This window comes from Erpetoichthys calabaricus, chromosome 11 (assembly GCF_900747795.2).
Source record: "Erpetoichthys calabaricus chromosome 11, fErpCal1.3, whole genome shotgun sequence".
Taxonomy (NCBI): domain Eukaryota; kingdom Metazoa; phylum Chordata; class Cladistia; order Polypteriformes; family Polypteridae; genus Erpetoichthys; species Erpetoichthys calabaricus.
This window is the reverse complement of record NC_041404.2, coordinates 96,483,160-96,627,338: the sequence shown is the minus strand read 5'-3', so window position 1 is coordinate 96,627,338 and position 144,179 is coordinate 96,483,160. Positions and strand designations below refer to the sequence as shown.

General features: G+C 39.5%; 1 protein-coding gene across 2 annotated transcripts; it reads right to left on the bottom strand.

The window, feature by feature from the left end:
- Nucleotides 1-50,078: 50,078 nt before the first annotated feature.
- Nucleotides 50,079-134,137, bottom strand: nucb1 (nucleobindin 1). Of its 2 annotated transcripts, none has more exons than XM_028813638.2 (13): nucleotides 133,986-134,137; nucleotides 112,696-112,825; nucleotides 112,503-112,610; nucleotides 111,980-112,112; nucleotides 111,796-111,899; nucleotides 111,529-111,714; nucleotides 111,250-111,340; nucleotides 74,616-74,674; nucleotides 74,409-74,501; nucleotides 52,982-53,071; nucleotides 52,721-52,891; nucleotides 52,484-52,586; nucleotides 50,079-50,886 (listed from the first exon to the last, which is right to left on the bottom strand). In XM_028813638.2, the coding sequence occupies exons 2-13, from the start codon at nucleotides 112,822-112,824 to the stop codon at nucleotides 50,798-50,800; spliced, it is 1,356 nt and encodes a 451-aa protein (XP_028669471.1). In that variant the 5' UTR covers nucleotide 112,825; nucleotides 133,986-134,137; the 3' UTR covers nucleotides 50,079-50,797. The 2 variants fall into 2 exon arrangements, with proteins under 2 accessions (XP_028669471.1, XP_028669470.1); XM_028813637.2 differs by lacking the exon at nucleotides 133,986-134,137 and adding an exon at nucleotides 132,950-133,112.
- Nucleotides 134,138-144,179: the final 10,042 nt, after the last annotated feature.

Here is a 144,179-nt window from a genome sequence, read left to right as displayed (position 1 = left end):
GTGTCGTTCCATTGGGTGCAATCCCACAAGAGTTTAGAAACTCGCTCACACCAGCCATGATTCTTTTCAAAGGTAAAGTGCAAGTTAATTTGTTTTATGTATTTTTACTTTATATTTTGTATTAATCATTTTTATATGAATAGTTTTGGGTTGTGGAACGAATCATCTGAGTTTCCATTATTTCTTATGGGGAAATTCACTTTGATATACGAGTGCTTTGGACTGCAAGCACATTTCTGGAACGAATTATGTTCGCAAACTGAGGTTCCACTGTATAATATAAAGATTAGGTAAATCGTGCAACCTTTTCATGGAACGCTTAATTTTGTTCAAAACCGTATGTCAGTATACATCTATAAATATATTTTTTTCGTCTTCATTAGGAGAATACAACAATGATACTCTCGTGTCAATTAAACTAATTTAACGTGGATATGCCAAACAACATATTTCTACATCCACTGCAGTAAGAACAGTAGTAGTAGTTCAGTTGTGCGGAGCTCATTAATTATCCCGATTAGGTGGCTCAATGGTATTGCAACTGTCTCTCAGTAAAAACACCAGGGATTCGCGTCGTTGATCCTCCTCTTGTGAAAGGTTTTTTTTTTTCCAATTCCTCCATTTAACAATGTTTTCGAACTTGGACGGATAGCGAGCGAATTGAGCTATCGAGGGAAGGTAGGGCTGCCGTACTCGGGCAGGGGGCACATGTCCCTAATTATATTGTGTATGTAAAGAGTTTCACTGTAAAATGTAATAAGCTTCATATGGTGTCATACTGAATTTGTATTGTAGAAAAACAAACTACTGTCCAGCATGCCTAAATGTGTCTTTTCGTTTCTGATCGCTATACGGCACTTCCAACTTGGGACAATTCGCTATAAACAGTTTCAGCCAATCAGCACCTTCTAAACATGCAGAATGACAGTGTGAACCTTTATTGTAGCGGCGCAGCATCTTTGTTTCAGTCAGTCATTGTCATGTTAAACTATTTAATGTTAAGTGCTGCTTGAGCTACCATTTATAGTACAACAGGTGACCTACCTAGTTCTTAAATCGATATTGAAATGCACACACAAGTCTCCTAAATTATTTATTGAAATGACTACGTTTACAGTGTCCGTTTTAGGAAGTCATAGTTTTTACTTGTTCCCATTATTAGGAATTATAATTTCTCAGTGTTATTATTCGTTATTACTGGCGAGTCCCGCACAATTGAGATTCTGTTTTATATTAATTGAACCGACTATAGCAGACTTGTCATCTTCTTAAAATGACTTTATTGATTTGATATTGACAATTAATCATAAGGTCAAAAATCAAGGAGGCTGTGAGTTTGCATGGACTGTGCTGTTTCTTTTTTTTCATGACATTGCGTCAGTAGAAAGTGCGTCAAGTTAACAATGCATTCTGTTCTAAATGACAGCGCACACGCTTTTTTAGATTCCGAAAGGCCAATGTGTCTCAGTTTGCTCATTAATATATTTTGACAGTGTATTTTAGTGAGAATGATTATAAACCTATTACCCATGTTCATTTCCCATGTAGATATGTAACTTTTGGTGAGAATAAATACAAAAGTAACAACACATATAATAGTTATGTTGCATTGTTTATGATTAACAAAATTCATCGTTTATCTGAACTGTTCTACTTATACAGTCGATTTATTCCACTTCTGAAGGTGTACATTGTCGGTATTCTCCATTGCATTTGCCCCCCAGTGTAACGTGTGCCAGTGCAACTGAGGGCTGGCAGACGAGCTCATGTAATGGGTGACAAGGCACATCCTTGCCCTGATGCCCAGGCTCTTGTCATGAATATTCCCATCTTGTGCTTTTTCTCGTTCCTGCCAGTTTACCATTATTATTGGACACGTATGTAGAGGAAGTGTGTGTCGTATTTTATATCTGTGAAAGGAAGGACGGTAAAGCCTTGAATGAAACTGAGTGTTAATGCTTTGGGTAACAAGACAGGTAAGGAGCAGGGAACGTTAAATGTGACAGTGACTGCGGGGGATTGTAGAACTGGAAGATGGTTTAAGAATACAGAAATGACAAAAGCTTAGTCTTTCAATAATACTATTTACATCAATGATTTACTCTGTTGTGCTGCAGTTCGGAAGATTACTTATTTACCCATCCAGCGCAGCCTTTGATAAGATGCATTCACAAGGAAAGGATGTTGCTGACAAAGTCAGGTGCTTTTTTGAAAGTTTGGCTCCAGATGTGCTTATCCAGCTGCTCCTTCTTATCAGTACTTGAGTGATCTTTATGTTCACCTCTGGATGAATTCGCAAAGTTTCTTTACAACTTTTTTGTCTTATTAACGCAGAAATCCCGAGGCTTTCCTTAAATTGCAGAAGACACTTGATGGCGCTGAAAGTTGTGATTAGGTATGCAGCACACGCTTTTACTCACATTGCTTTTTTGGAAATCAATAATACAAATCAGCTACAGATCTGGGAATCACTGAATAGTAAAAACGTTTAATGAGGAGTGTCTTGCGCATATACTGGTGTAATGACCATGTCGGCTTTAGTGAAGCGTTTCTTAGCCTCTCTGATATGATTGACATGGGGCAAAATATGCTCATTAATTTGTTACAGATTCTAGGTGGACACGATTCTGCACCAAAGAAAAAGGTGCCCTATGTTAATCGTTCATAATGTCTCCAAAATATATTTGTTAACTTACAGACAAGTACTACAACTGTTTTATACAAAATCCTTATTTTAAACATATTGTGCCCCGATTAAGATTCAAACTCGCGTCAGCACACTTTTCTGCTGCAGCAGGGATATCTTCTTTTACGCTTTGAACCAAAGCAGTTCGACGAGTAAGTGACCAAATTGACTGCTGACTGCGCAGATATCAATGACGTCATTATGCTAGCGTGCCTCAAAATCACGTGACAGGTGCATTTGAAACAAGCCTTGAAGCAGTGCTTCAAGCTCCAGTGCTTCGAAAGCTCGACACAGTGTCGAAACCTCAGTATCGAGCGGCCCATCACTAGTGCAGTGTGAGTTGAGTGGTGGCCGAAGGCGGGGACCTTGGCGGTCCGATCCTCGGCTACAGAAGCTGGCTTTTGGGACATGGAATGTCACCTCTCTGAAAGGGAAGGACCCTGAGCTAGTGCACAAGGTTGAGAGGTTCTGGCTAGATATAGTCGGGCTCACCTCGACGCACCGCGTGGACTCCTCCTCTTTCAGAGAGGTGACATTCCATGTCCCAAGAGCCAGTCACTTTCCAAGATTCCATTAAACAATCTGGTTAAAAACTCCACTGCCATCTCTCCTAAACACCTCCATGCTTCCACAGGTATGTCATCTGGACCAATGGCTTTTCCATTCTTCATCCTCTTCATAGCTGTCCTTACTTCCTCCTTGCTAATTCGTTGCACTTCCTGATTCACTATCTCCACATCATCCAACCTCTTCTCTCTCTCGTTCTCTTCATTCATCAACCTCTCAAAGTACTCTTTCCATCTGCTCAACACACTTTCATCGCTTGTGAGTACATTTCCATCTTTATCCTTTATCACCCTAACCTGCTTCACATCTTTCCCAGCTCGGTCCTTCTGTCTAGCCAATCGGTATACAGTAATCCCTCCTCCATCGCAGGGGTTGCGTTCCAGAGCCACCCGCGAAATAAGAAAATCCACGAAGTAGAAACCATATGTTTATATGGTTATTTTTATATTGTCATGCTTGGGTCACAGATTTGCGCAGAAACACAGGAGGTTATAGAGAGACAGGAACGTTATTCAAACACTGCAAACAAACATTTGTCTCTTTTTCAAAAGTTTAAACTGTGCTCCATGACAAGACAGAGATGACAGCTCCGTCTCACAGAACCTCCCCTCCTGGCATACAGACAACCACCAAACCTGCAGCAACTAATTGTCCGAAGCTCCCTAAGTGAACCGACAGAAAATGGCACAACTCCCTGCCTACAGGAAAGATGTAAAACGTGCTCATATTTATAATACAGACCATATAGTTATACTATCTGCCGACTAAAACATCACATAAAGGGATCATTTTCCTGCAGATCATCTAATGTGGTCTACCTAATTCTCTGCATGAAATGTCCTGACACTGCCCTCAATGTGGGAGAAACTGGAGAAACACTCTGGCAGAGAATGAATTTACACAGGTTCCACATTAAACATGGCAACACAGATGTTCCTGTAGTGGCCCACTTCAACAGCCATGGACACTGTGAGAGGGACTTTAAAGTCACAGTATTTATGGACAACTTCAGAACATAAAGTGCTGGGCCAGCTAATCAGATGAAAGTACCCCTCTACCCGACGATTCCTTCAATCCTCTATCAGAGATGGCTTTTCCTTAGGCAGGCAAAACAACTTGGCGGTAGGGCAGTGGCACCAAGTGCCACATTTGAGTACTGAGAAAAGGAACAGAATAGGTGAGGGTTAGTAACAAATTATAACAATCATGTTACATACAGTGCATCCGGAAAGTATTCACAGTGCATCACTTTTTCCACATTTTGTTATGTTACAGCCTTATTCCAAAATGGATTAAATTCATTTTTTTCCTCAGAATTCTACACACAACACCTCATAATGACAACGTGAAAAAAGTTTACTTGAGGTTTTTGCAAATTTATTAAAAATAAAAAAACTGAGAAATCACATGTACATAAGTATTCACAGCCTTTGCTCAATACTTTGTCGATGCATCTTTGGCAGCAATCACAGCCTCAAGTCTTTTTGAATATGATGCCACAAGCTTGGCACACCTATCCTTGGCCAGTTTCGCCCATTCCTCTTTGCAGTACCTCTCAAGCTCCATCAGGTTGGATGGGAAGCGTCGGTGCACAGCCATTTTAAGATCTCTCCAGAGATGTTCAATCGGATTCAAGTCTGGGCTCTGGCTGGGCCACTCAAGGATATTCACAGAGTTGTCCTGAAGCCACTCCTTTGATATCTTGGCTGTGTGCTTAGGGTCGTTGTCCTGCTGAAAGATGAACCGTCGCCCCAGTCTGAGGTCAAGAGCGCTCTGGAGCAGGTTTTCATCCAGGATGTCTCTGTACATTGCTGCAGTCATCTTTCCCTTTATCCTGACTAGTCTCCCAGTCCCTGAAAAACATCCCCACAGCATGATGCTGCCACCACCATGCTTCACTGTAGGGATGGTATTGGCCTGGTGATGAGCAGTGCCCGGTTTCCTCCAAACGTGATGCCTGGCATTCACACCAAAGAGTTCAATCTTTGTCTCATCAGACCAGAGAATTTTCTTTCTCATGGTCTAAGAGTCCTTCAGGTGCCTTTTGGCAAACTCCAGGCGGGCTGCCTTTTTACTAAGGAGTGGCTTCCGTCTGGCCATTCTACTATACAGGCCTGATTGGTGGATTGCAGCAGAGATGGTTGTCCTTCTGGAAGGTTCTCCTCTCTCCACAGAGGACCTCTGGAGCTCTGACAGAGTGACCATTGGGTTCTTGGTCACCTCCCTGACTAAGGCCCTTCTCCCCCAATCGCTCAGTTTAGATGGCTGGCCAGCTCTAGGAAGAGTCCTGGTGGTTTTGAACTTCTTCCACTTACGGATGATGGAGGCCACTGTGCTCATTGGGACCTTCAAAGCAGCAGAAATTTTTCTGTAACCTTCCCCAGAGGTCTACAGACAGTTCCTTTGAATTCATGCTTGGTTTGTGCTCTGACATGAACTGTCAGCTGTGGGACCTTATATAGACAGGTGTGTGCCTTTCCAAACCATGTCCAATCAACTGAATTTACCACAGGTGGACTCCAATTAAGCTGCAGAAACATCTCAGATGATCAGGGGAAACAGGATGCACCTGAGCTCAAATTTTGAGCTTCATGGCAAAGGCTGTGAATACTTATGTACATGTGCTTTCTCAGTTTTTTTATTTTTAATAAATTTGCAAAAACCTCAAGTAAACTTTTTTCACGTTGTCATTATGAGGTGTTGTGTGTAGAATTCTGAGGAAAAAAATGAATTTAATCCATTTTGGAATAAGGCTGTAACATAACAAAATGTGGAAAAAGTGATGCGCTGTCTTCAGCTAGAATTGGAAAGCTGAGACCGAAGGAGCATCTCTTTTTTTTTTTTTTTTTTTTTTATTATATTTTATTAATTTTATTGTAATCATTCCATACAAATAGATCAATTTTTACTAAACATAGGATTGAAAACAAATCAAACCCCATCCCTGAGAAGGAGAACATGGGCAAAGGAGTAATACCGTATTTACTTGTGTACCACGCGCCCTCGTGTAAGATGTGCACCCTAATTTTTACAAGAAAATCGCAAAAAAAATTTTTTCCCTGTGTACGATGCACGTTGTGATTGTATAGGAAGCGAGTGAGGTTGGAGTAAGACACCGACGTGAATAACTGTAATGGAGAATAATTATGTCTCGTTTAATTCTTTCCGCACATGATACAGTATATTTTATTGGAGTACTAACTGTAAGCAGTACCCCTACTACAGAACGTTCAGTGTTTGTCGCACCATACTGTGAAAGGTGGGAATGACAAATAGCCTTGTGAAACGAGAAAAGAAAGAACCGTATAGAGACAATCGGTAAAGGACTATAATGGCAAGTGGAAAATTATTGTGCTCACCAGACTATTCCAGTTTAATCATCATCTTCCGATTTGCTGCTGGATTCGGATTCGCCCTCGCTACTGACGTTGTCGCTTCCCCATAAGGCATTGTCTTCTCATCCATCGATGCTGTTGGATATGCTGCACTTTTTGAAGCTTTTCACAACCAAATCCTCTGGAATAAGATTCCAAGCAGCGATGATCCAGGCACACATCTGCACCAATGTGGGGGCTTTCATTTTGCCAGCTGGCATTTTGTCATGTACCGCTGTTGCAGCCCATTCAGTGTACATTCTTAATACATGAGCCTTAAACGGCCAATTAATGCAGACATCTAGAGGTTGGAGGAGCGAAGTCATGCCTCCAGGAATTATCACTTGATCTGTTTTCCCATCTTTCAGTCTTTTTTTAACACCTTCAGTTAAATGGCCACGAAAGCTGTCCATGACCAACATGTTTGGCATTTTCAGGAGACTGCCCAGCCGACGTTGCCACACACATTTCAACCAATCGATTACGAGATCATTGTCCATCCAACCCTTTTGTTGAGCTCTGATGATGATCCCAGGAGGAAACTTCTCATTTTTCAGCAAGGTCTTCCATTTAAATATTACGTATGGCGGTAGTTTCTTTCCATCCACAAGAATCGTCAACATCACGGTACACCACTGCTTCTCTCTGCCTCCTGTGCGTACCGGGACACTCTTGTCTCCGACTGCATTAACAGTAGTGTTTGAGGGGTTCTCAAAATAAACTGGTGTTTGATCAGCAGTACCAATTTGCCCCATTAAATATGTTTTCTGGTGCCTCAACTGAATAATGTATTTTTGGAAAGCTAGTAACTTTTCTTCATATGCATCTGGTAGACACTGCGAAATGGTCGGGCGGTGTCTTATTGATAAGCCATTCCTTCTCATGAAGCGCGTAATCCATCCGCGGCTTGCTTTGAACTGAGTGATGAGTATTCCACGTTCTTTCGCTATATCACAAGCTTTCATCTGAATCATTTCCGTGGACACTGCATATCCAAGCTGACGCCTGTCTTGAATGTAATCAGCGAGTGCAACTTCAACTTGTGGGAACTTGGCACTTTTTCCGCGAAATGCCGGTCTGTTTATGTTACATGACGAAAGTTTTTCTTTCTTCTGTCGCCAATCTCGAACACATGACTCTGGAACACCGTACTTGCGACCTGCTGCCCGATTTCCTATCTTCTCTGCTTCCAAAATCACTTTTAATTTCTCTCCTGCCATGAAGGAGCGTAAACGCTTGCTACTATCCATGCTGAATGACGACGCCAAACTGATTCAAAAACAAAGAAAACCCTACCCTACCATATTACTCGTGTATGACGCGCACCTGATTTTCTAATGCTAATTTTTGGGAAAAAAAGTGCGCGTAGTACACGGGTAAATATGGTACTTAAAGCTTGTAAACATACCTAAATTGTTGAGTTTAATAGGGCAATAAAGATAAATGGAGAAGAAAAAGAAATGTGGAGATAATTATTTCTTCTTATTCTAAAATATTATTGATTAAATCCTTCCAGATTTTCAAAAAGTTCTGTACAGATCCTCTAACTGACAATTTGATTTTTTCCAATTTCAAATAATATAAAACATCGGTTTCCTACTGACTTATAAGAGGAGAATTAGGATTCTTCCAATTTAACAAAATAAGTCTGCGTACCAAAAGTGTAGTGAATGCAATCACCGTTTGCTTGTCCTTCTCCACTTCAAATCCATCTGGAAGAACACCAAACACAGCTATTAATGGGTTAGGAGGGATTGTGACCCCAAGGCTGTCTGAAAGGCACTTAAAAATTTTGGTCCAAAATGATGTTAATTTGGTGCAGGCCCAAAACATGTGACCAGTGAGGCAGGAGCTTGGTTGCAGTGTTCGCAGGTTGGATCTTGGAAATATTTTGGACAGTTTTAAGTGAGACAGATGAGCTCGATATATAATTTTGAGTTGAATAATTCTATGCTTTGCGCATATGGAACTCAAGTGAATTCTCTGCATTGCTACCTTCCACTCCTTTTCTGATATATTAAGAGATCTTTTTCCCATTGTCCTCTTGGATCTTTGAAAGGAAGGGACTCTAATAAAATTTTATATATTGCAGAAATGGTGTCTTAAGTCCTTGAAATTGAGCAGTATTTTTTCCAGCATGGTGGAGGGTATGAGATGAGGAAAATAGGGCAGGTTCTGTTTAACAACGTTTCTAATTTGAAGATAGTGAAAGAAATGTGTAGCTGAAAGGTTAAATTTGGAATGTAATTGCTCAAAGGATGCAAAGATATTGTCTATATAAAGATATCTGAGCAATTTAATCCCAAATCTTTTCCAGATATTAAACTAGATATGTTTGTGAGGGTTGAAAGAGGTTGTTCTCCTGCAGAGGTGCCACAGATAAAAGATTTACATCTTAAAATGCTTTCTAAATTGGTTCCACATTCTGAGTGAATGAAGCACAATTGGGTTATTAGTATATTTGCGATAACTTGCATTTATTGGGGCGCAGAGCAGGGAATATAAAGAAGTACTGCAGGATTTTACTTCTATTGCAGACCAATCCTGCATATGTTCATCTGTTTGTGTCCAGGTATTTATAGCTTGTATGTTTGCTGCCCAGTAATAAAACTGAAAATTAGGTAGAGCCATGCCACCTTCTGCCTGAGGTCTTTGTAGGGTCGCTCTTCGGATACGTGAATGTTTTGAGTTCCAAATAAATGAGGTTATGGTTGAATCTAATTGCTTAAAAAATTATTTATTGATGTATATTGGAATGTTTTGAAATAAAAAAGAAGCTTAGGAAGGATATTCTTCTTAATGTTAATTCTTCCAGCTAGAGTGAGATGAAGGGTTGACCATCTATGGAAGTCTTGCTTAAATTTTTCCATACAGACGGCAAAATTCTGTTGATAAAGAGCTTTATGTTTACTTGTGATATTTACCCCTAGGTATTTAAACTGATCTGCTATGGTAAAAGGTTGGGTGTCCAATCTAATATTATATGCTTGAGAATTCACTGGAAAGAGTATACTTTTATTCAAATTAATTCTGAGACCAGAGGTCTTTTGAAATTCTGTAAGTGCTGTTAAAATTGCAGGCACAGTGTTTTCTGGGTCTGATATATATAAAACCGTATCATCTGCATATAGAGAAATTTTCTGTTCCAGTCCTCTGATAATCCCCTTTATCTGATAAGAATTTCAACAGTGGACCGCCAGTAGTTCAGTGGCGATTGCAAACAGCAATTGTGACAAGGGGCATCCTTGTCTGGTGCCACGTTCTAGTTTAAAGTAGTCTTTACAAATGTTGTTAATACCAACTGAAGCTTCTGGATTGGTATACAGTAATCCCTCCTCCATCGCGGGGGTTGCGTTCCAGAGCCACCCGCGAAATAAGAAAATCTGCGAAGTAGAAATCATATGTTTATACGGTTATTTTTATATTGTCATGCTTGGGTCACAGATTTGCGCAGAAAAACAGGAGGTTGTAGAGAGACAGAAACGTTATTCAGACACTGCAAACAAACATTTGTCTCTTTTTCAAAAGTTTAAACTGTGCTCCATGACAAGACAGAGATGACAGTTCTGTCTCACAATTAAAAGAATGCAAACATATCTTCCTCTTCAAAGGAAACAGAGAGGAAAGCAAACAAATTAATAGGGCTGTTTGGCTTTTAAGTATGCGAAGCACTGCCGATACAAAGCTGTTGAAGGCGGCAGCTCACACCCCCTCCGTCAGGAGCAGGGAGAGAGAGAGAGAGAGAGAGAGAGACAGAGAAAAGCGAAGTCAAAAATCAATACGTGCCCTTTGAGTTTTTAAGTATGCAAAGCACCGTGCAGCATGTCGCTTCACGAAGCAGCTGCACACAGAAGGTAGCAACGTGAAGATAATCTTTCAGCATTTTTAGACGAGCGTCCGTATCGTCTAGGTGTGCGAACAGCCCCCCTGCTCACACCCCCTACATCAGGATCAGAGAAAGTCAACGCAAGAGAGAGAGAGAGAGAGAGAAAGTAAGTTGGGTAGCTTCTCAGCCATCTGCCAATAGCGTCCCTTGTATGAAATCAACTGGGCAAACCAACTGAGGAAGCATGTACCAGAAATTAAAAGACCTGTCCTCAGAAATCCGCGAACCAGCAAAAAATCCGCGATATATATTTAAATATGCTTACATATAAAATCCGCGATAGAGTGAAGCCGCGAAAGGCGAAGCGCGATATAGCGAGGGATCACTGTACAGTAGTTTGATCCGTGCACAAATATTTGGGCCAAACCCACATTTCTCTAAGGTAGTGAAAAGGTAGTTCCATTCAATCATATCAAATGCTTTTCCAATGATAATAATATCTCTGGGGTGTTTGACTTTGCTGGTGAATATATTACATTAATCAGGCATCGAAGATTGGAAGATAAGTGTCGGCCTTTAATAAATCCAGTTTGATCCTGTGATATTACCGAAGGCAGCACTTTCTCCATCCTTCTAGCTATAATTTTTGAGAGTATCTTCACATCATTATTCAGAAGTGAAATTGGTCTGTATGATGCACATTGTAACAAGTCCTTATTTTGCTTAGGAAAGATGGTGATTAATGCTTGACGAAAGGTTTGAGGTAGAATTTGATTGTCTCTAGCTTCTGTAAATGTTGCCATTAAGAGGGGAGCTAGCTGAGTGGAGAATTTCTTATAAAATTCTACAGGGTAGCCATCAGGGCTTGCTGATTTCCCGCCTTGAAGTCACTTTATAGCATCTAGTAATTCTAATAACGTCAGAGGTTTATCCAGTTCCTCAGCACTAAAAGTATCTATTTGTGGTATCAGTAATGTATTCAGAAATGCATTAGATTGTTTGTTATCTTCTTTAAGCTCAGTAGAATATAAGGTTTATAGTAGTCTCTAAATGTGTGCATTATATTTTTATGGTCAATGATTTCATTTCCATTCGTGTTGGTGATTACTGGGATTGTATTGCAAACTTCTTGCTTGTGGATTTGTTGAGCTAAAAGCTTATTAGCTTTCTCTCTGTGTTCATAGTAATGATGTCTTGATTTATAAATAAGTTGTTCAGTTTCTTTAGTTGTTAAGATGTTAAGTTCTGTATGCAGGGTCTGCCTTTTCCTACGAAGAGCCTCACTTGGACGCCTGGCTTGTTCTTCATCTATTCTAGTAATTTCGCTTCTTAGCTCTGACACTTTCTTGGTTTCTAATTTATTTCTGTGTGAAAGATATGAAATAATCTGTCCTCTTAAGAAGGCCTTTAGAGTTTCCCAGAGTGTTCCTGCAGAAACCTCTGAGGGTGTTTGTCTCTAGGAAGAAACTGATGTGTTTGGATATAAATTCTGTACAGTTCTCATCTGCTAATAAAACTTGGTTAAGACGCCATCTGCGAGGTGAGTGTGAGGCACATAATGATTTTAGCTCCAAGACCAGAGGTGCATGAAACTGAGATAACAATTGTGTTGTATTTAGAAGATTTAATCATAGGCAAGAAATTATTATCTATAAAGAAATAATCAATTCTTGAGTAGCTATGATGCACTGGTGAGTAGAACGAATATGTTCTTGAGTTTGGGTTTAGAAACCTCCAGGGGACTGACAAGTTGTGGTCAGTTACAAACTGTGTAATTGTCTTTGCAGTGTTAGATGTTGTCCCCCCTGTGACAGGAGTCCTATCTAAGAGTGGATTTAAAACACAAAGTCCCCAGCCATTATAATTTTATGAGTGTTCACATTGGGAATGGATGCAAATAGATTTTGCATGAATTCCTCATCATCGACATTGGGTGCATAAACATTTATCAAAATCATTTTACAGTTAAATAAGTTGCCCATGGCCATCACATATCTCCCTTCAGGATCCGATACTACATCTGATGCTACAAATGAGACTTTTCTGTATATGAGAATTCCCACACCTCTAGTTTTCTTTGTAAAGCTAGAATGGAACATTTGGCCAGTCCAGTCTTTTTGCAGCCGGAACTGATCCTTGCTTAGTAAGTGGGTCTCCTGTAAAAATACTATTTTAGCGTTTAAGCCTGTTAGATGAGAGCATACTTTCTTTCTCTTTAATTCATGATTCAGGCCTTTAACATTCCAGCTCACAAAGTTAACTGTCCCATCATGGAGACATTGATTCTGAATTTTTGATGTCATTTTATAGTCTTAACACTAGAATTACCAGAGCCTACGAAAAAACTCGTATATCCGGCCCACCTTAAATCGCTTCTTAAATCCGTTCACACCTCTCCGCCAGCATCCTTTGTCCTCTAAATGTGCTGATAAAAGACAAGCTGTCAGCAGCCAGCTATTCCATCCCCCCACCGACTTAGAACGTGAGCGAAGTTTTCCCAGCTCACGCCTTGATTGATTATGTGGGAGTGAAGTGGAGTTTTACAGTGGAAATAAGACATCATTATTCTAAAGTAATCTGTGTAAACACATTGTTAAAACAGAAACTTTTTCATATTTTAGTAATAAATGTTACAAAATGTAGTAGGCATAAACTATAGAATATATAAAGCCCGAGTTCCAAAGATCAAATAAACACTTTCACAAAAGCTTCAAGACTGATTCAACAGTTTCTGTGGTGTAGTGCATTAAGATTTGCCTCTTAGCGCAGAGCAGCTTTTCCTTGCCTCACAGACCTGAGTTCGAATCCCCGCTGGGGATGAAGTGTTGCTTTTTTTTTCTTTTCTTTTAAACCTCAAACGGACATAAAATTTATACATTGGTATGCACTGTCAGTTACTGAGATCGTTATATTTTCATGTGGGATGCTCCTTTTCAAATATTTTTTTAACAATTGAGACTGCAATTAACAGGAACAACTCTCCTTATAACTTATTTTTAAGATCCATAACACACAGACAGACAGAGCACTGCGTAATAGAGAGACAGACAGGCAGAGAAGTCACTAGATATAGAAATAAACAGGGAAGCCACGTGTACTGAAAGAAAAAAAGAACATGTGCGTTGTCCTTGCTGCACTGAATAAGCGCAGGGGACTAAGATCGGGGGAGGGGTGATGTTAGAGCGCCTGCGCTTATTCAGTGCAGCAAGGACAACGCACATGTTGTTCTTTTTTTCTTTCAGTACACGTGTCGGGATCAGCTTCCTTAATTCCTTTTCAGCTTCCTCCTTGCTGGTAAATACGTAGTATTGGCCTTGAACATCTACTTTCAGTTTGGCGGGATACAAAAGGCTGTATTTGATATCGGCTTTCCGTAACAGCTGTTTAATGTTGTAGAAGGCTGCACGTTTAGCAGCTGTTGAAGGTGAGAAGTCAAGGAAAATACGAATGAGATTATTTTCAAATATAATCTCTTGCTTGTGTCTGAGAAGTGCCATCACATCAAGCTTATGTTGTAATTGCTCAAAGCGAAGAATAAAAGACCTAGGTTTAAAGGCATTTGATCCGCGTATGCGATATGCTGCTGCTATCTCGGTATCTCATTTAAAGTCATCTCCAATTATTTTAGAGAGTAATTCTACTGCAAATTTCACTGGGTTTGTATTTTCACGTTTCTCAGGTAGACCTTCGATTCTAATTTTTCCTTCTGCACCCATCTTCCAGGGCCGCAAATCTGTCTCAAAGTTTTTTGCATTCGGAATTCGCAGCTGTAGCTTTTTCATTGGCGTTAGATGCCAATTGTTCCGCTGTTTCAATTCGAGCCGTGAATGCCTGCTTAACATCATCCAGCTGATCGGCAAGTTTTTTAAGTTTAGATCTATTTTCTTCAATGTGTTCCTCTAATTTCCCCACTATACCTTTAAAGGTTGCGTCAAAACGATTAAATAGACGCATTTCCAGGTCTTTGTTATCCTGACGCAGCTCCTGTCGCAGTTTCTCGTTTGTCTTAAGCAAGTCACTTCTTTCTTTCTTCATATTTCTCTGAATGTCTTTCTTAAGCTCACTTATGGCTGTAGCCGTGGCCAATATTGTGATCATTTCCTTCAGTTCGGCCACATCGTTTTGGCTTTCATGCTCTGCGGGTGGAATTGCAGCCCCTGTTATTGCCGATGCTTCAGGCTCACGAGGAGTAGATGAGAGCACGTACTGTAAGGCCTTTTCTAGTTTTGAGTGACCTTCTGAAATCGCTGATCCATCGTGACCTGCACCACTTGCACCCTCGCTCCCATTTTCACTCTCGACTGGAGACAATGCAGTGGAGCGGGGTCCTAGGAAGTCTGTGCATTCATCTGCCTGTTCCAGGTCAGTCTCCGAGAGGCCGTACCTCGTACTTGGGCTTGATGTCTGTCTAGACTTTGATGTAGCTTTAAGTTTCCTTTCCAGTTCTTTCTGACCTCCCTTCTTGTTACTCATGTTTATATACTGTAGTGGAAGCTCCTCGGGTTAGGTAAATACAGGATACCTCAAAATAATAAGAAATACGTGAGAAAATAAAGATGCTGCTAACGGAGCTCCGCTTCAGACGTCCATCTCCTGTAACGGACGAGAGGAGCATCTCTTATAGTAGCAGGCAGACCATTCCACAGTTTAGGGGCCCTATAACTAAAAGCTCAACCTCCCACTGTTATTTTATTAATCCTTGGGATCATAAGCAGACCAACATTTTGAGATTTTAATGTGCATTCTGGTATGTAAGTAATGATAAGTTAAGATAAGTAAGGCAGACCTTGGCCATTTAGGGCTATATATGTAAAAATGAGGATTTTGAAAAATGCCCTAAACTTAACCGGGTGCCAGTGTAAGGATTTAAGAACTGGATTTATGTGTTTGTATTTTCTTGTTCTTGTAATAATTATTGCAGCAGCATTTTGGATTAACTGGAAGCTGTATAAAGAACAGTTTGAAAATCCTGTGTATTCTGTCCCCGAACGCCGTATTAGCGAGGCTTCTCTCCCAAGACCCAGTCTGTACGGAGTGTGCGTCGCCCCACTGGTTATAGTGAACGTGGACAGATAGTTTACTCACCAAGAAGTCAAGGCTGAGAATCCGTATACTTTAATGTAGATTTCTTGCCAGAAGTAATACAAGTATTAGGACGTAAAACCATTGATAACTTGGAGGTAAAAGGACGATAATTTCCTTAACCTAAATACAATATGGTGGGAACTAAAGTAAAAACAAAAGCAGCGCCAATAGCAAAAAGGGAGCTAGGGACATACCAAATGTATTAATTAAATGGGGGTGGAGGTAGGAATGTACCAAACAGTTTAATAACAATATTAACACAGGGTGCTGTAGCAGCACACTCCCCGTCTGGTATCGTCAGATAGCACCATTAATCTTGAATATTAACATTACAAGAACAGCCACAATCAACAATAAACCTTAAATGAGTTCTCAGATTCAATAGTCACAAGTAAAACCTTTTGTAACTGAAGATGGTAGAGATTGGTGTGACCTCTGAAGGTTCACGGTACATCAGTCGTGGTGGGACTGAATTGGTCTTTCTGACGAAGTAACAGGACAATTTCGGTGACTGGTCTGAAGAAGGTCTTAACAGTCCCATCTCTGGCAGTCTTTACTTCAACCTTGCGGACCCTTCCGTCATCACTGGGCATGGTCTTTAAAATAAGACCCATGGGCCAATCGATCCGATGAGCTTGGTGATCCATCAGTAAGACCAAATCCCCTTCTTGAAGGTTAGGTATTTGTACTTGCCATCTTCTGCGGTCTTGTAAAAGGTTCAGATACTCTTTTCTCCATCTTTTCCAGAAGCAATTGGCAAGGTGTTGTACACGTCTCCACTGGCTTTTGTGAAGGTTGTGGCTGTCAAAGACTCCATGTGGAGTTGGAATAATTCCAATTTTCTGTGTCAAAAGGGCAGCTGGGGTTAGAATAACGGGAGACTCTGGATCTGAAGAAATTGGGCTTAAAGGTCTTGAATTAATTATTGCTGTCACTTCAGCAAGGAAAGTAGTTGACACTTCGTGAGTACACATCAATTAACATGGAATCCAGTATCCGTCTTGCCATTCCAATCATCCTTTCCCATGCTCCACCCATATGTGAGGAATGTGGTGGATTAAACTTCCATTCACAACCCTGACTGCACAAGTGGTTTGCGATACGCTTGGAGTCAATCTGTAACTCCTTGCATGCACCAATAAAATTTGTTCCACAATCTGACCTTAAAACTTTCACTGGTCCTCTGATGGCAAAAAACCTTCGGAGAGCATTAACCAAGCTTGAGGCGTCCATTGATTCGATCACTTCGATATGTACAGCTCATACACTTAAACAAGTGAACATCACTGCCCACCTTTAATTATTAGCTTGCCCACCACGGGTTTTTCGTACTGCAACTGTCCATGGTCCAAAAACATCAAGCCCAACGTAGGTAAAGGGCGGTTCTGTGCTCAGCCTATCAACTGGTAGGTCAGCCATTTGTTGATGTTGTTGCCTACCCCTTAGTTTTTGACACTTGACACACCTTTTTATAATGGTGGCGATTTGTCTTTTTGCTCCAATGATCCATAATCCCGAGACTCTAATGGCACCTTCAGTGAGGTGTCTTCCTTGGTGGGAAACTTGCTCATGATGATGTTGAATAAGCAAGGTGGATAGGTGGTGTTTATTTGGAATTATTAAGGGGTTCTGCTCCTTCCCAAGGAAGCTTGCTCTATTCAAACGACCGCCCACTCTCAGCATGCCAAGATCATCTACCTTTGGATTCAGTCTAAAGAGGGGACTTCCTTTGAAGACATGTTTTCCGGTCTTAAGACATTTCATCTCTTCTGGGAAGGTTTCCTCTTATACTTAACGGATGATGTTTATCTCTGCTAGCTCAAGTTCTGATATACTTGGTGGCTCCTTACACATGTGCCATCCATGGCAGTTTCGTGGCTTGTTTGTTTTCTGGAAACACCGAGTGATGTGGGCTAAACGAGCCATCGTGTGAACAAGTTTTGTCCAAGAAGAGAATCGTTCGAAGCGGTATGACCCAAGGATTATGGCTGAGTGAGTCGTGGTTCGCAGAGAGGTAACTTTGGGATGAATTTCAGGATCATTATCTGGATCTATGAGATGATAGGTACTAGAAGATATTGCAGGAGGCCTACATAGCAGAAACTCTGGTCCCGAGAACCAGGAAGACTTGGCGAGAAGAGCAGCTGTTACTGATCTCGTAGCAATGTCTGCAGGGTTCATATCAGACAGAATATACTGCCATTGTTCTGGTTTGTTGGTCTTCCTTATACGCTCTACTCTGTTGGTAACATACACATAAAATCTCTTGGTGCGGTTATATATGTAACCCAGCAGGACTTTACTGTCTGTATAAAATTTGATAACATCAATTTTAGTGTCCATCTCATTCAATAGGAAGTCGGCCATTTCTACAGCTAATGTCGCACCACACAATTCAAGTCTGGGGATGGTATGTGCAGATCTTGGAACCAGTTTGGCCCTTGCCAACAGAAACCCTACATGGGTTTGTCCTTCAGGATCAGTTGCCCTAAGGTAGGCTACTGTAGCTATGGCTTCTGTGGATGCATCTGAAAAGACATTGATTTCTCTATTTTGACATATTGTCAGTGAAGCAGAGAAATAACAACGTGGGATGTGAAGCTGTTCTAAAGCCTTTAGGGATTCCTTCCACATCTCCCATTTTGGCCTTAGGTTCAATGGTAATGGTGCATCCCAGTCTCTCTCCCCGTCAGTGAGCTGCCGGAGTATTGCCCTTCCTTGAATGGTCACAGGAGTCACAAAACCTAGGGGGTCATACAGGCTGTTTACTACAGACAGGATTCCACGTCTGGTAAATGGCCTTTCGGTTTGTGAAACTTGGAAAGTAAAAGTGTCAGAAGTCACTTCCCAGTGTAGGCCAAGGCTTCGTTGGATAGGTGGTACATCCACTCTTAGGTCTAAGTCCTTCAAATCCTTTGCATGGTCATCAGGGTGGAAGGCCTTCATCACATTGTTGCTATTGGATGTTATCTTATGAAGCCTAAGATTGGCCTGAGATAAGAACAGTTTGGTTCTCTTGACCAAATTGATGGCTTCTTCGGCTGTTGGCAAGGATTTAAGTCCATCATCTACATAGAAGTCTCTTTCTACAAACTCTCGGGCATCTGAGCCATATTCTTCCTCTCCTTCTCTAGCTGTTCTTCTAAGCCCATATGTTGCTATTGCCGGGGATGAACTCCTTATCTTCAACAGAAGGACCTACCTTATTGTCGTCGCTGGTGGTCTGGAAAACTGTATGACCAAGATCGTCTTCAGGCATAACCATACCGAGCTCTTCTATGTTATCAAATACCTGTGTTTGCAGATTAGGTCTCTCTTTCACGAAATAGTGGCATGGGCATTGTCTGAAGTAAGAGACACGCCCCCTTCTAATCACACTTGTCTTATAAGAATGGAGACATCTCCCACAATGACCCAACCTAAATCAAGTCTCTGGGCATAAGGGGCATCATTTGGACCATTACACTGTTGACGTACCTTATGGACTCTTAGAATGTCTCTGCCCAGCAAAAGCACGATGTTAGCATCCTTGTCAAGAGGTGGGATACAGCTGGCTATATGCTTCAGGTGAGGATGGCACCATGCTACTTCAGGCGTGGGGATCTCCTCCCTGTCACTTGGTAACTGGTCACATTCAATCAGCGTAGGAATGGAAACTGTGCGTTCCCTCGCACCGCTTCCACGATAAAACCATCTGCTGTTCTTCCTGTAGCATTCACTAGGCCTGCACATGTGCCTAGGGTATAGGGTGAAGAGTTCCCCTTTAGATTGAACAGGTCAAAGAACTCTGGATTTGCCAGTGAACGATTGCTCTGTTTGTCTAAAATAGCATACATTTTAATGGCCTTCTCTGGTTGTTCCTTGTGGAACACCTTTACAAGACATATTTTGGCACAGAATCTTCCACAAAGTCCTTCTCCACATACCTCGGTACATTTAGATGATACTGGCCTTGGCACTTGTTCAGAGCTCTCCCCGCCATGCCTGGAGAAGGGGATAGAGTCCTCTTGGGAATCTGGATGGAGAGCAGTAACCTGCTGGTCGCTGCCACACTCGGAGCATTGACTAGTGGCCTTACATTCTCTGGCAAAGTGCTCCATTGAAGCACAACACCTGTAGCAGATTTCATGCCTTCGAAGAAATTCCCTGCGCTCTTGCATGGGCTTCTCTCTGAAAGCACAACACTTCTTTAGAGGGTGCGTTTTTTTATGTATTGGGCAGTAATGGTTGGGATCGTCAATTTTCTCTTCTGTCACATCCTTGCTGGCAGTAGATGTGTTGTCTGAGATTCCAGTGTTACGAACGGAAATAGTGCTCCTTAGGTCCTTATGTCTAGCACTCAAGGTCTCATACCTTGCTGTTGTTGAGCTTGGCACGTGTGCTTCATTCACTGAGAAACTTGGATCATTTTTGGCCTTGGCAATCTGTCTAACAAATTCTGAGAAAAAGGAGAAGGTGGAAAGGAGACTTGATGCTGCTGCTTGTACTTGGAACCCACCAAAGTCCACTTCTCTTGAAGATGGTATGGCAGTTTTGCCACCAAGGGGTTAACACCATGAGCAGTATCTAAATAACTGAGACCGGGTAGATGTGGATCTGTTTTAGCAATTTCAAGTTCAAGAAGAAGGTCACTAAGTTCCAAAAGCTTGTTGTCATCCTTGTTGGACAGTTTAGGAAAGTTCTGTAGTCTTTTGAATAAGGAAAGCTCAATGACTTCGGGGTTTTAGTCTCTCCCAGACAAGGGTGAGGCCTGTGGATGGATTGTTTATATGAACATTTTTAAGTCTTTTGGCATATTCTGTCGATTGCGGCCCAAGCCATCTCACCAGTAGATCTAGTTCTTCCATAGGTGAGATGTCCAAGTCGTGGATTGCTGTCTTAAATGTGGATCTCCAGCTCCTATAGTTTTCTGGGAGGTCATCGAACCTTGTGAGACCAGTATTGATGAGTTCTCGGTGGATCATGTACCTTGCAAAGTCTGATATTTCAGCTCTTTCTGATTTCATGCCCACAGGTATTCCTTGCAGATTACTGTAGCTGGTGGCATCTGGATCATGCTTAGGTACTAGTGGGGTAAATGGAGTTGCAGATGGATTCAGCTCAGGTTGTCCAAAGTCTGGGTGTCTTACGACATGACTCATTAAAGAAAACTGAGTCTCTGGAAGCATATAGCATTTCCTGTGAGGTTTAACGAAATTCTGATTATCTGCATCTGGGAAAGGTCTTGGCAGTGCATGAGTAGGTGGTATGAGTTTTGAATACTTGTGGAGATTCATGGTACTCACAATGGGGTGTGGATTAGAGTGGTCTTCCCTGCTGGGTGGTGTGGCATCTTCTGGCAGGTTATGTGCTGGGGTATTGTATGTAAAGCTTTCCATTGTGGACTTAAAGGCATTCTGATCTAAGAGAAACTGGGAAGTTCGTTTTACAGGATCTTCTGTGGTGGTCAGCCTGAGGGGATGGTTGACTTCGTCCTCTTCCTCTACGGCCTCTTCCAAAATACTCAATTTGGCCAAAGCTGCTGCCTCCTCTCATTGCGTTTGGAGGACCTCTAACTGAGCCTCTGCCTCTGCTTGCATGCGGGCTGCTTCCTTTTTAATAAAGGCAGTCTGAATCTTAGCTGCCTCTGCTTCTGCACAGGCTAAAATCAGTTGGTTGCTTAAGTCTGATCTCTGGGAATTTGATTGTAGAGACCTAAATGATTTTCTAGAGTGCCTAGATGAGACAGAATAGCAGGATGCGGTATCATTAAACTGCCTTATCCTATTTTTTAACCTTGACTTGACTTCAAGAAATGTGATGTGCCTTTGCTGATCAAGGAGAGTAATGCTATTTAACTCCTGCAATGCTTCTTCCATGTTCATACAGTGGTGTGAAAAACTATTTGCCCCCTTCCTGATTTCTTATTCTTTTGCATGTTTGTCACACAAAATGTTTCTGATCATCAAACACATTTAACCATTAGTCAAATATAACACAAGTAAACACAAAATGCAGTTTGTAAATGGTGGTTTTTATTATTTAGGGAGAAAAAAAAATCCAAACCTACATGGCCCTGTGTGAAAAAGTAATTGCCCCCTGAACCTAATAACTGGTTGGGCCACCCTTAGCAGCAATAACTGCAATCAAGCGTTTGCGATAACTTGCAATGAGTCTTTTACAGCGCTCTGGAGGAATTTTGGCCCACTCATCTTTGCAAAATTGTTGTAATTCAGCTTTATTTGAGGGTTTTCTAGCATGAACCGCCTTTTTAAGGTCATGCCATAGCATCTCAATTGGATTCAGGTCAGGACTTTGACTAGGCCACTCCAAAGTCTTCATTTTGTTTTTCTTCAGCCATTCAGAGGTGGATTTGCTGGTGTGTTTTGGGTCATTGTCCTGTTGCAGCACCCAAGATCGCTTCAGCTTGAGTTGACGAACAGATGGCCGGACATTCTCCTTCAGGATTTTTTGGTAGACAGTAGAATTCATGGTTCCATCTATCACAGCAAGCCTTCCAGGTCCTGAAGCAGCAAAACAACCCCAGACCATCACACTACCACCACCATATTTTACTGTTGGTATGATGTTCTTTTTCTGAAATGCTGTGTTCCTTTTACGCCAGATGTAACGGGACATTTGCCTTCCAAAAAGTTCAACTTTTGTCTCATCAGTCCACAAGGTATTTTCCCAAAAGTCTTGGCAATCATTGAGATGTTTCTTAGCAAAATTGAGACGAGCCCTAATGTTCTTTTTGCTTAACAGTGGTTTGCGTCTTGGAAATCTGCCATGCAGGCCATTTTTGCCCAGTCTCTTTCTTATGGTGGAGTCGTGAACACTGACCTTAATTGAGGCAAGTGAGGCCTGCAGTTCTTTAGACGTTGTCCTGGGGTCTTTTGTGACCTCTCGGATGAGTCGTCTCTGCGCTCTTGGGGTAATTTTGGTCGGCCGGCCACTCCTGGGAAGGTTCACCACTGTTCCATGTTTTTGCCATTTGTGGATAATGGCTCTCACTGTGGTTCGCTGGAGTCCCAAAGCTTTAGAAATGGCTTTATAACCTTTACCAGACTGATAGATCTCAATTACTTCTGTTCTCATTTGTTCCTGAATTTCTTTGGATCTTGGCATGATGTCTAGCTTTTGAGGTGCTTTTGGTCTACTTCTCTGTGTCAGGCAGCTCCTATTTAAGTGATTTCTTGATTGAAACAGGTGTGGCAGTAATCAGGCCTGGGGGTGGCTATGGAAATTGAACTCAGGTGTGATACACCACAGTTAGGTTATTTTTTAACAAGGGGGCAATTACTTTTTCACACAGGGCCATGTAGGTTTGGATTTTTTTTCTCCCTAAATAATAAAAACCATCATTTAAAAACTGCATTTTGTGTTTACTTGTGTTATATTTGACTAATGGTTAAATGTGTTTGATGATCAGAAACATTTTGTGTGACAAACATGCAAAAGAATAAGAAATCAGGAAGGGGGCAAATAGTTTTTCACACCACTGTATTTAACAAAAACGCAGAATACTTCTCAAAATGTCTTTTATAGTTCTCATAGGTATGTTTAAGTCTTGCAAACAAGTCCTTTAATTGCTCTGGACTGTCACTGGCATCATCAGCAATGGCAATGCAATGAATAGTTTTGCTCCATAAATCTAAAAGTCTTTTTGACATTTCTATCCTTTGACTTTCAAACCCTTCTCTGATTTTTAAAGATGGCTTAACTGTGCGTTTAGGTCGGGCAGACAGTTCACCTTCTATTCCAATATCATCTTCAGGTGGGGGTAATTCACCTTTTGCTTCCTGGGATTCCAATTCTAGTGAATGCGCTGATTCCTGCTGAGACATACTGCGATGAGGAGCACTGGGCGGGGCCGAGAGCGAGCACGCAGGGGTCACGGAAAGTTCAGCAAAACAGCGGCGCAGCAGTGTCGGCGCGAAAGTTCCAGCTCCTTCGCTACGCAGTGAATCCATAAACAATGATCTTTGTACAGATCCCTTCAACTGTGTGGAAATTGAAAGTAAAATTACTAAGTAAACTGAACAAAGACAAAAATAGCAAGATAGTCTCCGTTTGAGCTGTCCTTGACTAGTAGCGTTTAAAGAGTTCAGCGTTTTAGGTATAACGAAGACAAGTACTTAAGGAACAGTTCTTTGCTAGTTGCCCCAAAGTAACGGAGTTAGGAGTATATACAACAGTCTTTGATTGGCCCCAGGCTTGACACGATCAGGCATTAGAAATCCGTCCTTTTACTATTCTGTCCCCGAACGCCGTATTAGCGAGGCTTCTCTCCCATGATCCAGTCTGTACGGAGTGTGCGTCGCCCCACTGGTTGTAGTGAACGTGGACATTAGATAGTTTACTCACCAAGAAGTCAAGGCTGAGAATCCGTATACTTTAATGTAGATTTCTTGCCAGAAGTAATACAAGTATTAGGACGTAAAACCATTGATAACTTGAAGGTAAAAGGACGATAATTTCCTTAACCTAAATACAATATGGTGGGAACTAAAGTAAAAGCAAAAGCAGCGCCAATAGCAAAAAGAGAGCTAGGGACATACCAAATGTATTAATTAAATGGGGGTGGAGGTAGGAATGTACCAAACAGTTTAATAACAATATTAACACGGGCTGCTGTAGCAGCACACTGTGAACACAGCATTGCAGTAGTCAATCCTACTAAAAATAAATGTGTGAATTAATTCAGAATCACAGTGTGAGTTCAGTTAGAACAGGAGCACTGTTGATACGGTTTTCACAGCCCGCCAGCTTCGGGAAAAGTGCCATGAACCACATGAAGACCTATTTATGGCCTTTGTCAACCTCTCCAAAGCCTTCGGCACTATCTAAAGACAATTTTTGTGGGGCATCCTCATTAGGGTTGGGTGCCCCAATAAATTTGCTAACATCCTGCACCAGTTTCACAATGGAATAATTGTTCAGGTGATCATAGGAGGACAACGAGGCCTTCCCTTTCCCTGTACGTACAGGGGTCAGGCAAGGGTGTGTGCACACACCTGTGCTCTTTTATATCCTCCTTTATGTGTCACCCAGCTTCTTCACAAAAAGATTGAGGACAACAGTGGTGTGACAGTGGGCTTCAGGCTAGATGGTAACCTCTTCAGTATTAGGAGGCTCCAAACCACTACCAAATTGCACAGAAAGAGGGTTATGAGCTGGGGTTTGTGGATAACTACACTCTTATTTTTCACACTCCACAAGACCTCCAGTCTGTCCTTGATGCAGCAGTGAGAGCATACAGCAGGATAGGAACACCACCAAAATGGAAATAATCTGTCAATGGAGTGCCAGCATCCCCCCCAATACCACCGGATTTAACTATTGCTGATAAATATCTGTCAGTAGGTTCATCATTCAGGTATCTGGGGAGCATTCTTTGAAGACAGCAGCATTGTCAATGAGGTCTAGAACTGAATCCAGCAACCAACAGTTGCCATCAGAAGACTTTGGCGCTGGGGCTTTCAAAACAAGAATTTGCATCTCCACACAAAGGTCTGAGTCTACCAGGCTTACCTGCATTACTGCCCTCCTCTACAGCTTTGAAGCTGGGTAATTTCCAACCATCACATTAAGCTTCTGGAGCACTTCCATATACTCTGCCCACAGTGCATCTTGGGAATCACCTGGTATGATTGTATGCCTCACTGTGAAATACTCAGAAAAAACAACTGCAGAAATATTTAGGCCATGATCACCCAGCACCAGCTACAATGGTGGTGCATGTGGTAAGGATGCCTCCAAATCAGTTGCTTTACAGACTGCTATATGGCCAGTTACATCTTGGGGGGGACAGAGGAAGCGCTATAAGGATCAACTGAATATCATGTTAAGAAAGTGCAAAATCAGGCCTGAGAACATGAAAATGTTGCTACTGACAACATCTGGAGGCAGATGGGCTTGGTTGGGATACTTATGCTGGAGTAGGAAAGGGTAGTCAGGAGACCACAGAGGATACTCATGAGGAACACATACATGGTTGCCACTACCACATATACATATCCAATCTGCAATAGGGCATGTGGGTCCAGGATAGGACTATTCAGCCATCAAAGAACTCACTGATAAAGACAGAAGTGGATGTCACCATCTGACTCGATGGACAACCAATTACTACTTGTATTCTGTTTTGTGTGTTGTATTTACCCCTTTTTCAACACACATTGCTTGCCCATCCTATCTGGAATTGAATTGATTTCTCCGTCTCACAGAGCAGCTGCATCTCCCATATGCATGTAGCTCTTCACAAAACCAGAGTAAGCTCAACTGGAGTAAAGCCAGCATCCGACAAGGTGAAGTAACCAGTGGGTGGTGGAAACTTAAAGCTGACAGTCCCCTACTGATTCAGCTGAACGCGGAAAGCACCAAATCTAGTGCAGAAACAGAGAAGATGAACTCAGCGCTAAACATAAGTTTTATCTGATCTCTGCTCGTTGAGGGCATGTTTGTATTTTGTGTGTCCTGTAGCATGTACAGTACATGTTTTCTGGCTTACAATGTAGACAACATCACCTGCCAAAAGTGTTTAGTTAATTTAGATTTGGTCGGGAAAATACAGAATTGGACGACCGTTTTAGGCACCTGATAGCTATTAGGCAAACTGAAAATTGGATCGACTCAGTTTATTTATCACTAGAATCCCTGAAACCCATGAAAAAAGTTGTAATGCCAGGCCACCTTAAATTCCCTTGCACCTCCTCATCAATGTCTTTGTTTTGCAAATGTGTCAAACACCAGTGGCAGCAAGCAGCCTGCTATCCCATTCCCACTGATGCAGCTCAAGTTGGACAAAAAGCTCTCCCAGCTCAAATCTGTTTATCTGAGTGAGAGGTAGGTCTGGAGTTGTATAGGGTAAATAATATATCGCTATTTGGAACACATTCATTTCATGTGTGTTTCGTGTCTACAACAATCTGGATAAATGTAGAATAACAGGAAATGCAAGGCAAGAAATGTCAAACACATAACTAATCAGAAACTTTTATACATGTTATGACAAAATGTTGACATGAAGTGCATAATGTGTGAAGACTGTGTGAAGTCCAAATATCAAATAAACACAAAATGTACAAGTATAACAAAACAAGTGTACTATTATTCAAGAATATAACTGAGGAATTCAGCTATTTCTGATTCGGCTTCAGTCTCTCCTGGTCCAACTGTAGTCAGTGTGCAGACGAAATCAGCAGCACCAATTCAGACACAGGGTCAATGGGTAACAGTAAGACAGGGGTCTTAGAAGCCAAAATGTAGTCCCTCGGCACCCAGGTCACCAATTCGGATGCAGAACTTCTCAGCACTCTACAGTGCACCTGTGGATCCTGAGAACAACAAAATGCTCATAATTGGTGATTCCATAGTGCAAAATGTTAAAATTCCAAACTACAGTAAACCAACAGTTAATGTTAAATGCCTCCCAGGGGTGAAGATTTCTGACATAGAGGCCCAATTGGATTGTATCGCTGACGATGAAGTACACATTCCTTCATAAATCTAGAGATACTGGTCGAAGAGGAGGCCTTGGAATAATTCATTGTGACAAAATGCAAATCACTTCTAATAATTTAGGTGACTTCATATCCTTTGAGGCATTCATTTTAAATATTAAAACAGGGTCCAACACAATTGTAGTGCTAGCCTACAGGCCACCAGGGCCATATTAATTGTTCATGACTGAATTTGGCTATAAATTATGATTACATATTGTTGATAGGGGATCTTAATGTACCCCTTAATGATGTGGAAACTTTTAGTAAATTTTTTACTTATTTGTTAAATTCAGTAGAATTTTGTCAGATTGTCAAAGGTTCAACTCTTAATCATAACCACACATTAGATTTAATTATAACGTAAAAAGTTGAAATTCAAAATTTAAATATTACTCCATTCATGAAGTTGTTTCCGATCACTACTTAATTACATTTGACTTGGTTCTGCCCTTACAAATACACTCACAGATTAAAACAAAGACAAAGTGACATCTAGATTGTAAATCGGCTTCAAAATTTATAGATATTTTGAGTAAGTCAAGTGTAATTGTGGAAAACCATTTAGCTCAATTAACACCAAATGTAAACGTGGAAAACAATTTAGCTCAGCTAACATCACATTATAATGTGACCTTGAGAGATGCTCTGGATGCAGTGGTTCCCCTTAAAACAAAACTGATTAAAGCACAACTCTCCTTGGTTTATTCTCAACATTATTAATAGTTCATTATTGCATGGTACAATACCTGATGCACTAAAAGGTCAGTCATCAAATCATTACTTAAAAAGTCAGAAATAGGCCCACACATTCATAATAACTATAGACCCATTTCAAATTTACTCTTTCTCTCTAAAATACTAGAAAATGTAGTCGCCAATCAGCTTCAGTCACACCTTACGCATCAAAATTTATTTGAGAAATTCCAGTCTGGCTTCCACACTGGTCAAAGTACAGAAAAGGCACTAACACATGTAAACAACATTCTGATATTCTCTGGTGAAGGAAACTTCACTCTAATTATGTTGTTAGACTTAAGCACAGCGTTTGACACCATTGACCATTCTATTTAACTGCACAAGCTTGAAAATGATGTTGGGCTTACAAGCACTGTCCTTACCTGGCTTAGTTCTTATTTATCAAATCAATTCCAGTATGTACAGAAATATGCTGACAGTACTCCATCATTATACAGAGAACTGAGATATGGTGTCCCGCAAGGTTCAGTACTCAGACCTTTACTGTTTTCACTTTACATGCTTCCAGTGGAAACTATCATTAGAAAAATTATTCCTTTCTTTCAGACCAAGTGAAGTTTCTCTGTTAGTGAATTAAAGGAGTGAATGGATGAGAACTACTTGTCTTTAAACACCGATAAAACAGAGATGTTAATTATTGGAGGGAATGACGCTGATCACAACAATATTTTGTCATCATTTAACTCAGTTGGAATCACCATTAATTTTACTGAATCAGCCCGCAATCTAGGAGTTATCTTTGATTCTAGAATGTCATTTAAAGCGCACATTATAAAGCTGTCTAAATCATGTTTCTTCCATCTTAAAAATGTTGGGAAATTAAGGTGTTTTCTAAATAAACAGGATTCTGAAAAATCCCATTGGGATTAATAAAGTATCTATCTATCTATCTATCTATCTAGAGGTTAGTGATTAGCCTCTGAAGCATCACTTTAACCAGGACCTTGTCAGCAACAGCAAGAACTGATATATTCTTACTGTTGTTACAGATGGCCCTGTCACCCTCGTTCTTATAAATAGTGATATTCGCATTCCTCCATTGTTGTGAGATGTTATTAGCCCAGACCTTGGTGATAGATTGGTGTTGAGTCCTTGTACAGAGGTATCCTCCCTGTTTTAACAGCTCTGCACGTATTTTGTCGGCACCAGGTTTATTGTTTTTAAAGGAATGGACAGCTGACAGAATCTCCAAGAATGTTTGAGATTGGTTGTCACTGTAATTGGGAGGAAAGTCTGCATCAGAGTCCTGATTATGTAGGGTATTAAAATGATCAGCCTACCTCATTAGATTTCTGTTCTAGTCCTCCAAGACTATTAGACCATCTGCTGATTTCAGGGTAGTAATGCAGCGATTTATTGGACTGTAGGTAGTTTTAATAGCATTATAAAAATTATACATGTCATTTCTGTCATCAAGTGACTTAATTTCCCGTGCCTTTTTTGTCCACCACTCATTCTGTATGGTCTGAATAGCCCTCTGTATTTTTTATAGTGCTTTATGCCATAGCTGCCTGATGATACTGGATGAGGGGTTATTTAGAGTTGCCTGATGTGCTTTATGCATATTCATCAGCCGGTCACGGATAGTCTCAGAGTTGTCATCACATCAGTCTTGATGGTTTTTGCTGTTATAGACTGTGGTTTGGGTTGCTGACTCAGAGAGCTGAGCTGATGTAAGCCCACTTCTGGTCCATGGTGTTCAGGGAAGGCTCCATTTTCCCTATTTTGTCAGCTAGGGTGAAAACGAACATATAACTTACATTACTGTTTGCCAGGCGACTGCAATCGAGAGTCCTCTCATTGGGGCCTTGCCTCCATAAAGGTGGGCACACTCATTTGTGTCTTGGTCATAACCATAAGGGGCTCTGTCCAGCATTCTGCATCTCTCATAGCATGGGTGATGACAATATTTCTGATGTCACTACGTCTCACTATAACATAATCAATCAGGTTTTAGTGTTTGGGTGCATCCATGTCTTATATTTAGGCTCCTGCTGGAAGATGGTGTTGGTTTTGACCAGGTCATGCTCAGAGCAGTGAGGAAATAGTCTCATGCCTTTTGCATTAGCCTAGCCAATGATATGCCTGCCAAGCACTCTAATCCATATCTTGTTATTCTGTCCGACACAGATATTAAAATCTCCAAGAAAGAAGAGTGGTACCAGTGAATGGTAGAAGCAGTCCCTGGACCCACTGTCATTTGACAACGTAGGTGCATAAGTACTGAGAAGTGTGGCGAAGCGGTTCTGGACCGGGGGGATATGGAGGGTCATTAGTCTTTCACTTATGCCAACAGGTGTTTCTGTGAGTCTTGGAAGAAGTGTATTCTTAATGGCCTTTTCCACCCCATGCAATTGTTGCCCACCTTGGGGTTGGGGGTGTGGGCTGTTGGGGGGTGTGGGGGTCGGGGGGGTTGCAGGGTTTTGTGGGATAACCTTTCCAGAAGAAGGTATAACCCATCCCTTCCTCTGTTAAAGAACCTTCATCTATGAGCCTCATCGCACTTAGAGCAGCAATATCGATATCAGAACATTCTAGACGAGAACAAGCCATTCAGCCCAACAAAGCTATCCACTTACTGTATATTATATATTATGTTTCAGCTAGGCCACATTTAGGGCTGTTCTCCTATGGGGTCCATCAGAACTGCCATAGAGAGTCCTTACATTCCATGTCACCAATTTTACACCATATAACTTATTATTTTTATTTTGACTGCAGAAGTGGAATGAATGAGCTGACAAGTGCAGTAAACTATCCAGGCATCAGCTTAATGGGCAGTATGCAGTGCGGCTCCTAAATAGGGCTGCTCAGTCACACAGGAGTGTACTGAAAGTAGCTGCCACATAGTCCCAGTTGTTAGTGACCAAATAAGTAGTGCCGCTGACGTGCGGAGTTCTAACTAGGAGCTCCCATTTCATTCAACAACAACAACAACATTTATTTATATAGCACATTTTCATACAAAAAAGTAGCTCAAAGTGCTTTACATAATGAAGAAAAGAAAAATAAAAGACAAAATAAGAAATTAAAATAAGGCAACATTAGTTAAAATAGAAAAGGAGTAAGGTCCGATGGCCAGGGAGGACAGAAAAAAAAAAAAAAAAAAAAAAAACTCCAGACGGCTGGAGAAAAAAATAAAATCTGCAGGGGTTCCAGGCCACAAGACTGCCCAGTCCCCTCTGGGCATTCTACCTAACATAAATGAAATAGTCCTCTTTGTATTTAGGGTTCTCATGGAAGGACTTGATGATGATGGTCATGCAGACTTCTGGCTTTTAATCCATCACTGTTGGAACATCACGGTGCTTTGAGTAGATGGCGGTGGTGCAAGCCACCACCAAAAGGACACCGGAAAAAGAAACAGAAGAGAGAGTAGGAGTTAGTACAGTTTTTAGAGCCACCATGAATAATTATTATAATGAATTGGATATACAGAGTATCAGGATTAAATTACAGTGAAGTTATCAGAAGGCCATGTTAAAATAATGTGTTTTCAGCAGTTTTTTTGAAGTGCTCCACCAGATTTTAGGTGCATAACAGCAGAAGGCAGCCTCACCACTTCTTTTAAGTTTTGCTATTGGAATTCTAAGGAGACACTCATTTGAGGATCTGAGGTTACAATTTGGAATATAAGATATCAGACATTCCGATATATAAGATGGGGCGAGATTATTTAAGGCTTTATAAACCATAAGCAGAATTTTAAAGTCAATCCTGAATGACACAGGTAACCAGTGTAGTGACATCAAAACTGGAGAAATGTGCTCGGATTTTCGTTTCCTAGTTAGGATTCTAGCAGCTGCATTCTGCACTAGTTGCAAACGATTTATGTCTTTTTTGGGTAGTCCTGAGAGGAGTGCGTTACAGTAATCTAGTCGACTGAAAACAAATGCGTGAACTAATTTCTCAGCATCTTTCACTGATATAAGAGGTCTAACTTTTGCTATGTTTCTTAAGTGAAAAAATGCTGTCCTAGTGATTTGATTAATATGAGATTTAAAATTCAGATTACAGTCAACAGTTACCCCTAAGCTTTTTACCTCTGTCTTGACTTGTAATCCTAATGTATCCAATTTATTTCTAATAGCCTCATTGTATCCATTATTGCCAATCACTAAGATTTCAGTTTTCTCTTTATTTAGCTTGAGAAAGTTACTATTCATCCATTCAGAAATACAAGTAAGACATTGTGTTAGTGAATCAAGAGAATCGGGGTCATCAGGTGCAATTGATAAATACAGCTGTGTGTCATCAGCATAGCTGTGGTAGATCACGTTGTGCCCTGAGATAATCTGACCTAACGGAAGCATGTAGATTGAGAAGAGCAGCGGACCCAGGATAGAGCCTTGTTTTAGGATATCATGTTTCTTTGAGTTGTAATTACCACAACTAACAAAGAATTTTCTCCCTGCCAGGTAGGATTCATACCAATTTAAGACACTGCCAGAGAGTCCCACCCATTGACTAAGGCGATTTCTAAGAATATTATGATCAATGGTGTCAAATGCGGCACTCAGATCTAAGAGGATAAGAACAGATAAATGGCCTCTGTCTGCATTTACCCGCAAGTCATTTACTACTTTAACGAGTGCAGTTTCTGTGCTGTGATTTGTTCTAAAACCTGACTGAAACTTATCAAGAATAGCATGTTTATTGAGGTGGTCATTTAGCTGCATAATGACTGCCTTCTCTAGAATTTTACTTAAGAAAGGCAGGTTAGAGATGGGTCTAAAATTTTCAAAAGCAGACGGATCGAGATTATTTTTCTTAAGTAGGGGTTTAACTACAGCAGTCTTAAGACAGTCTGGGAAGACCCCCGTATCTAATGACGAATTTACTATGTCAAGAATATTCTCAATTAGCACACCCGATACTTTGAAAAAATTTGTTGGTATTGGGTCAAGGACGCAGGTGGAGGGTTTCACTTGAGAAATTATTTTATGTAAGTCAGGTAAATCTATCCTAGTGAGAGTTTAATTTGTTTATAACGGAGTACTGGGGTTTAGCAGGATCCTTAGTGTTGGGGAGATATACTATGTTATTTCTAATATCATTAATTTTTTGATTGAAAATTACAGCAGTAACCTCACAGGTTTTACTGGAAGTACTTAGGAGGCATTCCTTTGAGTTACCTGGGTTTAGCAGACGATCAATCGTCGAGAATAAGACTCTGGGATTACTAGCATTGTTATTTATAATCCTAGAGAAATACCAGCGCCTCTCAAGACGGGCTGTGTTATTGTATTCTGTTATTTTAACTTTTAATATTTCATAGTGGATAGTTAATTTAGTCTTCCTCTATTTACGCTTAGCTCTACGGCATGTTCTCTTTAAATCAGACACTCTTTGGATCTTCCATGGTATAACAATGCTAGAAGATTTTTTAACTGTCTTTTCAGGTGCAACTATGTCAACAGCAGCCCTCACTTTAGTATTAAATCTTTCCAACTTACTATTTACATTATCCTCGCTATTATAGTTGGCGCTATAAACGGACTGATTGCTTACAATGTTTGTAAGTTTTAAAGCTGCTGATGAGTCAAAGAAGTGTTTTTTAACAATATGCTTCTCATGAGTGTTTTCTATCATTATTTCTATATTAAAAAGTAGAAGAAAATGGTCTGATAGACCAATATCAATGACCTGTTTAATATCAACTTTTAGTCCTTTAGTAATTACTAAGTCTAACGTATGACCTGCTTTATGTGTAGGCTGATTAACGAGCTGTCTCAAATCAAAAGAGTCCAGGAGGTTCATGAATTCTTTTACTTTTTGGTCACACTGATTATCTATATGAAAGTTAAAGTCGCCGACTATTAAGAGTGTGTCATAGATCGTAATTAAAATTGACATTAAGTCAGAGAATTCCTCAAAGAAAGATGCGTTAAATTTAGGAGGTCTATACACGGATAATGCTAGAACGTGAGAATCTCCATGAATAACAGCGGCGAGATACTCAAAGGACTTGAATTTACCAAAACTGACATCTTTACATTTTAACTGGCTTGAGTAAATGTTTGCTAGTATGCTGCCTCTCTTTCCTTGGCGATCCACACGCGTAAAACTGTAATCCGGAGGCGCAGATTTGATTAAAACAGCTGCGCCATCTGAGTTAAGCCACGTTTCACTTAGTGCAATAAAATCAATTTTGTTGATAAAAAAAACGTCTTGTTAGTTAAAGCTCTAACATTTAATAGTGCCATATTTAATGTTTCGGAGGGGCAGAGATGAATACTATGTGTGTTATTGATATTTGGAACAGGAACCAAGTTATTTTTGTTAGCGCCACTCTGTGTGTATTTTTTGTTTAATCTATAGTCTGTTTTTATAGTTTTAATACATTGTTCATCTAAAGTAGTAATTGTAATTAAATTATTGGTGTTTATGCCGTATTGCCTAGATTTTCTATGTGCATTGAGATTGGTTATTAGAGTATTAATGTTGTGCACTTTACGGAAGATTTTATTAAACAATTATCATGTCCTAGCACAGCAATACCATTTCGGAAGGGGTTAAGAGTAGACATAAGCTAAGTTTCCATCCAGTTTTTTGCGATGTTTTGTTATCGACAAACAGAATATACGTAAAAAAAATGTGCGAAATTTGCTGTCTCCAGCCTGTTTCCATCCAACTGGCTTTTTATCGATAAAATGGTGTGCGTGATGACGTCATCCCCCCCCCCCCAAAACGAACTGTCGCATAACTTTTGTTGTATCGCGAAAAAAATCTGCCCTTGAGCCGTTTACATACATAATTTTGTGTATGTCTCAAATTATCTACCTTTTGTTTTCCACGTTACACCCCCTCCACTAAACAAAGAAACAAAGAAATGGAGAGATTATTCAGACAGTTTTTTGAAATTTGCCAGCTTACTGTTATTTCAGTTTCACAAATAATTGGAATTGTACATAATATCCGAAGATGACAGCAGAATGAAGTAGTTGCTTGTCCGATAGCCCTAGAGCTCGAAGAAAGTACCCCCGTGCAACGAAACCCACGGGTATGGGAGAGACGACGGAATAAGACCTTCTGGGAGGAGGTGGTGGAGAGACACTTCACAGAAAATCTCTGGCTGCAACATTTTAGAATGACACGGCCGACGTTTGAGATGTTGTGTGGATTCATCAGTCCTGATGTTGCGCCCATCACAGGTTGCCACCGACCACCAGTTCCAACCCAAAAACGGATTGCCATCGCCCTTTACAAGCTGGCAACCTGCACCGAGTATAGAGTAGTTGGAGAAACTTTCGGGGTTAGTAAAACTACCGTCCATCGATGTGTATATGCTGTGTGCACCGCTATTAAAGAAAAATTAATGCGGCGTTATATCAGACTTCCGACTGTAGCGGAGGCCAATGAAATTGCATACCACAATTCCTTGGTGCATCTTGTGCCACAGATTTACGGTGCGCTGGATGGCACGCTTGTGCCTATTCTTCCCCCGACGGAAGGCTACCGCGATTACATTAATCGCAAAGGGTGGCCATCTATTGTTCTCCAGGCCCTTGTTGATGACAGGTGCATGATACGAGACATTTGTGTTGGCACTCCTGGAAGTGCCCATGATGCAGCTGTGTTTGCAGCATCGGATCTGTACAGGTGAGCCTACCTTTCAACATCCCTTCTCAGTGCGATAACAACTGAATTAGTACTGTAACCTGCTTCCCTTAAGGTTTTTAATTAAAACTGAAATTTGAATCAATACAAAATAACGACGTTTAATCAAAAAAAAAACTCTCTTCATCAGACCATGCGAACCGCTCCGCCATTCTCGTTTTGATTGCACGTGATGAAAATGTGACACATTTATTTGCGTTAAAGCCCTTTTTTCCGACAAAAAGTGTTTCCAATGTAGTTTTTGCGACATCTGAAGTATCGATATGGAATTTATGTGCTAAAGTTAAACGGAAAAATATTATGTCGACATGTACAACATTTTATCGATAATTAGCATTTCCATCAGCTATATCGGTAAAAAAATTTGAAGCACTAAATATTTTTTCGCAAAAACTCCTTGGATGGAAACCTGGCTATAGATAGTCAAGATAAACAAATTACCTTAGATATGTTTTCGGAGAGGACCCGGGCGCCGAATCTGTTCGGATGCAGGCCATCTCGCTTGAAGAAACGCGGCCTTTCCCCAAAAGAGGTCCCAGTTGTTGATGAATCCGATGTCTTGATTCTTGCAGAAGCCTTGCAGCCAGTTCTTTAATCCTAGCAGACGACTGTAGTACTCATTTGTTCGTCTGACGAGAGGTAGTGGACCCGAAATGAAGATCTTTGCCGATGGGGTCCTCTCCTTTGTGTCTTTAATTAGTGCTGCGAAGTCAGCCTTGAGAATTTCCAACTGTCGGTGCCTTATGTCGTTCACGCTGGCGTGCAATACAATCGCTCCAACTGCCCTCTTCTTGTGCTTCTCGTAGATTGCCGGCGCACTTTGTACCTGCTTCTGTCGCCAGCCACCTCATCGCCATCAGACTTCAACCAGAATTAGGTCCAGGTATTATTCATTGTGGTCAGAGGTGGATACCTGCGCAATATAGTTTTTAAAGTGTTGTGGGGTTTGTGGGGGCAATTCCCAGTAGCATTATCTTCACCAAAAAATTAGGTACTGTAAATCCAGTGGCATGCGTAAACCCAAGACAACCAGCCCACAATCTTGGCTTCAGGAGGCTGCCGGGTCCTTGGACTGTTAAGGCCCACCTATTGTACAGCACACTACTTTCAGGAAGTGCTCCCTTTGCCTAAATAGACTAACCCACAAGGCAGTGGAATTATTTACCAATAGTTAGGGCAGTGGTTGACATGTGTCTCTTGGGCCCACTGCTGCTCTGAGATCATTTGCAGTTTAGCTCGGGACTGCACTGCAGATGTCTTGGTGGTGGAGATGCTTTGTACTGGAAGGGAGACTTGTGCACACAGCTCCTCTTTTCACTCCACAGAAAGGGGGCAAGCCAGCAGCAGTAGCTATTGGCAGACAGTTGCACTAATTTATCAGAACCTACTACAAACATCTCTACACTAGACACTTCACATCAAGAGCGGCATATGGGGGTGGCAAGTGGGGCAACCGCCCCAGGCCACGCGCATAAAGAGGCGCACACAAGTTTATACAGTCCACACATACCGGTAACAGCGTTTGACGTAACCGGCCCCGCGTGGGGTTGGTCAGCCCTAGGACTGCCTCTGCTTCACATACACCCAAATATCAAAACATCCACAAAATACAATACACAAAATAGGGCACAAGTAATCCTCTTTACAGAGATAAATGGCCAATCTATCATTGCCACATCAGATATACTCAGAAATGTCTAGAGAGACACTGTCCAGCTTTGCAAAGAACTGAAAACGGTGCTACCCTTTGCCTTGCATCTTGCAAATGAGACCCAATAATATCTACCTGTCTTGTCTGGAGTCTTATTCCATGCCACCTTGGGGATGCACACTTTCTCTCTAAAAGACATATGGGCCACCCAGTTTTCTACTACAACACAGGCCAGCTAACTCATTGTGCATTTCAGCAATCCTAAGCTTGAGATGTTGGATCAGCTAGCATCTCCTGCAGACACAGTGCTCAAGGAGGACTTACTCCTCCAAGCCATCTTCCAAAAAGTCCAACATCCAACAAGACTTGCATTGCATTGGCTTCATTTTAAAATTTGGATTTGGATTACTCAACCACAGATTACATTTAAATAACTTAAATTACTAAAATGAATAAATTAGTAAAGACCTACTTCAGATATTTCACACTTTCTGGCCCCTTAAGCTCCTGCAGAGCCACCGCCAGGAAGAGTCCCTGAGCAGTGGGAGCTCTCTTGCGCGAGGCTAAAGCTGCGGCAAACTAAATGGAAATCCCTGCAGTGTTCAAATCAGGTCGGCATCGCAAAAGACCATGATGTCTTATTGAGTCCGATGGATCTGACGCAGAAGCAGATGATCAGGAATCCCAAGATCCAGAAGTAAAATACAGAAGAGGCACATTTCACATTATGATGGATTCCTTAATTTCAGAATTGTCCGGGCATTTTGAAAGCCTAAACAACATAAACATATGTCGCCTTTTTTGTCCAATTTTAAACCTTAGAAGCATGAGCACGGAGGAGATCTCAGCCTCTTGTGCATATTTAGATGCAAAATATTCAAACGATCTGTCACACCATTTGAAAGATGAGGCGATTCACATCAAGGACATGTATGATGCAAATATTAAGGTCCAAAGGTGGGCACTGTGATTGTTGATATCATATCCAAATCATGTTTCTTCCATCTTAAAAATGTTAGGAAATTAAGGCGCTTTCTAAATAAACAGGATTCTGAGATATTAATTCATGCATTTATTTCTGGTAGGATTGACTACTGCAATGTGGTGTTCACTGGATGTTCAAACTGTTCTTTATACAGCCTCCAGTTAATCCAAAATGCGACTGCAAGAATTATTACAAGAACAAGAAAATATGAACACATAACTCCAGTTCTTAAATCCTTACACTGGCTCCCAGTTAAGTTTAGGCCAGATTTCAAAATTCTTCTTTTAACATATAAAGCATTAAATGGCCAAGGTCCGGCTTACTTGTCTGAACTTATCATGATTTACAAACCAGAGCGCACATTAAGATCTCAAGATGCCAGTCTGCTTATGGTTCCAAGGGTTAATAAAATAACAATGGGAGGTCGAGCTTTTAGTTACAGGGCCCCTAAACTGTGGAATGGTCTGCCTGCTACTATAAGAGATGCCCCTTCGGTCTTAGCTTTTAAATCCCGGCTAAAGACTCACTACTTCAGTTTAGCATATCCTGACTAGAGCTGCTGATTAACTGTACAGACTGCATCTCTGTTGTTAGTCATTAGCATTAAAACATAAGTAACATGATAGTTAGAATTGGATACTAACCCTCACCTATTCGGTTTCTCTTCTCAGTACTCAAATGTGGCACTTGGTGCCATGGCCCACCTGTCAAGTTGTTTTGCCTGCCTAAGGTAAAGTCATCCCTGATGGAGGATCGCAGGAATCGTGGGAAACAGGGGTCCTTTCATCGGATTGGCTGGCCCAGCACTGTTTCAGCCATGGAATGGCCAAATGGGGGAGGCCGCTTGATGGATGAGGTCTCCAGGACTCTAAATATATCCAAATCATATTATGTGATATCATCTACTGTTAAATTCTGCTCCGTACTTTTAAAATTTTTATTTTTTATACTGTATTGAGAATTTGTTCTATTCTGTGTACTATATTGTATTGTATTGACCCCCTTCTTTTGACACCCACTGCACACCCAACCTACCTGGAAAGGGGTCTCTCTTTGAACTGCCTTTCCCAAGGTTTCTTCCCTTTTTCCCTACTAGGTTTTTTTTGGGAGTTTTTCCTTGTCTTCTTAGAGAGTCAAAGCTGGGGGGCTGTCAAGAGGCAGAGCCTGTTAAAGCCCATTGCGGCACTTCTTGTGTGATTTTGGGCTATACAAAAATAAATTGTATTGTATATCATAAGATACACATACAGAAATAAAAAAAAGATATGCTGTTACTAATTTTAATTCAGAGCTACCAGACCCTCCACGCATCATGAGACATGACATGCGATACCATATTATATAAATTTAATTATGGTTGTGTGAAATTTCAATGTGCTTGATGTTAAGCTTGAGTGTAGCATAGGCATGTCACTTGATCAGCTTGGAGAGGCAAAATTATCGTAGTACGGAGCCAGGGGGCCCACATGCTCAGCTATAATTGTCAGGGGCCCAAGATTTTCTGGTGGCGGGGCTGGGTCTTGTAATCCTCTCCACCTCAATTGCCTGCTGTGTGTCTTTCTTTGAAGTTATTGAACTTTACATTTCCCCGTCTGCTATGTTTTCAGGCCTTCACCACACTATGCTGTGTAATACAGTATCTTTCCCTCAGTAACTGTTCTTTCACTAAGGAATTGCTCTTAACATTTATTTATATAGCACATTTTCATACAAAGTATGTAGTCAAAATGCTTTACAATATGAAGAAAGAAAAGTTACAAAAAATAAAAATAAGATTAGGCAATACTAAGTAACAAAGCATAATGCAAGATCCGATGGCCAGGAGGACAGAAAAAAAAAATCTGCAGGGGTTCCAAGGCCACGAGACTGCCCAGTCCCCACTGGGCATTCTACCTAACATTAATGATCTAAATCAATCCTCATGGTTTTCAGGCTTCACGTGGAAGAATTAGATGATGATGGTCATGTGGACATCTGGCCTTCAATCCATCAATGTAGGGACTGCATGGTGCCTTGATCAGGTGGTGGTGGCGCAGATTGCCACCACAAGAAACCGGAAAAAGAACAGAAGAGAAAGTAGGGGTTAGTATTTATTGTGGAGTCATGATAAAAATGATAATTAAATGCATATACAGAATATCAAGGTTACACTAAAATTAAGCTATAAAAAAGCCATGTTAAAATAATGGGGTTTTAGCAGTTTTTATAAAAGTGCTCCACCATATTAGCCTGCCGAATTTCTATCGGTAAGCTATTCCAGATTTTAGGTGCATAACACCAGAAGGCTGCCTCACCACTTTTTATGTTTAGGTCTTGGACTTATAAGCAGACACTCATTTGAAGATCTAAGGTTACGATTTGGAGTGTAAGGTGAAAGGCATTCTGAAATATAGGATGGAGCGAGATTATTTAAGGCTTTGTAAACCATAATCAGTATTTTAAAGTCAATTCTAAATGGCACAGGTAACCAATGCAGTGACATCAAAACTGGAGAGATGTGCTCAGATTTTCTTTTCCTAGTTAAGATTCTGGTAGCTGCATTCTGCACTAGTTGCAATTGATTGATGTCTTTTTTGGGTAGTCCTGAGAGGAGTTTGTTACAGTAATCTAATCAACAAAAAACAAGAGTGAAATAATTTTTTAGCATCTTGCAAACTTATTACGAATCTAACTTTTGCTATATTTCATAAGTGAAAAAATGCTGTTCTGGTAATTTGACATAATGGAAGCATGTATATAAAGATCACTGGACATAGAATATCATGCGTCTTCAAAGTATAATTACCACAACTAAAAAATAATTTTTTACTTGTTAAGTAAGACTCAAACCAATTTAAGACGTTACCAGAGAGGCCCACCCACTGACTAAGGTGATTTCTAAGAATATCAATGGTACCAAATGCTGCACTCAGATCCAAGATGAGAACAGATAAATGGCCTCTATTTGCATTAACCCGCAAGTCATTTACTACTTTAACAAGTGCAGTTTCTGTACTCTGATTTGTTCTAAAACCAGAGAGAAACTTGTTAAGAACAGAATGTTTATTCGAGTGATCATATAGCTGCATAATGACTGCCTTTTCTAGGATTTTACTTAAGGTCTAAAATTGTCAAAAACAGGAGTCAAGATTAGTTTTCTTGAGCAGGGGTTTAACAAGAGCAGTCTTAAGACAGTCTGGGAAGATCCTATATCTAATGATGAATTCACTGTATCAAGCACACTATCAATTAGCACCCTGGATACGTCTTTGAAAAAACGTGTTGGTACTGGGTCAAGGACACAGGTGGAGGGTCTCAGTTGAGAGATTATTCTATATAGATCGGGTAACCCTATCCTGGTAAAAGAACTTAATTCACTTAAAATGGAATACCAGGATTTAATAGGATCTTTATTCATGTTGCTGGAGTTTCGGTGCAGACAGTGATTTCTTTATAGGTTTATCAATAATACATTAAAGAGATCGAGTTACAATTAATTGTAGCAAATCTGAGTATTCAGGCTTAAAATACACTACACAATACAGTACCTTTCAATTAGGTATTTCTCAAAACAGTGATTTTCAACACTTTCAAAGTGTTTCAACCTTAAGTCAGCAACAGGGCTTTGAGTGATACTGAAATGTACTAAGCTTGCGTTTATAGGCATGAAATATACTGGAAAGTACAATACAGTACCTTCTCTCCTGTAGCTGGTCTTTCACTAAAGAATTACTCTAAATTGTGATATTCTAGTAAAATATTAAGATTTTAAGGATTTTAATGTGTTTCTACCTTAATACGTTTACATTATACTCAACTGTACCAAAACTAGATTTATATGTATAAAAACAGCGCTATATAAATACCTTTAGTCATGAACCTGCGGCCTCATTTATAAACGGTGCGTACACATAAATGTTGCATACAAACATTTCCACGCTCAAATCGCGATGTATAAAACCTAAACTTGCCGTAAAGCCACGCACATTTCCACGGTACCTCATACCCTGGCGTACGCAAGTTCTCCACTCGGTTTTGCAGACTGGCGGCACCAGCGTCAATAAGCAGTGCTACTGTTCCTGTGTGGTTACCCTTTCTTTTCCAGATTCACATCCCTGACATGTCCGTATAAATACACTGAAATTAACCGCATATTGTTTATTAGTTTAATGCATCTGATTGTAATTAACCAGTAACAATATAATGGTCCACGGAATGGTCAAACTATTCCAAATAGTAATAATACCATAACTGCTTTAGTGTTGTTACTCTCACTGAACCTTCTTTTACTTCTTTCAGCAGCTCCTGTTAGGGGTTGCCACAGCGGATCATCTTTTTCCATATTACTCTCACTGCACCACTCGGAGCAGCTGACCAGAAAGAGAATTATCGGTATACAGCATCAAGCACACGCTGCCTCAGCCATGCTTCCTATTTGAACTGCTTCTCACACGGCAAACGCTTCAAAACCTTTCCTGTATGGACCTTGCGGTTCAGAAAGAGTTTCATCCCAAGAGCTCTAAATGCACTCAATCAGTCCATCAACTGCTCCTTGTAGAACTGTTTGTACTTATAAGTACAATCACCTCACTATAAACTTGCACTACAGTTATAATATTGCACAACCTGAGCCACTTTATAAAGCTCGTATTTATATATGACGACATCATTTTTAAGATGAAATGCAGCAAAATATGTTTATTATATTATACAGATAAAACTAACTTCATTTAAATAATCTATATTGTTAATAATTAAAGGACGTGTCGCTACGCTAGCAAGGATCTGGCACTCGTTCCTGCCTCACACTGTATGCTTCACTGGGACTGGCATGAAGGATAGAATAATTAAACATACACTACGAAGATATTTCAGTGTTCCTTAAAAGTTTTGAAGAATCTGCGTTCTAAGCTTACAGATGGCTTAACGTCTGTTACAGAGCTGATTGTGTGGCGATTAGGTATTTGGAGAAAGAAAGGTAAGGACAGGAATTGGGGGTTAGTACGTTTGAAAGAGACAGCACCGCTGCAATAAATTCATCGAAGGTCATACACAATCACTGCGCCACCGTGTTCCCATGTTTAAATAACATGCTTTAACTCCTATCATCATGAAAATTATATCAAGTATACATCTCAGTATTTTAATTATTCAGAGAGCTGTGATGTTACGAATGTAATGGATTCTGTGTCCTGTCGGAGGAAGACAAAACCCGGAAGCACATAGTGATTCACAGACATAGAGCACATAGAAGATCAAATACAAAACAAAGCATTTAACGTGCCACTTTAGTTACGATGGGATTTGAGAAACTAGTAAATTAAACGATTTATAGGTGAAGTTTATGATGTTCTACTTTAATGACAAAATAAACTACGTGATTAAAGTGGAAATTTTGAGATTGAAGTTGACATTTCGTGCTTTTTTCACACTGTGTGCCTATTTTTTTTCTCTGTACCTTAATAAGCTGTCATATGACACTCAGACGGTGGGCTACGACTCAGCTTTTCACGGCGACTTTGATATTGGACTTCTTTTTTATTTTGGGCACTGTGCAACTTTGTGAACTTGAGCTTTTGAGTTTCTCCAACACTCTCGGTCACTCGATCAACTTCCTTTTCTTGTTTATACCACTGTTTAAACCAACAAATAGTACGTTTTTCCTTGCCTCCACTTGGTATTCGCTGAAATTCTTATATTTTCCCCCATGCTTTTTCCATTGTCTTTTCACAGAAGGCTGAGCTTAAGGGCTATTTATATTGATCTGCATATTCAAAGAGATGTAATTCTGGGAGGAGTTGGGGCGGGAGAGCAGGTGCGTGCACGTGCGTTACTTTTCACGCTGATCGGGATTTATGTAGTGGAAGAACGTGGAAGTTTGCGTACGTACAGATTCCTGCATCTGGATTTTTCTGTGCGTACGCACATTCCCGCTTTTCTGCTTATGCCATGTTATAGTGTGAGTTCTATGCACGGAGTTATACATGAGGCCCCTGGTCTGTTAGTAATTAATTGGTTTAACAGTAACTTCTTGGTAGGAAAATGAGATTTTGAGTATTTAAAAAGCATTTCTATCTTAATGAATTAACATGTCTACAAGTCATACTCAATTGTACTAAACCTGTGTTTACAGGTTTGAAATACAAAACTGTGAACAAAACAATAACTTTAGCCATGTAGGTGTTCTATGTAAGAAATACTCTAAACCAGTGTTTCCCAACCTCGGTCCTGGGGACCCCCTGTGGCTGCAGGTTTTTGTTCCAACCAGATTCCTAATCAGTGACAACACCTGTGATCTCATTTAATTAGCTGGTATTATTTTTCTTTTATTCTACATTCAGAAAAGCACAGCAGCATGATTTTTACATTTATAATACATTTAGAAATATTTCTGCTTTTGCTATAAATTTAAATGTTTAACACTCTTGTTGATTTCATTATATTTTGCCCTTTCTCTGTGCAGTTTTTCCCCTTCGTTGTATCTTATTAATGACAATTAAAAATGAGCAGAGCAAACACGCTGGCAAACAAGACTGAATAATCAAAGGCTGCAACTACTATAACATCAGATCCAACAATTAGTAAATAATGGATTCATTAAACAATGAGAACACCTAGAAAAGTAGAATGAAAATAAAGATGAAAATATTGTCAAAAAGAAAAAAATACATTATTCCCATATAATTGCTTGGTACATATATATATATATATATAATTATATATTTTACCAAACTTAGTTTTCTAATTTCTATATTGTTCCCAAAACACAGAACTTAGGAAATAATACATCACTTAATTAGCCCAGGAGTCCAATTAAAAACAGAAGCTGGTTAAAACAAAAACCTGCAGCCACAGTGTGCCTCCAGGACCGAGGTTGGGAAACACTGCTCTAAACAGTGATTTCTTTACAGGAGGATACTATTTCTACTAAAGAAGCTTTTTTAATACATTAAATCACCTGTTTTTGTAATCTCACATTAAGTGACCTTTAGTTATACTCGGTCATATCAGAACTGTGATTTCAGGCTTTAAAAAAATATGCAGTTAAGTACCTTCAGCTAAGCAGTTGTTCTTTCAGCAAGGAATTGCTACTCACATAAACAGTGATTTCCTAGCTGGAGGGAACTATTTCTATTTGTTTTACAATAATAAGTTATGAGGTTCGTTGTGCTATATGCAATTGTATTAGTCTACAATGTACATGAAATACACAACAAAGTGGAATATGGTCGATTTAGTTATATAGCTCTTCTGTACAGAAAGGAATTGCTCTAAGCAGCTATTTCCTGGTAGGAAAATAACTTTTTCTAGTTTTAGAAAGTGGTTTTACATGGACAAGTTTAGAGGGCTTTGATTTTTATACTCAGTTGTACATTTGTACTGGCTTGAAGTACACTATACAGTTCAATACAATATCTTTAAACATGCAGCTAGTACTTTAGTAAGGAAATGCTCTAAACAGTGATTTCTCAGGAGGATACATGTATACGACATCAGAGTTATATTCATTTATACTAAATCTGTGTTTATAGGTTTGAAATATGCTATACAGTTCAAAACAGTAGCTTTAGTCATGCAATTTGAGTTTCAGTATGTAGTTGCTCTAAACAGACACTTGCAAATTGGAAAGAACCATCTCTATTATTAGAAATTTGTTTTGTAATAATAATTAAGAGGTCATGAAGTTATATTCAAATGTACTAAAACTGCATTTACATGTCTGAAAAACAGACAGAGCGATACATTACCTTTAATCATGTAGCTAGCGTGTAAGCAAGGAATTGCATTCAACAGTGATTTTCTAGCAGGAGCATACTATTTCTTCTTACAGAAATTTTTTTTGTAACAATACATCAAGTGACCTCAATTGTACCAAACCTGCATTTACAGTATAGGCTTGAAATACTCTACACTGTGCAGTAGAGTTCATTTAGCCATGTACCTGATCTTTCAGTAAGAAATTGCTCTAAACTGTGACATCCTAGAAGGAAATTAAGATTTCTAGTATTTAATCATGTTTCAGTCTAGTAAATAATACTAGACCTGTGTTTATCAGTTTAAAATACACTACACTGTGCAAAAGAGTACCTTTAACCATGTAGCTGGTCTTTCAACAAGGAATTGCTCTAAAAATGATTTCCTAGAAGGAAGGTAATATTTCTACTATTAGACGGTGGTTTTACAAGAATACATTAAAGAGGATGTTGAGTTATATGCATTTGTACTAAACTAGTGTGTACAGTCCTGAAATTCAGTACAAAGTGAAGTGCAGTATCTTTAATAAGTAGCTAGAGGTTAAGTACCATTAACTCAGCAACTGGTTTTCAGTGACCAAATGTCCTAAACCTATACTATGTATTTGTTTATTAAACAATTTAGCATATTTCAAAGTTGTTTGTGTATGGTGCAATAAACCAACAAAAGTCAATCAAAAGAAATAATAGTATTTTTATATACCCATCAATATCTTCTTTCAAATAAAAAATTTTCATGTTGTCTGCTCTTTTTCATTATTAAAAATATGCAATTTGCACACATATACCCCGGAGGCAAGCAGCGCACCACAGCTGAGTTAGTCTGCATACATCAAATAACAAACCTATGTTGAGTCACATACAGTGAAAGGCTCATTACCGTTAGATAGTTGAGGTTCAGACCTTTCCCATGATGAACAGTTATTTATGAATGGTCATTTGTACTATATGACACAGATGTGCAATAATGGCAACAAATATAATGCCTATGTAACAGATCATCTTCATAAACTATTATACATTGTTATGAACAAAGCTTGAGTAAGATTGAAATGAAAATGTATGTATGTACTTATTCCAGATGTGAAATGCAAGAAAAAAGCAAAATCAACAACAAAAATTAATAATAATGCACTGATCTTTTGTAGGGCAGCTGCAACAGACAGCAGGAGATGGAGTAATTGCAGCTCAGAAACCCTAATTATTGTACAAAATGTAAGCTTCTTCTGTGTTGTAGCGGGGCTACATAGTTATAGTGTTGTCAAATGTTAGTACTGAGTGTGTCTTGTTTCCATCGTCCCATTTGCTGTTTATGTGTGCGTCAGTGAATGCCATCCCCCTGATGGAATGAGACCGCAGCCCCAAACCTGGAAAACACCTGTTCACTATCAATTAATTACATCCGTCACAGGACTATTTAAGCAATCAGGAGGGAATAGCCTGGAGAGAGAGAAGAAAGAAGGAGACCATTTTTTCCACAACCACGGATCAACTTACCTGCTGTTTTTTCACATCGCGCCTTCGCACCAGTTTGTTTTTCATTTTGCCGGACTGTCTTCCATCCCTCATCTGCAGAGACCCCGGGGTCAGATCGTCATCCACCACACGCCGAGGAATCACGGTGAGGTTGCTTCCAATTGCCGGGAAAATCAAACAACTCATTTATCTCTAGTTCAGTCATCCATATTCAGGTCAGTTTTTATAACCGGACTCAAATTCACCATCATTCATTCCGTATATCATTCATTGTTGTTGTTCGTTGTTTGTTATATGTTACAGGGGCAAGGGAGGGTTTGTCGTATTTATATGTGGTGGTATCTCGTTGTTGCTGTGGTGGAGGGATATTTATATTTATATATGTATATATTTCTATTTTGCATTTGTCTTATTTCATTTAATATAATTAATCATTTAATTTTACATATCTGCTTTTCTGTTGTTCTTATATTTACACCGTAAATATGGTAAACGAAATTGTTTAAAGGACTGGCATGAAAAAAAATTTTGTAGTTAAAGGTTTGAATGAGCACATAGTTATACACATATAGTTCCAAATTATTTACTTGTTGCTTCAGAATGATATAAAGTGTGTGTGTGTATAATTTTTTCTATATATATATATATATATAATATATATATATATATATAAATATATATATAACTACAACTGAAATACTTCATTTGAGAAATTGCTTAGGTGCAAGTAACTAAATGTTTCAAAAATAAAAAAGGAGAAACCTTGTGCCAAACAGTATAACTTTACGATGCTATGGATTATGACTACAGCCGACAGACTGGATCACAATAGAAACTTGATTCCAGAGTTGTGCATCATAAAAGGTCTTGGTTATATACTGTAAAATACAGTTTTCTGGAGAGAAATCCCTAAAAAGTTTGTGTGTTATATATAGTTGATATTAGTTAAATAATATTTTTAAAATATTATAAATACATTACTTTAAAAATCTGAAGTGTTGTACTCACTACTCTTCAGTCATTTGCTGTTCCTTTATTACAATAAAAGAGTAATGGCTGTTTATTTTTGAGTATATGCTTTAAGTACAACAATGTCAAACCCCTTAGTGCATAAGCAGTTAATGCATATTTGAAATGTACCATATCTGAAGTTCAAATAAAATAATTTTGTCAAACAATTGTAAGTAATTCCCTTTATAATCCACTGGTAGCGCTTAAACTAATGCTTCTGTCACTATTCCCCATTAAGTTCTGTAGTCACAATAGTAGCTTCCATAGTGTTAGTCCTGAGCGTTATTTGGGCTGCGAAAACCGTGCTAAAAGCATTAGTCCCAAGTGACATATAGTTACATGAGATGTCTGAAGACTTTGGCAGAGCTAAATTACAGCAAGGTGTGCTAGTAGCTTGGTAAAACGGTAACGTGCTTGAGCTGGACTGGAAAGGCAAGAAAAATGTTGGTCTTCTTAGCACTGTACATAATGCAGCTATGGTCATTGTACAGGCAAAAGGCAACAAGCAGGTTATAAAGCCTTGTGTTGTGGTTGACTACAATAGCACGATGGGAGGCATAGATTGTGCGGATCAAGAATTGACTTTCAATTTCATTATGTGGATGCAAGAAAAGGAACAGTGCATTTTGAATGCATTTGTCTTATAGAAACAAAAAGCTGGCGATACTGTATCTCATGCAAACTTTACATGCCAGCTTGTAGAACATATCGTTGCCATACATCCCCCATCCACACTACCGCTAAAGAGACGCGGTCAACCCAGCACGTCACAGATCAATCCAGAGCATCTTATTGGAAGACATTTTATTGATTATATACCTCCAACAGGAAAAAAAATAGAATCCAACTTGTACCTGTGCAGTGTGCTGTTCAAAAACTGATAAATCTGGAGTTAAAATTCAAAAAGAAACACGCTAATATTGTCCCGACTGTGATGTTGGATTGTGGCTTTCACCCTGGTTTAAGATTTAAGACTTAACACACAAAGGACTAATTTTGAGATTATATACTGTTTTGGCATCATTAGTAGTATTATTACTGTTTTTATTTTTGTTATTACTGTTCATTTCATATTATTTTTATTCATCATTACTAATCCTAAGGAGGCTAACTAAAAATATCTGACCTCCGAAATTGTATTGAACCCAAAGCAGTATGCTTCTTGTCAAGCTTTACTATATTCAAACCACAGTGAAATTTCGGTTCTGTTGCCAAAATGGAATAATACAGCTTGCTGTAGATCAATAGTGAGATATGTTTTGTAAGCTCTTTTATAATGTTTAAACATCTTCTATATGCCACACCATCCAAACCAACTACTCAACCACTCAATCAATTTTTTAATCTCACTTATACAATACAGAGTTACAAGAAGCTGTACTCTTTCCTGCCAGAATGAGGTACAAGGTAAGAATTAACCTTAAAGAGAATGCTAGTTCATCAAAGCCTGCATTCATACATATAAACATTTCCTCATTGTTTCATTCATCCACCCCCAGCAAGTTAAGAGTTGACAAGTCCTTGGGACACAAGTGTAAAGACAAACAAACACTTCATGCAAAGTCAAAAATTAAATTAAGGTTTTTGTTGCTCTGAAAAAAGCAACATCAGCCACAGCACTAAAACAATAATAAAAAAATAAACTACATAAAAACAACTTTACAGTCATGTTTGAGGGAGCATTTCTTAACTTACAGTGATGAAAAATGCAGAAACTAACAGTACTGGAGAAATTCAACCAATGAAAGAATATTGTATAACTAAAATACAAACACCAAAGGTTGCATAAATGTAAAAAATGACTGCATATTAATTTTAAAAATGTTGTTAGTTTCTTTATTAAGACAGCAATGCTGTACTTCATTTAATTATTTTTAACCTTAAAGGCATACAACAGTTTGTAAAATTGCAGCAAGTTTAATTTGTTTAAAGTGCTGGCAACAATGCCATAAAAAAGTACAATTTAAAAATAAATAAATCTTCTTCAAATCAAAACACATATTTAAATAGAGTTTTTTGCCTGTGGGTTTTTTTTTTTTTTGTTTTTTTTTTTAAATCGGTTCTGCTTGCACATATGGATCATATTGATTGCCAGTGCTAAAATCTTTCCCTCCTTAGTGGGATGGCTAAGGAAACCTCATAAAACAAATATTCCTGGAAAAATGTATCTGATTCAAAACACATTGTAGTAATACAGGCAGGCCACAATCCATATTAAATTCAACTTCTGTTTCACTGATAAAAAGGTGGCCATGGATCAACTGCAAGTAATTTATACCAAAGAAAATGTTAATTGTGGAAACACAGAATAAAGTCCACATAAAAATAAACCAAATGATAATTTTTGGACTAGACAAAGTTTTACTAAAAGCAAAATGCGAGAATCTTTCAAAGTCATTATTCCAAGAAAAACAGAAAAAAAGCATGTCTTTAGAAATTAGTAGTAATGAAAATTAAGTAAAGAGTGTCCAATCAACAATGAAATGCTATGGGAAAGGAGAATGAGAGAGACAATAGAAAACACAGTAAGGACTATTATCCCTAAAATGCTTGATCAGGCTGATTTCTTGGGGGCTCAGTAGGAGGTAGTGTTTCTGTTTGAAGGTGTGTTTGTTCCATTTTTTCTTTTTCTGGAAAGGAAACAAAAATGAAATTAATATTTTGGTGTAATGTTCCAAATGCACTAGTAAAAAGGGACTAAGCAGAAGCAGAATAGATTTCTAATTTTAATCCCACATAACTTGTTTTAAACAAACATTTTAAAATATATAGTTTGAAATGCTAGGGAAACTCCAGCAAGCTTGCAAAGAACATTAATCACTAAATACTAATCAGCTACTCAAAACTTAAATTCAGCCATCAGTACTACAAGCTAGATATGCAAAATAATTCTGTTTTTACAGAAATGTATTGTTTCTACATTGTTATATTTGACCAAATAATATTTATTGCACGATTTTGTTAAACATGGCAATGACGGAATGTGAATTAAAACAAACTAATGTTAATGCCAGGCAACATCCAATATTTACATTAAATAGTTCAATTACAAATGGACAGATTGAGAATGGGGGTGGGGTATAGATTTTGGGTAATACAAAAATAATAAATTCCTCTAGTGTACTTTAAATTGTATTAAAAGGTAACTATTATTTCTGCCTACATGTAAATCAAATGCTGAACAATAAGAAAGTGTACTTTTGACTTAATTTGTGTTTTGGTAACGAAACAGTGTTTGAAGACCATTGCAATGTGTGTTATAAAGAAGACGACGACAACCATCTTTTATCAGAAGCTTTTCAATTTTTTAGAGACTGTCAAGCTGTTTCTCTAAGAACACCCCTCTAGATTGTCTACATTATTATGAATTCATGTTGCAACTGTCTACTGCCACTGCGATATTATAAATAAGCTTTTTCTACCAACACCAGAAATGGTACACTCAGGTGTGCAGCTTTACATGTAGAAACATTTTTTGTTCTTCAGCTCAAAAGTCCTAGATATGTATATTAAATAGCAATAATGAAAGCATTTAAAATGTTTATGGAAATAAATTTCTGTAGTTTGTAAAACTTGAATGCATTTTGACATGAGAGAAAACCCTCTGAAATGTTTAAGGTGATTTTACAAAATATATGCTTACCATGCTTTTCTTAATTATTCAAAATGATCAAAATCTTCTTTCCTGCCTCATTTAAAAATTACTATACACAAAAAATGGGAGAGGCAACTAAAGGCTCATTTTGCAAACAAACAAAATGTGTGTTCTACTTTTTATGCCAGATCCAGCAGATACTTCCTCACTTACAGAATGCTTTGAACCTAGTCTGACCAGCAACCAACTGGAGACAATGAAACTTCATGGATCAGGCCACATTTCCTTGTATCTCACTAATAGAGGTGTTGCATTTGTGGCCAGCGTTTTTTAAAAAAAAAAAAAAAATCTGCCTTTTTTGCAGAAATGCCAGTGCAGAAGAATTGTCTTTACCTTTCAACCACTTTTTCATAAAATTGTTGTATATGTGTATGTATTTTATACATAATTATACAAACATACATATTTTCTATTATTAAGTACATTTTAGCTACTTCTTAACTACCTGTGCTCATGCACATTGGACTTACTGCTGTCCACTAAGTTAATACTTGACAGGATAACACTACAGTATAAAGATTATCTTTCAAATATATATGTCACTGAGGAGTTTGCAAATAAAACCTAATGACCTGGCTGTTTGTCCCCCACAAATTGCAGCTCTTCTTGAGGACCTGATGGAGGTTGCTCCTGTACCTGTGGAGCTTTCTTTCGTTGTGCCATCTGCATTACTGCCTAAGAAAAGACATTGGTTTAAAAAGAAGCATACACTGGTAAGATAAATGGTACATTATTGTATATATGAACTAAGCACTACAAACTATAACAAATATATATTTTTATTAAAAATATATTATTTATTTATTTACTTGCTGGTACTCTTTCTTTTGCTCCTGCAGCTCTCTCTCCCTTTGTTTTAGGTCCTCATGTTCTTTCCAAAGTTGCTCCGCTCTCTTTCCAAGCTCTGCCTCCTGAACAGCAAGATCTGCCTCAAACTGCCTAAGTTCCTGCTCAGTGTATGCAGGCTTCTCATCTAATGTCTATATTGGAAACACAAGATCAATCAATGACACAATCACACAATTTATGGCAAATCGACATATTTAATATTAATATTTAGATATACACACCTCCCAGCCTGCAGTATTAGAAAAATCTTTTCTCTCAGTTGACTTCAGAAACTCCTGCAAGCTAACAAGACGATCATGATTTGTGTCTACCTGCAGGAAAAGAAATGAACTGATCATTTTAGACCTGTTCCCAAGTTAATGTATAAATCTACTTTAGCCATGCCTGGTGATGTGATTGTGATCTACAATCTGCCACACATAAGCAAAATGGTCTTTACTTTTTATGGTAAGTTATATTCCAATTATATTAGTGTACTATACTGTACAGTTACAAGTACAAATCTTTTGGTGGGCATTGGCTCACAAAAGAGAGAAGGTTGCAATTTACATTTTAATTTATGGACAAAATAGGGCGTATCTTTGGGTTTTTAATTTCACTAGGAATTTGGATGTAATGTTAGATCCATTATAATATTCATAACCTTTGCAAAAATATTTTTCTGTGACATATGACAATGTCAAATTATAAGAAAAGACTAATGATTAGATCAAATTATCAAAAAAGACACTACTCCCCCACTATTGCACATATACTTTATTTTCTTAATATAACACATCTTAACAAGATGGAATGGCAAATAAAGGAATTCCGATCTAATTCCGTAAAATACTATATGGACCTTAACAGTAAGAGTTCACATCATAGCACATAACCTGAAAGCTATGCATACTTTGATTTTAAGATGCATGGGTTTTAACTTTAAGGCAAAATAAACACAATTTTATGAATGCTATCATTGCATTTTCCAACAACTTCAACTTGTTTTTTGTACAACGCTCTTCACCGAGTGATGGTGCAGACTGCTGTGAACAGTTTTTGGTTAATGTACAATTATAGACTATACTAATTACTAAATACAGAATGAACACCATTTTCTGTTACCACACTCTTTCTGTACTTCATGGTATTTCAGAAGTGCACTACCTAAGAATATTACACAATTATTCCTCGATGTTACTATGAACTTTAGCAAACATGTCTACAACTTTGTGCGTGGTTACCATTAAAGGAAAGAAAATGCATAAGTAAGAGCAAAACTCATTTACAACTATACTACGTAATCTGAGCAAGTATAATCTTGTCAGCATCACACAGATTTTCATTAAATTTTGCATCTCACTCTCACTGATATATCAATGGAATTAATAAAATACTCCTGAATTAAGAGAGCAATATCCATGTAACTCATTAAAATGGGAACAATATAAAATGCCTGTTTCATTACTTGCCAATAAAAGGTTGTTTTGATGTCATCCTTAATCTCCTACAGAAGCAACAGTCAAGTCATTTTGTGTAGACAGTGTAGGACTGACAGACAGAGATTATCCATTCTGTTGCTATGGCTAGAATGCAAATCCTGGCTTAAAAGACAGGACCAGACACTCTTATTGTCAGTCTCAGTCTGCATGGTGGAACCACTCATTGGAATTCAGCTTTGCACCTTATCTGATAAGACAATTAATACCAGGCCTTGTAACAATGCAGGGAGGTAACAAGCTGGGTGCCCAAATTCTGAAAAAAGGACCATAACTCTAGATCTGACAATGTTGTGGTAGATAGTTTTGCACCAATGTTTAGCCAAAAGGATGGACTTATTGCAATACCTCTATTCCTTCCTTTAAAAAATATCAACCACACCCTAAGTAACTGCTTTTCTAATAAAACTATGGTTCAACCTGGTCAATTTTGTTAGCCCATTGCCAGAACCCATAGCTGATAGGATGTGGCTTCAACCAAGGTTGAAACAATCTCTTTATTCCAGAGGGCAACTTTGCTGGACTGGAAGGGTGGAATATCTATCTATATTGGGAGTTTGGACAGGGTTGCCATTACTCCAACCTTTCTGAGGTTCAGCAAGTGCATGAGCAAGATAGACAGATTGTATGTAAACAAATTGTTTGCCTTGCTAACAATGGGGGCTGACTGATCAACAGCAAACCCAGCAGGCATAACGTTTCTATCAGCCAAGGACACTGTGTGTAAAATCCTCAAAGAGGAACTGTAGAACCAACTGCAACCAGCAGGTGCGACAAAGAAAGTGTGCAGAAAATTCTTTCCTTGTCTGGAGAAAGTTGACCAGGAATGGAGCAAAACATTGCTCACCTTAAACCATATGTATTACTTTGATTCCAAAAACTATTAATTGTAATTTAATAAGATACGACCAAGCCAACTAATGTATTATGGTATTGGTTTCACTGTAAGGTAATAATAACCTTGTGAAGTTCTAGCAGTTTCTTGTCCTTCCATTTCACTTGCACAGGGCACAAGCCTCTTTCCACATCAGGTGAATAAAGTGCTACGGCTAAACACTACATGGCTACAGTGCCGCCTATCTAGATGACATCGTCATCTATTCCAGCACATGGGAGAATCACATACAGAATATTCAGAAAGTTATTACCATACTATGCAAAGCCAGTCTCTGGACAAATACGAAGAAATGTTTCTTTGGATTGACAGAGGCCAAATATTTAGGGTATTTGGTAGGAGGAGGAAATTAAGAGTGTTCCAAAATCATCACCATTCTGAACTAACCTTTCTGGCAAAACAAAAGGCAAATAAAAGCTTTCTTAGGGTTAACAGGGTACAGGTTCACACCTCACTTCTCTGAAAGAGTTATGCCCTTGATCAACCTCACAAAAAGCAGGCTAAAAAATTACTCTTGAAAAACCGGAGGCTGCATTTTTTGATCTGGTATTGTTATTCCATGATTTGTCTTTGCCTTTTATACTCTGTGGTATAGCAGGCACATGGCACAGATAAAGTGGCTCTTTTTAATAAAATCATAAATAATTGGCTGGTTCATTCTCCGTGGGTGTGCATGGTCATAAAGCTGCAGGGAGTTGGTGGAGTATCTGGGGCAAGACGCACCTGCACATGAGGGTGTGGGCTGTCTCAGTTGCTTCATTGGCTTTCTGTGGTGCGAGATTGAGATGCTACACCAACGGAGGAATACTGTATGAAGCAGCGCTGGTATGAGATCGGACAGAAAAAAAGACAACAGACAAGAATAGAATGGAGGTTAAAGGGAGAGAGAGAGAAGGCGGCATGAGGCAAAAGGAGCTGGAGCGTGTGAGCAAGCAAGCTCAAGATTGGGAGCAGAGGCAGATAGCTGTGTGGAGAGCCCTTTAACACTAGAATTACCAGAGTCTACGAAAAAACTTGTAGATCCGGCCCACCTTAAAACCGTTCTCACCTCTCCTTTGTCTTCTAAATGTGCCCATTAACACGAGCATCAAGCAGCCAGCTATTCCATCCCCCACTGCTGCAGAACGTTCACTAAGTTTTCCCACCTCATGCCTTGTTTGATTATCTGGGAGTGACTGAAGTGCTGGAGTTTTAGAGTGGAAATAGTAGATCGCTATTTGGAACACAAGCATTTCATGTGTGTTCCGTTTCTATAGTAATCTGTGTAAACACATTTTTAAAACAGAAACGTTTTTCATATTTTAGTAGTAAATGACAAAATGTAGGCATAAACTATACAGTGTATGAAGCCTGAAGTCCAAAGATTAAGTAAACACTTTCACAAAAGGTTCAAGGATGATACAACAGCTTCCGTGGCGTAGCGTTAAGATTTGCTGACTTGTAATCAAGTGTCCCCGGTTCGATCCCCACTCACTCCTATATTTGCCATTTTCAGTAGTGTGATCGGGTGTGGATTTATGTTGGCACTATTACTGAAGGAAAAAAAAGATCAACATGTGCGTTGATCCTACAGCACTGAATAAGCTCACGTGCTCTAACATCACCCCCCCCCCAAAAAGAGCAGCTTACTACTGTAAAATGGCAAATATAGGAGTGAGTGGGGATCGAACCGGTGACTCTTGATCACACTTGGTTTGCATCTGTACTTGCGCTGTTTCCTAGAGTCAGATCAGAGTCAGAGTCAGATGTTTCTGGCCGGGGTTCTTCCTGCTCTGTGGATCATACCATTTCAAACTTCACACCATTGGATAGCTGAGACTGTGATGTTTCTCAATTGATGCTGCCCTACTATGCAAGTCAATCTCTGATGCCAAGTCATTCAGCGGACATTTTGTGTCGCATGTAACGTTTGGATATGAACGAATGTAAAATTCAATGTTTATAAAAAGACAATAGCAGTTAAAAATAATAGATCATCCAATTAATTTCAGCACTTAAAACAGAAACAGCAGAATGGAATCGGTGCAAGAAAGCAAAGCTTCAAGCATGGACTGCACAAGGCATACTCACTATTATAAATTCTGTTAGACAACAGAGCATGCCTTGTCTGGGACCAGGGGAAAATACGCTGAAGCTGTCCTTCATGCCTTCTTACCCTGCAACGGTGGTTAGGCTGTGAAAGATGGTGAAGAAAAATGAGCAGGCTGTCTGAAAAGAGCAGTCAGAAGGGTATAAAAGAGTGCACTTGGAGAAAGTGACTCCTCTAGAGGTAGGTTACTCCAGAGAGCTACAGTCATAGCCGGCTTGTGGCTTAGGCAACTTAAGCAATCACTCACGGCCCTGAGCATTCCGGTTAGGGGCTGCATTCAAAGTGTTTTGTTTTTCTTTTCTGCACACCACTTGCTTGTGCTTAGGCAGTAAGGTTCCATAAGTGGGCAGAATGACAAAAGTGATTATATTTTATGGGAGGTGTTTGATTGGTTCAGTTTTATACAGTGACATTTTGCAGGTAGCTCACCTGATCAAAAAGGTGGGTATCAACTTTTAATTGTGATACCTGATTGACAAACAGTGGCACAGGTTTACCTATCTGAGAGAAGACACTTGCGATAAAATAAAACCACACACTTAGGAATGTGGGACTGAATTAATAATATAAATCTGCAATTGCTATTAAATTATTTTGTTAGTAAGCTACACAATGGATTTCTCTACACCATGGAATACTCCACGAAAAATGCAATGTCTTACTTTGCACAAAAGAGAACTGATCTGAAAATTATTTAATCAATCAACTGGAAATTGCCTCTGAAAAACAAAAGAGGGCTAGAACTCCCCTACTGTCATATATGTGAAGTTGTTGCATTTTCCCTAGAAGTGGTCTTTTCGTGTTCACTGTTCAATGAGTTTGATTATCAGAGGTTGCTTCAAGAGAAAGGCATTTATGAAACAACTAACAAAACATGTTGAAAGTGGCACCAGCACATATACAAGCTACCTTGGCAAAACAATTCAAAACGACCTAATTAATTCCTTAAGTGAGAAAGTAAATGGGTATACAGTATGTGACATCAAGAAGTCCAAATATTACTTGATTATTTTGTATTGCACACCTGATGTTAGCCATGAGGAACAAACAACACAAATTGTCACACTGGAGGAAGTACCCAAGATTAAATAGCATTCTATAAGATTAATTCCAGCAACAGAGACAACAGGAGAAATTTTGTCTTCTCCTGCCCTGGACAGACTAGAAGAACTAAATATTTCCTTTGATGATTGCAGAGAGCAACTATATGAAAGTGGTGATAACATGAAGGGGAAGGATAAAGGTGTGCAGACCAGACTTCTTCTTCTTCTTCCTCCTTGGCTACTCCAATTAGGGGTTGCCATAGCAGATCATCTTTTTCCATACCTTCCTGTTCTCTGCATCTTGCTCTGTCACAAATCTTCTCTTAGGCCTTCTTGTTTTCCTCTTGCCTGACAGCTATATCCTTAGCATCCTTTTCCCAATATACCCAGCATCTCTCCTCTGCACATGTCCAAACCAACGCAATCTTGCTTCTCTGACTTTTAGCTCCAAACCGTCCAACCTGAGCTGACCCTCTAATATACTCGCTCCTAATCCTATTCATTCTCATCACACCCATGGCAAATCTTAGCATTTTTAACTCTGTCCACCTCCAATTCTACAGACTGCTGCAAAAAAAAAACAAAAAAAAAACCTGAATTCTCTTTGTGCCATGTGCTGCCCGCACTCTAAATTTAGTAGTAACAGGTGCAGCCAGAGGCCCAGGAGATTGCCATTGCTTTCTTTGGGCATTTTTAAAAGCTTTACAACTTCTTTTTAGCTGCACCTCAAACGTGAACTCTCTTGATTCATTCATTCATTTTCTAATGCTTATCCAGGACTGGGTTCTGGGAGCAACAGTGTTAGCAGTGAGGTCCACCACCCGAAGGAGGAACAGGGGCCACGGTGCGATATAACCTGAAACTATCTTGATGAAACATGCAATATCACAGCACATGTTTGCACTGTGCTAGTTGGGGTGCCAAAGCAAAACCTTATTTAGGGCCCAAAAATGGTTAGAGTAAGCCCCTCATGTAGTTATAGTAGAGTGAAGAAGCTGGCTGGTATTTCCTGCTGGTGAAACCTTTTTTTTTGGAGGAAAAAAAAAAAAAAAGAAAAAGAAAAGAAAGGGGCCAAGGACATATAAGGAAGAACACTGAGGAGTGCAAAAAAGAAAAGCTCCCTGTAAGTGATGTGAAGAGAAGGAGAATGTAAAACAAATTACAACAAAACTATAGAAAAGAAAGAAGCTTTCTTTTTTTGCACTTTTCCTCATGGACAATAAAATATATATCTCTTGGTATTACTAGGAAGGATTCCATAGTATCAGTTTGCAAAATGTGGACAGATTTCTCATTTTGTTTCCCCCCAACCAAGAATAGTGAAGTGATTTTTATGAGGAACTATTTGAACAAATCATAAATCGTCCACGAGTTTAACACAATCAAGGCTTCATTTTTTGGCATATTGCCCAGCCCTAAACAAAAATTAAAGACCTGTTCTTTTTATTCAACTTCTCAAAAAGAAGTTGGGACACTTGTGCAAATTGTTTGCTTCACCTTGCAAGGCTTAATTAAGTTAATTGCTGTAGAACATCTGTAGATTGTAACCTATTAATTGTGCCCAGAAGAAGGCCCATTTATAGCATTGAGTAATTTCCCTTTTTTCCCCATTTTTGCTAACCTAAACTTTAAATTTAACACTAGAATCCCTGAAGCCTAGGAAAAAACTCAATCCTGGGCCACCTTAAATTCCTTCGCACCTCTCCATTAGCGTCTTTTGTTTTGTAAATGTGTCGATCAGCACAAGCAGCAAGCAGCCTGTTATTCCACCCCCCCCCCCCCCCCCCCCAAACCCCCACTAAGGGCAAAAAGTTCTTCCAGCTAGCGTCTGGTTTATCTCAGTGTGAGGTGCCTGGAGTTGTATAGAGTAAATAATATACCGTTATTTGGAACACATGCATTTCAAGCGTGTTCCATGTCAACAATGATTTATTTAAATGTACGGTGACAGAAAATGTCAATTCATGTTGTAATGTATTAAATTTTAGCATGAGTTTAACTTCACATTCTTTTCTCTCTTGCTGTGTTTTGAAGTTGTCCATAAGCACTGTGACTTTAAAATCCTTCTCACAGTGTCCATGGCTGTTGAAGTGGGCAGCTACAGGAACATCTGTGTTTCCATGTTTAATGTGGAACCTGTGTAAATTCATTCTCTAGTGGATTGAATAGAGACAAGAGTTTTATGGCCAGATATGAGGATTGTTTACATCTCTCAGAATGACAGACAACCTGTCTACAGATCTACATTGTTTTGAAAAAACTCATTACAAACTTCAAAAGACTTTGTTGGACAGTTATCTTATCCAGAGATCTTGACCATACATTGTTCTTCTCTCTCTTGTTAAATTAACCCTAGCCTGAATTAATCTATTAATTTTTTACATTTAAAATTTCTCATTTAAAGATTTACCAGTGTTGTTTCTTGTCCTAGAGTGTGTATATAAACATAGGGAACTCCAGTCTCTGTATTACATCTTGCCTGAAGAAGGGGCCTGAGTTGCCTCGAAAGCTTGCATATTGTAATCTTTTTAGTTAGCCAATAAAAGGTGTCATTTTGCTTGGCTTTTCTCTACATTCATAATGGCTAACACGGTACAACACCCTTGACTCTTGTGAAAAACTTTGAAAAGGGCTTTACAGATTCTAAAACAAACCAGTGTTATCTGATGTTCAACAGCCTTCTTCATTTGCTATGCAGTAAGATGATATTCTTATAAATTCCACTGTGTGCCATAATTGAGACAAATAAAAAAAAAAACTGCTTTCTGGCAAACAGTTCAATGTGTGTGTGTGTGTGAACATCCCAGGATGATTGTATTGATCTGGGATGTTATTTTTTGTCTAAATATATCATTTCAAATTTTGTTCAGTTTCAAGTGCAATTTTTACAAAATCAAGTGAATAAAGCTCAGACATAGTTAGGAAAACCCTTTTGTGGTTTCCCATTCTGTTTTTTACCCAAAAATATCATTGTATCTGCTTGAGCAGTAAACAATTTATTATGTTGCAGCAAACGAGTATGGAGAAGGTTTGCTTTACCTATAAAACACTCTTATTTAAAGTAATCCTCAACTTAATTTGGTCCTTGCATTAAAAAGGGAAATACTAGAACCTAAACATTTTCAATTAAGCAAATATAACTTGGGGATTATATTTTGCTAAACTGAGTATAAGTTGTTAAAATAGCATTTCAGTTACTGTATCCCAGCAATTACAAAATCCACTATATAAATTGGGCATGGGAAACAATTAGTTACAGGCAAGGTCATAAGATTTAAAGGTCATGTAATTTCCTAACCTGCTTAATATATTAGACCACTGGATTTTTGGAGCCTGTCCCAACCAGCATATACTACCAGTCAAAAGTTTTAGAATAACTCAGTTTTTCCAGTTATTCTTCAAATTTATTCAGTTGAAATGCAATGAATGACCTAAAATGGTGAAAAAGTAACCAGTAAAATGCCAGAGCATTAAATTTAAAGTTTATGTTAGCAGAAGCTGAAAAATAAGGAAATATCAGAATTTAAAAAAAAAGAGCCTTCTTCAGGGAACAACTAATAGGCTACAACACACAGATGTTATGCAGCAATTAAAGCAAATTAAGCCTTGCAAGGTAAAGCTAACAATTTGCACAGGTGTCCCAAGTTCTGTTGGTTACATAAAAACCCTCTGTCTTAAAGCAGAGTTGGAACAGACTGTGTTACTACACCCTCTGAAGTACTACTTGGACAATATTCTAGTGATAACTGCAAAAAAACGGCAATTAACAAATGAAATAAGACCGAGCATTATTACCCTTAGATGTGTAGGCCTTTCATCTACAGATATTGTAAAAAATATCAAAGTGTCAGTGATTATGGGGTCCTACATAATCCAAATGCAATTAGAAACTGGAAGGAAACCATCTCACACTAATGCAATATTATCTGAAAACTTAACAGCGTCAGATCGGGTGTAAATTTATGCTCACGAGGTTAGTTAGGGTCAGATCAGGAGTTGAGGGAAGGAGAGTGTGAACGTGACAGAGAATAAAACTGAAAAAAAGCTAACTTTTACATATACAATTTACACCTGATCTGACGCTATTCGTTTTAAAATAATATTGTAGTAGTGCAATGATATTTTCTGATTGGTACTATTCAGGTCATAAAATGATTTCTTCAAAATGTAACATATATTTGTCTCTTTCTTTTTTTCCTCTGGTGCTGCATTGACATCATGGACCAGAAGGTGTGAGCTTACTCAGTGTGAACAGGAACACGCAGGTGGCCGGTTGCTGTGTGCTACAACACGCTTGACCAGGCTGTGATGAACGCACATGTACTGTGCAAGGTATGCACGGGGTCCACTGAGAAAAGAAGAGTGTTCTTTGCTCACCTTGCACACGAACTTCATTGTGGCTTCTTACAAGAAAAGACGATGGAAAAAGAAAAAGAGGACACAACATCAACAAGTTTCTGTTCCAAGACCACCGCTTCTCCCAGGAAAGCAAACTCCCTATCAGGTGCCCCTTCAATGTAATAGGAACCACAGCATAGAGAGAAGTGTGTACATTGCAACAGGTACACATGTCGTAAATGTAGGAAGGACAGTCCTTATGAGTTTGGGAATTGTTAACATTCGAATTTGATGATTGCATATAGTGCGGAACTGACCTCTCTGTACTATTCTTTCCTCTGCATGTGCTAGAGTACAAAAGAAACACCACCTTGCACCAAAATGTGGAGACTGGGCAAGATCGGGGTGTGTGTGTGTTGGGAAAAAAAACGTGGTTACTGATTACAACTGCAAGAAGGTATGCGAATGAATATGAATAATGTTGCATCAGTGCCACAATGTTTTCTGAAATTTATTACACTGTCTTTGTCAGTGCAGCTTTGACATCATGGACCATAAGGTGCATACTAATTCAGCGTGAGCAGGAACACTCAATAAAACTGAATATAAAAAATTCAAGTGACAATGAGATACCAAGAAGGCATGATTCACCAGCGTTTGTTTGTCAGCGTTTATCCCTCCAGATCAGAGACTTTCCAGTTCCATTGTCTCAAAACACCACTCACATCTACAGGTATTCCCAGTTTCAAATAAAAACTAACAGCGTCCGATCTGGGGTTGTGGTGATGGTGGGTTGTATCATGATTGTGACTGAGAGAATAAAAGTGGGGGAAAAAAAACGCTAACTTTTATAAATACTATAAATTTACACTGGCTGTTACAGACACAAATAAAATGCATGTATTTATTGTATAATATTAACAATAAGAGCAGCTCACTACTAAAAACTGTATATTTGCGAGGCAGCCAGAATTGAACCGGCCACTTCTTTATTACAAGTCAGCAGTTTTTACCACTGCACCACAGAAGTGGTTGTGTAAGCGTCATACCCTATTTCTTTTTCTTCGGCTATATTCTTGAATAAAAGCACACTTGTTTTGTTACACGTGTACCTTTTGTGAAAGTGTTTATTTGATGTTTGGACTTCAGTCTTCATACATTACACACTTCATGTCAAAAATTTTGTCGTTAGTACTATAACATGAAAAAAAGTTTGTTTTAGGTATGTGTTCAACATTTCTCGCATTTCCAGTCATCCTACATTTACATAGATCGTTGCAGTCATAGAACAAACATGAAATGTATGTGTTCCAAATAACGATATATTATTTACCCTATACAACTCCAGGCACCTCACACCGAGATAAACAAGACTTAAGCTAGAAGAACTTTTTGCCCTTTCTGTGGCACTGGGGTGGATGGGATAGCAGGCTGCTTGTACTGATCAACACATTTACAAAACAAACAACGCTAATGGAGAGATGCGAAGGAATTTAAGGTCATCTGGGATTACAAGTTTTTTCGTAGGCTTCAGGGATTCTAGTGTTAAGAAGGCTAACAGAATATTAGGTTACACAGCACGACTTGTAGAGTACAAGTCAAAGGAGGTTATGTTGAATTAGTATGGGAGAACTGTGTAAACCATTGAAGAAAGTCCAGAGGAGAATGACTAGGCAAAGTCCAAGACTGCAGGGGATAAATTATCACTAAGACTAAAACAGCTGAGCCTTTTCAGTTTAAGCATAAACGAGATACAACAAGACCACAGGGGTACAGTTATAAACTTATTAAGGGTAAATTTGACACAAATATTAGAAAGCTTTTATTCACACAAAGAAGCACAGACACATGGAATAAGTTACCAAGTAGTGTGGTAGACACTAGGACTTGAGACCTTCAGAATTTGACTTAATATTATTTTGGAGGAATTAAGAGGATAGGACTGGACAGCTTTGTGGGGCTAAATAGCATGTTCTCATCTAAATATTTCTAATATATAACACTTGTAGTTGCATTAATCAGCCCCACTATGACAATGGCATATTGGCTACTTCATGTGTGAGCCATTTCAGCATTGTATGTTGATTTCTATCATTATTAGCCAATCAAATACCTATTTTTTTTATCTTATAAGCTTTACTTAGCCAAATTATAAGACTAAATATTGAAATCTAAATGCATTTAACACTTTTGGAATCTGACTTGAGGCAGTATCAGCATCTTCCAAACTAGCATGCCTTGCGTGCCCACGTCAGTGCCATGTTTTGTGTCTATCTTGCTTCATATAGATTAATTGGTAGCAATTTCTTTGTATTTTGATTCTAAATTTCTGCAAGAAAACTTTTGCAGCAGTAACAGATTGGCAAATGCTTTCCCAGACCACAAATAGCATTAAAGTGCCTTAGACATACTGACAGGCAGGTGTCATCCTGGCAAGTGGAACAGGAGGTAGTGCCGTGTAGTTGTATTACTGGGGTGCAAGAGTTATTTAAAAAATAAATTCTGCTCCTGAAAATGTTCGTTTTTGGTTGCCGCTTAGGAGCCATGTAGGAATATTTAAAACTTGTTTTTGTTTTAGAAAGGTTTTTTTTTTCCCCCTCGCACAACAGTAAAAGTAGTGTTTGGAAAGTATTTTGGAAAAGTTCCTTTTAAAAATAGAGTATTCGAAAACTGTTTAGGAAAAGTTCCTTGTTACTTGCACTTGTTCTATTATTGGTATTCAAAATTAGTGTCAGAAAGGAGAGGAGAGGCGTGGTGAGGCAAAGAGAAGTGGTAGCTATAACTGGCAAGTCTACAAATAAATAACTGGTGTTGTGGTCACAAACTGTTTAAAAATAATTTGGTAGTGGGGAAAAGTTAAGTCATATAACGAATAATTAGATAGCGCACCATACAGCACTTGTAAGGTTAAGCATTAATGCTAGTGGAAAAGTGAGGGCACATGTGTTTAACAATAAGTAAATCACTGATTTGTAACTGGTAATGAGAAGGGCTCAGCGGTACGTAGACAAGTGAAAGTGTCGTTAGAAACAGACACAGCAAATAACTAAATAAGTTGCAGCTGATATTCACCTTCTTAGTAAGAAGGAGTACTATATAAAATGTTCTTCTGGATAGAAAAGTTCTTAGTGGTAAGGAAATGCAGAGCAAATAGGAGGTAGATAAAGGATGTTTAAAGGGTTCATTAATAATATAATGTTCAAAAGGTGTAAGCAGAGAGCTCCAATGAAATTACGTAATAAGTCAAGCACAAATTAGTACAATAGGCATAGTTTTTCAGAAGCTTAAGGGGTCAGAAGTAGTAAAATAACCTTTTATTCTTTGATCTAAGTAAACTAGGCTGTATCCAATATTCAGTAAGTGAGTCTTCTTGGTAAGAAGGGGTATAGGGTGTAAAATGTTCTGCTGGGTAGAACAGTTCTTAGTGGTAAGGAATGCAGAGTAAAATAAGAGGGAGATAGTAGCAGTGTAAGGGTTCATTAATAAGATGTTCAAAAGGTGTAAGCAGAGAGCTCCAATGTAAGCAAGTAATAAGAGATGTGCAAATTAGTAAAACAGGGAAGGTATTACAGAAGCTTAAGGGGCTAGAAGTAGTAAAATAGCTCATTTTGTTCTTTGATGTATTTTTTTTTCGTTTAATAATTTTAGTTAAATCATTTGCACTAAATTAAAAAGGAGGTTTGAGCAGTGTTAGCAATCCAAAACCAAATTTTAATACTGAGGCCAGTGCAAATCAAGTCCTGTTGCATGTTGGACTATTTGGAGAATAACTTGAAGGAGCCTCGAAGGCTATGTCTGGAGGAGATGCCAACTGATCTCGCACCTCAAGCTCTGGTTCGCTGAACTGAAGGAGCAGTTGGTTGGCCTGTGTTAGTGTAGAGAATTGGTGAACCTGGCCTAGGTTTTCTTTAGAGAGATAATGTGCACGCCTAAGGTGGCACAGGAAGAGACTGCAGACCAGACAGGCAGAGATAGGTGGGTCACAGTCATAAGGTGCAAGGTTAAGGGTGCAGTCCCCAGAAAGAGAGAGGTTGTATAGTGGGGGGCTCAATCATTATCGTGATTAAAGTGTAGGTTTGCTCCAGAGACAGGAAGTCGGTGTGTTGCCTTTCAAGTGCACAAATGGGAGATCTCCCTGGAAGGGTTGACAAGCTCCTGGCCAGAGCAGGTTGAATTCAGTCGTCATTGTTCATGTAGGAAAAGTGACATACATAAGGACAGGCAGTCAGTTTGGCAATCCAAATTGAAAGAGTTATGTGCCAGGCTGATGTGCAGAACTGACAAGGTAGTGTTCTCTGAGGTTCTACTTGTGTCACCCACCAGTCCAGGTAAGACTGAGGAGAATAGTTAGTGTAGGACAGAAGGAAGGGTTTACATTTATGGGGATTAGGACTCCTATTGGGACAAGTGGTTTGGGGTTTGAGGAGTGAAAGACAGACAAGATTTAATATTGTACATGAAGGTATGAACAGTAGTGTAATAGTGGAAAAAAATAAAACAAGGGAGATGGAATTGTACGTAGCTGAGCATGACTATGATATTATAGCGACAACATACATCTGGCTGAATAACAAAGAATGAGAAGTATAACATAGATGGTTGCACATTTTTAGGAAGGATAGACAGAACATAAAACGAAGAGGGGTTACTATTTATATCAAACAGAATTTAAATGCATCTCTTCTTCAGTTGGATGATGAGCTATATCTTAGTAAGGGCAACTGCATTCATCTGGAAAGCATTAGTGAAAGAGATCTTATTTTAGGAGTGTGCTATAGACTTCACCCAATGCAGACAGTTAACTTCAAAGCACATCTTTTTAGTAACATTACAAAGGCAAGTTTGCATGGGAATATTATAGTCATTGGAGGCTTTAACTACCTGAATATTAGCTGTGCAAAGCTTTCAAATAGGAGGGTACAAGAGCAAGAGTTTAAAGATGTAATTAGTGACCGTTTTTTAACACAGTTATGTTAAAGCATCAACACAGAAGGGAAGCCTCTCTAGATTTAGTATTTTGAAATTCAGGACAGAATTCAGGGTGTAGAGGTAATTGAACCTCTAGGGTCAAATAACCATAATATAATTCTCAGTATTTGGAAGAGCATGAAGAACAAAACTGTTAAGTTTAACTTTGGTAAGGAAAATTTTGGTAATTTTTAGCAGATAAGTCTAGTCTAAGGGAATAAACTAATAAGTGTAGAGACTGCCAAGGAGCAGTAGAACAGGTTTAAAAAGTGTTTTACAAGAAATGAAGAACAAATACAAAAATTCCCAAAATTAGGAATTAGTAGGAAAGTAAAAAAAACTCTACAGTGGGCAAGTAATGAGTTGAAAAAGACGCTGCAAAGAAAAACAACAGCTGTATAAGGCATATAGGATTAATAACTCCAATGTAAATCGTAGGGCATATGAGAGCATGAGGGCAACCTTTAAGAAGAATATTCAGGGAAACAAAAATGAATTTAGACAGGTACATAGCAGATAAGGGAAAAAATTAATCAAAGAGATTCTTTCAGTATTTTAGTAGTAAAAGAACAGTCAAAGAAGGTGAAGTACAATAGGAACAGTAAAGGGGCATTAAAATAGAAGATGCTCTAAACTTGCATTTTTCTGAAGTCTTTTCATGTTTGGAAGTGGATAACATCCTGGCGGTAATATGGACTACTAAGGAGGGGCTGAGTGCTTTGGAAATTGTAAAAGGAGAGGTACTACTTAGATTAAATAAGCTGAAATCAAAGAAACCACCAGGACCAGATAAAATGTACCCCTGGTTATTTAAGGAGGTTAGTGAGTACATATATAAATCCTAGATTTATTTTTATGAAGTTACTGTGCACTGGGGGAATCCAGAAGGACTGGAAAATGGCAAATGTAATCCCGTTAAATAAAAAGGGTGATTGGGCAGATCCATGCAACTATAGGCCAGTAAGCTTAACATGCATCACAAGTAAATAATGGAAGGAAGTATTACGGAAAAGATTAAGCAATACATGGTAAGAACAGTTTTACTCAACAGTCAGCATGGTTTCAGACAAGGGAGGCTGTGTTGAAGAAGCAAAAAAAAAAAAAAGGCTACAATCAAAGTGGTGCATACAGTATAATTTATTTTTACTTTTAGAAAGCATTTGATAAAGTTCCACATGGGAGGATGGGCATCTAACTAAAAGATGAGGAAGTTTAGGGTGTAGTGTATTGGGTATTGGTGTAGTGGGAACAGAGTTGGCTCACACACAGGAAGCAGAGGGTTTTGGTGCAAGGAACACAGATGTTAACAGTGGTGTCCCACATAGGTCAGTTCTAGAACTGCTGCTATTTTAAATATATATAAATAATTTAGATAGGAATATTCAGAACACAGTTTAGTTTACTGAGGATACCAAGCTAAGTACATTGGCAGATAATCCAGAATCCATAGAATCATTACAGAGTGACCTGGACAACATACAGGCTGCGGCACATTTGTGGAAGAAGACAGTTAATGTATGTGGATGTAAAGGTCTGAAAATCGAAAGTATGCCTTACGAGAAGTATTTAGGAGTCACAGTAGAGTCGTAACTACAGTAATCCCTCCTCCATCGCGGGGGTTGCGTTCAAGAGCCACCCGCGAAATAAGAAAATCCGCGAAGTAGAAACCATATGTTTATATGGTTATTTTTATATTGTCATGCTTGGGTCACAGATTTGCGCAGAAACACAGGAGGTTGTAGAGAGACAGGAACGTTATTCAAACACTGCAAACAAACATTTGTCTCTTTTCAAAAGTTTAAACTGTGCTCCATGACAAGACAGAGATGACAGTTCTGTCTCACAATTAAAAGAATGCAAACATATCTTCCTCTTCAAAGGAGTGCGTGTCAGGAGCACAGAATGTCACAGATAGAGAAAACAATCTCTAGCAAACAAATCAATAGGGCTGTTTGGCTTTTAAGAATGCGAAGCACCGCGGCACAAAGCTGTTGAAGGCGGCAGCTCACACCCCCTCCGTCAGGAGCAGGGAGAGAGAGAGAGAGAGAGATAGAGAGAGACAGAGTTTGTTTTTCAGTCAAAAATCAATACGTGCCCTTCGAGCTTTTAAGTATGCGAAGCACCGTGCAGCATGTCGTTTCAGGAAGCAGCTGCACAAAAAATAGCAACGTGAAGATAATCTTTCAGCATTTTAGACGAGCGTCCGTATCGTCTAGGTGTGCGAACAGCCCCCCTGCTCACACCCCCTACGTCAGGATCAGAGAAAGTCAGCGCAAGACAGAGAGAAAAGTAAGCAATCTAGCTTCTCAGCCATCTGCCAATAGCGTCCCTTGTATGAAATCAACTGGGCAAACCAACTGAGGAAGCATGTACCAGAAATTAAAAGACCCATTGTCCGCAGAAATCCGCGAACCAGCAAAAAATCCGCGATATATATTTAAATATGCTTACATATAAAATCCGCAATGGAGTGAAGCCGCGAAAGGCGAAGCACGATATAGCGAGGGATCACTGTATCAACTTCAGGACAGTGTTTAGAAGCCATTAAGAAGGCTTACAGAATGTTAGCTACTTAACACAATGTGAAGAGTACAAGTCCAAGGAGGTTATGCTCAAGCTTTCTTATCTGGAGTACTGTATGTTGTTTTGGTCTCCAGATTACAAAAAATACAAAGTAGTACTTGAAAAAGTCTAGGAAAGAGTGACCAGGTTGATTCCCAGGACTGCAGAGGAACAGCTGAACCTTTTCATCTTAAGCAAAAAGAGATTAAAACATGATTAAAGTGTTCACATTTCTAAAGGAAATTATTATAATAGATTGAGACTGTTTAAAATTAGTTCATCAAAAATATGAGGACACAATTGTAAACTTGTTAAGGGTAAATTCTACACAAACACTAGAAGTTTTTCTTCACATAGAGAACCATAAACACATGGAGTAAGTTAACCAAGTAATGTGGGAGACAATAATACTTTAAGGACTTTCAAAACTAGATGATTTTGGAAAAATTAAGTGAACAAGAGTGGCAATCTTTTTGGGCTGAATGGTCTGTTATCATCTAGATTGTTCTAATATTCTAACCTGTGAGGTCTACTTTACTAGTATTAAAAATATGTTGCATATCTGGATCAAATTTATCTGAATTACATCTACACATGGCTTTAAAATGCATCTTCATGGTCAGACAGACTCCCCACATACTCACAGCAATTCAGGGTTTAGGGGTTGGTATTATTTCTCTATGAAGCACAGTACTACTAACATGTAGTTCGACTGGCTGCTTCTAATGATGTATCAAGAAAAAGTGAAAAGAATGTGACATACCTTCTTGACATACCACACTGCTCTAAAGAATTTTAGTGTTTTAACATTATGCCAAATATGTGGCAGTCTCATGAAGTACAGTACATAGTAGCTTGATTTTAAACATACCACTCTGTTCACGTTTTAAAGCCGTGTAGGTGTCAGGGGTGGCCACCCTTCCATGGCTTACCTGACTGTTGCCAGAGTACTTCATTATGTTTTCTGTCTTTTATGTTTACTATGTATGAGGGGAGGAAACACATTTGCATTTCCACTCATGTTAAATCTGGTTAAATGCTGATGCAAATCCTCCAGGACTAAATCAAATGTCACCAACAATTAATTGTACATTATAAAAACTGCATTTGTTTTTTATTTTCAGAAATACTTGACCATTTTATGCTAAATTTGAAAAATAACAATTAAGCCAAATAAGTAGTTATCAAAACTATTTCAAGCAACAAATACTGTATTTTGGTAATTATTGCTTATTATTTATCTCTAAAATGGCCTACTCCTTTTATGTTATAATGAAGAAATTAGAAAAAATGACTTATTTAATAAGAACATGTGGTTTTTGAAATGGACTATTAATTTAGCATATTCCTTTATAAAACACAGGGAGTGTAATAGCAATAGCTGTAGATATGCTTTTGTTAATAAATTTCAGTACACAAGAACCTTTGTCAAGGCTGGTGCAAAAGTATAAGAGGGTAAGTAGAAGAAAATAAAAAAAATTATGGTCTATGTAGGACTGTCATAATCATTACGTTTTATCGGACGATTAAAGATGATAGATGATATTGCTATTAATAATTTAATTGCCTTCTTCTGTTTATTTTCTAACACTATTACAGAGTAAGCCTAATAATAACTTAATAATGCACATATAACTAATGAAGAACAGCCATTTATTAACATTGAACACTGGAATATATAAAAACTGCATTTGTTTGCCTTTTACGTTTTGTAAACAAAAATAGTAAAGGGCAGGTATAACATACAGTAAGTAACAACCAACCTACCATAATCAAAATAAACAATGTACAGGCCATATCCCTGTCATCCAACAGCTAATAATACTCCTCACTGGCTAGGTAGATTTCAAGCAAAGAACACTAAAATATTTACCTTACCTGGTTTAAGGCAACATCTCACAGGGGTCAAAATGTTGCCAGCAATACTGAACATTTGGTTCAACATTTGGTCAACATTCTGGTTCAACATTTGATCACACTGAACATTTGGTTCAACATTTGGGTCAAAATGTTGCCAGCAATACTGAACATTCTCTCAGAGTCAGTACTTGTTCCAAAAATGTACACACATTATCTAGCTAACTTCGCTATCAAAGAGAACCTTGCATACTCTTTAATGTAACGAGTATGGTAATGCAAAACTTATTTTCTTGAAGGAAAAATACCTGCTTTACTTAAGAAAAAAAAAAAATAGTACTGCATTGCTGCATTACTATGGAATGAAAGATTATTCCTGCCACTCCCACAGAAAAAAAAACTGCATTATTTTGCTGAAATATTGCCTTTGTTTTGCAAAGATGTTGCCTGCTGTTGTCAGAGTAAAGCCTGGTTTACGCTTTCATATGAAGCTTGCAAAAGTTCAGCAACCCAAACTATTCTTGTATACTTAATGCAGTCTGTTCGATTAGCGAGTTGATATTCTTCTAGTCAGCAAGTGACAGTATTTGGTCAATCTCACATTCCTAACAACATCACAGCAGAGGAGGTCAGATTTTGCTGATGGAAGAACAGTTGAGCTGTTATTACAGACTTTAAGAAGTGGAGTATACCAAAAGTGGTAATGAGACGAAAAGTATAATATTCTCATGAGTTGGTGACCTACATGATGATGGGATGCACTTCAAATATTTTTTCATATCTGCCTTGTGCTTTGATGACCAGCTACATCACATTCAACCCTTTATTCATCACTCTGACACCCACGAAACTAGCCTCTCCTCAAAATTCACCACCCTAGAAAACCAAGAGCATCCTTGGTGGCATGCTGCCATGTCTGGTGTCACTTTTCACATGCAAAAGTGCTGCTAGTGAGGACATTTCAAGTCATAAAGTACTGAATAAAATTTATAAGACGACATATTTATCCTGTATATGCAATGGGGAAAATTGAATCCACCCAGTTTAGGGTAACAGGGAACCAGCGATTATTGCAACAACACTGGATATAAGAAAAGAAGCTAATGTGCTTTAGCAGTTGGCTAGAACACACAATCACAGGGCATTCTAGTACTGTGTCTGCATTCCCCAGCCCACCCAGTGAAGAAGCTGCTTTTAATAGTCCACCCTCTCAGATAGTGCTATGCTGCCTGTGGAGTGTGTATCTCTCAGATCCTGACCTAGGTTAGACACAATATTTATAAAACACAAGAAAATAACATTTAGCTTTGTTTCTAGTCAGCTTCATTGAAGTTCTTGGGTTTAGGATTTTTAGGAAATTTGCAGTTTTTTCATACAAAAGAAAAAATAGTAATGCAAACGTAATGCACGGTTTCTAATGCATTTCAATATATATTAAGTAACTAAGTAATGTATTCAGTTACTTTTTAAGTAACGAATAAGGTAATTAATTTACTTTTAAAACTAATGTTCCTCAACGCTGAACATCATTAAATGAGTGCCAGTCAAAAATTACATGGAAAACTACACGGAATTAGTGACAGAAAAATGAATGTTCTTTTTCATCCAGCTACTTCTATACAAGGAAGCAATTCTATTATTATGGAAAATAATTGCTGTCATTTCAAACAATCACAATCAGTTGATTAAGTAAAAATTGAGAAAAGCCTAGGCTTCAGTAGGGGAACACTCACATATTCTCATTGTACACTGAAGGAAGAATAAAGGTTAAGAATCACTGGTGTAGAAGAAGGCAGCAGAAAAGATGGTTGGATGATCTGGAGAAAGATCTAAGGAGAATGGGAGTTCAGAGGTGGAGAGTGAGAGCAGAAAAAGAATATTGAAGAAATGTTATTCTGGAGGCTAGAGTCCTACATGGGCTATTACGGTGAGGACAGACACAGAGTAACCTTTTTCAGTACTAAATGGGTTCTGATCTTCATTTAGTCATTCACTCTGTCTTCTGGCACATTTTTACAATGAAAACGTGAAGATGTATTTTCATTTTTACATTTACGGTCCATGTTTACACTACCTATTGTATTTAAAATTTTTGTTAATACAATATATTGTCTGTCATTTTGCATAGTGCCAGACAAAAATGGAAAGCTGAATTTGTAGTGAATCAGAAGACAAATTGTGTGATGATAGGGTAATCAATGTAATATGACCCATTAAGTCCATTCTCCAATTTATTGTCTTGTTTACAGAGAAATTCTTACTCGCTTATCTGACTCACACACACTCCAACTCTGACTTTCTAAGGTACAAAAAGGAACATTCTAGACTATTAGATACATAAGCAAGACCATTCAAGATAGAGTATCAATTATAGGTAAAATGCAATACCAAATACAATCAGGCACTCAGTTGACTCACATTTTTCATGACATGCTCTCTCATTCTTAATCTCTCTTCCTCCATTTCCATCATATCATCTTCTTCATTTTTGGGGTCATATACTTTCTCCAGCTGGAGAAAAGAAAGATGTAGACAATGATTACAATTCTGCAAAGACAGGCAAAGTGTAAGAAGAATGAACCAGGTGAAAAACTATGTCAGAAATTTCAAAGACATGACAATCACCTCTTTAGTGAACAATGCCTCCATTTCTTGTTCATCCAAAACACCATCACCATTAGTATCTGCAGAGATAAACCAAGTGTTATACAAGAAAATATTTTGAGCTTGAAACTCTGGACTGGAGTAATTACAAAACGCAACATGAACATCAGTTTTTGAAAAATGTCTGTACCATATACCGGAAACAACAAACAATAAAAAAAAATTCAACTGTGTCCTTTTATCCTACATTTCAATGAATACACCCAGTGAGCATATTTCAAGTATTTAATTTTACAAAGATAAATGAGTATTTAACTAAATTTGTAAACAATGAACAACTTTAAACTGCTTCCCTTTTCTTCAGTTATGACAATAACAGTAATATAATTGAAAAAAAAACATGTGCAACACAGACTATTGACTGTTAGAGAATAATCAAATTAAATAATGAAAACAACTTTAAAATCTAGTAACATTTATGCCTTTAAACAACTAATTTATGCACAGTCTCTCACTCTTCCAGAAGTGTGAGGGAAAGAAAATACTGCAACTTACTTGAACAATCAGTCTTGAAAATGCATTTGGTCCTCAAGAAGTGGATACAAGTGGTTGATATTGTGAATGATGGGTCATGCTCAATAATAAACAGGATAATACATATATCGGTTGCATACAATGGCAAAGATATACCAGAGGTTTTGGTGGTTGTTGCCCCTGGCAATGCCGATGTAAACTAGAGTGCAAGACTAGCTGTCCTGTACATATGATTTCTCTACCATAGTCATATTAACACACTTAGTTATGACAATGGCCTGAAGAGTGTACTTTTAACACATTCTTCTAACATCATCATTATAATATACCTTGTGACCTGTGGTTAGATTAAGATCATCATCCCTCTTCTGTGACATAAAAGGAAACTAAAGAAGGCTTTCATCATTAGAACATTAGAAAGATTTTGACGAAAACAGGTCATTCAGTCCAACAAAACACTCCAGTCCTATCCACGTAATTAACTCCAAAAAAAAAAAATTGAATGTCCCTAAAGTCCTACTGTTGGAGGTTTATAATCAAAAAAATATCTACCAATAAGATGCTCTGGATTTATTCTCAATGTGCTGGGTCAACCCTGTCTCTTTAGCGGTAGTGTGGATGGTGGATGTGCGGCAATGATTTGTTCTTACAAGCTGGCATGTAAAGTTTGCAAGAGATACAGTTTCACCAGATTTTTTTTTTGTATAACATGAACGATTCCAAATGTACTGTTCCAACAGATGATAAAATATCTTTTTGTAGTATTTCTTTTGTTGCCGCGGTATAATGGGATAGAAAGTTAATTGTTGATCCATGCGATTTATGCTGCCCATCATACTATTGTAGTCAACCACAACACAAGGCTTTGTAACCTGCTTGTTGCCTTTTGCCTGTACAGTGACTATAGCTGCATTATGTACAGTGCTAAGACGACAAACATCTTACTTGTCCTTTAATTTCTGTGCAAGCAGTTTGCCCTTTTGCCAAGCTACTAGTGCACGTCACTGTAATTTAGTTCTGCCAAAGTCTTCAGGCATGCCTGATGCACTGTTCCATATGCGTTAGTCTTTCTTTGCAGCAAGATGTCAAAAAGCTCTGGTGAAGTATAAAAATTGTCCATGGTTACACAGTAACCTTCATCCAGCAGAGCATTTACCAAAGTCGGCACCAATGACATAGCAACACTATACTGATTGTATTTTGGATCAAACACTCTCCCTTTCTCTGTGTACAAAACTGAACTCCAAATGTATCCCATTTTAGATTCACAAAACTCGTAAAACTTTATGCCAAATCTTGTTCTTTTAGATGAGATGTACTATATCCATGGCTGTATGCCCTTATAAGCCATGAGATTTTCATTGATCTCGACATAGTGGTCCCGAATGTAAATGCTCCCAAATTTTCTTTATTTTGGGTGCTGGAAGGGTATTCTCATAAAAATCTTCATTGTTGGTAAAGTGTGGATATTTCATAACTAGTGAAAACCTGCACTTAAGATATAATTTCTCCAAAGAATGGCAGCACTGACAGCACTTTTACAGCCTGAGTGATTCTCGGTTCTAACGAGCATAAGACACATCTGTACAGCTGCCCAAATAACACTTGGGACTAACGCTTTTAGCACGATTTTCGCAAACCGAGTTAATGCTTGGGTCTAACACTAAGGAGGTTAATCTCATTTTGCTTAAACTAAAAAGTTTCCATCCATCCATCCATCCTCTTCCATTTATCCAAGATCGGGTTGCGGGGGCAGCAGCTTGAGCAGAGATGCCCAGACTTCCCTCTCCCCAGCCACTTCTTCTAGCTCTTCCGGGGGAATCCCGAGGCGATCCCAGGCCTGTCAGGAGACATAGTCCCTCCAGCGTGTCCTGGTCTTCCCCGGGGCCTCATTCCGGTTGGACATGCCCGGAACACCTCACCAGGGAGTCGTCCAGGAGGCATACTGATCAGATGCCCGAGCCACCTCATCTGACTCCTCTCGATGCGGAGGAATTGCGGCTCTACTCTGAGCCCCTCCCAGATGACTGAGCTTCTCACCCTATCTTTAAGAGAAAGCCCAGACACCCTGCGGAGGAAACTCATTTTAGCCGCTTGTATTCGCGATCTCGTTCTTTCGGTCACTACCCCATAGCTCATGACTATAGGTGAGGGTAGGAACATAGGCCGACTGGTAAATTGAGAGCTTTGCCTTACGGCTCAGCTCCTTTTTCACCACGACAGACCGATGCAGAGCCCGCATCACTGCAGACGCCGCACCGATCCACCTGTCGATCTCATGCCTCATTCTTCCCTCGCTCGTGAACAAGACCACGAGATACTTGAACTCCTCCACTTGGGGGAGGATCTCGCTCCCAACCCTGACAGGGCACTCCACCCTTTTCCGGCTGAGGACCAATGTCTTGGATTTGGAGGTGCTGATTCCCATCCCAGCCGCTTCACACAGAGCTGAAGATCACGGCCTGATGAAGCAAGCAAGACAACATTATCTGCAAAAAGCAGTGACCCAATCCTGAGTCCACCAAACCGGACCCCCTCAACACCCTGACTGCACCTATAAATTCTGTCCATAAAAGTTATGAACAGAATTGGTGACAAAGGGCCAACTCTCACTGGAAATGGGTTCGACTTACTGCCGGCAATGCGGACCAAGCTCTGACACCGGTTGTACAGGGACTGAACAGCTCTTATCAGGGGGTCCGGTACCCCATACTCCCGGAGCACCCCCACAGGATTCCCCGAGGGACACGGTCGAACGCCTTTTCCAAGTCCACAAAACACATGTAGACTGCTTGGGCAAACTCCCATGCACCCTCCTGGACCCTGCTAAGGATGTAGAGCTGGTCCACTGTTCTGTGACCAGGACAAAAACCACACTGTTCCTCCTGAATCCGAGGTTCAACTATCCAACGGAACCCTCCTCTCCAGGACCCCGAACAGACTTTTCAGGGAGGCTGAGGAGTGTGATCCCTCTGTAGTTGGAACACACCCTTTGGTCCCCCTTCTTAAAGAGGGGTACCACTACCCCGGTCTGCCAATCCAGAGGCACTGTCCCCGATGTCCATGCGATGTTGCAGAGATGTGTCAACCAAGACAGTCCTACAACATCCAGAGCCTTGAGGAACTCCGGGCGTATCTCATCCACCCCCGGGGCCCTGCCACCAAGGAGTTTTTTGACCACCTCAGTGACCTCAGTCCCAGAGATGGGGGAGCCCACCTCCGAGTCCCTAGGCTCTGCTTCCTCATTGGAAGGCATGTTAGTGGGATTGAGGAGGTCTTTGAAGTACTCCCCCCACCAACCCACAATGTCCCGAGTCAAGGTCAGCAGCGCACCATCCCCCCGGATGGTGGACCAGAATCTTCTTGAAGCCGTCCGAAAGTCGTTCTCCACGGCCTCCTCAAACTCCTCCCACGCCCGAGTTTTTGCTTCAGCAACCTCCGAAGCTGCATTCCGCTTGGCCTGCCGGTACCTATTAGCTGGCTCCAGAGTCCCACAGGACAAAAGGGTCCTATAGGACTCCTTCAGCTTGGCGGTATCCCTCACCGCCGGTGTACACCAATGGGACAGGCATCGACCACAGCTCCTGTCAGTCACCTCAACAATAGAGGCACGGAACATGGCCCATTCAGACTCAATGTCCCCCACCTCCCTCTGCATGTGGTCGAAGTTCTGCTGGAGGTGAGAGTTGAAGCTACTTCTGACAGGGGACTCTGCCAGACGTTCCTAGCAGACCCTCACAACACATTTGGGCCTACCAGGCCTGACCGGCATCCTCCCCCACCATCGAAGCCAACTCACCACCAGGTGGTGATCAGTTGACAGCTCCGCCCCTCTCTTCACCCGAGTGTCCAAGACATGTGGCCACAATTCCAACGACACGACCACAGAGTCAATCATCGAACTGAGGTCTAGGGTGTCCTGCTGCCAAGTGCACATATGAACACCCCTATGCTTGAACATGGTGTTTGTTATGGACAATCCGTGACGAGCACAGAAGTCCAATAATGAAACACCGCTCGGGTTCAGATCGGGGGGGCCATTCCTCCCAATCACGCCCTTTCACTGTTATTGCCCATGTGAGCATTGAAGTTTCCCAGCAGTACAAGAGAGTCCCCAGAAGGTATGCCCTCTAGCACCCCCTCCAGGGTCTCCAAAAAGGGTGGGTACTCCAAACTGCTGTTCGGCGCATACGCACAAACAACAGTTAGGACCCGTCCCCCCACCCGAAGGCAGAGGGAGGCTACTCGACCTTGCGCACTAGCTCAGGCTTCTTCCCCTTCAGAAAGGTGACATTCCACGTCCCAAGAGCCAGCTTCTGTAGCCGAGGATCGGACCACCAAGGTCCCCGCCTTCGGCCACCACACAACTCACACTGCACCCGACCTCCTTGGCCCCTCCCATAAGTGGTGAGCCCATGGGAAGGACTAAAAAGTTTCAACTATTTTATTCTTTCCTCATAACCCATCTCCTACAGGCCTAAAATCAGTCTAGTTGCTCTTCTACCGACTTTTTCTAGTGCTTCTATGGAGACCAAAGCTGTATACAGTACTCCAGGTGGGGCCTTACCAGTGCATTACAAAGCTTCACCATAACCTGCTTAGACTTGTACTCTACATATTGTGCTGAATAGCCTAACTTTCTGTTAGCCTTCTTAACGAGTTCTGAACACTGTCAAGAAGGAGATCGTGATAAGTCCACTACAATTCTTAAATCCTTCTCATTAAGTGAACTTTCAAATTTCAGACATCCCATTAGGAATCCTGAAGACATCACGAAGGGCAACCAGCCTTAAAAATCTTTGCTCTAATTCCCCTTGATGCTACACTAAAGAAAGCAAGGGTGCCCTCATCTGCCTATCTCAAAAAGAAAAAGTTAGGAAACCTAGATGAACCACAGATAAAGGAAACACGATTTATGATGGTCCTAGAGATGATGCACTGTGGGTCATAATGGTAACATGGGAGATGAAGATACGGCAGTGACAGAGAAATATATATATATATTAATATTAAGGGAAGATCAGGCAAGTGCTGAAAAGAAGGATAGTAGATGTGTACTGTGTACAGAAGATGTGGAAAGGTAAAGGTACAAGAATGATTACTGGGAATGGTGCCAGGTAGAAGTTTTTTCTGTCAGGACAGAATATTGGGAGTTATGTGTTAGAAAAAAGGGCAGACAAAGTGGTAAAGTTGAAGTGGGTGAATGAACATGTTGTAGTTGTTATAAGGAGTATTCAAAAATGATTGATGAATAAAGTCTCAGTATATGCTACTCCACTGGTTGGCAAAAAGCGATGAAAGGAAAGATGAGTTTTGGGACAACTTAATACAGCTGACATGTGGGCTGTCTTGGGGAACGGTGACTAATATTTGGTGACTTGAACAGACATGTTGGAGGTAGTGCTGATTTTTTGAGGTAGTGCATGGGAGCTTTAGCTTCAGTAACTGGAATATATTAGAACACTCTAGACGAGAACAGGCCATTCAGCTCAACAAAGCTTGCCAGTCCTATCCATTTATTTCTTCCAAAAAAACATCAAGTCAAGTTTTGAAAGTCCCCAACGTCTTACTGTCTACCACACTACTTGGTAGCTTATTCCAAGTGTCTATCATTCTTTGTGTAAAGAAAAACTTCCTAATGTTTGTGCAAAATTTACCCTTAACAAGTTAGGCTGAGAGTATTCTGGAACTGGTAATGCAGTGGAAACAGTTATATGCAACAACACATTTAGGAAGGGGGAAACAAAATCGTGACATATGAATCTGGTGGTAAGAAATACTGATTGGGACATGGTGAAAAATGTGAAAATGATCCCTGAAGAAGGCTGGTCGTAGGACATACTGTTACTTGTGAATATAAGGCATGAAAAATAAGTATGTCCTAGGTCTCAAGATTTGGAAATCAAAGTACAGTGGTAGAGTTTAAAACATTATATGAAGAAACATTGGAAGCAAGAGCAAATGAGGTTTCAGAATAATCAGGTGCGCATGGTAACCAGAGAACCACCTTTTCCCACCCTTTCAAACGTATACAGTTTTTAATACCTGGAAAACATCTCGGATTAAATCACTTAGAGATCTGTACATAGACAACACTTTGCATCCTATGAACAAGTACACTTCAAATTTAACTTACCAGCAACACATTTCTTTCACTACCTTTAAATTCAAAACTTTGTTAAACAGAACCTGTCCAATTTTCCTCACCTCCCACCTACCTCTATACCAGAAAAAATATTGCTTAGTGTCAAGGACTCAGACAGCATTTCTGTAATATACAAAACTATTCTACAGTCCCTCCCTTTCAAAGATCCAAAAGAAAAGTGGGAAAAGGATCTCTTACTCAATATTTCAGAAAAGCAGTGGAAAGTAGCATTGCACAGAATTCACTCGCGCTCCATATGCGCATAGAATTATTCAACTTAAAATTATATATCGAGCGCATCCCTCTAGTTTAAAATTGTCCAAAATGTTTCCAGGGCAAGATCCAACCTGCAAACGCTGCAGTCAAGTACTAGCCTCACTGGGTCACATGTTTTGGGTCTGCACCAAATTAACATCATTTTGGACCAAAATCTTTAAATGCGTTTCAGACAGCTTGGATGTCACAATCCCACCTAATCCACTAACAGCTGTGATTGGTGTACAGTAATCCCTCGCTATATCGCGCTTCGCCTTTTGCAGCTTCACTCCATCGCGGATTTTATATGTAAGCATATTTAAATATATATCGCGGATTTTTCGCTGCTTCGCGGGTTTCTGTGGACAATGGTTCTTTTAATTTCTGGTACATGCTTCCTCAGTTGGTTTGCCCTGTTGATTTCATACAAGGGACGCTATTGGCAGATGGCTGAGAAGCTACCCAGCTTACATTTCTCTTTCTCTTGCGCTGACTTTCTCTGATCCTGACGTAGGGGGATTGAGCAGGGGGGGCTGTTCCCACACCTAGACGATACGGACGCTAGTCTAAAAATGCTGAAAGATTATCTTCACGTTGCTATCTTTTGTGCAGCTGCTTCCTGAAATGACATGCTGCACCATGCTTCGCATACTTAAAAGCTCGAAGGGCACGTATTGATTTTTGCTTGCTTGTTTTTCTCTGTCTCTCTCTCTCTTTCTGTGCTCTTGACGGAGGGGGTGTGAGCTGCCGCCTTCAACAGCTTTGTGCCGCGGTGCTTCGCATACTTAAAAGCCAAACAGCCCTATTGATTTTCCTCTGCCTTTATGACAGTCTCTGCTCCTGACTCCTTTGAAGAGGAAGATATGTTTGCATTCTTTTAATTGTGAGACGGAACTGTCATCTCTGTCTTGTCATGGAGCACAGTTTAAACTTTTGAAAAAGAGACAAATGTTTGTTTGCAGTGTTTGAATAACGTTCCTGTCTCTCTACAACCTCCTGTGTTTCTGCGCAAATCTGTGACCCAAGCATGACAATATAAAAATAACCATATGAACATATGGTTTCTACTTCGCGGATTTTCTTATTTCGCGGGTGGCTCTGGAACGCAACCCCCGCGATGGAGGAGGGATTACTGTACTTCCAGACGGGCTTAAAGTGGAGAAGGACAAACAAACTGTAATTGCCTTTACTACACTATAGGCACGTAGACTTATCTTGCTCAACTGGAAGAATCCTAACTCACCTATTCTAAGTCAGTGGGTAACTGATGTTATATACTATTTGAAACTGGAAAAAATCAAATTCGCACTTAGAGGATCTGTACAAACCTTTTTAAAAACCTGGCAGGATCTAATCAATAACATTTTAGAGTGAGCATTTAAATTGAGGAAGCAGGTTTTCTCCCCTCTTTTACTCCATTTATCTCTATTCATTTATTATTTTATCTATTCGTTTGTCTTTACTAGTATATAGTTTTACACTGCTGGCCTAGCTCTCTAACAAACAAAAAAACAAAAAACAAAAGAAATAGTCGGTGGTTGGACACAGGGAACACTGCGACTAGGGAATCGCTCCCGGAGGTTTCCCATTCCTGCATTCCCGGGAATTAAACTGCTAGAATTCCCGGCTGAACGGGAACGGCTAAGCTCACATATACAGCGTGTAAAAATCGATCAAGAAATAACAGTAGTTGAAAATAATTAAGGTGGCGCCATTGCTGCAGCTTGCACTTCATCAGACAACCGCTTTGAACAGCAACTTGAAATTGCAATGCATCAATCAGTCTGTTGCATCCGCATTATCTGTGCCAAGAAACTTGACATCACAGAATGATGACAAGAAACTGGATGCATCAGTAAAAGTTGAAACGGCGGTGTTTCAGAGCAACGGCAAGCGCGGGCGTTGTTTAGAACAAGGGTATCAGTATCTGATGACTGTGCCTCCTACTTCAGTGGTGGCAGAGCGTGCTTTCTCAGCAGCTGGCTACTCTGCACGAAGGTGCGCTCTCACCTGGACGACCGCATGCTAGACACGTTGTGCTTTCTACGCTCTTATTACCTCAACTAACTAGATACATGTACTTATATGACAGCATGAACTGCTTGTATTTAAGGTTAGTCTTTTATTGGTGTCAACATATTGCAGTATGGGCGGCACGGTGGCGCAGTGGTAGCACTGCTGCCTCGCAGTTGGGAGACCTGGGTTCACTTCCCGGATCCTCCCTGCGTGGAGTTTGCATGTTCTCCCCGTGTCTGCATGGGTTTCCTCCAGGCACTCCGGTTTCCTCACACAGTCCAAAGACATGCAGGTTTGGTGGATTGGCGATTCTAAAGTGTCCCTAGTGTGTGCTTGGTGTGTGGGTGTGTTTGTGTGTGTCCTGCGGTGGGTTGGCACCCTGCCCGGGATTGGTTCCTGCCTTGTGCCCTGTGTTGGCTGGGATTGGCTCCAGCAGACCCCCGTGACCCTGTGTTTGGATTCAGCGGGTTAGAAAATGGATGGATGGATATTGCAGTAATTTTATTAAAATTAAGTGTGGCTCGCTCTAAAACCGTTCACATGTGAGATGCCCGTGCAGGTTTGCAGTGCAGCAGCAGAGCACCACAGAAACAACTACGAGCCAATTGAGATTGCGCTATATGCACCTGTCACCAATGGGTGAGGTAAGGGACATTATAAATGCAGGGAACAGTATAACTTGGCCATTGACCTGGCCCCAACTATGCCCGTTTCCTGTGTCTGTGTATAGGAAACTGGTAGCTTCCACTGCAATAAATAACCCTGCTGTTCCCATTTCAAGATGAATAAAGTTGGCTTTGCTAAAGTACTGAGACTCAGCCTCGTGTTTTGGGGTGTAAGACAGTGACTTACGTGTCACTATTATATCTTTCATGTAAACATCTACGCATGTGTGTGTGTGTGTCTGTCTGGCCCGGAAGTGCAAGGTTACAGCATGAAGCTCAAAGAGCCAGCAAGGCAGCCTCAAGTTAACGAGTCGGAAGAAGAAAGAAGTATGAGGCTACAGCATGAAGCTGAAAGAAAGCAACTCCGTCACCAAAGTGAAACCACCAACGAAAGTGTGGTATAGCAGGTCCGCGGCTTCAAAAAAAAAAGGGCTAGTTTTAAATTCATAGAGCCATGTTGCTCTCCGTGGGCACGATTGCACGACTGTAAGGAGTTAATGAGGTAGTTGGAGAGAGTCGCACCTGCACATGTGGGTGCAATCGTTCTCAATTGCTTCATTGGCGTCCTGCGGCGTGTGATTAAGGCGCTGCGCCCACGGAGATTGGAGTGTATATATACGGGTCGGCACAAGGAAAGGGGGAAATCAAAAAGATGGAAGAAAATCAAAGAAAAGAAACAAAGAAAGAGGTTAAAAGTCCTGAAAAGGCAGTCTTAGCAGGAGGATCTGGCCACCTGGAAGGAGGAGACAGCACAAGCTGGGGCCCCGTGAAGGAGTGTTAGCTGTGGCGCTGTAGGGGCTAGTTCGCCCCACTGAACATTCGGGTGGAGTGTGGCGAGCAAGGCAGGAGCACTCCCTAGGCTTCCGAGGTGCAACTACGTGAGCTCGAAGGAAGAAGGGAGGAGAGACCACCTTGGACGGTCTGGCCGTGATGCCTGGAGGCAGCCAAGACAGAGGTCGGCTGAAAGGAGCTCGTGGCTGCTGAGTCTCCGCCGGCTACTCGCACAATGGGTGAGCCGGGAGGCATGAGAAGGAGGTGGACAGAGATCGGAACAAGTTAGACTGCATTTTAACCTTGGATTTTAATGGATTTATTTATTATTTTTTTATTCTCACTTTTCACTGGATTTTATGGATTTATATATGTACTTTGTTTTTGAACACTGCACCAGTAGCACCTTTGTTGGTTTTACTTGTGTTTTGACTTTGCTTTTAATAAAGGCACTTGAGCACTTTTTCCACCATCCTCTGGAATCATCAGTGAATTGTCCTCATGTCAGCTCATCTCAGTCATAACTAATCGACGGTGTTGGTTCCACAGACTCCCATGTTGGAAGAGGGAGTCTGTAGGGGACTGGCATCGTCACAGAAAGACAAACTCGCTTAGCTGCTAATACATAAGCGAGGTGAGCATATCAGCAAAATGAAACCTCCGAGGAGAGAGAAAAAGACTTGCTTAGCCCTGATAGACAAGGGGGGTGAGTGTAAAACAAAACCGCTAATTCTGCATTTCAATCAATATATATCTTTGACTAAAATAAAAGAATAAAAAGACTCTTTGATTTTAATGTGAAAACAGATTAAATCAATTTTCATTAATCCACTCTGATATATATATATATATATCTAATAATAATAAAAGGCAAAGCCCTCACTGACTGACTGACTGACTGACTCACTCACTCACTGACTGACTCACTCATCACTAATTCTCCAACTTCCCGTGTAGGTGGAAGGCTGAAATTTGGCAGGCTCATTCCTTACAGCTTACTTACAAAAGTTAGGCAGGTTTCATTTCGAAATTATACGCGTAATGGTCATAACTGGAACATATTTTTTGTCCATACACTGTAATGGAGGAGGCGGAGTCACGTATCGCGTCATCACACCTCCTACGTAATGACGTGAACTAAAAACAAGGAAGAGATTTACAGCACGAGTCAAACGCGGGAACGAAGGTAAATGACGTTAATTTTTGACTGTCTTTTAATACTGTGTAAGCATACATATTAACATGTGCAATTAAACGTGTGCATTTACGGGGTGATTTCTCAGGCTTAAAAGCTCGCCTTTTATCAAACGCGGGAACAAAGGTAACTGACGTTGTTCACTGTCTTTTAATACTGTGTAACCATACATATTAACACATGTGCAATTAAACGTGTGCATTTACGGGGTGATTTCTCAGGCTTAAAAGCTCGCCTTTTACTAAAAAGGTAAATGCAAAACTATTTTCAATCAGTTAAATGAAACGCTCCCGTTAAGGATTGCAATAACATATTCGCGAGATAAAAGAACGAAGTAGGGGGAAATGACGTAAGAGCCGCAAACAGCGAAGAGCAAAAAATTAATTAAACAATTGAGAAGGGAGCGAGTGAAGCATTCAAGCATGTTCATAAGGGAAACAAAGCACGGTGTAAAACGTAAGTTTAAATTAAGTTTATAGAAACGCTCCCCCTGCGGATTGCAATAACATATTCGCGAGATAAAAGTTTAATGAGAAGACACGAGGTATAAACGAAGCACACGCCGTGGCGCAACGTTAGGGGCAACAGTTTCAACCATTCTATGATCTGCTTCTCGCAACTGAAAGACGGCACATGGCGGATGTTAGCCGACTTGCTGACCGCAACATTAGGGGCTTCAAATCTGGCGCTGACGCCACATCTCAGTGCCAACACTTTCCACACTCTACTTAAAAGACACGCCCTCCTCACTGGACAGTTAAAAAGACCAATCAAACTAACGATGACATCAAGTATTACCCAATCAAAAGTAGGAAAGGAGGCATCTTCATAAAATGCGTGTGGGATGATTTGCATGAGACGCTGCTTTAAAAAAAAATGATAAAAAAAATACGGGACAAATCCCGTCCAGTATTGATTCAAAACGGGACGCGCAATTTCATTCTCAAATGCGGCACGATTCCGTATTTTATAGGACGGGTGGCAACCCTACAGTGCCAGGTAACCACCCATACAATCAGATTGTGATTCAGACTAGTAATGCAATGAATGTAATTACCCCGATCTACATACAAGGCGAAAGTCTTGCAACATTCAAAGATGATGGTTTGGGATAAGTACACCATACAACATAAAAGAGCTTATGAAGCCTTGAACCGAAAAAAGCAACATCTCAGAGATCGTAAAAAAAAAAAAATAGGAGGTAATGTCGTTTTACTCGATGTAGATTTTATTCAAACATTACCAGTTATTCCACGAGGGAGACCAGCAGATGAACTCAACGCGTGTTTAAAATCCATGCTTCTCCCACGCTCGGTTATATGTCACGTGTTCTCGGGTAGGTACACCAAAAAATGTATACATTTAAGCATGTAATGGACAAACAAAAAATGAGGTATACCCGAGGGCACTGCAGTAGTACTTAATCTAACTTTACTTCTTAAATGTTAATGTTTTACTGTTTAATAATTTATACGCTTCTTATATGTTGTTCAAATTCTTTTATCAAAATACCAGTGACAGCGCAATGCACGATAACATGGAGTGAATACACCATACGCATCCGCCCACGGCCGCCCTGGTGTGCGCAGATACGAGTTGATTCTACAATAAAATAAAATAAACATAAAAAGAGTAATACAATCATCACCCATAAAGCGGATAGTAGACGTGACGTACTATATGTGTACCAGATTTCAAGTCAATAGGTGAAACGGTTTGTGAGCTACAGGTGATTTAAAATCCTGGACAGACACACAAATTGCCACGGTAGCAAATTACAGAAGAAGATTTTACTGTTTAATAATTTATATTTATATAAAATGTGCTTCTTATATATTACTTCATATTCTCATATGATAATGATGTTAATATTTATATTGATTTCTATGTTATTGAAACTGCATGTATGTGTGTATATGTATGTGTATGTGTATATGTATATATATACTAGCAAAATACCCGCGCTTCGCACTAGAGAAGTACTGTGCTAAAGAGGTTATGAAAAAAAAAGGAAACATTTTAAAAATAACGTAACATGATTGTCAATGTAATTGTGTTGTCATTGTTATAAGTGTTGCTGTCTTTTATATATATATATATATATTATATATATAATATACACACACACATAAACATTTATATACATATACATATATATACATATCTACATATACACATATCTACATATATATACACACATACATAAACACACACATAAGACTTATTGACTGAAACGGGCTTTCACGAAAACAGTTAGGGCTTTGCTACAGGATACACCCTCCACAAGTTAACCAAGTAAAAATAAAATATATATTTCTGTTTTATTTAAACCTTTTAAGTTCATATGCATAGCCCCATTTGGCTGTTTAATTTTTTTTTTCTTTCTTCAGTAATATATATATATATATATATATATATATATATGTGAATGTATGTATGTATATATCTATGTCTATATATATATATATATATATATATATATATACAGTGGTGTGAAAAACTATTTGCCCCCTTCCTGATTTCTTATTCTTTTGCATGTTTGTCACACAAAATGTTTCTGATCATCAAACACATTTAACCATTAGTCAAATATAACACAAGTAAACACAAAATGCAGTTTGTAAATGGTGGTTTTTATTATTTAGGGAGAAAAAAAAAATCCAAACCTACATGGCCCTGTGTGAAAAAGTAATTGCCCCCTGAACCTAATAACTTTTTGGGCCACCCTTAGCAGCAATAACTGCAATCAAGCGTTTGCGATAACTTGCAATGAGCCTTTTACAGTGCTCTGGAGGAATTTTGGCCCACTCATCTTTGCAAAATTGTTGTAATTCAGCTTTATTTGAGGGTTTTCTAGCATGAACCGCCTTTTTAAGGTCATGCCATAGCATCTCAATTGGATTCAGGTCAGGACTTTGACTAGGCCACTCCAAAGTCTTCATTTTGTTTTTCTTCAGCCATTCAGAGGTGGATTTGCTGGTGTGTTTTGGGTCATTGTCCTGTTGCAGCACCCAAGATCGCTTCAGCTTGAGTTGACGAACAGATGGCCGGACATTCTCCTTCAGGATTTTTTGGTAGACAGTAGAATTCATGGTTCCATCTATCACAGCAAGCCTTCCAGGTCCTGAAGCAGCAAAACAACCCCAGACCATCACACTACCACCACCATATTTTACTGTTGGTATGATGTTCTTTTTCTGAAATGCTGTGTTCCTTTTACGCCAGATGTAACGGGACATTTGCCTTCCAAAAAGTTCAACTTTTGTCTCATCAGTCCACAAGGTATTTTCCCAAAAGTCTTGGCAATCATTGAGATGTTTCTTAGCAAAATTGAGACGAGCCCTAATGTTCTTTTTGCTTAACAGTGGTTTGCGTCTTGGACATCTGCCATGCAGGCCGTTTTTGCCCAGTCTCTTTCTTATGGTGGAGTCGTGAACACTGACCTTAATTGAGGCAAGTGAGGCCTGCAGTTCTTTAGACGTTGTCCTGGGGTCTTTTGTGACCTCTCGGATGAGTCGTCTCTGTGCTCTTGGGGTAATTTTGGTCGGCCGGCCACTCCTGGGAAGGTTCACCACTGTTCCATGTTTTTGCCATTTGTGGATAATGGCTCTCACTGTGGTTCGCTGGAGTCCCAAAGCTTTAGAAATGGCTTTATAACCTTTACCAGACTGATAGATCTCAATTACTTCTGTTCTCATTTGTTCCTGAATTTCTTTGGATCTTGGCATGATGTCTAGCTTTTGAGGTGCTTTTGGTCTATTTCTCTGTGTCAGGCAGCTCCTATTTAAGTGATTTCTTGATTGAAACAGGTGTGGCAGTAATCAGGCCTGGGGGTGGCTACGGAAATTGAACTCCGGTGTGATACACCACAGTTAGGTTATTTTTTAACAAGGGGGCAATTACTTTTTCACACAGGGCCATGTAGGTTTGGATTTTTTTTCTCCCTAAATAATAAAAACCATCATTTAAAAACTGCATTTTGTGTGTACTTGTGTTATATTTGACTAATGGTTAAATGTGTTTGATGATCAGAAACATTTTGTGTGACAAACATGCAAAAGAATAAGAAATCAGGAAGGGGGCAAATAGTTTTTCACACCACTGTATATATATATGTAGATATGTAAATTTGTATATGTATATATATGTTTATGTGGATGTGTATATACGTATGTATATGTAGATATGTGTATATGTAGATATGTATATATATATGTTTATGTATAAATATGTTTATGTGTGTGTGTGTGCATATTATATATATATATATAAAAGACAGCAACACTCATAACAATGACAACACAATTACATTGACAATCATGTTACGTTATTTTTAAAATGTTTCCTTTTTTTTTCATAACCTCTTTAACACATTACTTCTCCGCTGCGAAGCACGGGTATTTTGCTAGTATATATATATATATATATATATATATATATATATATATATATATATATATATATACACATATACACACACACAATCCTAAGCCTAAAAGTTCAATGATTTTGTGCAATGATTTTATGTGACATTTTTATGTCACGCTTTAAATCAGGCTTATTTTAAAACCTCCATATATATGTTTGGTATCATTCTTTTCAGAATTTATCAAACTTTAATGTGATGATGTTAGATTTTCACATTCTGATTCCATTTTTAAATTATAAACTAAAAAATATCAAGAACTCGCGTCCCGCAAGATGAGAATTTGTGCCAACAGATTTAACCACTCCCGGGGCCAGAAATAAAAGGCAAAGAGTAGGACAGCTGCTGTACAGGCTTTTAAATGTTTGAAGCACTGTGTGAGATGCAGATCATGCGGCATGGCAGCAGCAGCAGCAAGCCAGCAGCTGATCGAGCAAAGAGGAGGTTAAAAAAAAATAATAAAAATATATTTGTTTCCCATTGTATCACCATTTAAGAGGGTGTTTCACACGGGCGACCGCATCTCCTTGGGGTGCATTCAGCCCCCCTCTTTACAACGCGAGCGGCAGACACACCCCCTAGTTACAGATCTATAACATAAAGTAACTGATTGTACAAGTATTTATTCCTGTCCAATCAGTATTTAGCAGATGAACTCTGGCAGCAACTACAGCTTGAAGTCTATATCCTGCAATTTTTTCCCTTATTTCTACTTTGCAAAACTGCTAAAGTTCTGTCAGGTTGCATGGGGTTTGTGAATGAACTGCCTTTATTAAGTCCAGCCACAAAATCTCAATGGGATTGAAATCTGGACTCGACTCGGCCACTCCAAGATTAGACATATATAAACGAAAGATGTGTGTGTATGGAGCAGTCCACAACCACTAGACGGTACATGCATGCACTCTGATTTTTTTTTTTCAGCACTTGCATGCACCTCACTTCTCATTCAACCCAAGCAGACAAACTCGGCTTTGTGGTACATGCAAACTATATGTTTGACTGAGACAAGTTCCAGTCTGTCCCACTCAACATGTGCCATAGCTGCACTGAACTATATGTCTGTCTCAGACAAGATACGATCTGTACCAGCCCACTTGGCTGACAACTGTGCAAGTCCACCAATATAGTAAAACTGCTAGGGACTCTTCTGGATATTTTTTTTTGTCCCAAAGACCACATGCTGCTAGTATTAACATGTTTTTAGGCCATTCCTGTGTGGCTTTGGTTTTATGCCTGGCTAAAAAACAAATCTTCTCCCAAGGTACAGGTTTCTTGCAGACTATATTAGATTTTACTCCAGGATTTCCTTGTATTCTACTGCATTATTTTGCACTCTACTCTCATAAGCCATAAAGTGTGAATGGTGTGTTTTGAAGAATGTGCAGTGTTCAAACATGGCATTCATTGTTATAGCCAAAAAGCTCAATTTTGGTTTCATCAGACCATAGAACCTTCTTCGAGCTAATTTCAGAGTCTCTCATATGCCTTCCGGCAAACCCTATCCAAAACACCATGTACATTTTTAAATTACTAATAAATCAATTTAACTGTACTCTGAGGGATACTTGATGACTTGAATATTTTCTTCTATTCAACCCCTAACCTGTTCTTTTCAATCAATGTTTCACATGGTTGCTTGGAGTGTTCTTTGGTCTTTACTGTGTAGGCTAGATGCTGATACTGAATTCACCACAGGTAGAACAATCCAGATACATGTGCATTTATCCTGTAATCAATTTAATTGAGATCATAAATAGGAAAAGTATGACAGTGCAGCATAAAGTGGTGGTGATGGACTGGGAGATCAGAAAGTGATGAGGATAAAAAGAGGAAGGGCTCAAGAACAGGTTTACTGAGGAAGTTTTAAATGAAGTGCAGTCATTTGAGAGTGCGGAAGAATGATGAGAGAAGAACTGCAAAACTGTATAAAGAGCAGGCGAATAGGTGTTAGGTAGGACAACAGAAGGAGCACACCTGGGGACAAACAGACATGGCGGTGAAACAGAGAGGTGCAGGATGTGATAAAGGCTAAGAAGGAGGTAAAATGGTACCAATCAGGGAAGGAGGAAGACAAGAGAAATGTACAGGCAGACAAACAAGGAGGCAAACAGAAAGGTTTGTATATGATATTTATTGATTTAGAGAAGGCTTATGATAGAATGCCATTTCATGTCTGGAGGTGCATGAGAGAGAAAGGAGTACCAGAAAAGCGTGTGAGGATTGTTCAGGATATGTAGGAGAGTGTACGGACTCAGGTTAAAAGCAGTGTTGGGGTAACAGACAAGATCCCAGTTTGAAAAGGTCTGCACCAGGAATCTTCTTTAAGTTTACACCTCTTTGATCTGGCTATGGATGTGTTGAGTCATGGGATAAAAGACCAATCCCCCTGGTGCATGTATTTTGCTGATGACATTGTGTTGTGTAGCACCAGAAAAAAAGAACAGAATTAAGAAATGAGACAGATGTACAAAAAGGTGGGAAAGATACCTAAGAAAGTGCGGAAAAGTAGGTTGAAGTGGTATGGACATGTGATGAGGAGAGACAATGAATATGTGGAGGTAAAGAGTGATGGGAATGGATGTACAGGAGCAGAGAAAGGGAGGGAGGCCAAAGTGGAGATGGACACATAAACTAAAAGAAGGTTTCAAAGAAAAGTCTGGTGAGGAGGTGCAGGACCAAGCAGTTTGGAGAAGGTTGCTCAAACACATCACCCCCACATAGAAGTGGGAAGATGACAAGAACAATAGTTATGAAATACTGTTGATCAATGTGTAAAAAATGCTAAATACACTGTGATTCAATGTTGTATAACAATAACAAGGGGAAAATTTAAAGGTGGGTGAGGATACTTCTTACAGGAATTGTCTTTCTACTTATTTTAAATGAAATCATGATGCATTATGATTCATGCATCATGCAGTTATGAATATCAGGGTGATGGATTTTACTTTCAGATTGTCTTGACTAAAATTTCAAATAACATTTTACCTAAGCCAAGAGCACCAGGAACTAATGCAAAAAACTAGGGCTTCAACTAAGAACTATTTTGCTAATCAGCTAGTCAATTATTATTTGATTACTCTGGTGTTTTAAAAATAAGTAATTCAGAAATTATATATTTTTTGCACAATGCTTTCTTTCATAACAACTGCACAAAAATGGTCAAAAAAGCCTTGCTTCTAATTTTAAGGTCAACCATAACACTTTAAAGGTTACTGTCAACATCAAGGGAAATAAGCTAAAACCACTGCTAACACTAGAAAAACCGGCCCACTTCAAATCCCTTCACACCTCTCCGTTAGCGTCTTTTGTCCTGACAATGTGCAGATAAAGACAAGCAGCACGCTATTCCATCCCCCCCACTGCCGCAGAACATGCAAAATGTTCTCCCATCTCATGCCTTGATTATCTGGGAGTGAAGTGCTGAAGTTTTAGAGTGGAAATAATAGATTGTTATTTGGAACACATGCATTTCATGTGTGTTCTGCTTCTACAATAACCTGGGTAAACACATTGTTAAAACAAATGTTTTTCATATTTTAGTAGTAAATGACAAAATGTAGGCATAAACTATATAATGTGTGAAGCCTGAAGTCCAAAGATCAAGTAAACACTTACACATAAGGTTCAAGGATGATACAACAGAGTCCGTGGCGTAGCAGTAAGATTTGCTGACTTGTAATCAAGAGTCCCCGGTTCGATCCCGACTGCCTCCTATATTTACTGTTTTCAGTAGAGAGCTGCTCTTATTGTTAATATTATACAGTAAACACATACATTTGGTTTGCGTCTGTAACAGCCGGTGTACATTTATAGGACTTGCAAATGTTACCTTTTTTTTTTCCCCCCACTTTTATTCTCTCAGTCACGATCACGATACATACTACCGAGTCCTGGTGCTTCCTGTCTTGCTATATGGTTGTGAGACATGGACACTATCCAGTGACCTGAGACAAAGACTGGACTCCTTTGGTACTGTGTCTCTCCGGAAAATCCTTGGGTACTGTTGGTTTGACTTTGTGTCGAATGAGCGGTTGCTCACGGAGTCCCGAATGAGGCACATTACCTGCATTGTGAGGGAGCGTCAGTTACGGCACTACGGTCATGTGGCGCGTTTCCCAGAGGGTGTTCCGGCTCGTAAGAGCCTCATTGTTGGGGACCCAAGTGGCTGGACCAGATGTAGGGGATTGCCCATGTAACACCTGGCTGCGGTGTTTGCCTGGGGGGTTGCAAACCGGGATCCCGAGTTGTTTCATTTCATCTTACCATGTGCACATTCGAAATGTATTTTCTGACATTTTCTCTCTAGTAAATCAAAAAATCTGCTAAAATCAATATTAAAAATAAAACTTCGAACATAATTATATCTGTACTACTTGTAGCAGTAATACTTACTTAGATTTGACTACATATCCCAGTCGCCCTAACGGCATTATGCTATAAGACAGCGGAGGAGGGCGCGGGGACAGCTGGGTCTAAGACGACAAAGGCAGTGGAAACTTTTAAAAGGAGAAACCAGCAAGATGCAATAGATCATTAATGTATATTTGTTCTTACTCTCCTCACCCATTTGGATCACCCGTGGTTCATCTTGGATTTCTGTTCCTGTCTGGATTTGTGGTCAGTCTTGTGCTTGCCTATTTGTGCAAGTTGTACAGTTTGGTTAACATCTTCATCTGAGGGAGCGCTCCCAATCACCTCATACTACACTACACCAGGAAAAGGGCAGAACAAACTTTCCATTCCTTTTAGTGAACCTTTCACAGGGTTTTTTTTACTCTCCATTGATTTTCAACTGCCTCCGATATACTGGACTGTGTTTGACATTGTCGTGTTTATTGTTGCATTATAATTTCCATAGGGGAGTTGTGAGGGTTAACTGTTTAATTGCTGTTAATATTTCTTTTTGACTTAATACACATAATTATTATTGATTTAATCTGCTGTTCAACTGTGTCTCTGTCTGTGAGTGAGTGACTGTGAGTCGGGGTCCAGGCTGGGTGTACTCCTGGGGTTTCTACAAAAAAATAAATAAATCACCATCCCTTTGATGGTGTGAATCTTAGCGGCACTGTGACCACTACAGATTCTAGTGAGCCACAATCAATCTACACACTGTTCTAGTTCCTGTCTTCACAGGGCACAGTGCAGGGTGTGCAGCGCCTGTAAGTAAAAATGACTGTGAATGTGAATTCACAGACTCAAATCAAATGTATGTTATTACATAATAGTAATAATAATAGCAGCTCACTACTCAAAACGGGGAGAACCAGGGTTCGAACCCACAAGCGCTTGCTTAGAGGGCAGCAGTTCTTACCTCTACATCAGCTAAACAGACATGTCTGTTTTCTGTCGATTGATATTTGGACTTGGCTTTTTACTCATTGACAGCAACATGTAATCTGAATGATTTCCTTTTCTTTGGCTATGTTCTTAAATAAAAGCTCACTTGTTTTGTTATACCTTTTGTGAAAGTGTTCATTTGATATTTGGTACTTCTTTCATCACACATTTGAGATTTCAGATCAGCATTTCGTCAATTATTAGTATAACAAGAAAAATGCTTGTTTTAGTTATGTGTTCAACATTTCTAGCCTCACATTTCCTGTCATCCTACATTTACCCAGATCATTGCAGACATTTAAAATGTATGAAATGTATGTATTCCAAATAATGATATATTATTTACCCTATACAATTCCAGGTACCTCACACCCAGATAAAGAGACTTGAGCTGGGAGAACTTTAGCTGCGTCAGTGCGGGATGGGATACCAGGCTACTTGCTGCCCCTGCTGGTTGACACATTTGCAAAACAAAGACGCTGATGAGGAAGTACGAAGAAATTTAATGTGGCCCAGCATTACAACTTTTTTCGTAGGCTTCTATTGTTAAGTGGAGTTCAGACATGCACGAGAAACAGATATTTCAACGTGTCCTTGATGCATGTGACCCCTGGGTGCCCGCTACTCTGATGGGGGTCGTAAAATAGGTGGAAGAGTTGATGAAGTTGGGGTCCACAGTGGAGAAAAACTGGGCAGCCATTAAGGTTAGCGGGTCTTGTAAGGGTGCCACACGGGGGAAAGCCTCAGCAGAACCTTGTGCCAATGTCACAAACCACCTTGCTCCTCTTAGGCCAGATTTATACTTCACGTGACGCGACGCATGCTGCAGCGGACGCTTCTGCTACGCAAGCATTGTACTGTTTATACTTGTGCACGTACTTTCTGTAAATCTGGAGGAATCCACCAGGTGGCAGTGCGAGATTATTATCCCGGGGAGAACAGGTTCGGCTTCGCTGTGTTGTGAATTGCCTGGAACACCCATTAAACTCCGATGACACCTAACCGCAATATCTCTGAAAAGGATGTTTAATGATTACATCCATCAGTTCATCGCAAGGTGAATACAAGCACACACATACACGCTGGCGTCATTTTAGTGTAACCAAATCTGCATATCTTTGGAAAGAAACTGGAGCACACTGTGGAAACCCAGCAGTAAAACATGTAAACTCCAGGCAGGGAATATCAGCAACATGACTCCCTGCAAGACAGCAGCGCTAACGCTCCGCCACCGTGTTACCCGTATGTGTGTAATTATTAACAGTATTCATTATTTAAACGAAATTACCGATTTATCTGTAAAATGTAACATACATACTTCAATGCATTTCATCATGAAAATGATATCAAATATAAATCTAAGGATTCTAAATGTGCAGAGAGTTGGAATATCATAAATTTAATGTGCTCAGTGGGCGATCTATTGCTGTTTGCCACTGCTGTCAGTATCGGAGGAAGCCCTAGAAAAAAAAGATGGCACAGAAGACGGTATGTGAGAATTTAAAAATGTATCGTGTCTTTACGATCGGGAATATGCAATGCTTGAATATAAAAGCACCAGAAATGCATCGATATGTCGGCATTTTGCTTCACCACTTCGAACCATTCATCAAACATCGAAGCGCGCACACTGATCTCGTAGGATCTTCAAAGCGCCTTTCTGTCACATGTACTGTAGATAGTAACCAGAGGCTCTGATGTCACATTCCAACGTTTAGCACACTGTGCCCCCCGACTTTTTGCTGGTACTGCAACTCGCGCACACGTCGCGTTAATTTCTGAGGACCTACTCAAATGAACGCTGGGAACGCGTGGCAGCCATGATGCAGGCGCGTACGCATTCTGAGCGTGTAGTGTGAATGAGCCCTTAGTGAGAGGTGTAATGGGAGAGGCAGTCATAGATACAGATACAGCTTGTGGGAAAAAATTCAAGTGCCTCAAGGGAAACACAGGTAAAGTGCAGAAGTAAAATTCTTTCTCACTCATGACAAGGGCACATGGGGCAAAGAGTAAAAACCCTTTTTGAGGCTCTCTTTACATGAGACACACTGGGAGACTGAAGCATATGTCCCGGAAGACTACCACCTGTCAATGCCTTTATCATTAGGAATGGACTCACTAATGTCGGTAGGGCGTACTATCTACCTGCCGGGCTGGAGTACAAGTTGCCAGTAGTTGATGTCCATCGGTTCAGGAGGAAGGCTCAGAGTGATCCGTTTTAAACTAACTTGCTTTATTACCTCGCACAAGACATTGATGAGTATACCCCAGTACATGAGCCAATTCTTGAACAGTCGGAACTCGTTTAGCCACTGCTCAGGAGGGGGCAACTTGGTATAGTCAGACTGATGTGGTATGTTGTCACATCCACACAGTCGGTCAAGTCCCTGTGCAGCACAGGGATTATAGAGTGTCCCCTCTGAAAGGAGGAACAATCAAAGAATGGGTCGACCAGATGTTGCCGGAAGGGCTGACTTGAGCCTTCCACCTCACTGTAGGCTAGTCGTGTAGTGCTTTTTCAAAAGCCCAACGGAACCTACCAATTCTGCACTGATAATAGGGAGCTCAATAAGAAGACTCTTCATGCATAACTAATGTCACTTGTTTACAAAATCTTAAAGAGAGAGTCTTTGCATGGGGCAGCTCCCTGGACCTAAAGTCCAGGTATTGGCAGATAAGTATTTTGGAGGATAGCATCACGAAGACAACCGTCATCACCTCAGAGGAGCTGTTCCAGTTTCCAATGATGCCCTTTGGATTGAAAAATGCAGGGGCATCATTTCAACAGCTCATGGAGCAGGTCCTCCAGGGGCTTATTGAAACTGTTTTGTATACATCAATGACATCATTGTGTTCTCCCCATCTGTGCAATAACATCTCAATGACATCGACACCATCTTCCAGTAACTACACAAGGCTCATCTCAAAATCAATACCAGTAAGTGTAGATTTCTCCAAGACCACCTTACCTTCCTTGGACGTATTGTGTCAGGAAACAGGGTCCTGAAGAATGTTAACACTAGAATTACCAGAGCCTACGAAAAAACTCGTAGATCCATCCCACCTTAAAACACTTTGCACTTTTCCGTCAGTGTCTTTTGTCCTTTAAATGTGTTGATAAGCAGCAAACAGCAAGCAGTCTGCTATCACATCCCCCCACCGGCACACAGTTTTCTCAGCTCAAGTCTGCTTATCTACTTGTCAGTAGATTAGAGCTGCATAGAGTGAGAAGTCATGCAAAAATGACACCTTTTATAAATACTATATCGTTATTTGGAACACTTGCATTTAATGTGTGTTCTGTGTCTACAACGATCTATGCACAGTAAACACATCGTTAAAACAGAAATGTTTTTCATGTTTTAGTAATGTTACGACCTACTCTAGCCTTTTGTTTTTATTTTCTAATTTGGGGGTTTACCTTAATTGTTGTCCTGCCCTAATTATCCACTTACGTTGCTTATTAATTAACTCACCTGGGTATGGGTGGGGTGTAGGTTTAAAAATGAAGCTTCTTTGTGGTTTGAGGGAGTGTGTGTGTGAGAGAGAGAGAGAGAGAGAGGGGAGAAGAACTGAGTAAGGTATGGCAAGATAGGGTTGGATAGTCTGACTTTGGGTTTTTGGTTGCTTATTAAAGAAATAATTGTAAGCTAGCTAAGTAATAAAAGCAAATAGTTTACAGCAAGATACAAACTTTGTGAAGTTAGACAGCTAAGTTTGTGTGGTTTTTCCTGCCTTGCTTGTTCTGTGTAGTTTCTCCATATTTTTTTGTGTTTCTTTTTACAATAAATGGAACTTGTTTTTATTTAGGTTTTTGTGTTTTGTCTCCCTCTCTCTCTCTCATTAGTATATGGCCTATGTATATATCCCTGGATTTTTTTTGGTAGGCCGTAACAAGTAATAATTGACAAAATGTAGGCATGAAGTGTATAATGTGTGAAGCCTGAATTCCAAATATCTTTATACTGTACACTTTCACAAAAGATAAAAGTATAACAGAACAAATGCACTTTTTTCTAAGGCTATAACCGAAGAAAAAGAAATCGGGTTAGTGCTGCTTGCTGTCCTGGCTTCTTGGGTAGTATACTGGTTAGAGCTGCCGACTCCAACTCATAAGGTTCTGGGTTCGAGTCTTAACGTCTCCCAAAATAAACATTTTGAGAAGTAAGCTGTTCTTATTAATATTATACAATAAAAGCATACATTTGATTTGCGACTGTAACAGCCGCTGTAAATGTACAGTGAACCCTCGTTTATCACGGTTAATCCGTTCCAGACTCTACCGCGATAAATGAATTTTCGCGAAGTAGGATTCTTTATTTATAAATCGAATATTTTCACAGAGTATAGAAAACCTGTTTACGACCTTCTAAATACGTTTTTTAACATTATTAGGGCCCTCTAGACATGAAATAACACCCTTTAGTCACCATTACACTAATATTACCCAATATATTAGACAAAATAAGAGAAAAGACATATTAGACGTTACAAATATATTATTATTGTACTGTAAATTTAATTATACACACACAACCACTAACTTATGAAGGCACAACCTCAGTAGGAGAGTCTTCAGGTGGTGCAGAATCTTCAGCAGGTGCGTCGTTGTCTTCTTCCGCTGAAGGAGTACTAGGAGTAGGCAGTGGGTGTCTGGACTCCCAATCAAGAGCTTCTGGGTTCAATGCTAGCAGCTTCTCAAGTTTACCGTTTACAGTAGAGAGCTGCTGTTTTTGTTAATATTACACAATAACATACATTTGATTTACGTCTGTAACAACCGCTGTAAATTTATAGTGCTTGTCAAAGTTAGCGTTCACGCTCACCCCGATCTGACACTGCTGTTTTCAAGTAAAGACACGCTATAACAGAGGTGAACTCAGATCAGAGAAAACAGAAGCCCTCCCCGCAAGAAATGTCAACTCACATAAAAGAACAACGCAGCTGCACCAGGTGTAAAGGCAAAAGTCCGGCGTCATCCTGCCAATCACCTGTCCTTCAAAGAAACAGCGTGGCTCACAGAGCTCTCCACCGCTACACCGTCCAGATTTAAACACTAGCGTGGTGTATGTGCCCAAAAAAAGTCTAACTGCATTCTCGTACCATTGCTCGCGTACTAAAGTGTCAGCAGGTATTTTTCGTGGCATTACACGTGTAATTTGTGAGCATGCCTTTGACGATCAAACAGAGGAAGCTCAACAGTTCACTTGTGACTTTATGCTGTAGGAAGATAAGTAAATAAATCAGCTCGCATGTTATTTATTTGGATCAAATAAAGACGCACTATAGCTATTTATCTGTCCCCTTAGCTGTTTTTATATATATATTATATAATAACAGTTGTAAAGACACTTGTTCATGTTAATTGCAGTCTCAATTGTTAAAAATATTTTAAAAGGAGCATCCCACATGAAAATACAACGATCTGACTGACTGACAGTGCATACCACTTTATATGGTTAAAAAGAAAAAAAACCAAAACAAAACCACTTTCTTTCCAGCGGGGAATCGAACTCGGATCTCTAAGGCGCAACAGGCCTGCTGCGCACTGATTGGCTGAGCAGTCTGTGTCAACTATCCTTGACTTAGTATGTATCGTGATTTAGAGAGAATAAAAATGAAAAAAACACGGAAACTTTTACAAGTCCTATAAATGTACACCGTGTGTTACAGACGCAAACCAAGTGTATGTGTGTACTGTATATTAACAATATAAGAGCAGCTCATTACTGAAAACAGCAAATATAGGAGGAAGTCGGGATCAAACCAGGGACGTTTGATTACAAGTCAGCAAATCTTACCACTACCCTATGGAAACTGTTGTTTTTTCTTTAACCTTTTGTGAAAGTATTTACTTGATCTTTGGACTTCAGGCTTCATATATTATATAGTTTATGCCTACATTTTGTCATTTACTACTAAAATATAAAAAATGTTTGTTTTAAAAATGTGTTTACAAAGATTACTGTAGAAATGGAACACACATGAAATGCGTGTGTTCCAAATAACAATCTATTATTTCCACTCTAAAACTCTAGCAGTTCAGTCACTCCCAGATAATCAAACAAGGCATGAGCTGGGAAAACTTAGTGAACGTTCTGCGACAATGGGGGATGGAATAGCCGGCTGCTTGCTGGCTCGTCTTAATCGTCACATTTAGAAGACAAAAGAGAGGTGAGAATGGTTTTAAGGTGGGCCGGATCTATGAGATTTTTCGTAGACTCTGGTAATTCTAGTGTTAAGCCCATTGTTGACTACCTTGCACCCCAAGAGATAAAAAGTCTCCAGTGCTTCCTGGGGATGGCGGAGTTTTTACAAAAGTTCATTCAAGGGTTCGCTGACATCGCAGCTCCATTTTTCTAAATGCTGAAGTAGGAATCCCCTTGGAAGTGGTTGCAAGGACTCTTTTGATGCACTGAAGAAGCCTTTGTCATTGCCACCACTCCTGGCACAGTCAGATCCGACATTGACTTTCCAGGTTCACATAGACATGAGTGATCTCGGGCTCCGTGCCTTCCTCTCCCAAATTGATCAGGGGAAGAAAGAGTTGTGGCATACGCCTCATGGTCAACGAAGGACGCCAAGTACAATTACTCCACCACCAAAAAAAAATGCCTTGTTGTCGTGTGGGCGGTTGAGAAGTGGCATCATTTTCTGGAGGGGACAGATTTTGAAGTCTATATGGGTCACAGACTCTGACCTGGCCATTTAATTATTTGAAGGCCAGATTTAAGCTAACCAGGTGGGTCTTGTGCCTCCAACAGTTTATATTTAAGGTGTGCTATTGTAAGGGCTGAACTAATGTCTTGCCCGATGCATTGTCCAGTATGCATGGGCCAGCACCCGTGGTATGTGCGGCATCAGTCTCAGCTTCAACCAGTGACCATCACCTCACCTGGGAACTGCATAGGGGTGGACCTAATGGGTCCATTCCCCACCAGTAAAGATCAGAAGACATACCTGATGTTGGAGCTGTTCCCACTGACTAACACCACAGTGAAGAAGATCTGCTCCACCCTGAAGGATAAGATATTCATCTGACTGGAGGCACGTAAGAATATCATAATCGACAGTTTACTGGCTCAGAGGCTGTACAGTTGTCGACACAGTGTTCGAGCTGAAGACAAGGACATACCACCCCCAATTAAATTTGCACTGAGTAGGTGACCACCATCAGGAGTGGACTATGTGACTGCCTGAACTCCGGCTTGCATTGAACATGAGGTTACAGATGAGACCCTTGTATTGTTAGCTTTAGGCAGACAGCTTACTAGTCCTCTAGAAAGGATACTCTGTCACAATCCAACCAAACCAGATGCATCTATTCGTGATCAACTTCAGACCATCCATCACATTTTACATTCAGAACCTCTCATCGGCGTAATCTTGCCCATGTCAGTTATTTATTTATTTTTTTATTCTATTACTATTTTTTTTTAATTCTGTTAAGTTTTCCCAGTGTGTGCTCAAAATACTGCCCCCTTAAAAACATACTACAGTGTGTGTTATCACGTGACTCCGCCCCGTCCAGTTTGCAACAGGGGGAACAACATGGAGCAGAACTCCGAGCACCTCTTACCAAAGACACATTTTGGTTTCAGTGTAAACAAGCGAACAAAAAGAACTTAAATGTAAACACTGCAGAAAAACAGTTTCAGGGACCAAATACCACCAATCTTTTTCAACTCTTGGAGCACAACTATGTTATTGAATATGAACAAGTTGCTCCAAAATGCAGCTTTCAATAGCACAAGCATTTACAAATGCTACACAATACGAAAAAGATTCAAGAAGATGTAAAGAAATAACTGACACCACTTCCTACTACATTGCAAAGGATGGCTACCATAGCTAGAGTGGAGCAAACGTCACTAAAACCCTTCACAGAAGACTCACTGTGCCAACGTGAACAAATTTTTCCCTAACTGCAGTGGCCAACATGTACAAAGCATGTCGTAGGTAGCTGCTGAACCGAAACCTGTGCAGCACTTTGCAGACACATCTGATTTCTGGTTAAGTATGACAATTGATGGAAGCTGCATAACAGATGCCTTGAGACGGCATATTTTCCAGTTGATCACAAGTCAGAGATGACTGAATAAGGCCTGACAATGCTTTCTGTGTGGGGCCTCACAGAAAAAAACCCATCATGGCCATTAGGACAGATAATGCCACTAATTTTGCCAAAGATGCAGAGCTCAATGGATGGACATGGTAGAAATGTTTTGGACACAGGCTGGAACTGGCAATCGGTAAGTGCACATCATCTTAACAGAAATAACACTACAATATTTAGTAATCTAAATGGGGATATCTGGGTTGTGACTATTTGCTATATTCTGTCTGTGTTTGCTTATGTGGGTCATAAATGATAAACGTCTACATATTTTTATATGCCTTATTTCTTTTTAAATTCTCCTTTCCCTTTCTGTGCTGTAGTTGTTAAGAACTTTGTTACATGTCTTTAAAAAAGGTTCTATATAAATGCAACTTTATTCAGCACATTAAATAAATACAATGACAACAAAAAACTGTTCATATAGATGCTTTCTTAATGTTACAATGTGCTTGATATTAGAATGTTACAATGTGAATTTCACATTACAATGTAACAAACACAATGAGTCATCATTAGATTAGAAATAAAAAAAATTGCTCTAAAAGTGTTATTAATCGGATATTGTTTAAACAGTTTAGAAGAAGTGTTTCTCCTCTTTTATTTATTGTTCTTGGGCTATACAGTTTGGAAAATCTTCAGATATGTGAAATCATTAATAATTAATAATTCATTTTTAATTTGTATTTTATTTCAGAAAATGTCATGAAAGCTCAACGTGTGGAGCGGGTAATGAGGATGTGCAAAAACAGTTTTTTTTCCTGCAGCTGGGGAAAAAAAGGCATTAGTGAAGGCACAAGATAATGTTTGTTTACACGAGATTCCAGTAATTTTGTACTTGGCAGTATTTAAAATATTTACATGTGCAAAGACATGTAAGTTATAGTCTACTTTTGACATGTTTTATTTAAAACAATGTTTGTTTACAAGAGATTCAAGTTATTTTATACTTTTCACATGGCAATACTTAATTTATTTTGTATGCAAGAAATGCAAGTTATTTATTTTCTACTTTTTTAGGGAACTTTTTACCTTAAAACTAAAATGTGACCTTTTACAAGACATTTCATTTCAATCGATGGGTGCTTTGATTTCCATTCAATATATTGAATAAATTATTCATCTCTGTGTGTTTCCTTCAATTGTTTTAAAACCAGTAATGGCGCACTGCACGGTAATGCGCAGTAAATACACTTGACTGGAGCATTCATAGCTTTTTATGCTCTTTCTCTGTACGTTTAGCATTCATTTACTCAGAGGTTGATGTGCTTGCTGCTTCCTGAGCAGCTCTTCTTTTCTCCACTCTAATAGCCCACTTCTTCTCTTCTTTTGTCGGTATCTTTTCACATTAAAACTGATTAAGTCAGTTTTTGTGTTGCAATTACTTAGTACGTTTTCCTTAACTTTTTGCTTAAGTCGGAACTTAAGTCTTCAATCTGCCTCAAGAAATACTTAAGATATGAAGGGGAAGTGACAGTGAAGGTGGTAGGGATGAAAATGGCGCCCGTACTCATGCACCACATGGCTGCCCTGCTGCTGAGAGTTAATTCTACAATAATAAAAATAAAAAGAGGAATAACCATGGACATCAATCATTGCCCCGAAAGTGGACAGTAGACTCACGTAGTATATGTGTACCAAATTTCAGGTCAATAGGTCAAACGGTTTGCGAGCTACACGTGATTTAAAATCCTGGACAGACAAATGAACAGCAACGGGTATTATATATAAAGATCACAAAGATATGCAGTTTTTCTTTAGAAAAAAAATCCCAGGTTTAGTATTTGAGCATATTTACAGTACAAACCTCAGTGAACTAGGAAGGTTAAAAAAAAAATAAAATTGTTCATTAATTGTAATCGAGGTAAAATGTTCAATTGATTGGGATATTGATTTGAGGTGACATCACGCAGCCTTAATCCCAGTCCAGACAATCCCAGTTGTACAATCTAAAACATAAGCCTGCTCAGTTCTCAGTTGGTGAGAATCTCTGAATCGTGACTCGTACCCTTCTCCAAAGCCTTTCATAAAACAACCGCTAAACTGGCTCCTAAGAGGTTTGGCCCCACCACCATAATACAGGAGAAAAAAAAAAAAAAAAAAAAAAAAAAACCTGGTGAGTTATTCAGCTGAATGGGGATTGCCAGGGACCCAAAAAGCAGACAATAGCTAAGTTTCCATCCAGTTTTTTGCGACGTTTTGTTATCGACAAACAGAATATACGTAAAAAAAATGTGCGAAATTTGCTGTCTCCAGCCTGTTTCCATCCAACTGGCTTTTTATCGATAAAATGGTGTGCGTGATGATGTCATCCCCCCCAAAACGAACTGTCGCATAAGTTTTGTTGTATCGCGAAAAAAATCTGCCCTTGAGCCGTTTCCATACATAATTTTGTGTATGTCTCAAATTATCTACCTTTTGTTTTCCACGTTACACCCCCTCCACTAAACAAAGAAACAAAGAAATGGAGAGATTATTCAGACAGTTTTTTGAAATTTGACAGCTTACTGTTATTTCAGTTTCACAAATAATTGGAATTGTACATAATATCCGAAGATGACAGCAGAATGAAGCAGTTGCTTGTCTGATAGCCCTAGAGCTCAAAGAAAGTACCCCTGTGCGACGAAACCCACGGGTATGGGAGAGACGACGGAATAAGACCTTCTGAGAGGAGGTGGTGGAGAGACACTTCACAGAAAATCTCTGGCTGCAACATTTTAGAATGACACGGCTGACGTTTGAGATGTTGTGTGGATTCATCAGTCCTGATGTTGCGCCCATCACAGGTTGCCACCGACCACCGGTTCCAACCCAAAAGCGGATTGCCATCGCCCTTTACAAGCTGGCAACCTGCACCGAGTATAGAGTAGTTGGAGAAACTTTTGGGGTTAGTAAAACTACCGTCCATCGATGTGTATATGCTGTGTGCACCGCTATTAAAGAAAAATTAATGCGGCGTTATATCAGACTTCCGACTGTAGCGGAGGCCAATGAAATTGCATACCGAAATTCCTTGGTGCATCTCGTGCCACAGATTTACGGTGCGCTGGATGGCACGCATGTGCGTATTCTTCCCTCGACAGAAGGCTACCGCGATTACATTAATCGCAAAGGGTGGCCGTCTATTGTTCTCCAGGCCCTTGTTGATGACAGGTGCATGATACGAGACATTTGTGTTGGCACTCCTGGAAGTGCCCATGATGCAGCTGTGTTTGCAGCATCGGATCTGTACAGGTGAGCCTACCTTTCAACATCCCTTCTCAGTGCGATAACAACTGAATTAGTACTGTAAACCTGCTTCACTTAAGGTTTTTAATTAAAACTGAAATTTGAATTAATACAAAATAACGACGTTTAATCAAAAAAAAACTAAAGTTAATATTAATGATTAAATTAAATTGAGGAAATAACAAATCTCTTCATCAGACCATGCGAACCGCTCCGCCATTCTCGTTTTGATTGCACGTGATGAAAATGTGACACATTAATTTGCATTAAAGCCCTTTTTTCCGACAAAAAGTGTTTCCAATGTAGTTTTTGCGACATCTGAAGTATCGATATGGAATTTATGCGCTAAAGTTAAACGGAAAAATATTATGTCGACATGTACAACATTTTATCGATAATTAGCATTTCCATCAGCTATATCGGTAAAAAAATTTGAAGCGCTAAATATTTTTTCGCAAAAACTCCTTGGATGGAAACCTGGCTAGTGTAAACACAGTCAACTTCAAGACTTGGTTTGACCACACACAATGATCTGGGGGTTACTTATTTATTTTTATTTGGTCTGAGCTGTTGCTATTATAAGTTACATTGAGTGAATATAGCTGGAGAAATTTTTTTGTGTCTTCATTTCAGGCTGCAAAGCAACAATATGTGAATATTTTGAAGGGGGTGATTGTTTTAACTGATAGATGCATTACATTTCCAAATGTGCTTATCCAAATGAATGACATAAATTTAACATTTGTATATTTGTATTGAGCAATGAAGTAAGCCATTTTACCACTCCTGCTACTTTCACAGTGCTTTGTGCTTCAAAAGCACTACATACTTATTATTTTCGTATTAACAAATGGAGCAGCTCATTTCATTGCTAGTGTAGACAAGCCAAAAAAGGCACTTCATCTGAAACTTGCCTCAACTGTGGTTACTACGGTCACTGTGAACCTATTTGCATAACGATGGATACATGCAAAGTTTCCTTGATAGTGTCTGGCTCCTTTACCCAACAGTATAAACCAGATAAAAAATGGATGGATTCTTAAAAACAGACATCCATAAACATGCTTAATGCAATCAGAGAATGAATAAGAAGCCACCATTAATCTCACCATTATACTGTCTCCTCTTACAACTTTACCTCACTGAATGATTAAATCTCGTATCTAATGTGTCATCACATTGCCCTAAAACAGCACATCTATATATATAATTCTCTAAGCTGCCGCCAGAGCGGGTAAGACACCCATGAAAGCACGCAGGAAGAGGCGTGGATTCAGTAAGCCGCCGACAAGTAAGACACCCATGGCGCACGCAGGAAGGAGCCACGCCCACCAACTCTAAGACCATTGGATACGACGACAACTCGCAGAGCCACGCCCACCAACTCGGACACGATGACTCGGAAAAAACGCTGTCATTTATGTTCATCTGTGCTACAGTACACATGGACCTCTGAGCCACGTTGACTTTTTGGTTACGACGCACGACCGAGTGCACCATCGCAAACTGTTTTACACGCTACATACAGCAATTCGCATCTGCGACAAACATGCGTCTTCTTGGATGGTCCTGCAGGAACACGGAAGACATTTCCCTGCCCATGACCAGGCGGTGTGTATGCTTCGAGAACGAGGGTGGACGCGGCAGGACCATCTAAGAAGAGGCTGTGTATCAATATATATAATTCACTAAGCCGCCGCCAGAGCAAGCAAGACACCCATGAAAGCACGTAGCGCTTTGAAAGCAGTCAACTCACAAAGCCCAGCCCACCAACTCACGCCCACCAACTCGAGCACGCGTCTACCCACGCTCTCAAGGCATTCACGGTGCCTGCTCATGTGCCCGGACAGAACAACTCACTTTCGTCTCTGCTACAGTACACATGCACCACTGAGCCACGTTGATTTTTCATTATTCTTTTCGGTTTCAGCTGCATTTCCATATATAATCCACCAAGTCGTCCGACCGTGGGATACAAACGACAGAGCACCGCCCAAGAACTCGAACCGCTAGGGAGACACGCCCACCAACTCTAAGAGCACCAACTCAAACCCATAATCTTCCACAGTCTCCTTACTGCAAAGCAGCAGCACTACCACTGCGCCACAAGGCAGTTAAAGAATGCACCGGGCTCGATTTTGTTTTCACTTCTGTTTACAGCGATCGGGTCGTAGATAGCATTGTTACTTTTCTTGGTGGCTTATTACATTACGGATGTTTCACATGTTCATTTTTTTCCCTGTGCTTAAATGACACTAAAAAAGTGTTTCTCAACTGTGACTCCAGAACATCACAGTACGCAAGCTATATTAACTGTCAACAACAAAGACTCGCTACACCTTAATCTACAAGTACTGACACTTATCCCTACCGATGAAGTGACTTTCACAAGCGTGCCTTCTTCGTCACAGACAATCCCGCTTTCAGTCACGGACAATTGTATGTTGGTCTCTCCAGAGGTCTATCTTTTCATTCACTCACAGTGGTATCCACAAACCCACGCCATTTGGACAACTGTGTCATTCAGGAAGTGTTCACCCATCAATACATAATTATGCGGTGTATGCTATGCCGTGGGTTGGCTAGTATGACTGTATTTCTGAATTAACTCCATAATTTGACCAAAGTGGAATAATTAAAGCCTTTGCATGTGCTTTTTTTTTTGTTTAATAATAATAGGCATGATCTGTGCAGTCACAAGTTGAAATTCCACTTGCCTCAAACACAAAGCATTTATGGACTTGACTTCTGTCATTTTTCTTTTTGTCATTTATTGACTCAGTGCTGTACCATCTCCACAGTGAGCCATTGTAATATTAGAACATTAGAACACTCTAGATGAGAACAGGCCATTCAGCCCAACAAAGCTCGCCAGTCCTATCCACTTATTTCTTCCAAAAAACCATCAAGTCAAGTTTTGAAAGTCCCCAACGTCTTACTGTCTACCACACTACTTGGTAGCTTATTCCAAGTGTCTATCGTTCTTTGTGTAAAGAAAAACGTCCTAATGTTTGTGCGAAATTTACCATTAACAAGTTTCCAATGTGTCCCCGTGTTCTTGATGAACTCATTTTAAAATAGCAGTCTCGATCCACTGTACTAATTCCCTTCATAATTTTAAACACTTCAATCATGTCACCTCTTAATCTTCTTTAGGCTCAGCTCTTTTAATCTTTCCTCATAATTCGACCCCTGTAGCCCTGGAATCAGCCTAGTCACTCTTCTCTGGACATTTTCTAGCGCTGCTATGTCCTTTTTATAGCCTGGAGACCAAAACTGCACACAGTACTCAAGATGAGGCCTCACCAGTGCATTATAAAGGTTGAGCATAACCTTCTTGGACCTTCTAACCTTCTAATATGTAGTATTAACATGTTTTTCTCATGTATTATCATGCCTTCCAGAGTAATTGGAGTACTTGCAAGTATACAGGAGTGATACCCCAAATTTCTCAGTACTACGGATGCTGTAAAATAGCTGGTAGCAAACAGTTTTGGGAACTGTGGTATGGTCCTGTTACCAAAGTACTGGTTCTTGTGACATCCCTAGTGATTACAATACAAATGATGCCCATATTTTTGATTCACAACAAAAAAAAATCTCCAAAAGTGCATAAAGTACCTAATTACAGCAAACAGAACACAATCCTGAAAAACAACGCTACAGGATTACACTGCAACAAGCCAAGTTTCAGGTTGTATCAATCTAACACATGTAAGGTGACATTAACAGTTTTTGCATTTTATTTGCTTTTTCAATATTTGTTGCAAGTTCATTTGCAATTTTATCACCTTTATCACCTTTTAAATATAATATTTGTGATATTTGTGCCAATAAGTTTCATAAGGATTTATTTTTGTAAAATCATAAATGATAGCCAACAAACTATATTAACTGCTACTTTTTGTTTTTCTATAAATATGATGTGACCTACAGTATATATAGCATTACAACTCACCATGCAGCTTGAAGAATGTTTTAGGGTTAAATTCTTTTGGGTCAAGACCATCTGTTTCCTCCCAGACTTCTTGCAGTTGATCTCGACTACCCTACATAACACAGACATAAACCAAAAAAAGAAAAAAAAAAAAAAACCAAGGGTCACATAATCATTTTTTATACAGAGATATTTTTCTTCTGGCTTAGCCGCACAGCATTAAATATAGTGGTAGAAAAAAAAAAAAACCCTAATTTTTCTATAATTTTCAAGCTGCTTCCCCAGATTCCCCATTCTCACAGGCACATTAACTTTAGGGTGCTCCTTGTGTTTTTGTTTCATTTCCTCCAGTCTCCTTTCTTCCTTCTCTCTCTTTTCCTCATCAAGAGACTTTAAGTATTCCCTTCTTTCATGCTCCTTTAGCATCTCATATCGCTTGAATTCCTCATGTCTGGCAGCATCATAACTCTCAAGATCACGTGTTGCCTATGAACCAAAAAAACACCGTAAAAAAAGGTAATGTTTAAATCTCACTAATCTACGAACTCCTATTCCATTTTCACCTACTGCCTTAATCAGCATCTCCAAATCACGAGCCTCAAAAGTATGCTGGTTCTGTTGATCAAGATGTTCAAACTGTTTTAATAGACTTGTATGGTCAATTTGTACATCTAAAAAGAAAAAAATGAAACAATTGATAAAGAACAAACAAAGAAGGCTGACAAAAAATGACAAAGATAAAATATTGTACTTTGATCAGTTGTGGCATCCATTTTGGCTTTAATGAGCATTCGTAAGCGGGAGACTTCCTGTCTTTTTAATTCATCAAGTTTCGTCCGGACATGGTGACTAACAAAGTCAAGCTCCTTACTTAGTTTTCCACTCTATAGTAATTAAGGAAAAAAAAAGAAAGTTTGAGAAGGAAGCACACAAAAAACTCTGTAGTATAAGGTAATAATTCAATGCAATAATTACAATAAATGTAAAAACTATCCTTACTTTTACACAGCACAATTTATAATAAGAAATTCATGTGAAAGTTTAACATTATATGAATATCAACATTAAGTTAATAGGAAACTATAGAAAAACAAAGAAGTACTTAAAAACAATAGAAACTGTCAAGTTTAAGAATGACATGGTGATATAATGAGTGTTTATACTGAAACTAATCAAATCCAACAATACATTTTTTTGGGAATATTATATTTGCAGTTATAAGAAATCAATAGCACATTTAGGACAAACACTACATGATTGATTCTGTTCTTCACCTTGATATCATCTGCATTTGCAGCCTGGAGCTTTTCTCGAAAATGCGTGTCTGTCTCTAGAACATCAATTACCTCACGAAGGTAACGGTCATAGTACAGGCCTGTGTCCTAGAAAATAGAACACACTTACAGAAGACATCCTGAAGAGTGTAAAATAAGAGTATGGTGAAGGTATCTGAAAACTGTCAGTTACCAGTGAGTCGTCTTCCTCCTTGTCTTCTACATTGTTTTGTTCTTCTGGGATTTTTGCATTTCTGTCAATTGGAATTGACCTTGTAACCACAAGCAAAGTTGAAACCAACAGAAGCCTTCCAGATAGCATTCTGGATGTAAAAAAGAATAAATGGTCCATTTCAGATATCAAAATACATTACTATTATATATAATAATTAAATATAAACCATCGACTTACTGAATCTGATCACAGGGACATTCACTGCATTTCTAGGAAACTTTTTTTTTTCTCTCCTTGCAGGTTATTAAAGTGGTAACTCTCCATACATTAATGTGCAATACCATTAAATTTGCTTTTACTTTTATCATCCGATTGATACAGGTTTTGTGTGACACATGACCCTTGTAAATTTTAATTTGTGCGCATTTCTTCTTTTACTGCAATTCTTATATTTAAGTAACTTGTGTCTGCTATGCCATTGTACCATTGTCGTTGCATGTTTCTACATCAGTAAAACTATGAAAAACACATTGTATTGTTAAGACATAGTTACAACCAAACTAAACACATGCATGCCTTTCATTCCTTAAAGACCCCATGGCTATGCTTGTAGTCAGGCATTAAACATTCAGTCTGAAATAAAAAGAAACTTAGTTATATTACACAACCTTTTCATACCACTAACCTCTGAAACTCTGTAGTGCAACGAATTCCAAAAAATTGTTCACTCTGTACAGATTTGGATTGGACATTGGGAGAGGTGGGATTTTTCTCAGTGGACCACTAGCTGCCATTGGTCATTGCAAAGTATGAAATAAGAATGTAAATAAAAACAACCAAATTAAAAAAAGTGTGTCAACAATTCCTACCACTTCAACTGGAATGGCCAGTAATGAGTTCACATATGACCATCAGTATTGTCTGTTCATAACTGAAGAACAAGTGAAGAGGCAAATGAGTAAGCTACACACAAAAAGAGCCACAGGACCAGATGAGTTAATTCTCAAATTTGTAAGGCCTGTATTTAACTACTTTGTGATATCCTCTGTTCAGTCTGTCCCCAAGTCCCCAGAAAGTGCCACTGCTGGGGAAAATATGCTACACTCTTCCTGTTCCAAGTAAGGCAGGTGCCCCTTCACCTAATAACTACAGACTAGTGCCACTTCCATCTCATATTATGAAGATCTTTGACAGGCTGGTCCTGAACTAGGAGTCCACTTGTGCCAGACCACCTGGACCAACTGTAGTTTCCCCATCAGACAAAGACTGGCGTGGAGGACGCAATTATCTATCTGCTGCTACACAAAGCTTATTCATATCTGGACAAAGCTGTAAGGATTTTGATTATTTTCCAGTGTCTTCAATACCATTCAGCTATCCCTGTTAAGGGGTAAGATACAGAGATATGCAGATGGATGAGCCTATGGTGTCCTGGAAAATGCATTATTCGTCTGGAAGTCCACAGTTTGTGAGACTCAAGGACTGTGTCAATGATCTATCTTACTAAACCACAGTTAATTTATGCACGGCGGACGCACCGAGGCGCATGCATACTGTGCTGTGGCGCCCACCCCAGAGTCAAACGCAGCGGCTTCCCAAAACGCGGCGGCTTCCCAGAGTCAGTGGGTGGCGCCCAAACAACACATCCTGTAAACTAGACTTAATGAACAAAGGCGCCCACACAAAGAAACCGCTTTAGTTCAAATAGGGTTATTCAATTAAATGGAAACTTTACCATGCCTACAACCTGTGAACTGAATCTGAGGTAAAGCGTACATGCCAGGTTGTACAGCCGCCCGGACAATGAACGAGCGCGCCCACAACGCGCTTTTGACACAGCACAGGCAAAGGAGGCACGTATCCAAATGGAGCGAGCTCAACGATTAGTAATACAAACACGAGCCCGTATGGCTACGACCTGTAAACGAGCCCGTATGGATACAAACAATGAACGAAGGCGCCCACACAAAGAAACCACTTTATTTCAAATAGGGTTATTGAATTAAATGGAAACTTTACCATGCCTACGACCTGTGAACTAAACCTGAGGTAAAGCGTGCACGCCAGGTTGTACAGCCGCCCGGACGCGACCGCCCACACCACCGCATATACAGTAATCCCTCCTCCATCGCGGGGGTTGCGTTCCAGAGCCACCCGCGAAATAGGAAAATCCGCGAAGTAGAAACCATATGTTTATATGGTTATTTTTAGAATGTCATGCTTGGGTCACAGATTTGCGCAGAAACACAGGAGGTTGTAGAGAGACAGGAACGTTATTCAAACACTGCAAACAAACATTTGTCTCTTTTTCAAAAGTTTAAACTGTGCTCCATGACAAGACAGAGATGACAGTTCTGTCTCACAATTAAAAGAATGCAAACATATCTTCCTTTTCAAAGGAGTGCAAAGCAAGCAGTCAAAAAAAAAATCAATACGGCTTTTTGGCTTTTAAGTATGCGAAGCACCGCCGGTACAAAGCTGTTGAAGGCGGCAGCTCACACCCCCTCTGTCAGGAGCAGGAAGAGAGAGAGAGAGAGAGAGATAGAGAGAGATAGAGAGACAGATAAAAAAAATCAATACGTGCCCTTTGAGCTTTTAAGTATGCGAAGCTCCGTGCAGCATGTCTTTCAGGAAGCAGCTGCACACAGCCCCCCTGCTCACACCCCCCTACGTCAGCGCAAGAGAGAGAGAGAGAGAGAAAGTAAGCTGGATAGCTTCTCAGCCATCTGCCAATAGCGTCCCTTACAATAATAATAATAAATTTTATTTATATTGCACTTTATATTTTAGCAATCCCAAAGTGCTAAGTATGAAATCAACTGGGCAAACCAACTGAGGAAGCATGTACCAGAAATTAAAAGACCCATTGTCCGCAGAAACCCGCGAAGCAGCGAAAAATCCGCGATATATATATTTAAATATGCTTACATATAAAATCCGCGATGGAGTGAAGCCGCGAAAGGCGAAGCGCGATATAGCGAGGGATCACTGTACCCTCCATGATATTTCATCACGCAGAAACTGATTGCCATTCTTGGATTTCCGTTTGGCTAGCAAAGCGCGGGCTTACTTGCACACCACCGCATATACCCTCCATGATATTTCATCACGCAGAAACTGATTGCCATTCTTGGATTTCCGTTTGGCTAGCAAAGCGCGGGCTTACTTGTACTGATCTAAGCAACACTGAAGCACCACAAGGAATAGTCCAATCTCCTTTGCTTTTCACTCCGTACACCTCAGACTATTACATATAATACAGCATGTAACTTGCAGAAATTCTCAGATGATTCTGCACTTATGGGATCTACCCGATAGGGGGGATAAGACAGACTATAGAAGTCAGGCAGAGAATTTTGTTTCTTGGTGCAGAAAGAATTGTCTGCAACTTAAAATCAGCAAAAGCAAGGAAATAGTTACTGGTTTTCGCTACATCAAAGAGCCTACACACCCGCTCAATGTTCAGGGAGTAGATGTAGAGGTACTTGGGTGTACACATAAGCCGACTGTCTGAATTAGTCTCATAACGCAGAGGAATTATATATAAGAGGCAGAGCACGCTTTTTTCATAGAAGACTGCACTGCTTTAAAATTGGGTAGTGACATCCAACATATATTGTAAAACTCTCACTCTGATGGCCAGTGATTTTGTACACTGTGGTGTGTTGGGTCAATAATGTCACTTCAAGAGAATCTATAATTAAAATTGTAAGCATTTGCTTTTATAAATAACAAAGCACATGTCTTTGTAGGACAAGATCATCACTTCAATATCTGCCATTTAAAACCATCAAAATGTGCATATTCACACACCAACACCTGCTTATACATTATCTGGTGCTGCTCGTGAGAAGGACCAGGACTCAAGATGTGCAATAGCAGTATAGTGGGGCAAAAAAGTATTTAGTCAGCCACCAATTGTGCAAGTTCTCCCACTTAAAAAGATGAAAGAGGCCTGTAATTTTCATTATAGGTATACCTCAACTATGAGAGACAAAATGAGAAAAAAAATCCAGAAAATCACATTGTCTGATTTTTGAAGAATTTATTTGCAAATTATGGTGGAAAAAAAGTATTTGGTCAATAACCAAAGTTCATGTCAATACTTTGTTATCTACCCTTTGTTGGTAATGACAGAGGTCAAACGTTTTCTGTAAGTCTTCACAAGGTTTTCACACACTGTTGCTGGTATTTTGGCCCATTCCTCCATGCAGATCTCCTCTAGAGCAGTGATGTTTTGGGGCTGTCGCTGGGCAACACGGACTTTCAACTCCCTCCAAAGATTTTCTATGGGGTTGAGATCTGGAGACTGGCTAGGCCACTCCAGGACCTTCAAATGCTTCTTACGAAGCCACTCCTTCGGTACCCGGGCGGTGTGTTTGGGATCATTGTCATGCTGAAAGACCCAGCCACGTTTCATCTTCAATGCCCTTGCTGATGGAAGGAGGTTTTCACTCAAAATCTGACGATACATGGCCCCATTCATTCTTTCCTTTACACGGATCAGTCGTCCTGGTCCCTTTTCAGAAAAACAGCTCCAAAGCATGATGTTTCCACCCCCATGCTTTACAGTAGGTATGGTGTTCTTTGGATGCAACTCAGCATTCTTTCTCCTCCAAACACGACGAGTAGAGTTTTTACCAAAAAGTTCTATTTTGGTTTCATCTGACCATATGACATTCTCTCAAACTTCAGACGGGCCTGCACATGTACTGGCTTAAGCAGGGGGACACGTCTGTCACTGCAGGATTTCAGTCCCTGGCGGTGTAGTGCGTTACTGATGGTAGCCTTTGTTACTTTGGTCCCAGCTCTCTGCAGGTCATTCAGTAGGTCCCCCCGTGTGGTTCTGGGATTTTTGCTCACTGTTCTTGTGATCATTTTGACCCCACGGGGTGAGATCTTGCGTGGAGCCCCAGATCGAGGGAGATTATCAGTGGTCTTGTATGTCTTCCATTTTCTAATAATTGCTCCCACAGTTGATTTCTTCACACCAAGCTGCTTACCTATTGCAGATTCAGTCTTCCCAGCCTGATGCAGGTCTACAATTTTGTTTCTGGTGTCCTTTGACAGCTCTTTGGTCTTGGCCATAGTGGAGTTTGTAGTGTGACTGTTTGAGGTTGTGGACAGGTGTCTTTTATATTGATAACGAGTTCAAACAGGTGCCATTAATACAGATAACGAGTGGAGGACAGAGGAGCCTCTTACAGAAGAAGTTACAGATCTGTGAGAGCCAGAAATCTTGCTTGTTTGTAGGTGACCAAATACTTATTTTCCACCATAATTTGCAAATAAATTCTTCAAAAATCAGACAATGTGATTTTCTGGATTTTTTTTCTCATTTTGTCTCTCATAGTTGAGGTATACCTATGATGAAAATTACAGGCCTCTCTCATCTTTTTAAGTGGGAGAACTTGCACAATTGGTGGCTTATTAAATACTTTTTTGCCCCACTGTATCTAGGGATGAGGCCAGTACAGCTGGCCCTCTATTTCATAAGCAACAAAAATGGAGTAGCTGCTAGTGGCTCCCTTATAAATAATATAAAAAAAATAATATACGCATTTTTCAATGTAGTTTCTTGAGCGTGAGATACAACCTCCCAAACTCAATTAAGAATAGAAGATATTTGCTACACATCATGAAACTACTCAGTCCATCAGACTCCTTTGGTTAAATAACAGCTATGTTGTTCCAAACCCTCATCGAGGCACTTTTCAGAATTTGGCAAAGTGACAAGCTTTAACTAGGAGCTTAGGGTTCATTAATGGGACCATTACTGTTTTTCACTTCACGTTTCCATTTGGAACTATCATTAGAAAAAATAACATTAATTTTTACTCATACAGTGCATCCGGGAAGTATTCACAGCGCATCACTTTTTCCACATTGTTATGTTACAGCCTTATTCCAAAATGGATTAAATTCATTTTTTTCCTCAGAACTCTACACACAATACCCCATAATGACAACGTGAAAAAAGTTTTGAGATTTTTGCAAATTTATTAAAAATAAAAAAATTGAGAAAGCACATGTACATAAGTGTTCACAGCCTTTGCCATGAAACTCAAAATTGAGCTCAGGTGCATCCTGTTTCCCCTGATCATCCTTGAGATGTTTCTGCAGCTTAATTGGAGTCCACCTGTAGTAAATTCAGTTGATTGGACATGATTTGGAAAGGCGCTCACCTGTCTATATAAGGTCTCACAGTTGACAGTTCATGTCAGAGCACAAACCAAGCATGAAGTCAAAGGAATTGTCTGTAGACCTCCGAGACAGGACTGTCTCGAGGCACAAATCTGGGGAAGGTTAGAGAAAAATTTCTGCTTCTTTGAAGGTCCCAATGAGCACAGTGGCCTCCATCATCCATAAGTGGAAGAAGTTCGAAACCACCAGGACTCTTCCTAGAGCTGGCTGGCCATCTAAACTGAGCGATCGGGGGAGAAGGGCCTTAGTCAGGGAGGTGACCAAGAACCCGAAGGTCACTCTGTCAGAGCCCCAGAGGTCCTCTGTGGAGAGAGGAGAACCTTCCAGAAGGACAACCATCTCTGCAGCAATACATCAATCAGGCCTGTATGGTAGAGTGGCCAGACGGAAGCCACTCCTTAGTGAAAGGCACATGGCAGCCCGCCTGGAGTTTGCCAAAAGGCACCTGAAGGACTCTCAGACCATGAGAAAGAAAATTCTCTGGTCTGATGAGACAAAGATTGAACTCTTTGGTGTGAATGCCAGGCGTCATGTTTGGAGGAAACCAGGCACCGCTCATCACCAGGCCAATACCATCCCTACAGTGAAGCATGGTGGTGGCAGCATCATGCTGTGGGGATGTTTTTCAGCAGCAGGAACTGGGAGACTAGTCAGGATAAAGGGAAAGATGACTGCAGCAATGTACAGAGACATCCTGGATGAAAACCAGCTCCAGAGCGCTCTTGACCTCAGACTGGGGCGACGGTTCATCTTTCAGCAGGACAACAACTCTAAGCACACAGCCAAGATCTCAAAGGAGTGGCTTCAGGACAACTCTGTGAATGTCCTTGAGTGGCCCAGCCAGAGCCCAGACTTGAATCTGATTGAACATCTCTGGAGAGATCTTAAAATGGCTGTGCACCGACGCTTCCCATCCAACCTGATGGAGCTTGAAGGTGCTGCAAAGAGGAATGGGCGAAACTGGCCAAGGATAGGTGTGCCAAGCTTGTGGCATCATATTCAAAAAGACTTGAGGCTGTAATTGCTGCCAAAGGTGCATCGACAAAGTATTGAGCAAAGGCTGTGAATACTTATGTACATGTAATTTCTCAGGTTTTTTATTTTAATAAATTTGCAAAAACCTCAAGTAAACTTTTTTCACATTGTCATTATGGGGTGTTGTGTGAAGAATTCTGAGGAAAAAAAATGAATTTAATCCATTTTGGAATAAGACTAACATAACAAAATGTGGAAAAAGTGATGCGCTGTGAATACATTCCGGATGCACTGTATGCAGATAACATGCAAATTACACCTTTCTTTTAAACCAAATGATTTCTCCAGTGCTGTCCTTAATTGTGTCAGTGAGTTAAAGAAGTGGATGAATGAGAACTACTTGTCTCTGAATACAGAAAAAACAGAAATGTTACTTATTGGAGGGAATGATGTGGACTGAAACAACATTCTGCCACTCTTTAACTCAACTGGAATCACCATTAGTTTTCTAGCATGTCATTTAAAATACACATAAAATCATCCAAAACATCTTATTCCATTTTAAAAATAATGGAAGATTAAGACATTTTCTAAATATGCAGGATACCGAGAAATGCATTGCAGTAGTCAGTCCTACAAGAAATAAATACAGGAACGAGTTATTCACTGGCTGTTCTAATCGCTCTTTATGCAGCTTTCAGTTAATTCAATATGCTGCTGCAAGAATTGCTACACAAACCAGAAAATATTAACACATAACTCCAGTTCTTATGTCCTTAATATGGGTCCTAGTTAAGCTTAGGGTTGATTTCAAACTCCTTCATTCAACGTAAAAACAATTAAATGGCCAAGGCCCTGCTTACTTATCTAAACTTGTCCTTACTTACAAACCAGAGCATACAGTAAGATCTCAAAATGCAAGCCAACTTAAGAGTTCAAGTATTAATAAAATAACAGTGGGAGGTTGAGCTTTTAGTTACAGGGCCTGGAAGCTGTGGAATGATCTGCCTGCTAATATAAGAGATGACCCTTTGATCTCAGCTTTTAAATCCAGAATGAAGAATTCCTACTTTAGTCTAGCATACCCTGACTATAGCAGTGGACTAGCTGAGCACACTGCATTTCTCTGTTAGACATTTATACAGAAATAAAATATGTAGAAATGAACACTGTAACTGTTATAACTGTAATTGTAACCATATGACTTGGAAGTCTGTATATTCCCCAAGACATTTTGTGTGATTGCTTCAAATTAAGATCGATGGACTACCTTATAAATATAAGGGGAACTTCTGGGTTAGCAAATAAGTTAAAAAGAAAAAGAAAAAAATACCACTTAAAATCATATGAGCTTTCTTTCAGTTTGTCCTGTGTAGTATTGACAGAAAATGTTTTTTTTTTCTTTTTGCCCTTACTCTAAACTTTAGGTTGTTTCCGTGTGGAAGCATCCAACCTCTGGCAATATATAGCAACTTCTCCTGAAACGAACTGTCAGTCATAGTGTCCCTATGGGCAGTTAGAGCTTCAGCCAAACTGGTACTTCTTTACTTAAAGTGCTTATTCACTCAAGACTACACCAAACACAGACTATCTATTAAACTTGTGTGCTTGCATTTCTGCTTACCAAAGTTGAGGACTGCCAGCCATAGTGTGCCCTCTACGCCAGGGGTGGGAAAAGTCATTTCTGGAGGGCCGCAGTGGCTGCGGGTTTTTGTTCCAACCCAGTTGCTTAATTAGAAAACAATCCTTGTCAATAATTACATTTCATGGCTTGTTAGTGCTTTAACTCTGCTATGTCAAGTCATTCTCATATCCTAGATTTTATTTTCCATTCTAAGGATATCATCCAAATACTTTGAAGTGTAAAACGGATGGGTAATTCTCAATCCTTCACTTTTTTCTCTTCTCTTTCATTCCAAGTATTTAATTAAACCAAATAGTGCATGATAAATACACACAGGTGTAAAGGGTAACAAGCAAAATGGATAACTGCTGGTTTCTTTTGTCATTTGCTAATAAGGAGCAATTAAAAACCGAGAATGCAGCTGTTTAAGACTTAAATAAGCAATAAGGGTTCAAAATCTTAATGAGGGAGATAACTAAAATGAAGTAGAAGTGTTTCTAGAGCAATAAGTGCTTCTTATTAAGCAATTGGGTTGGAACAAAAACCTGCAGCCACTGCGGACCTCCAGGAATGACTTTGCCCACCCCTGCTCTAGGCAACTCATCCACACTCATATAGTGTGGTTTCACCGTGACTACTTTATACACGGAGTGCATTGAGGATGTCTCCTCTCATTTCTATTGACCTAGAATTAATAATGAGTTTCTAAATTCCCAGGCGAGAAACCACATGAAGACTGGAAGTGAAGGCAAACATTTCTTCTACTCAGTATAATCTAACTATAAGGAAAAAATGTACCCAGAAGTACTACATAAAGTATATAACCTAAACTCTGGCAGCTGCAGCATTTATAAGATGATCTTCATTCGCTGTTCAGCTGCCACATATCTTTGTTACACAGACTCTCCAGAGACAGACTCATAGCAGCTTATGTCATTTTCAGATGGAAAAAGAAGACAATACTCTCAACTGGTTATTATCTGGTTTGAACATTCTGTCTAATAGGCATGAGCATCCTGTGAGCGCCAAGTCATGTTGCCTTGTTATTCTTGTACCAAACAAAATTTTAAAAACACTCAAATAATTAATACACAAAATACACCATTTGAATGACTAAAGTAGAAAAACAAAATTAATGGTTAAACCATAACCAAATCAAACAAGAATGCTAAAACCAAGTGAAGCAACTCTAATGATATCAGTTCAGCATTTCAGTCTATGCAACAAAGTCCACATAATCTCCCACATTGGTGAGCCTCAATCATTAAAATGGTAAGGAATACCTTAATGAAAGTTGTGACCCGCTGGGCTGGCTACTTTGAGCTGTTGTTCAAAGCTGATCCTCCAGCTAGGATGTTGGATATCTCTGGGTCCACGGTAGTGCTGGGCAGTATACCAGTTCATACTGAAAACCACTTTTTATTTTTGTTATGATATGGATTTTTTTTATACCGCAACACCGGTTTAAATTGCCTAAATGACGGTCAGAACGTGGCTTAGCGGGAAACTGTTCAAGTGGGGACCTTTTTCACTGCTACACCGCTAAATAGGTGTGGTAGTGTAGGTATTGCGCGGTGAAAATGGACAGAGAACATTCCGAAACTGAAGCTGACGATAAAGTTGAACATGATGACACAGAAGAACTTTTGCAGAAAAAAAGGAGTCACATCCGTTGCCTGCAGATGCTTTGGTTTTAAAAGGTCAGATGTGGACCATTATGTTCAAATGTGTAAATACTGTTTCTATACTACTGGATAATACTGCAAGCCAAGTTGTACTTGTTTTATTTGTTTTCAATAGCCTACAGTGTAATGTACCTGGGTACTGTATAATAGTGTGACGACATGTTGACTTTATTCTGGACGTTTACACTTTAATCTCGACGCTTATGACGAGAATAAAGTCGACATGTTGACTTTATTCTCGTACTTTGTCATTAAAGTAGAACATCATAAACTAAACTTCATCATAAAATGAATATTTAATTTACTAGATTTTCTCAAACCCCGTCATAAGTTATATAGCACATTTAATGCTTTGTGTTAAGTGTTCTCCGAGCTTGTTAAACTGACTTCCTCTTGCACTAAGAGGAGGCACCGACAGCAATCGCCGCACAGAATACATTCACTTCATGATATTCCTGCTCTCTTAACATTTAGAATGCTAAGATAAATACTTGATATAATTTTCATGGTGAAATGCATTAAAGCATGTATTAATCATGTGGGGGCACGGCGGCATGGAGGTTGCACTGCTGCCTCGCAGCAAGGGTGTCTCGGATGTACCCTGCCTTGCATTTGCATGTTTTTCTGGTGGGTTTACTTGGCGTGCTTCAGTTTCCTTTCAAAGTCATGTAGGATTTTGTTATGCTGTATTGACCCTGCTAGTGTATGTTTTGCTCGTATTCATACTGCGATGTGCTGGCGACTCGTTCAGGGATGGGCACAACCCTGAATGGATGGCATAATTAAACATGTATAACGAAGAAATGTTTAAAGTTTTGAACACTCCGTGGGCTAAGTTTATAACTAGTTTTAATTTCACAAAGACATTTATCGTGTGGTAATTGGTTATGTGGAGAAAGAAAAAGGAAGGATAGGAATTGGGGTTTTGGTACGTCAGATAGAGACAGCATGCGTGCAATAAAGAAAGCCTACTCAGAAGAACATCCATTGAATTCTGTGTTCGTGTCTCCGAACACCAGATCACAAACTCAACATTTACACAATATTTAAGTTAAACCTGTGCGGTACCCATTCATACATCCAGTTTTTTGAAGCCTTGTCACACCTGCCATAAAGTTCTCTACACCGAACATACACCTGGGGACCCCTTACTGCGAGGGAGCAGCACTACTGCCTCACTACCGTGCATGTTTAATAACTGCTTTAATGCATTTCATCATGAAAATGATATCAAGTATTTATCTTAGCATTCTACATTTTCAGAGAGCAGGAATATCATACAGTGAATGTATTCTGTGCGGTGATCGCTGTCTCCTCTTAGTGCGGAGGAAGTCATTTTAAGAAGCGTAGTGATTAACAACTGGGTCGGGGAACACTTAACACAAAGCATTTAATGTACTACATTAATTTATGACGGGATTTGAGAAAATCTAGTAAATTAAACAATGATTTTAGGATGAAATTTAGTTTACGACATTCTACTTTAATTATAAAGTAAACTATGAGAATAAAGTGGAAATGTCGACTTTAATCTCGACATATAGTTTTTTTTTTTTTCTTCACCGTGGCCCTAATACGATTCCGCAGGGCTATACCACAAATAGCATTATAAATGCAAGCTGCAGTTTTATTATTTATGCATATAGCTTAGCTTGAAGCAAGGTCCATATTAATGCAGTTTGCCTAAATGATGGTTCAGTTGGTAAAGATGTCATCACCAAGATTGCACTTGTTTTATTTTATTTTAATTTGGTGAATACTGTGTAATGCACCTGGGCTTGAAGCCTTGAAGTAATAGTGCAACTATCAGTAATAATACAATTATTTATTTTATTGTTATTATTTATTAGTTTAAATATTATACAGTTTAATGATGGTAAAGTTGTTTAAAAAGTCACTTTAACATGTCAGTGGACAGAGATTGTTAACATTAACAGAAAGTGTAGTTGTTTTACAAAAATATTTACTATTTATTCCTTTTCTAAGACACGTTCAGTGCAATACAACTTTTGACAAGCACTTCTGGATATTTTATAAATGCCTCTTTGGATGGTTGAAAACATGTTGTCAAAATTATAGTTTAAGTTTTTGCAAAACTTGCTTAATTAAAAGGTTCTATATTTTGACTGCATCTGTCATGCAATGTGATTCCTTCTCTTCATTAGTACCACCCCCTTGAAAACTATCAATGCAAACCTGTATGAATACTTGTGTGCACATTAAAATGTTTTTTTTTTGTACAATGTACAATGCTCTTGACAGTGGAATAGGTTATTCTTAGCCAGTAATTGCAGTGGAAAATGTGGTTAACATCCACTCATGCATGGGAAAAAAATACTGTCAAATACCGTGAAACCGGGATAATTTAGAAAAATACCATGATATAGAATTTTGGTCATACCGCCCACCCCTAGTCCACGGTTCTTGAGGCTAATCCTCCAATTAGCTGTGAACCACCCAATCTCACTGAGATTGCACAGGTGGTGAACCAGCTGAGAGGAGGAAAGGCTGCAGGGATCTGTGGCTTCCAGAGTGAACTTCTCCAGGCTGGTGGTAAGGCTGTCCTCCTGGCATTGCAAGCAGTCTTTGCTTCCATTTGGGAGATTGGCATCATCCCAACTGACTGGAAAACGGGACTTGTCGTTCCTATCTTGAAAGGGAAGGGTGATCACCTGGATTGCGGCAACTATAGGGGGATAACACTGCTCTCTGTGCCAGGTAAGCTCCTTGCTAGGGTCGTCCTCAATAGGATCTGTGGTGATCACTTGCTCACCTACCAGAGATTGGAACAGTCTGGTAGACTTCTTAGGCGTAAAACCATCGACCACATCCTGGCACGGAGGGTTCTGATGGAGTGCAAACACGAATATCGGCAGTTTCTTTGCAGCCTTTGTTGATTTTCGTAAAGCATCCGAATCAGTTGATCGAGTTTGCGGGATCTTCCCAAGGTTGCTAGATATCATGGCCAACCTATACACTGGTACTGTAAGTGCTGTGCAGAGTGGAGGCAGAACCTCTGTGTTTTTACCAGTTGATTCTGGGGTTCGTCAGGGGTGTGTTCTTGCTCCTACTCTGTTCAATGCTTGTATGAACTGGGTGTTGGGCAAGGTCGTGGGGTCTAGCGGCTGTGGGGCATCTGTTGGTGAAGAAAGATTCACAGATCTTGACTTTCCTGACGATGCTGTGATCTTCGCGGAGTCAATGGAGACTCTGATTGGGGTGCTTGAGAGACTGAGCGAGAAGTCAGAGTGTCTGGGCTTGCGAGTGTCATAGATAAAAACCAAGATCCAGGCCTTTAATGACCTCTTGGGCACAGCCATCAGCAGTGTGTCTGTCTGAGGAGAGAGTGTCGACCTTGTCAAGAGGTTTACTTACCTTGGCAGTGACATTCATGTCTCTGGTGACTCTTCCTATGAAGTCAGCAGATGGATTGGTAGAGCATGGGGGGGTCATGAGGTCGCTGGAAAGGGGTGTGTGGCACTCCCGATATCAATGCAAAAGGATGAAGGTCCAAGCCTTTACGAGTCCTGGTGCTTCCTGTCTTGCTATATGGTTGTGAGACATGGTCGCTATCCAGTGACCCGAGACGAAGACTGGACTCCTTTGGTACTACGTCTCTCCGGAAAATCCTTGGGTACCATTAGTTTGACTTTGTGTTGAATGAGCGGTTGCTCATGGAGTCTTGAATGAGGCACATTACCTGCATTGTGAGGGAGCGTCAGTTATGGCACTATGGCCATGTGGCACGTTTCCCTGAGGGTGATCCAGCTCGTAAGATCCTCGTTGTTGGGGACCTGAGTGGCTGGACCAGGCCAAGGGGTCACCCACGTAACACCTGGCTGCGGCAGATAGCGGGTCATTTCTGGAGGGTGGGTCTGGACCTCGTGTCTGCCACGGGGGTGCCAACTGGGATCCCAAGCTGTTTCATTGTGTAATGGGTGCGGCAACACAATGTACCAGTGCATGCTCCCCGACTTGACTTGTGCATAATTATGAGAGTTAAATGCTACCATCATACAAGTCGTGGCAGGATTGATTTTGTGTTATCTTTTTCATTCTGTTTTATTTAAATACATAGATTTAAAACTGGCTTTCCGAGTATGTATTTATGTTACAATTTGTGAATAAGCTCTTACTCTGGAATTTGTTTGTTCAAACTTGTTAGTGACTTGTAATCCCTGTATATTGTTTGTGTACATCTGGTGCTTCAAAGTACACACACTGATCAGATCTACTTACATATGGACAGCTTAGGACAGTACTCCCAAACTGTGTTCCACTGAACACTAGTATTTGAGATGTGAACAAGTGTTCTGAGAAAAAGTATTGTAATAATTAATTTAAAAAGTGAAATTTAAAAAAAGTATATGATTTTTTTGTGTAAATTATATATGTACAGACACACACCATACCATTCCATGTCCTAAGCCCACTTAATCATGAGCAGGGTATATATATGTTGCACTTTACTTAATTTTGCATCATAATTTTTATTTTACGTTTTGGCAGTTTGGTAATCTTTAAATCCATTATGAATCCTTAAATTGACATTCATTTTTTTCGTTTTTTTAATTCACAGTGTCTTCATTTCAACAATATCCGTACAAACCTTTTTAATAATGTAAAAAAAGAAATACAATGTTAGTTGTGTGATTTGAACTGTCTTCATATTTATGAAATTACTTCGGTAACAGTAAAGAATACAGTATGCTTGTCTCGTAATTACACTTGATTCCTCACATACTGTAAATATTTATTTTAATATTTTCAGTATTTCTAAATATTACTATTTAAAAACTGACCATAAATTTGTGGCTGAAAAAAGGGTAACTTTAAAGCAAGAACCAAATTGTACATCTACAGTTGATAAATAACAAATACAGCCACTTTCTCCCTTACAGATGAGGAAAAACAATTGCCATCTTTTTTATTCATCAAAATTCCACAGTGGAAAAAAAACAGGATTCAACTAATAACAGAAAATAACGAAAGTATGATCACAGTTATTTGAATTTTGGGTTTATGTGTGACAGAAATAAGGATGTTCCTGATGCACAGTGCGTACTATATAATAAGATACTGACAAACAGTTCTTTGGCTCCCTCTAAACTTTGCACTTGGAAACCAACCATGCTGAATACAAACACAAATATAGTATCTTCCAATGAGTCCTGATTGCTATTAAAAAAAACATAAAATTTCAATATTACACTTGTTGAAACTGACAATGAAAATGCACTTACTGGCAAAGCTCACACTATTGGAGAAACATTTATTAAGCCTTGTACAAAAGATATTGCATGTTAAACAAGCAGTCTGCTGAAAAGTAGTTGCAGTACAAATGCCAAATAATACTACTGCATGCTACATGAAAGCTCTTTCTGATGATGAAGAAAAAAAAATGCTAATATGTCAAATAAAACTATGCAATGAATGGTCATTGCAAATGGGACAAATCCACTGATGTTTCAGGAGTCACCATTTTAAAGTATTTATCTGATATACAGTGATCCCCCAGCTATCGCGGAAGTTACGTTCCAGACCCATCAGCGATAGGTGAAAATCCGAGATATAGAAAGACCATATAAATAAACATTTTTTTTAGTTTAAGCCTTAAAATACCACTCCCACATGCTTTAAACACATGTAAACTTACTAAAACACATCTTGTAAACACATATGATATGTGGATGTCGGGCTAAGAATATGAATAACATTTCTCTATTATAATAAAAAAAAAAATCTTGACCAAGGAGACGAGATGTGATCTTCTCAGAAGACAATTTGACGTCCCACGAGAGACATTTTAATGTCACGCGAGACAAGGCAGTGAGACAGAAGGACAGCTGCTGTACAGGCTTTTAAATGATCGACGCACCTGACTGACGTGCAGAGCAACAAGCAGAACACACACCTAGGCAGAATCAGCACAAAGCCAGTAGCTGATCCGCACGCTTCTCCTTAGCATGCATTCAGCTCCCCCCTTCACAACGCGAGCGATGCAAAGTGGCAGGAGTGTAGCACTCCTCCGGGGGGTTGAGCGAAGCGATCGAGACCAGATCATCTCGCAGAGACACTTTGATGACACACGAGACTAGACATTACAACCTTAGGAAGCAAAACCTGTGAGACGGTGACTTTTGCACGTCATGCCCTACTTACAAACAATTTAAAACAAGTTCACGGACATCTAACCTAGCAGTTGTTGGAATGCTTTTGGCAGACAAACTTCAGGTGCTCCCAGCTCTCAAAACAACAACAAGCACAACACGCAGCTTGCCAGCAGCAGCTGCAGCAAGCCAGCAGATGATCCGAGCACATGTCCTTAGCATGCATTCAGCCCTCAGCTTCCCCACCCCCCTTCAGAACGCTAGCGGCAGACACGCAAAGAGGCAAAAGGCCAGCTGCTGTACAGGCTTTTAAATGATTGACGCAAAGCGCGACAAGCACAACACGCAGCTGGCCAGCAGCAGCAGGAAGACAGCAGCTGAACAGATCGCATCTCTTTAGCGTGCGTTCAGACTCCCCCTTCACAACATGAGCAGCGTTATAAGTCCAGTGAGAAAGAGATTTAACTTAAGTTTTAAAGTAAAAAGGAAAATAATGCATATGTAACAATTCCCTTGAAAATAATCTCTTTAAATTGTTTATCCGGTAAACCAAACCCAGGGGTGGGTGAGCAAAGCGAGCAGGGGGAGGAGCCCCCTAGTAATAATAATAATAATAATAAATCCGCGATAGCTGAACTGCGATATAGCGGGGGATCACTGTACATTTAACAATAGTATTGAAGAGGGTATATGTTTTTATGCAACTCTCTGTAAAAGCTCCACCACTGAGGAAGATCTATTCAACTGCACTGACAAGTTCATTACAAAGCATGAAGTTAACAGGGTTAAATTTGTTGATGCTTACACTGATAGTGCTCAAGTAATGGTCGGAAACATGAAAATGTCAATTTATTTATAGAGCACATTTAATGCTGCAGCCAAAGTTCTTTACTTTAAAACATACAGTGGACATAAACAAAATAGAAATAAAGTACAACAAAATGAAATACAGCCAGAGTTGAGTTAAAGAAAAGAAAGAAGATAACTAAGAGTAGGACAACCATCAGTATCAGTGAAGGTCACTAAAAGCTAGAGAATAGACGTAGGTCTTCAATCTAGTTTTAAACAGTTCGACTGAAGGTGACTCCTTACTGTAATGAGGTAAAGAGTTCCACAGATGAGGTACAGCAGCTGCAAAAGCCCCATCCCCCTTAGTTTTACACTTAGTGTGAGGGACCATAAGAGACAACTGACCGGTAGATCTAAGCTCTCCGGACGGTTGGTGTAAAACACACAATTCAGACAAACAGGCAGGAGCATACTCATGTAATGATTTAAAAATTAGCAACAAAATTTTAAAGTCAATTCTGAAACTAACAGGCAGCCAGTGTAAAGAAGCAAATATTGGAGAAACAGAATCAAACTTTCTTGCCCAAACCAAAAAACGGGCAGCAGCATTCTGAACCAACTGCAACCTGTGTATCATGGATTTGCTGATCACAGAACACAGAGTTAGGTAATCAAGCCAAGAAAAGATAAAGACATGAGTATCTTTCACAAGATCCCTAGGAGATAAAATGGTTTGACCTTAGCTAAAACACAAACCTGGAAAAAGCAACTCTTTGCTATAATCTGTTTTTCAAAAGAGAGGTTACTGTCAAAAATTACACCAAGACCTGAAGTTTGCAAAAGTCAGCGAAAGAGCCGAAAAGTTCAAAACCAATTTGAGCTTTGTCATGGGAACCAGCCATCAGCAATTCCATTTTATTTTGATCAAAACTGAGAAAATTATCAGCCATCCAGGATCTTAGTTCAAAAACACAATTGTGCAGCTGATTAATTGCAGAATTACAAATAGGAATATAAACCTGTGCATTATCAGAAAAACAGTGAATAGAAATATTAAATTTCCTGAAAATAGCTCCTATAGGATGAAGAAAATAAAATAGGACCCAAAATGGATCCCTTAGGAATGCCACATTTAACAGGTGCAGCAGATGAGAAACAGGACTTGAAATACACTGAAAAGTGTCTACCAGTAAGATATGGCCTGAACTATTTAAAAGCAGCCCCTTTAAGCCCCACCAGATGTTCAAGCTGCAACAGCAAGATCTCATGGTCAATAGTGTCAAAAGCTGCCAAAAAGTCTATGAGGACATGGACTGCTGCTGAAAAGTGCTGTAACACATATCTTAAAAGTATCAACACAAACTACTAACAGTCATTGTATTCTGTGTAGGGAAGCTCTGGTAACTTAAAAAAAATACTAGACTATTTAAAAATTGTGCTGGACGAAGCTATACAAATTAATAGCTATGGCATATCCTGTCTACGTCAATCCTGATTAATTAAAAATTTGTACAAAGAAATGGGTAGTCAACAATTTTTTTTTTTTTTTTTTTTACACACACTGAATATGGCTTTCTAGAGGAAAATCAATACAGAGACATTTCGAACTTCATGGTTAACTACTGGTCTTCTTTACTTCAATAAACTTGGGACACAATTTCGTATACTGTTTAAAGTCAAGCAAAATGACACCTTTTATTGGCTAACTAAAAAGATTACAATATGCAAGCTTTCGAGGCAACTCAGGCCCCTTCTTCAGGCAAGATGTATGCTGTTTAACAAATTCTTATTGGCTAATGAGGCCTTGTTTCTGGCAGATATTTTTTTTTTCCAAAGTTAACTGAAATTAACCTGTCATTACAAGGAAAGAATGTGACAATTTTTACCTCAAAAGGTTAAAATTTAATTCATAAGAAACTGGAATTCCGGATATATCCAGTTGAACAAAATAATTTTGACGGCTTCTCCACATGAATTTTTTGATAGAAATAAAATCCACAAAAAAGTTTCTAGTGAAACTTTACACGTAGGAAACTTTACAATTACGTGACTTGCAGTTATCACGATTACAACATTTTCCCAAACCCACTAATGATAACTGTTGGGTCTGAAAATCATTTATAAATACAGCTTAGCCAGTCGGCTTCAATGCAAACAATTACAAATGCCTAACTGCTTTAATCCGTGACTGAATTGAAAGAGATGTATAACGAACTTTAAATAATTTCTTGGGTAGGTACCTTGTAAGACTGAACTTTCGTATTACGCTGAAACAAAAACAAAGTACAAGAATAGACATGTTACTGCACCTGATAGGACGATTCATCTTTCCAACAGTGTACCCGATATTGAAAGAATCTGTGACTCTTAGACCTAGAAGCGCCGACCTCATTAAAAACTGGCTTTTACTTATCTTCGAAAATGTTATATGCTTTAGTATCTTAGGTATTACAATGCAAGAACAACTACAATTTAATTTTTTTCGTATAACTCCTCTATGATATTATTGTTTTGATTTCTCTTAAATAATCACTTGAGCATCCGTAAAAACTGGGAAACGCTGCCTTAGGGTATAGAGCCTGTGTCCAGTGAATGACCAAAATTCGTAAATTTCCGGTAAAATCTAGAATCCTAATCCAGTCCTACCTTTGAAGGATCATTAAAACAGGTATGAGAAACGAATCCTGCGTGACGGGGTTAAGTTCACGTTGCTTCTTTCATTTAACCTCTCGCGTCTGTAACGTGCAGGCAGATATGCACAATTTTAAACATAAACAGAACAATGCTAATGTACTCCACTTAGTTACCTCGTAAAATCTATTCACTTAAAAAGTCACAACAGAAAAATCATTTTTATCTCGGAACAATAAAAAGTATAATTTTACCTGCTTAACAATTACCGACCAACACGTACCCAACAACTATACTTTAATACACAGTTTCCGGCAGCTAACGGCGCAGAAATACGTCATAAAAGAGCGTCTTTCTCCGTCAATGTTGCTTTTCAAGAAACTTTATTGCTATTAATTTCATATACAACCGTTTCGATTTATCCATCCATCCATTTTCCAACCCGCTGAATCCGAACACAGGGTCACGGGGGTCTGCTGGAGCCAATCCCAGCCAACACAGGGCACAAGGCAGGAACCAATCCCGGGCAGTGTGCCAACCCACCGCAGGACACACACGAACACACCCACACACCAAGCACATACTTGGGACAATTTAGAATCGCCAATCCACCTAACCTGCATGTCTTTGGACTGTGGGAGGAAACCGGAGCGCCCGGAGGAAACCCACACAGACACGGGGAGAACATGCAAACTCCATGCAGGGAGGATCCGGGAAGCGAACCCAGGTCCCCCAACTGCGAGGCAGCAGCGCTACCCACTGCGCCACCGTGCCGCCCGTTTCGATTTATGCATTTGAAATTTAACGGCGACTGGAGATATAAGCTGATAGCAGGCAGCAATTATTACATTATGTAAGTATTTAAATGAGAAAGAGGCAGCGGAGAGTCGTGGTAGGGTGTTACTATGTGGGGTGCTGTTGACAAAAATCATTATAAACTGAAATACAGCAAATAAAAATACAGATCAAAATTACGTAATCTTTCATTATCATGTTACGATTCGACTTGTAAAGAAAAAAAAACTGTTTCAAGATCTTAGGCCTATTGTAAAAGACGTCTTAAAAGCCATGTTCGGGCGGAATTAAATATACAACAGGACGTTGGAGTAATGTCAGTAATTTTTCAATAACTTCGCGTTGACATCTAGGTTTAAATTACCTTTTAACTTTTATGTAAACAAAATCTGTGAAAATAACCCCAGGATAAAGTACTCCCGAGCGTATCGACATGTCTCAAAGGTTGTTACGCATAATTTATTCGCAACAGTAGGTGGTTGCTAGGCTGCTGACCATGGAGATGTTCTTATAAGTAGTGGGTGGTAATACTGTCCGAATTGACGATACGCATACATTAGCTACGTAGAAAGGCTGATACAGAGTACTAGTGCTGGACAGAGTTTAGCCTAGGGAAGCACTGAAACATCTGATGCAATTGTGACTGAAATCGTGTCAATGCATCGAAGAATTTGACACTCGTCTCTCTTGTGATGTATCCTGGCTATTTGTAATCCTTGTGTCCCTTCCAACGCCAACAAATAATAACTACAGAGACACAGTTAACTCACTGTGTACTTTTTACTTAATAACGGATGTGAGATACCAACACTTCCTTTTTCCCTCAAGGCAAAGCACACAACATTTTTTTATGTAAATTGAGGTATTAACATTGCTAATTGAAAAAGGCAAGGTACATAACAGTATTAACGTTACACAAGGTGAGAAAAATGTCCAATGACGTCTGTTAAACTTTTTTATTTTTCTTTGCTACGGACAGGAGATGAAGCGATAGGGTTGTCTGCGGCTTCCAATGTCTCATGTCTTAAAACAATATAACTAACGTCGGCAGTCGGCGTCCTGGGTATGACGCTAGACTGCATTTGGCCCTGCAAGCGGTCCTCCAACTTGCAGGGAATTCATGTGAGTTGGTGGCAGGATTGGCACTCTAGCCACCCACCGTAAAAAAACTTAACAAAGCTCCAAGACTACAGAAAGGACTAATTTTTGCTCTCAGCGGGAGTAGCTCTGCTGCAGCTGCCCATAGGAAGGCTGCTCGCATTATGAAGGGGATGGGGGAAGCCCTCGGGAGCCCCATCCCCGGAAGAGTCGAAACCGTTGGAGAGCCAATAGGGTCAGGTCTGTTGGGGATAGGAACTAGTGTGGTGCTGAGTAGTGATGGGAAGTTCGGATCATTTTACCGACTCGGACCTTTGAGTCTCGTTCAGTAAAATGAACGAATCCTTTTTCGAGTCATTTCGTTCATTTTAGCAAAATATAATTAAAATGTTACCTGTTACCTCCCTAACACATCTACTGTTACACCACTGCATATACGACGACACAGCCATAAAAAAACAAAAACGAGACTGCATGAAGAAAAAAAATAACAGAAGCGCGTTGAAATGAACTGTCCCAGGACGCACCGACCCTCCATGATATTTCATCACGCACCGGCTTCCCCCCTGGGAATGGCCCATACTGCTTTCACGTGTGTTGACAAATATTGCATCGGATTGGAACAGTGCACCCTGAGCCAAATCACCACCGCAAATGTGCCCAAATGTACGTGTTACATCTAGATGACGCAGTATATCAACCACAGAGCTAGTAATGAGAAACGTAGCTGAAGTCATAAACAATCACCCATTAGCAAACTCTATACAAATGCTACATGACGTTCAAAGAGAAGCCAATACAAAACTACAATTGCCTTAGTGCTAATACAAATGCAGAGGCGGACAGTGTGGCACCAACTACAATTGCCTTAGTGCTAATAAAGGACAAAGAACAGGATCCGAGAGGATACAATGTTCCCATCGTTAATGAAGTGGCAATTGTGTTTCAAAGTGATGACGGTGAGCCTCCGTTTCACCGCGATATTGTCATGCATTTACGTCCTGATGGAAACAAGGCGCCTACAACGCACTTCTGAAACACCACAACCACATGAGTCACAGCTCCAAAAAGAAACCGCTTTAGTACAAATAATGTTTATTTAATTAAATGACATTTCCCAGGACGCGCCCACCCTCCATAAGGTGATTGCCATTCTTGGATTTGCGATTCTTTCGAGAATCGCGGGCTTGCTGGTGCATGAAGGAAACCAAGTAGCTGCCATTCAGGGCTGGATTTATATGAAAAGAGGCCCTAGGCTATTCCACTTATGAGGCCCTTTCACCTTCCATTTTTAAGTTTGTAAATTACATGAGAGATAATAAAATTTTGCTAACAATTTGAATGTAGGCCCCTCTTGATCTTGAGGCCCTAGGCTGAAGCCTAGTTAGCCTATAGGAAAATCCGGCCCTGCGGCCATTGAACTCCCAGTACTTGGGCTGTCCATCAGAGAAACAACTGCTTGGCAGCACACAAGACAGGTAAGAAAGATGAAACGCAGAACAAAAAGTATCGGTTTATCAGTGCCAGCATCCGAGTCATTCAGCCTCCTACAAAACCAAGTGCTATACTTAATGTCAAAAAATGGGGTATAGACAGTAAGGGGCTCCGTTTGTAATTCATAGTGCATCCCAGACTGTTCACATACTGCAGAGTAAGAAGCACAACAGCCATGCTCAAGTACAAGAGTCCTCAGGATCACATTGTCCTGCTGCTTCTGCCTTAATTGCCCAGAATGCATAACTGCAGGAGCAGCATCATCAGAACAGAAGGACAAGCAAGGCTTTCTCTTCCTGCTTCTGCACATGCAAGGCAAGATGGCAGGGGAAAGAGGTCTGGTGCTATTACTGCTAAGAGTGGGGACACGGCTGGAAATGTTGCTGTAGCTGCGTTTTTTCCAAAATTTCAGAAGTTCAGCAGCTGTAGCATAAAAATGGGATTCAACAAAAGCCTAACACTCTGAAATGATTCCACAGTCAAAATATCTTCGTTTCTAAAAGTTTTAGTTAAAATTCAAAGTAAAACAGTTCACACAAAAAAGAGAAAATTAAAATAGCAAAAAAAAAAAAAAAGAAAATTCTTGTTAAGACAAGTTCTGTTCAAAGCTTAAATCTTATTACATTTCAAATTGTTACAAATCACTTCAAAATGTTTCTGAACCATTTCAAAACAGAAAACTGTATGCCTGTCCCATTTCTAAGCTGAAATGGGTCTTTTAAGACCCTGTGTACTGGGACCTGTTCTAAACAACAACTGACACAATTAACACACTGTATCTCAGTTATAGCAAGAAAGTTCAATCTCTTACTAACTTATAGGGGGAAAAGACTATACCATTGTCTATGACTATGAAGGAAAATGATATTCTATTCAAATTAAGCAAACACTAATATGAGTTTAACTCAAAGCTTTAACTTTCTGTGATTGGCTCTTGCATTTCCGGCCCGTAATTGGCTATGCAGGAGCGGAGACAATTACTATACTTCAATATAAGCCAATTAACTTTACTTTTCATTAACTATTGTTTTCAAATCACTAGCAATAACTCTGCAAACAAACATTTAAAAATTTCTTATTTCAAACGTTGGCTGTTTCTTGAAGCAGGCACAGTTTATTCACGGGTCTGTCCAGTGTGCTGGGTTTGCACACAAACTCTTCTGACTGCACCTTTGGCATCTGGCATAGACTTGATGACTCGACCCATTACGCAAGAACTGCGTGGTGTAGCTTTATCTATAATTAAAACAAAATCTTTTCCAAAACAAATCAACCATGTACAGAATTTGCTTCCAGCGTTTTCGAGAGTATTGTTCATTTTTAGAAAAAAGTTCCAGAGGCATATCAGGTTGTGTCTTCATTAACAGCAAGTGATTGGGTGTGAGTGATTTTTGTTCTTCTGGATTACTTCAAGATTGATTGACTTCTAGTGGAAATGTGTTTCTTTCATTTATTAAGTGCAGAAGTATGTCTTTAAACTTGAGAAGCCAAGCCACTGCTTTCTTCAAGCGAAGCCAATCTGAAAAGCAAGTGATTAGTTTGTTGATGGGTTTCGTCGCCTCATCTATTCATGTCATGTTGACTGCACAAGTTTTAACTTCTGGATCATCTTCAAAAAGTGAATTGTTCAGTTGATCCAGTCTTTTTGGCCGTTCACGTTTGGGCTTCAATAAGAAACTTGAACGTTGTGACCATGTGGTGCTTTTGAGAAAGTGTTCTGTGCTAAGCTCTCTGGATGCTTGATCAGCCAGATTACGAGCAGATGTTACATACCTCCTTTGTGAAGGTTGTGAAAGATCTCTGATCATGGGGATTCTGTTGGCAACAAAGGTCTTGAATCGAGTGCTTTCATTTGAAATGTATTTTAGCACTGTGGTGCTGTCAGCCCAAAATGTAGATTCTTGTAAGAGCATTTGAAGCTCACCTTTTAGCATTTTGTCCATTTTGATTGCCACAATGGCTGCTTTCAGCTCCAATCTTGGAATCGTGACCTGCTTTAATGGTGCAACTCTTGACTTGCCCATTAGGAATGAACAATGCTTTTTGCCTTCTTTGTTGGTTAAGACAAGGTAAGTGACAGTACCATATCCATCTTCACTGGCATCTGCAAAATGGTGCATGAGTTTATGGTTCCAAACCAGGTAAGTTTGAAGCATCTATTCACTTTATAGTCTGCAAGTAACTGCAAATCATCCATTCATTTTTTCCATTTCTGAATGTGTTTGACTTCTACTTCTTCATCCCACCCAAATTTCTCTTTGCATAAATCTCTTAGAATAAGCTTTGCTGGCAGTATGACAGGTGCTAGAAAACCAAGGGGATCATAGACTGAGCTAACAACAGACAGAATACCACGCCTTGTAGCAGACTTGTTTTGTAACTTAATCTAAAATTTGAAACTGTCCGTTTCTGTGCACCACTGGATGCCCAGGGCATATTCTATAGGAAGCAGACTGTGGCTCAAATCAAAGTCCTTTTGTTCAAGAGCTCTGTCTTCTTCAGGAATAGACAATAAAACTGCTCTGTTGCTACTCACCCATTTAGTCAATTGAAATCCACCTTTGAGGCATAGAGCTTGGAGGTCCTTTGCCAACTTTATAGCTTGTTCTTCTATTGCCACCGACTTTAAACAGTCGTCCACATAGAAGTTATTGAGAGCAGTGTTAACAGCTTCTTCTGAAAATGTATCTCTGGTATCTTCGGTTGTTCTACGCAAAGCATAAGAAACACAACTGGGTGAAGAAGTAGCACCAAAAAGATGTACTGTTATTTTGAATTCTTCCAGGTCTTTACTTAGATTACCTTCAAGCCACCATAAAAAGCGTAAAAGATCAGTGTCTTTATCTGGTACTTTAACTTGGTAGAACATTGACTTAATGTCCGCTATTAATGCTACTGACTCCTTTCTGAATCTTGTTAGGATGACAATTAGGGTCTTAGTTAGGTCAGGACCTTTCAATAATTGCTCATTAAGTGAAGTCCCCTGGTAGGTGGCAGTGCAATCAAAGAACACTCGAATCATATTTTTCTTTGGATGATACACACCATGATGTGGGATGTACCACACCCTGCCTTCATTGCAATTCAGGCTTTCTTTGGGTACCTTTACAGCGCAACCCTTGTCAATAATGTCTTTCATGAAAGCTTTATTGTCTTTGTGGAAACATGAATTTTTACTCAGTTTTCTTTTAAGTCCAATAGCACTCTGTTCAGCAATACAGCGATTTTTCAGCATTTTAAGTGTTTCATCCTTCAAAGGCAAGTTTAAACACTAGTGGCCTTTTTGATTTAAGGTAATTTTAGAATTTGTAATGAACTATATTAATATGTTTGTTCACCTAATGTAATTTTTTTGCCTTACTTCAAATTGAAAAACCTTGCTGTCGCTTAATGTAACTTCTTTTATTTAGTCTAATGCAAAAAATCGCTTTGTAAGTTTTCTGACACCTGTGCAGTACACAGTATGTCTGACGCAATAGTCTCATATCGTGAGAGTTCAAGAACAACTGTGCAGTGGGCAGCGACTGCCGCCATTATATTCGAGTTCTGATTTCGAGACATGCGTAGAAAGAGTTTGAACATTGTACAATTATTTGGAGTAATATAAAGTCCAAAATCCGGTCAGATTTTTTTGTTTCTTTTACCCTACAGTTGTGAATATTTGGTATTCACTGTCTAAGCAGAGCCGTAATATAAGTTAAGGTTTAACTGCAGAAAATTATCTCAGCGATGTCATTAATGTGAAATATTCTTGTAATGTATGCAAAAATAGCTCGGTTTAAAATGATAACATATCGTGACCTTTTATTTCTTATTTAATTGTTGCAATTGCCTCATTTGTTTCTGGACCTACGTGAGCAAAATATAAATTACTTTAAAGTTTGTTGCAGCACCCTCGTTTCTGAGAGTTAAGAAACACATTCTAATGAGTTTTTGTGAAGATTTAATGTAACTAATCATCATCGTTATTTATGTTAGGTTCCATAACATTAAAAATGCAGTTTTTTATTCAGACTGAATCAATATGCCCTGTCATTTTGGTGTTATCCTACTCCATTTAAGGTGTATAAGACTATCTGTATACTGTGTTAACCGGGGCTGTTGTGGCGGCTTCTTTTCCACCCTCGCAATTACAAGCAATGTTTTCTTTGAGCATGGTGGGGTATCCCCGTTTTAAAATACAGAACGCTGATATGCATATTCTGTATCGAAGAGTTCTTTGAGGTTAATGGGGTTGCCCTCTTAATGGTCAGAACGTGATGTGTCACCAGCTGAAACTGGAAAATGTCCGTATGTAGTACCAGTGTGTACAGGCACATTGCAAACCAAGGTTTTAAGCATTAACCAGATATAGTACCAATATTATTAAATACAATAATGTAATACAACAATGGGCGTATATATTGCCTTGGTCATTCTAATTTAATCAAAATCTATTTTTGTTTTGTTAAAATTATTTGTTTTATATAAATTGATTATGCAAAAAGTATTAAAAGAGATGGTATCAGTCCAGTAATCCAGAAATAAATTTAGAACTTAATCAGGTCATCATGAATATAGATGGACAGAAATGTATTTGTCCCTGGGGGAAATTTGGCTTCTTACAGAAGTTCTTTAAGTGAATAAAAACATAAATAGGTAGATAAATAAATTATTAAATAAATAAATAGGTATGTAAATAAATAAATATACACAGACACTTTGTACTGAACACACACCAGAATGACTATAAAGCAATAACATTGAAAAGAAACGTTCTGACATATGGTTGTCACACTCACAGTGAGGCATTATACACATGTATTGCTGTTGGTATCAGGGTATAGTAACATTAACATAAACACATTTATGTTGAGTAGACAATAGTTGCAAATGTTCAGTAATAGCTGATGCGACTCTGATGTCTACTTTAGAAAGTGAAAGCAATGGCCTGCACTTTTCAAATTGAAAGAGGTATGTTACTTTTTTCCTAAAAAGTGTTTTATCTTACAATATTTGAATTTTTTAAGTTAGTTAATTTCTTTAACTTTAGTCTTTTTCCTCTAAGATTAAAGCTGAGTTCCCATGGATTGCTACAATCCTTCTCCAGTCCAAATTTCTTCCACAGCTGGACAAATATATCAATAAACTGAAGAGCATCATCAGACACAAAGGAGGAGCTGCCTGCTATATGATTGCCAGTTTCGTTCAAGCCATAGATCAGGTACATTACATTTGTGAATTGCATTGAGGCAGCGATCTTGAATTCTTTGGCAAAAATTTAGACTTTTTATTTTTTTTTTGGCCCAAATGAATTGTTTTTTTTTTTTTTTTTTTGTTATAAATTTCTGGGTCAGTGAATATTAATAAATGTGTTCTTTTGCATCCAGAAAAATGACGTTAACATCAGAAGACAGTGCGTGCTGTAGTCCCTTATTATTTACCTTGGTGAGGATGACAAAGAATATTTGGTGAGGCTTAGTCTGCAATTTACCCTTATTTATTTATGCTATTTATTTGTTTATTAACATAGATTTGTGTTTTTTCCTCTACTAAATTTCACAGTATGTTCAGTCACAATTCTGATGTAATATTCTGTATATTCACTTATGCAAGATATACTGCTTTATTGTTTGGTATTTTGAACATACTTATTATAAGACACTAAGATATTCATATTCAATGCTTTAATGATTTCTAGGGTTTATTTATCTATGTCAAAGTTCACTGTAATGGATGAGTATTTGTGCATCTTTATCTTTTTCTTGTAGAATACAGTAGGAGATGATGCTGAAAAACAAATGAAGGCCATATGTGTCGTCCGTAAAGAGGGTGAAGGACACTTTCACATACCTAAAGAAGTTGGCATTGTTATTGAAGGTGTAGAGGTGCTAAATGGACTACAGTCTGTTCCAGCAGCTTGTGCAATGTTGTTTGCTCTAATGTATACAATAAATATTAGATACCCTAAGGAATTAAAATCCACTTTTGAAGTTTTCCAAAAGGTTTTATGGAACTGGAGGGAAATAAAAAATCTCCCAGAGTGCAGAATCTAAGGAACAAGCGTCTCAGCACAGATTAATTGATGATGAATATATTTATGTTTAAGTTTTAAGACTACACCAAAAACAGTTTGTTGTTTAGATAATATTATTTCTTGCTTTTTGAATTTGATGTATACTTCATGTTTTTTTTTCCAGGACATTATTTAGTGTTTGTTTACCAGGGAAGTTGTTGTTGCTGTTAATCCCTTCCTTTTTGCATTTCCATCTTCATAGAGGTTAAAGAGGCACAAGTGTCTTGTATATATTGATCAACAAGTTTAAAATGTGAAATTATGTATTTAATTGTTGTTAATCAGCTACTTAGTCTGGTTTAGGTTAAGAACTTTTTTTTATATAATACAATAATACAATATACTATTTATATTAAGTATTATATATTGTCATGCTTGGGTCACAGATTTGCACAGAGACACAGGAGGTTGTAGAAAAACAGGAACTTTATTCAAAGCACTGCAAACAAACATTTGTCTCTTTTCAAAAGTTGAAATGTGCTCCATGACAAGTCAGAGATGACAGTTCCGCTAGGAGCAGAGAATGTCCAAGAGAGAGACAGAGAGAAGCAAACAATAAATTCCAAAACTGACAGGTGCTGTACAAGGCTTTTAAGTAGGCGGAGTTCCGCGCAAGAGGTTTATCGCGCGTTATAGCGCAAGTAAGAAGAGTAAGGAGCAATGTGAAGGTAGACTGTCAGCTGTTTCAGGGGTTTTCCCAGGGGCATCTGTGTCCTCTGAGGGTGCGATCAGCCCTCCAGGTTACACCCCCTTCCTCAGCTTTATTCACATTCTTGTGAATCAAGCCACTCTCTGTACCAGGTTCATACAGCCGTGATAAAACGTATGCGTTGACGTGTTCAGAGCCTGGTCAATGCTTTACCGTAAAACTGTAAGGTTGTAAGCCCAGAAACCGTCTCATGAGACGAGAGTTTGTATCTTTCTGACTGTATAACCACTGAAGTGCAGCATGATCAGTTACCAAGGTGAATTTTCGACCCCATAAGTAATAACGAAGTGCTTCGACAGCCCATCTAATCGCCAAGCATTCCTTCTCAATTGTCGAATAATTGCATTCCCCAGGAAGTAATTTCCTACTCAAATATGTGATAGGGTGCTCTTCTCCATCAAAAATCTGTGACAGGACTGTGCCTACAACAAACTCACTTGCGTCCGTTTGTAAGACAAAATCCTTTGAGAAATCGGGATTCCGCAGAACTGGATAAGTAGAAAAGGCTGTTTTCAAATCACAGAAGGAACGTTCACAAATTTCTGTCCATAAAATAGGGCGGTTTCTCCTGCCACTAGTAAGTTCTGAAAGAGGGGCAGCCCTATGTGCAAAGTTAGGGATGAACCTTCTGTAGTAACCAGCAAGCCCCAGAAAGCGCGTATCTGTTTCTGTGTTTTTGATCGCGGGTAAGCAAGCATCTCTTCTACTTTCCTTAACTGTGGCCGAAGTAAACCCCTGCCCATAGAATAACCTAAGTAATGAGTCTCAGACATACCCAGTTTATATTTCTTTGGGTTAGCAGTAAGGCCAGCCTGTCTCAAGCTTTCAAGAACAGCTTGAAGACGCTCTAAATGCGTTTGCCAATCATTGCTGAAAATCACGACATCATCAAGGTACGCCCCGGAATATTCAGAATGAGGACGCAGGATCTGATCCATCATACGCTGGAAAGTTAGAGGTGCCCCATGAAGGCCAAACGGGAGTCTCGTAAATTCATAAAGTCCGTCAGGAGTCGCGAATGCTGTTTTCTCACAACTGCCAGCCTCTAGATGCACCTGCCAATAACCTTTCATGAGATCTAGCGTGGAGGTATAGCTCGCCTGACCCAGTTTTTCCAACAGCTCGTCAACACGGGGCATCGGATAAGCATCAAATTTAGAGACCTTATTCAAGCGCCTGAAATCGATATAGAAGCGAACCGAACCGTCTTGCTTTGGGACTAATATGACCGGGCTGCACCAGTCACTTTTACTTTCACTTATTACACCTAATGCCAGCATCTTCTTGACTTCTTCGCGCACAATATTTCGTCGCGCTTCCGGAATCTGATACG

What these genes read in the sequence shown, in the direction of transcription:
- nucb1 (XM_028813638.2), bottom strand. Translation starts at nt 112,824, where the DNA reads ATGCTATCTGGAAGGCTTCTGTTGGTTTCAACTTTGCTTGTGGTTACA. An exon ending in AGGAGGAAGACGACTCACTG is followed by an intron (nt 112,611 to 112,695) that starts GTAACTGACAGT and finishes TCTATTTTCTAG; the next exon opens with GACACAGGCCTGTACTATGA. An exon ending in TGGAGATGCTGATTAAGGCA is followed by an intron (nt 111,715 to 111,795) that starts GTAGGTGAAAAT and finishes TTTGGTTCATAG; the next exon opens with GCAACACGTGATCTTGAGAG.